Source organism: Cornus florida, unplaced genomic scaffold (assembly GCF_030987335.1).
Source record: "Cornus florida cultivar Cherokee Brave unplaced genomic scaffold, ASM3098733v1 CherokeeBrave_3.0.0_Hap2_Chr06, whole genome shotgun sequence".
NCBI classification, from domain to species: Eukaryota; Viridiplantae; Streptophyta; class Magnoliopsida; order Cornales; family Cornaceae; genus Cornus; species Cornus florida.
This window is the reverse complement of record NW_026775576.1, coordinates 95990138-96099303: the sequence shown is the minus strand read 5'-3', so window position 1 is coordinate 96099303 and position 109166 is coordinate 95990138. Positions and strand designations below refer to the sequence as shown.

At 35.3% G+C, this 109166-nt stretch overlaps 7 protein-coding genes and 1 pseudogene across 12 annotated transcripts; 7 read left to right on the top strand and 1 right to left on the bottom strand.

The window, feature by feature from the left end:
• The first annotated feature begins 3026 nt into the window (after positions 1-3026).
• On the top strand, positions 3027-6038 carry LOC132313103 (glutathione S-transferase L3-like). Its single transcript, XM_059811762.1, has 9 exons — positions 3027-3252; positions 3356-3416; positions 3759-3845; positions 4241-4339; positions 4429-4531; positions 4629-4705; positions 5023-5130; positions 5505-5585; positions 5786-6038. The coding sequence occupies exons 1-9, from the start codon at positions 3179-3181 to the stop codon at positions 5792-5794; spliced, it is 699 nt and encodes a 232-aa protein (XP_059667745.1). The 5' UTR covers positions 3027-3178; the 3' UTR covers positions 5795-6038.
• An 11514-nt stretch (positions 6039-17552) lies between these two features.
• On the top strand, positions 17553-20470 carry LOC132314645 (glutathione S-transferase L3-like; annotated as a pseudogene).
• An 18494-nt stretch (positions 20471-38964) lies between these two features.
• Positions 38965-44535, top strand: LOC132313101 (glutathione S-transferase L3-like). Of its 2 annotated transcripts, XM_059811759.1 has the most exons (9): positions 38965-39243; positions 39342-39402; positions 39741-39827; positions 40529-40627; positions 40739-40841; positions 40938-41014; positions 41318-41425; positions 44048-44125; positions 44309-44535. In XM_059811759.1, the coding sequence occupies exons 1-9, from the start codon at positions 39170-39172 to the stop codon at positions 44312-44314; spliced, it is 693 nt and encodes a 230-aa protein (XP_059667742.1). In that variant the 5' UTR covers positions 38965-39169; the 3' UTR covers positions 44315-44535. The 2 variants fall into 2 exon arrangements, with proteins under 2 accessions (XP_059667742.1, XP_059667743.1); XM_059811760.1 differs by lacking the exon at positions 40529-40627.
• Positions 44536-48391: 3856 nt separating this feature from the next.
• Positions 48392-53653, top strand: LOC132313100 (glutathione S-transferase L3-like). Its single transcript, XM_059811758.1, has 10 exons — positions 48392-48509; positions 48664-48738; positions 48874-48934; positions 49651-49737; positions 50205-50303; positions 50398-50500; positions 50597-50673; positions 51005-51112; positions 52988-53068; positions 53172-53653. The coding sequence occupies exons 1-10, from the start codon at positions 48499-48501 to the stop codon at positions 53181-53183; spliced, it is 714 nt and encodes a 237-aa protein (XP_059667741.1). The 5' UTR covers positions 48392-48498; the 3' UTR covers positions 53184-53653.
• Positions 53654-57233: 3580 nt separating this feature from the next.
• Positions 57234-60213, top strand: LOC132313099 (protein IN2-1 homolog B-like). Its single transcript, XM_059811756.1, has 10 exons — positions 57234-57343; positions 57513-57587; positions 57765-57825; positions 58329-58415; positions 58950-59048; positions 59156-59258; positions 59359-59432; positions 59569-59676; positions 59804-59884; positions 59985-60213. Exons 1-10 carry the CDS (start codon positions 57261-57263, stop codon positions 59991-59993), a joined length of 780 nt encoding a protein of 259 aa, XP_059667739.1. The 5' UTR covers positions 57234-57260; the 3' UTR covers positions 59994-60213.
• Positions 60214-63198: 2985 nt separating this feature from the next.
• On the top strand, positions 63199-66908 carry LOC132313102 (glutathione S-transferase L3-like). Its single transcript, XM_059811761.1, has 10 exons — positions 63199-63347; positions 63501-63575; positions 63763-63823; positions 64261-64347; positions 64887-64985; positions 65083-65185; positions 65285-65358; positions 65641-65748; positions 66478-66558; positions 66655-66908. The coding sequence occupies exons 1-10, from the start codon at positions 63337-63339 to the stop codon at positions 66661-66663; spliced, it is 708 nt and encodes a 235-aa protein (XP_059667744.1). The 5' UTR covers positions 63199-63336; the 3' UTR covers positions 66664-66908.
• A 20779-nt stretch (positions 66909-87687) lies between these two features.
• On the top strand, positions 87688-100719 carry LOC132313096 (uncharacterized). Of its 5 annotated transcripts, XM_059811752.1 has the most exons (20): positions 87690-87964; positions 88759-88828; positions 89040-89624; positions 89710-89895; positions 90016-90129; positions 90809-90867; positions 92897-92963; positions 93145-93196; positions 93290-93382; positions 93535-93618; positions 93737-94161; positions 96092-96153; positions 96635-96704; positions 96844-96881; positions 97339-97378; positions 97457-97537; positions 97681-97782; positions 98378-98499; positions 99847-99934; positions 100258-100719. In XM_059811752.1, the coding sequence occupies exons 1-20, from the start codon at positions 87879-87881 to the stop codon at positions 100333-100335; spliced, it is 2502 nt and encodes an 833-aa protein (XP_059667735.1). In that variant the 5' UTR covers positions 87690-87878; the 3' UTR covers positions 100336-100719. The 5 variants fall into 5 exon arrangements, 4 of the variants coding, with proteins under 4 accessions (XP_059667736.1, XP_059667735.1, XP_059667734.1 ...); XM_059811754.1 differs by lacking the exons at positions 96844-96881; positions 97339-97378 and having other exon boundaries at positions 87692-87964; XM_059811753.1 differs by lacking the exons at positions 96844-96881; positions 97339-97378 and having other exon boundaries at positions 87689-87964; positions 93145-93382; positions 99847-99939.
• A 380-nt stretch (positions 100720-101099) lies between these two features.
• LOC132313098 (probable serine/threonine-protein kinase PBL7) lies at positions 101100-107821 on the bottom strand. Its single transcript, XM_059811755.1, has 5 exons — positions 107576-107821; positions 105761-105951; positions 105305-105494; positions 104824-105215; positions 101100-101986 (listed from the first exon to the last, which is right to left on the bottom strand). The coding sequence occupies exons 1-5, from the start codon at positions 107667-107669 to the stop codon at positions 101669-101671; spliced, it is 1185 nt and encodes a 394-aa protein (XP_059667738.1). The 5' UTR covers positions 107670-107821; the 3' UTR covers positions 101100-101668.
• Between the last annotated feature and the right edge of the window lie 1345 nt (positions 107822-109166).

Below are 109166 nucleotides of genomic sequence, written 5' to 3'. Positions count from 1 at the left end.
AAAATTTAAATATTATATAATTTTTAAACGGGTAATTTATAGTGACACGGTTGAGATTTAAGTTTATTATATATTTTTTGAACAATGACACTTAAATTTAATAAAGTAAATGTGCTTCTCGTGAATCTTGTAATTCTCGCTGCAGTCGTCAAATCTCCGGTGATTCTTAGAGTATCATAATTAGCTAATTTTTTATAACAACATATTCTAAATTAATAAACCATTAATATCACCACCACCACCACTTGAATGGAAATGAACAAAGAAACATCTATTCAATTTTTTCCTTTTAATATTTTCGAGTCAAATTGATATTTATATGAGTTGTAATGAATTATCTAATAGAATATTTTTAATTAATTATTTATACAAAAATACAATCAAGTGGATACAAATTATTTAGTTTTCTACCATCTCATATTTACCCATTTTTTATTTCCCGTGGATTTTAATGCGTCAAAATGCAACAGATTTTATCGCAGAGGAAGCATATGTTGTCATCCAGTCGCTGATCCTACCATTTTTTCAGGGGTGATTTGCAGATGTTATGAACAGTTTAACATTCCTTTTGTAATATTCAGAATCTTTCGTGGGACAAGTACAGAAAATACCTCTAAATTATAATTGGCAAAATATTTTTACTCCCTATTTTAAAAAGTGTGTAAAAAATATATTTTCGCATAAAGAAATCTGACATAAATAGTGTTGTAATACCCGTGTTGCCCTTTTATTTTTTCAAAAATGCCCAAAAAGGTATATATGCTACTAATTTTATAATATATGGGTGTTATGCGCACATTACCTTTTATATACATATATATATATATATATTTTTTTTTTTTTTTCAAACTTTTTTCTTTATATATCTCTAAACTTTTTCCTTTTTTTTTTTTTTTTTTTTTTAAACTTTGAAAGTTTGTAAATTAAGGATTTGAATTTTTTTAGATTTCAGTTTACTATTTTCTATTAAATTTTTCATCCTTTGTTTTTTTCACCAACACTATTAAACAAACAAACAAATAAACAAAAAATTCTCAATACCAGTGTGCATTGGTTTTGGAGTTTGGAGTAGATTTGTTTTCTTTAGTTTGCACTTTATTTTCATTTTCTATTTTTATCTTCACTTTCTTTTATACTTTTATTTTTATTTTTATTTTCTATTTTCTATTTTTATCTTTACTTGTCTATTACCGGCGTCATCCAATAATATCATTTTTGGTCATTTTATAAAATTATTTATTTTTATATATTTTATAAAATTATTTAATAAGGGTAATTTAGTTAAATTAGAGTTTAAATTTGTCAGAGGGATCTACTTGCACCAAATTAAAACTTTAGGGGTTTTTTTTTACACGCGAGGAGTGTCCTCCAATAGTGTTTTTTTTACACGTGAGGAGCATCCTCCAATAGTATTCTTTTCGGTCATTTTACAAAATTTTATATTTTATAAAATAGTTTAATAAGGTAATTTAATCAAATTAAGATTTAAATTTGTCAGAGGGATCTGTTTGCACCAAATTGAAACTTGTCCAAATGGGCCTAAACGAATTCATATTCATGAGTTTATACAAGCCGAACTCAACATTGTTCGAATCCCACCCTTAGTGAGGCGAGCTCGAATTGTTAATGAATATCTCGATTTATCTGTAACTTTAGTCACGCATTCACTTTGTTCCTACGGGGACTTATACCCTCTATTTTTTACTTGAGGGTAATAAAGTCCTACTTGGCTAAGTTCTTGATGGGATGTGATATATATATATATATATATATATATATATTTATAGTACTTGAAGCATTTTGTATAAAGGATAAATTATGATGTGACATTTTTTTTATAGTAGTTGAAGCAAATTATGTAAAGAATAAATTACAATGACTCCAAGTTAGGATAAATTATATACGAGTAGGTATTTATGTCAAAATTAAAGAGTAAAATAGAAAATAAAGCACATAAGTATACACACACAAAGCGTACACACATAAAGCCTGAAGGGTTATATCATTTTCATTATATTCTTTCTTAAAATTATTTATAATGAAATCTCTATTTATAAGTGAAAGAATAAAAAGAAAAATATGAAAAATACATTAATAGATGATTTATAAAATCAATTCTATAAATTACTAAGATTTTAACTTCAGTGTCTAACGTGAAACTAAGTATGAAATTGTTAAAAGTCTGAAACGAATTGCAAAAATCTGAGGTGATTTGATCAGAAAATTTGAGACAAGTGAATTTATAAATGGGAGAATATGATATGATAAATTTATTCTGGTACGATGTTCCAATATATAAACAATCACAAGAGAGAATATAATAACGTAATCTAAGCTTTGAGTTTTGCGTGTACAATTCTGGCCCCAATTGGTCTCGACGCTGGCTTTTCTGTTTATGGATAACCATTAAATTGTTCTTCCCGAGACGTCCCGAGACTCCACGGATAATTCTAGAGATAAGTGGGTTCGTGGGGCTGACTGATAAAGGTGGGGTTTGGTCGGTGGGACATTTATCCCAATTCTGGCGCCAAAATTGCAACACGTGGGAGATGTCTATATTTAAAAATAAATTTTTTTAAGAGAATATGTAATTAATATATTATTATTTTTTTAAATTATTAAATTATTTTTTTTAATTTAAATATATATAATTATAAAGTTTGAAATTTTTTTAAAAAATAAAAAGATAATGATGAAAACATATAGAAAAGATGTTTTGACTTTTTAAAAAGGAGAATTAATTTGGGATATGTAAAAAGATAAAAATAAATAAATATTACAAAATAGAGAGATTTAAAAAAAATAATTAATTTGAGACATGTAAAAAAAAAAAAAAAAAGACAACTACTATGAAATGGAGGGGGCATTGAGTTTGGTCATTTGTGTACCGTGTTTATTGCTTGAAGAACAAAAGAACCAAACAGGCCCAAAGGCACAGGTGTAGCCCAAGCCGTAGGATCGACGTCACCATCGACATCATCACTTGAGTTAAGAATTTGGTAGACAAATAGAGGAATAGGATACCAATGATGAATCTAGACTCTCTTCTAGTTTTGTGCCGTTCATTTCGTCACTGCTCACGAATCCACACAGTCGTCGATTTCACTATAAAAACCTTCGATTCCCCACTTGAAACACACAAGCAACCATCTATTCAAATCTCACAACGACACTAGCAATGGCGGAGGTTCTTCCCACTCCTCTCAATTCCTCTTCTACCCAACCACCTCCCCTCTTTGACGGAACTACTAGGTTTAATTTCTCTCTCTCTGTTTATTTTCTTCATTATTATTAATTTTATTTATTTATTTATTTTTACTCACAAATCAAAAATGGGTTTGATATTCTTTTGAAGGTTGTATACCTCTTACGTATGCCCATTTGCGCACCGCGTGTGGATCACCCGTAACTATAAGGTTTGCTTGTTCCTCTTTTGAATCACTCTTCTCCTGTTTGTTGTTGTTGTGTTAAATTACAGAGTGATAGAATAATATATATATATTTTTGGAGTTTTATGCAGTTAATTATGTGTGTCTGTATGGCTAATACCATTTCCTTACGATTATGATTTGGAGTCTCGAAAGTCGCACAATTCTGATTGATTTATATGAGGGGGGCTGATTTCATCAATGTTTGTGAGATCATCTGCTCCACCCACATATATCAATCGGATCTGTTCTATTAACGGACTTTTTATCATTCGTTTATATTGCCTGATTTGAATTAAATTAAGTTAATTTGCTTTGAATTACTTGCAGGGATTACAAGACAAAATCAAATTGGTTCCACTTGACCTTGCGGATAGACCTGCTTGGTACAAAGAGAAAGTGTACCCTGAAAATAAGGTACTATATACTACATCTCTTAACACAATATGTTTCTCTGTTTCACATTCAATAACGTACAAATTATTTAGTACTTCTCGGTGGTTTATGTTTTCTACCATCTCATATTTGTTGCAAAAGATTGTATCATTTCTATCCTTCCCAACATCAAAGTTTGACAGCATGAAAACTAGCTAGTGAGTAGTGTGCCCCTTTTTTGGGATGATTCAGTCTTTATGAATTAACTCAAATAATATTATGAGAAACTTTCCCATCAAAAAAAATATCTTATTGAAGTTAGTAATCGAGTGTTAGCTGCAATTAAAAAGTTCAATATCATTCTCAAATGCTATCGGCAGTTCACCTAATTGATTATTTTTCAATTCTTGTTCATTATTGAGGTTTTTATTTTTAAGGTGCCAGCGTTAGAACACAATGGCAAAATCATTGGAGAGAGTCTAGATCTGATTAAATACCTTGACAGTAACTTTGAAGGTCCTGCACTTCTACCCGATGTAAGATTCAAATTTTTTGGTACCCCCAACCCAAAAAAAAAGAAAAAAGAAAAATTACTTGACACGGGTAATAATGTAAAATGTTTTAGGATCCTGCTAAACGGAAGTTTGCCGAAGAGTTGTTATCCTACACTGATACATTCAATAAGGTGGTATTTACTTCATTTAAAGGCGACCCAGTGAAAGAAGTTGGTAAGTATTTAGAGTTGCCAAGTTATTGGATCTATCGTGGAATAAATGATAATTCTTCTATATACAAAACTTAAACAGAATCTGTAACCTGTGTCAGGTCCTACTTTTGATTACATTGAAGCTGCTCTTCACAAATACGACGATGGACCTTTCTTCCTTGGCCATTTCAGTTTGGTATGTGACCTGCCCTCTTTATATATTTATTTATTTTCCTTCTTTCAAATAAGTAGGTATGTGACCTTTTTATTCATGTTTTATCACTCTCTTGATAATGCTGTGCTTATGGGTGCTCTTATCAGCCAATTAAAATGTCCTTTATTACATCCAAGGACTGGACAATCCATTTACTTCATAATTTGGAAAAAGATAACGTTGTTATATACATTTATCACTTAATATAGAAATGGATAAAGAGTGCATGTTTGCAGACCAATGTGTACATACATATAACAATACTTCAGTTATTCATGATTATAATTTGTGATCTTCAGGTGGACATAGCATATGTCCCATTTGTTGAAAGGTTTCAAATCTTCTTGCAACATGTCTGGAAATATGACATCACCGCTGGCAGGCCTAAATTGACAACATGGATTGAGGTGTGTTAAATAAAATACGATTCTATTTTGTTTTAAAAAATTTGAAATCTAATTATTGGTAAAGCTTGTTGCATAGCATGTCAAATGCTCCTCCAACCCATCAACTTATAGATTCCTAGATATCTTTTGCTTCAACTACTTTTTCAAATTCTCTCCTGATTTCTTCCAGCTGCTCTCTCATGAAAGCTGTTGGCTGTTTCTTTGTGGTGAAAAAAATATTTTTTAATACATTTTCTTGTGAGCTAGTGTCATTTTTTGCCTGCATTTTGATTGGACAATCTGGTTATATTTTTGGAGAATGTACTTATTCGAGTAGGAATATGAGGGGATGCAGTTCCTAGGCTAACAAAGATTTTGGTACTTAACCTGTGCAGGAGATGAATAAGATTGATGCTTACAACCAAACAAAAACTGACCCCAAGGAGGTTATTGAGGGGTTCAGTAAGAAGTTTCTGGTAAACCCTCATTCCCTTAATAAAGGAACAATTCCTTTGGATTTTCTTTAGTTGTGAGAAAGTTTATATTAAAAAAAATAATTAAAAAAAAATCCCGAAAGTTGAAGCAAACACACTCTGAGACTTGAACGTTCAACCTCCCCATTTGGGGAGGAGAGTTTATACTGAGAACTGATGTATAAAATTTATTTTCCTTGCAGGCCAAGTAGTGAAAATGTTGGTGGTGGTGTTCTAGAAGTAATACGCAGTACTAAATAAGTTGCTTTATGTGCAAGTAGGAAGTGTTTTTGACTAAACACCAGGCCTGTGAGCCAGGGGTACATATCGTAAATTGTGGATGGCATTGTCTGTATTAATAAATTCCCTTAAATTTGTCTTGTTACATTATTTTGTTTTGGTGTTTTGTATTCTTATCTTTCATTTATGAGATTTGATACGTTATGGTTCATTTGATACCTTGTAGTTATGGTTCTTTCGAGAGTAAAGATCAGTTACAGACAAAGACTGTGTAGTTTTGAGTGTGAACTTTGTGATTAATGTGAAACCAAATCTGTGATTTTATCAATGAATCAACAAAGAGACCACCAACCAACATATTCAGTTCTTTAAAATAGTTTTCTGTGTTCATAAGATGAAGCAGTCCATTACTGTCTTTAAATTTCGAAATTTGACCAAATAAACTATTTACATACGAAGATGGCAAGTAGTAATATCACATGAGGGCGTTGTATTGATGGGGTTGAAAGTTAAAGAGAGCAAAGGGAAATGGAGGGCTTAACCTTTGTTATTGGTTTTGCTCTGATTTCACATTTTGTCATCCATTCATTTGATAAAACATAAATAAATTGAAATTTGAAAATGCAGGCTACATAAGCAAGAAGTTTTTAGATGGTCCGAGGCCATATGCTACTTGATGATCCAAATCTAAAATAAATTTTAGTGTTTATTTATTTATTTTTTGTAATAAATATGTCCTTGGACTCGAACTCAAGTGTTGATTAATGTGAACCATCAGTTGTCAATAATTTTTTAAATAATTAAATTAACAGACGGGACATTAAGTGGGTGGTTCATGCAGGGTATAAACAATTGACAAAATTGCGAAAGATGGGCATTCTTTATTTATAATCAACAATTTTGAATACTTGTTTATTTTTTACCAAGTGATTGTTGAGTCTTTGTCATGGATTTATTGACGCCACACTTTGTTTCTTTGTGGGAATGAGCAATAATAGTGTCTCACTTATCACAACAAAACGGTCATGGTAACAAAACGATCATGGTAACAATTTTAATGTCAAAATATTCAGTAACTTTTCAACCACTTCTCTTGTATTATTATTTTCTTTTTGTTTGATTGAAAAAAATAAATAAATAAATAAAGATTTTTTTTTCTTTTTAAAATTGTTCAGATTTTTTTTTTTTTTTTTTTTAAGAAATCAGTCATATTAGCCCACAGATTTAGTAATGGAATTAAAAAGACTTAACTTTCAGTTGAAAAAAGAAAAGAGATTTTTTTATAAAAATAAAAAAACTCAAATACTTGTTTGGGACTAGGTCATTGTCAGCCATTTTTGACATTTATAGAATGTCACTAATAAAGAAAAACCAAAACATACTTAAAATTTGGTAGAATTATTTTTATGTACAGCCATTATTATATTATTTCACCTTTGACCAGGGCAAGGCGGTCGCTTAGGACCTCTACTTTGGAAGGGCCTTTCTATAATTGATCTTAACTAGCTTTTTAATCAATAAAAAAGCATCCATTTGGTAATAATTTCTATAATTAAAATACAATACATAATCATATATCATTTAAATTTATGGTAATGAATAGTTTTCAAAAAAAAAATTATGACAATAAATATTTACTTATAATATCAATTTATATACGTAATAAAATAATTTATATGATAAAAATAATTTGTTTCTATCCCTTTCATTCAAAAAGAAAAAATGATTTTTTTATATTTAAACAAAAAAATTGATTTATTTTATTATTATATTAGTACTGGTGGTTGATGATTTTTGTATGATTCACGAGTAAAATTTGTGATCTTCAGGTGGACATAGCCTATGCCCCGTTTATTGAAAGGTTCCCTGTGTTCTTGCAAGATGTGTGGAACTATGACATAACTGCAGGCAGGCCTAAACTGGCCACATGGATTGAGGTATGTTAAAATTCCTTTTATATTTTTATTCTGAAATTTGAAATCAATTAGGAAGGGAGAGTTCCCCGCCCCTTTTTCTACCCATTATTGGAAAAGCTCATCGCGTAGCATGTCAAATGCCTCTCCATCCCCCATCAACTTACAGAATCCAAAAATTTATCGAATTACCTCTTCATTTCTTCCATCTACGTACCCTCTCATGAAAGCTGAAGGTTGTATCGTTGTGTGCCCGGGAATATCCCTTTTTAATACACTTTTTGTGAGCATATACAGTGTTAGTGAATGCAGTTCCTATGCTAACAAAGATTTTTGGTACTTAATAACAATATTTCTGACCCACGGATCGATCCCTGTGCAGGAGATGAATAAGATTGATGCTTACAGGCAAACAAAAACTGATCCCAAGGAGCTTGTTGAGTCCTCCAATAAGCTGTTGCCGGTAAACCCCGCATTCACTAATAAAATAACAACCCCCTTTGGATTTTCTTTGCATGTGAGAAGTGCTAATCTATCAAATTTATCATATTTGCAGGTCTTGCGGGCCCAGCAGTGAATGTTTTGTTGATTGTCAATACTAGATAATGAGTTGCGGATGCTCGAGTGGGTAAGAACTTGGCTCTGTTTCCTTCTAAAGCACCAGGTCTAATGTTTGAATAAATCTTGGGTGCAAACATTTTCTTGAGAGAGGTGTAAAAGGAATAAAAAAATACTAAATAAGTTGCTTTATGTGTAAGCAGAAGTGTATATATGTCTAAACTGGCAGGGGTACAGATTATACAGGTTTTGGATGGCATGTATGTGTAGCATATACTGGGCTCCACCAGCCACTTTGTGAGTAAATGAAATTACAAGGCCCTTGGTGTTTCCTAATATGTTTAAATTTGTATTAGGGAGGCAATATTGGCACTCTTTTTTTATAAAATTGCACTTTACCTGAGTTTTTCATAAAATGATAAGAATGCCCGTTTCAGAAGAGAGAATGGGGGAACTTTTTTGTGGGTCTGCTAATTCTTTTTTATTATTGCTTTTGTCAAAAAAAAGAATTTTTTTATTATTTTTAAAAAAAATTTCTACTATTCAAATTTTTTTTTTTTTTTTTTGGGATCTTGTCAAAAGAGAATAAAAATATCAAAGATTGATGACAAAAAGCGAGATATTTGAAAAGATAGTTGTGTTGTTTGAAGAAAAAAAAAATATTTACATATGAAGTTAGAAGTGTTATTTTATTTATTTTTAAGATAGGATTGTAAATATTCGAGGCTAAAGATCAATTACAAGACTGTTTATAAGTGGTATTTTTTTTTGTGTGAATTGTGATTAATGTGTGTTTGATCTTAATTTCTTCAAAGGACAGTGCCTCGTCCCAAATTATTAGGAAGTCGTTCAAAATGATTATTGAAAGGAAAGTATGATACTTTTTTTTTTTAAAAGCACTTGTATCAGTTTCAGAATACATGCACTATTTAAATCAAAAGTATAATTTAAAAGTGAAACTTCAAGGACTTTTCGAATTCCTAGGAACCTTCTTTTAGGTTCTTGAACGTCTCAACAACGAGAACAATAATAATTCTAAAATGTTCCGTAACTCGTAAAGTATAACAACGGAGAGAACAATGAAATGTTGTGTCCAAACTTTATTTTATAAGTAATAGAATCCTTACACAAGGACATCAGTAAAAGAATTTGGTTCAAGTAGGTAAAAATTTCATATTTTGTTTGTCGAGGACTTTTTGCTTGTTTCAAATTCAAACTCATTGTTTGAATACCAACTTCACTTCTCTTCTCTGCATGTTGCACCATCTCTAATCCTTATTGACTCGGCACCGTCATTCCTTGCGCCTTTCAACACATGACCAAATTAGAATTTTTTTATTTAATTTTTTACTTTTTGGTGCAAGCTGATGTGCAAATGATATTTTTGAAAGAAGTATTCAATTATCACCATCAAAGTATTCATTTTCCAAGTCAGCTAATGTTGCGTTGCCAAATTAAATTATTTTAAAGGTACAAATTATGTGAAATCAAATTCATAATTTTATATGATCAAAGAAACCATCGACAGTTGGTTACATACAGTTAGAAGCGGACATCGGCAAAAAAAATAAAATAAAAAAATCTCTAAATAATAACAAATTCATATCTCAACTTTTTCTCTATTTCCTCTCTGGGTCTGTACTTTCTTTAAATTGCAATATTTTCCCTTCTACAGACTTCCAATGGGTAATTTTTTTGTGATTTTTTATGAAATAGGTTAGACATCAGGACCGAAATCCTCCCCGGCGCTACAGGACATATGTCCCTGCCAATGAGTAAATTAGAAAAGTAAAAATGTATAAGGTAAAAAATTAAAAAGGAAAACATTGTATGTACATAAACACATACATACAGGACTAAATCAAAACTAGACCAACTTCTTATTCTTTTTTTTCTCTCTCTACAATCTTTCTCTATACAAACATTTTCCTAACCTACAACTTCTTGTATATTCTAACCTACATCCCAACTTTCACCTTACCAACATCCCACTTATTGTACAAATACATAAATAAACTTATCTTGATACAAGTTGTATATCACACCATTTTCCTACCCTAATAAGGAGAAAGTTCGGATGTACGTTAAGAAAATGTTGTGATGCAAAACCAAAATAAACATATCTTGGTACAAATTTTATATCACAATATTTTCCTAATTTACATTCCAACTTTCTCTTTACCAACATCACACTATTCATCTCTTTATCTTGTTTGGGATATACGTTAGAAAAATGTTGGGATGCTTGTAAAGAGAAAGTTAGGATGTACATTAAGAAAATGTTGTGATGCAAGACCAACGTCCCAAAATTTTTCTAACATTTATCCCAAACAAGAGAAAGAAATGGTTGGGATATTGGTACAAACTGATATATATACACATCAATACGTGTTTATGTGTATATATATATTTATACATATGTATAAAATGTCTTGTCATGCTCTGATGAAGTTATCCAATTTCAGAACCGTGGAAATCGTCTTCCCACCAATCAATTGCAAAACCATAGTTATCTAGCTATCCAATTTGAGAACCATGAAGATCTTCTTCCCACCAATCAATAGCAAAACCAGAGATATAACACTAACAACAAATAATTCAAACAGATATACCCCGAATCAATCAATTGACACCAAACCAGAGATTCTGATAAGATAATGCTAAGAATTTAGGGTTTTGAGAGGAAAGAAAGAAAAAGTGTCATCTGCTGAAATTTGATATTTTGTATAAAGTATTATACTTGCATAACAAATTTTAATCTATCCCCATTTATACGACGTGGCGTTATTCCCTGTGACGCTGAAAAGGATTTTTGTCCTAGACATCATTCTCAATGACTATTAGCATTTCACCTAATTGATTATTTTTCAATTCTTGATCATTATTGAGATTTTTATTTTTTAGGTGCCAGCATTAGAACACAATGGCAAAATCATTGGAGAGAGTCTAGATCTGATGAAATAAGCCGACAGTAACTTTGATGGGCCTACACTGAATATTTTAATGGTAGAATAATAGTAAGATGCTACTGTTTAATAATATTTTAATTTTGCATTTCCGAGATTTAGAATTTAAAGAAATTTAATACTTAAATAATTTAAATTAAATATCCTCTAATTTTAAATTCAAATCTAACATAAGGCTACGTTTAGTAACGAGAAACGATTCTTGTTTTTTATTGTCAACCTCTAAAAAAGGCAAAATGAAAACAAAAATCACGTTCAATAAAATGTTTTTATTTTTCTATAAAAGAAAACGTTTTCAATTTTTGTGAAGAAAAAAAAAAATATCAAAATGATGTTTCTTATATTTTCGACACTGTAATAGAGAAACGTTTTCACTAATATTAGTGCACATGCACTATTCATTTCAAATAAAATTCATATTATTTGTGTTATAAACTAAGTTGCATATTAAATGTTAATAAAAATATATATTTTTAATATAGAATAAATTAAATATTGTATATTATTTTTTATTTTATACAAATATATTTTAATATATAATATATTAAATAATAATGTAAATGATTTTTTGTGACAAAATAATTTTTGATATAGAATATAATGTTATTAAATTATTAAGCAGTATATATTTTATATTATTATATATCATATCTATATTTTTTTATATGTAAATATTAAATTATAATTAATTTACAATATTATAGTACAATATATATTTTATTAAATATAAGATATATTTTTTAATATTTTTTATTCATAATAAATTATCATATGCTAAATATATTATATATCACATAATAAATATATACATCATGCATATACATATATTTATATACATAATTGGTGAGAATATTTTTGTCTTCGTATATCTAATTTTGTACTTATGATGTATTGGGTATTTTTAAGATTTATAATTTAAATTAGATTTTGTAGATTTATGATTTTTTGATATTAATGGAAGCAAGTGTTGTGCCTGAGTAGTTGGGTTGCTCCCTATGTTCGAAAGTTCGTGTTCAAGTCATCTACCCTCCCCTCTAATCACTAACTCCTAAAATTCTTTCTATGAAGAAAATAAAATAAAAATGAAAAAAATAAAAATAAAAAATTTAAAAAATATTATGTACATTTTGTAACAAATATGTTGTATTACTAAACACAATTATTATTTTATGTTCTTAAATTTTTGACAACAACAACAAGTGTTAATAAACATTATTTATGTATTCTACTTTTACTCAAGAAAACAAAATCATGTTTTTGCTTTTTTAAGATTACAAAAACAGAAAACGAAAACGTTACTAAACGCACCCTAAGTGTATGTCAATATAAATTAAAATAATATTATTGGGTTAAATATCTCTCAATCTCCCATCACTGCCCAGTGTCCAAATTATTATTTAAGGGTTGAAATCAAATTACTAATTTTATAATTTATATCAACAAAGAAAACATCAACAGATTCAGTTACAATGTTACGTACAGTTAAAAGCGCACATCCGGTGGCGACAAAAAAGAATGTCAAACCCGTTGAACGACTATAAAATTATCAAATATTTTAATTAAGGTACTCGTATTTGTTAATTGTTGAATGTTTATTAGTCCCACACTGTTTTTTTTATTCCTTGAGTTATGCTATAAGAATGCGTCTTCCTCCTCGCATACAAAATGGAGAATTGGAATAACTATTTTAATTTAAAATATATTCAGTAACTTCTCAACTTCTCTTGTATTACCATTTTCTTTTTGTGAGGATAAAAAAATTAAAATAAGTAGAAAGACAACAGATGACGAGAGAAAAATGAAAAATAAACTCGTTATTTTACTTTTAAATTTTATTTATATTTCTTCCATTTTTTTTCTTTTTGGTTCACGAGGTGGAAGATTCAGGAACTAAGCAAGAGCTGCGTTCCCTCTTCCACTGAGCAAATTCTAAATTAACAATACTTTTGCTTTCGGATTAAAAAAAAAAATAGATTTTTTTTTTTTTAAAAAAAAAAACTTCATATGCTCGTGTGGTAATTGCTCATCATCAGCAATTTATAACATTAAAAAAAATAATGTTGTTAAAAAGAAAGAAAGCATAGGTAAAATTCGCTATTATTATATTATTTTTAATCATTAAAAAAATTATTTTGAAATATATACCTATAAAAATTAACCATTGCTCCCACAGAAAATTTTGAAAATTAGCACTATTGCCTCCACAAATCCACATTGGGCTTCTTTAAAGAGAAAGGGCCAATGACCCATACCACTAAAAACATCAATCTAACCATCAAACATGTTACTTATAAGGTTATTATAATTGTTTGAATTTTTTTTTACTTATTATAATGGTTTGATTTTTTATTTTTTATTTTCTTGTTGCTATTAAAGGTCGCCCCCACTCACATAATTTTCTGGATCCGTCTTTGACAACAACCACGAAATTTTTTGTTAGTATCATAATAAAATCACAAATTATAAAAATAATGTTTCATTCAAAAATAAAAAAGTTTTTGAGTAGTTGGAAAAATAGTCGTTAAAGAAAACAAAAATAAACAATTAGACAGATATATTTTTAAAAAGATTATCCAAAATATTAAATATAAAATTATAAATAAAATATTAAAAATTGACGGGCCCAATCAACACCATACTGTAAAATTGAGTTAACCATAACATTGTAACTAGCTACGTCAACCTAATTATTGACGTGACTAGTAATACATTTGTACATAGACATATGATATAGCTATTACTATATTAGTTGCCATAACACTTTCAAGAGTCAAAATTTATAAACAATCAAAATTAATGCATTAAGAGATTTATTTATTTATTATTATTGTTATTATTTAGTGTCATGATAAGAAGCACATTCATAGGCTGCAAATGAACTGAGCCGACTTGAGCTTTAGGTTGCTTGGATTTGACTCATCAAGTTCAGTATGGTGCTCGGGCTCGGCTCGGGCGAATTTGACTTAGGTAACCTCAACCTTGACTCGCAAATATTTGAACGAGTTCAGGTTCGTTTCAGCCCAAGCTCGCATTTCACATCTGTGCAAATTTATTCTTCACCCCCTCATAACCCCCATCAAAAGGAAGAAAATCATTGGCTATGAAGAAAAATAACACGGTTGTTCAGTATAGAAAACATGTCAGAGAGATGGAGTTGTTGTTGGAGCAAGTCTATCGCATCAGTCGGCCGTAGATTAAGTGCTTACATTAGATATGCGATTGAGAGTACCAAATACCAAGCCTTACTATGCTAACAACTTGTCTTGGCTAAAGAGAGGAGAGAGTCTGTCGGTGATCTATGGAAACTTGGTAAAGTGATGAGTTGATAGTCGATGGTTCAATTGGAAAGTTGTTAAAGTGATGCGTTGATAGTCGATGGTTCAATTGCTATATTACTGTGCCAAAAAAAAAAAAAAAAAAAAAAATTGCTATATTACCAAGTAGAAATAGATGTGGCCGGACACTTGACATTATAAGACATTGCACAGAGATGAAAAAGATATAATGTTACCATATGGTAATATGATATGGTGACACATTCTTGGAGATGAGGCTTTCAAATTTGATTGTGACATAAGTATTATTTTTTTATTTTATATAGAGTCATGCGATAGCGGATGCATTCTGGTAATATATATATAACGAGTTTGTATTTCACTATTTATATACATATATAAGAGCTTATAGTTTATATACGAACACAAACAAGCCTAAATGAATTTATGTTTACGAGTTTATATGCGATTGAGAGTACCAAATACCAAGCCTTACTATGCTAACAACTTGTCTTGGCTAAAGAGAGGAGAGAGTCTGTCGGTGATCTATGGAAACTTGGTAAAGTGATGAGTTGATAGTCGATGGTTCAATTGGAAAGTTGTTAAAGTGATGAGTTGATAGTCGATGGTTCAATTGCTATATTACTGTGCCAAAAAAAAAAAATTGCTATATTACCAAGTAGAAATAGATGTGGCCGGACACTTGACATTATAAGACATTGCACAGAGATGAAAAAGATATAATGTTACCATATGGTAATATGATATGGTGACACATTCTTGGAGATGAGGCTTTCAAATTTGATTGTGATATAAGTATTATTTTTTTATTTTATATAGAGTCATGCGATAGCGGATGCATTCTGGTAATATATATATAACGAGTTTGCATTTCACTATTTATATACATATATAAGAGCTTATAGTTTATACACGAACACAAACAAGCCTAAATGAATTTATGTTTACGAGTTTATACAAGTCAAACTCTGCATTATCCAAATTCAATCCTTAGTGAGGTGAGTTCAAATTGTTCATAAATATCACGATTTATCCATACCCTTACTTACATATCCACTTTCTTTCTACGAAAATTTAAACTCTTCAACTTTTACTTGTAAAAGTAATAAAGTACTACTAAACTAAGTCATCGGTGGGATGCGTTATTTATATATATTTTTATAGTAGTTGAAGCAAATTGTATAAAGGATAACCTATAATGGCTTCTTGTGAAATTTGGACAAATTAACCTTTATCCCAATTGTGGCGCCAAGTGGGTTAGAGAGAGAGAGATGAAACGTTCCGAGACTCCCACAGATAATTCTAGAGATAAGTGGGGTTGGTGGGCCTATCTTATAAGGTGGGGTTTGGTCGGTGGGATTGCAACATGTGGAGGTAATAATGACTGAAGTTTGACCTGGTTATTTCGGTGAGCTCATATTTTGAATGAAATGTACTAATATTTTATTGCGGAACAAGCTAAATATTTTAGAGGGATGTTTAGAGGGGTGTTAGGCGGCTGACGCTCTTAGTCGCCTTAGGCAACTGATGCTCAATAGCGTGATATGATTTTTTTTTTTGGTGCTTAATTGTTATTATTTTTCGTGGGGAACAAGTTAAATATTTTAGAGGAATCTTAGTGTCAACCGTCTTAAAACAGCTCCATTAGTGCTCGTTTTTTTACGAAAGTGGCCCAATTTTTAAAGATGCAATGCTCTAATAGAATATAAGAAAAGTGAACCTCAAGTTAAGGCTTTTGATGGAAGTCACAGAAAGCAAGATTGGGTTGGCGATTGTGAGCCCATTTTTGTTTTCTCTTATTTTTTAAATTCAAGCTAGAATACTGTACGAGCCCAGAACACTATTCCTAAGGGTATGTTTGGCTTAAATAAAAGGTAAACTTCATAGTTTTTGCTTACTTTGTTTCTGTTTTTTTTTTTTTCCTCAAAATAATTAAACCAAAGCCGTTAAGGCACTGTTTGGCTGACACAAACAGTGCCTTAAAGACTTTTTTGAACAAAAAAAAGTTTTAAAAATTGGAAAAAAGTGATTTTTTTCATTTTCAAATTTTTCAATGTTCCTATTGACATTATAACCGTTTTAGGTACTGCTTGGTTGACCCAAATAGTGCCTTAACGGCTATATTAAAAAATAAATTTTATTATAAAATTTAAAAATATTAAAAAGAGTGAAAATGCACCTTTGGAGTATATGCGATAGTTAAAATTTGGAAAGTCTAAAATATTGACGTATGCTTATGTGATATTGAAAAGTATTGATATGACAAATTCAAAGAATTTAATTTTAGAGAGTTTATTGGAAATGCTTTTAGGCGACTGACGCTCTCAGTCGTCTTAGACTACTGACGCTCTCAGTAAGGTTACATGACAATTTTTTTTTTATTGATACGTGTCCTAAGGTGATTGAGACTAACATACCTCAATATTTTATATCACTGAAAGATTTTGTGGATCTTATTTTTGACATGGGTGTTGTTCAAAAAGCGATAAATGTAATAAATCTAAATCCAAAGTGTGTCACGGTAAACTACCTTCTTTTACATAATTGCAATGCGTGTACCGTGTTTATTGGTTGAAGAACAAAAGAACCAAACAGGCCCAAAGGCACAGGTGTAGCCCAAGCCCTAGGATCGACGTCACCATCGACGTCATCACTTGAGTTGAGAATTTGGTAGACAAAATGGAGGATCTCCAATTATGAATCTAGACTCCCTTCTAGTCTTCTGCGGTTCATTTCGTCACTGCTCACGAATCCACACTGTCGTCGATTTCACTAAAAAAACTATCTATTTCCCACTTGAAACACACAATCAACCAACCATCTATTCAAATCTCACAACAACACTAACAATGGCAGAGGTTCTTCCCACTCCTCTCAATTCCTCTTCTACCCAACCACATCCCCTCTTTGATGGAACTACTAGGTTTAATTTTTCTCTCTCTGCATTTTCTTCATTATTATTAATTTGGTTTTTTTTTTTTTAACTCACAAATCAAAAATGGGTTTGATATTCTTTTGAAGGTGTATACCTCTTACATATGGCCATTTGCGCACCGCGTGTGGATCACCCGTAACTATAAGGTTTGCTTGTTCCTCTTTTCATCGCTCTTCTCCTATTTGTTGTTGTTGACATGTTGTTGCTCTTGGTGTTATGTGTTAAATTACAGAGTTATAGAATAATATATATTTTTTGGAGTTTTATGTGTTCCTTATGATAATGATTTGGATTCTCGAAAGTTCATTTATTTATATGAGATGCTGATTTCATCAATGTTTGTGAGATCATCTGCTCCACCCATATATATCAATCGGATCTGTTCTACTATCCGACTCTTTATCATTCCTTTATATTGTTTGATTTAAATTAAATGAAGTTAATTTGTTTTGAATTACTTGCAGGGATTACAAGACAACATCAAATTGGTTCCACTTGACCTTGCGGATAGACCTGCTTGGTACAAAGAGAAAGTGTACCCTGAAAATAAGGTAATATATACTACATCTCTAACACAATATGTTTCTCTGTTTGACATTCAATAAAGTAGAAATTATTTAGTACTTCTCGGTGGTTTATGTTTTCTACCATCTCATATTTGTTGCAAAAGATTGTATCATTTCTATCCTTCCCAACATCAAAGTTTGACAGCATGAAAACTAGCTAGTGAGTAGTGTGCCCCTTTTTTTGGATGATTCAGTCTTAATGAATTACTAACTCGAATAATATTATGAGAAACTTGCCCATCAAAAAAGCATAACTTATTGAAGTTAGTTAATTGAGTGTTAGCTGCAATTAAAAAGTTCAATATCATTCTCAATGGCTATCGGCAGTTCACCTAATTGATTATTTTTCAATTCTTGTTCATTATTGAGGTTTTTATTTTTTAGGTGCCATCGTTAGAACACAATGGCAAAATCATTGGAGAGAGTCTAGATCTGATTAAATACCTTGACAGTAACTTTGAAGGTCCTGCACTTCTACCCGATGTAAGATTCAAATTTTTTGGTAGTCGTTTTGATGAATATTCTCCCCCAAAAAAAAATTTACTTGACACGGGTAATAATGTAAAATGTTGTAGGATCCCGCTAAACGGAAGTTTGCTGAAGAGTATCTAGACTTGTCAAGTTATGGGATCTACCGTGGAAAAACTTAAACAGTATCTGTAACCCGTGTCAGGTCCTACTTTTGATTACATTGAAGCTGCTACTCACAAATACGACGATGGACCTTTCTTCCTTGGCCATTTCAGTTTGGTACGTGACCTGCCCTCTTTATTTATTTATTTATTTTCCTTCTTTCAATAAGAAGGTATGTGACCTTTTTATGCATGTTTATCACTCTCTTGACAATGCTGTGCTTATGGGTGCTCTTATCAACCAATTAAGATGTTGAATTTTTATTTTATTTTATTTCATCCAAGGACTGGACAGTACATTTAGTTCATTATTTGGAAAAAGATAACGTTGTTATATACATTTATCACTTAATATATAAATGGATAAAGAGTGCGTGTTTGCAGACCAATGTGTGCATGCATGTGGTTGACAATACTTCAGTTATTCATGATTATAATTTGTGATCTTCAGGTGGACATAGCATATGCCCCATTTGTTGGAAGGTTTCAAATCTTCTTGCAACATGTCTGGAAGTATGACATCACCGCTGGCAGGCCTAAACTGACAACATGGATTGAGGTGTGTTAAAATACGATTCTAATTTTTTTAGAAAATTTGAAATCGAATTATTGGAAAAGCTTGTTGCATAGCATGTCAAATGCTCCTCCAACCCATCAACTTACAGATTCCTAGGCCAAAAATACTTTTGTGGTTCAAAAAATTTATTTTGGAAGTGTCAAAAAGCCTGGGTGAGAGAATTAACACACAGGCGGTGGTTGGAAATAGATACAGTGAATTTCAGCCTTGTGCTTGCATGTTTAATTGATGTTTGCCTTTCAGAAGAGCTTTTATAATTTTTTTATTTTATTTTAGGTTTTGTTAAAAAAATCTGGTCATCAAGTTAGATGTGGGTTGACTTGCCCATTTAATACCCCACCCGTTCATGACCCACTTCAAACGGGTCATTAACGGGTTCATGACCCGCCCGATTGCCATCCTTACTCCAAAGGGATGGTGCCATGCATGTGCATGATTAAATATCTTTTGCTTCAACTACTTTTTCAAATTCTCTCCTGATTTCTTCCAGCTGCTCTCTCATGAAAGCTGTTGGCTGTTTCTTTGTGGTGAAAAAAATATTTTTTAATATATATTTTTTTGAGCATAGTGTCAGTGAAAATTTCTTTGCCTGCATTTTGATTGGACAATCTGGTTAAATTTTTGGAGAATGTACTTATTCGAGTAAGAATATGAGGGGATGCAGTTCCTAGGCTAACAGTGATTTTGGTACTTAACCTGTGCAGGAGATTAATAAGATTGATGCTTACAACCAAACAAAAACTGATCCCAAGGATGTTATTGAAGGGTTCAGTAAGAAGTTTCTGGTAAACCCTCATTCCCTTAATAAAGGAACAATTCCTTTGGATTTTCTTTAGTTGTGAGAAAGTTTTAAAAGTAAAAAATAAAAATTCTGAGAGTTGAAGCAAACACACACCGAGACTCGAACGCCCAACCTCCCCACTTGGGGTGGAGAGCTTATGCTAAGAACTGATCTATAAAATTTATCTTCCTTTGCAGGCCCAGTAGTGAAAATGTTGGTGATGGTGTTGTACAAGTAATATTTAATACGGAGTATTAAATAAGTTGCTTTATGTGTAAGCAGAGCTGCAGAAGTGTCTTTGTCTAAACACCAGGCCTGTGAGCCAGGTGCACGTATGTATTAGTTGTGGATGGCATTGTCTGTATTAATAAGAACGAAGTTATTAAGTTCCCTGTAATGTAGTATAAATTTGTATTGTTGCATTATTTTGTTTTGATGTTTTGTATTCTTATCTTTCATTTATGAGATTTGATACCTTATAGTTATGGTTCTTTGGAGACTAAAGATCAGTTACAGACGGAGACGGTGTAGTTTTGTGTTTGAACTTTGTGATTAATGTGAAGCCAAATCCCTGATTTTATCACTGAATCAACAAAGAGACCACCAACAGATTCAGTTCCTTAAAATAGTTTTCTGTTTTCATAGGATACTGCAGTCAATTACTGTCTTTAAATTTCAAATTTTGACCAAATAAACTATTTACATACGATGATGGCAAGAAGTAATATCACATGTGGGTGTTGTAATGATGGGGTTGAAAGTAAAAGAGAGCAAAGGGAAATAGAGTTCTTAACCTTTGTTATTGGTTTTGCTCTTTTTTAACATTTTGTCATCCATTCATTTGATAAAATCTTAATAAATTGAAATTTGAAAATACAGGCTACGGAAGCAAGAAGTTTTTGGATGGTCCCGAGCCATATGCTACTTGATTATCCAATCTAAAATAAATTTTAGTGTTTATTTATTTATTTTTTGTAATAAATATGTCCTTGCGACTCCAACTCAAGTGTTGATTAACGTGAACGTTCAATTGTCAATGCAGAATTATCTAATAATTTTTTTAAATAATTTACTTAACAGATGGGACATTAAGTGGGTGGTTTATGCAAGGGTATAAATAATTGGGGTAATTTGCACTCACACTCGTCAATATCATTCCGCGTCCCGTCAACACATTAGTTTATATGAACCGCCCCTGAAATTTTAAAAGTGTTCATGCACACCCCCTCTATATGAAAAAATGACTATTTTAACCTTTGTTTAATTTTAATTTTTACCAAAGTGATTCTTGAATTTTTGTCATGGATTTATTAACGCCACACTTTGTTTCTTTGAGGGAATGAGTTATAATAGTGTCTCACTTATCACAACAAAACGGTCATAATAAAATGTCAAAATATTCTGTAACTTTTCAACCACTTCTCTGGTATTATTACTTTCTTTTTGTTTGATTGAATATATAAATAAATAAAAAGGTATAAGACAACAAATAAAGAATTTTTTTTTTATTTTCTTTTAAAAATAGATTTTACAAAAAAACTCAAATACTTGTTTGGGACTAGGTCATCGTCAGCCATTTCTAACATTTATAGAATGTCACTAATAAAGAAAACATACTTAAAATTTGCTAGAATTTTTTTTATGTAAAGCCATTGTTATATTATTTCACCATTGACCAAGGCAAGGCAGTCTCCTAGGACCTCTAATTTGAAAGGGCCGTCGTAACTAGTCTTTTAATTAACTAAAAGACGTCAATTTTAGGTTATAATTTCTATAATTAAAATACAATACATAATCATATATCATGTAAATTAATGGTAATGAATAACTTTCAAAAAAAAATAATTTATGACAATAAATACGTACTTATAAAATCAATTTATATACTTAATACAATAATTTGTATGGTAAAAATGATTTTTTTTATATTTAAACAAAAAAATTGACTTATTTTATTATTATATTAGTTTTGGGCACACGTGCATACATGATAGTTAAGCCGGCGCGTGTTCAAACAACCACTTATTTGACTCATAGAGGCAATTAAATGTCAAATTTTTAACTCAATCAAATTGAAACAACAAAATTATGATAGTAATTGGAGTACTTTGATTTATAATTTTGCATCTCAAAATGTAAGACGGTCATATTTACTTTAATATGAAGTTGAATTTTGATTTTTGTAACTAAGTTGTGTTGAATATTTTAATAAATTTTAATGTAAATTGAATTATGCTCTTTATAAAATACCAAGACTGATTTTTGTCTTATATTTTTTAACCTTAATATAGTTTATGTACTCATCGTCTAATTTTAATATATATTTCACACTCATATATAAATTTTTTTACTAGTATAAAACCTACTGCTGCTAAAAGAGAAGGAAAATTTTTAGTAGGACAATATCAAGATTGATGCCTACTTGATAATATCACAAAATTATACACATCCAATATTCCTTTTGACTTATTTTAAGAAAGAAGATTGCCTTCAAAGTCCAACCCCACTCTCCTTATATCTCTAAAATTTAATAATTAACACACGTAATGATGTAAAATGTTGAAGGATGGATGCTGCTAAACATAAGTTTGCTGAAGAAGGTGGTATATGCTTCATTAATAGAAGGAGACGAGCCAGTGAAAGAAGTTGGTAAGAATTTAGAGTTGCCAAGTTAAGGGATCTACTGTTGAAGAAATGATAATACTTCTGTATACAAACTTAACGTGACGGTTTAACCTGTGTCAGGTCCAAATTTTGATTACATTGAAACTGCTCTTCACAAATTTGATGATGGACCTTCCTTCCTTGGCCAATTCAGTCTGGTGTGTGACCTGCACTCTTTTTTCTTTTGAATAAGAAGTATGTGATGACTGGGTTCGGCGATGGAACCACTGGTTATTCCGGCAGCGCCGATGGCGGATCGGCAAGGGGTAGTTCTCTGTTGATGGTCAATGATGGAAAGGGCAGTTTTGAGATTTTCATAAAAAGTGTTGGTCAAAATGAATTATTAGGAGCCAATTTACACCGAAACAAACAGTAAAAAGTGTTTTTTTCACTTAACCCTTATAATTAATAGAATCCTTGTGTACAAGGGGAATCGGTAAAAGAATTTGATTCAAGTAGGAGTAAAAATTTCATATTTTGATTGTCTGAGAGACTTCTTGTTTCATATTTTGATTGTCTGAGAGACTTCTTGCTTGTTTCAAATTCAAACTCATTGCTTGAATGCAAACTTCTCTTTTGCATCATTTATAAATTATATTCCATCCGTCCCTTATTAGTAATTCATTTCTTTCTTTTTATATGTCCCAAATTAGTTGTTCTTTGAAAAGTCAAAGTATCTTTTTTTTATATTTTCATCATTGCACTTTATCTTTTTAAAAAATTTTAAACTTTGTAATTATATATATTTAAATTAAAAAGAACAATTTGATAATTTTAAAAGAGAATAATGCATTAATTACATGTCCCTTTAAAAAGTTATAAAATCAAAGATGAACAATTAATAAGCGACGGAAGTAGTAATCCTTAATCACGTGGCACCATCTTTCCTCGAGCCTTTTAACACATGATCAAATTAGAAAGTTGATGTGCAAATGATATCCTCGAAAAACAATACTGTATTCAATTATCACCATCAAAGTCGTATCTCATTTTCCAAATCAACTGCGGACATCGGCAAAAAAAAGGAATGTCAAATTATCAAAATTTTAATTAAGGTATTGTTGAATAATAAACTTGCCCATAAAAAAATATCTAGGAAAAATTATATTTTGGTGACCAAAATTAAACATAATTGGTAATCTTAAAGTCAAAAAAATGTGAATAGTAACTAATGTTGAAACTTAATTGATATTAAATGACCATTTCAGAATAATTTGGTCAAAAACACTTAAGGTTTGATAATATTTTAAAAATAAATTTTAGATGACAAAATTGCAACCAACTACAAATAATAAGTCATTGAATTCATCCTCCTACTCTCTTTCTAATCCAACGTTTTCTCTAATCATGATCTAACGTTTTTTTTTTTTCCTTTTTAGTTTATAATTTATCAATTTAAAAATTAAGATTTATTTATCAACATTATCTATTTTCCACCCTTTATCTATTTTTCAAGGCTCTCCACCATGAACGCTCATAACATTTACAATGACAAATCATACTTTTGAAACACCCATTAACAATTGACAAAATTATGAAATTAATCAACAATGGTGATTATTTCTTAAATTATAACTAAGTAGTGTTAAAAAATTCCTAAAAATTACAATCTTATATCTTAAGGAAGATCTCTCAGACAAATCAACTCGTAAAGTATGATAACTATAACTTGAAAATAATGAATAAGAAGAAAATTTACAATTTTTTTGTTTGCCTCTTAAAACCTTGAAGAAAACGATATAGAACATCCGTCTTCAGTTCTCTCCCATCTTGGTCTCTCTTCATAAACTCACCCTAATAATCTAAGTTAATGTAAAGGGTAAATTTGTCCACTTACGTAATAATATATTATAAGAAGGCTATTTAAGTAATAAACCATCAAATGGTCACTTAATATCAATTAAGTTTCAACATTAATCACTATTCATCTTTTCTTGACTTTAAAGTCACTATAAAACAATTATGTTTAATTTTGGTCACCAAAATATTATTTTCCCAAATATCTATTTGCACCAAAATTTTAATTAAGATATTGTTGAATAATAAGGATAATTTAGTCAATTTAGGGTTAAAATTTGTTAAAGGAACTTATTTGTACCAAATTAAAACTTTAAGAGTGTTTTTTGCACGTGAGGGGCGTCCTCCAATAACGTCATTTTCTGTCATTTTACAAAATTATATATTTTATAAAATGGTTGATTAAAAATAATTTTAGTCAACTTAGGGTTTAAATTTGTAAAAGATATATATTTGCACCAAATTGAAACTTGTCAGATTTGGGCCTAAACGAACTCATGTTCATGAGTTTATACAAGCTGAACTCAACATTATTCGAATCCTGCCCTTAAAGAGGCCAGCTTGAATTATTCATGAATATCTCAATTTATCTATAACTCTACTACACATTCACTTTGGCTCCTTCCATTTTCTACTTTGATGATAATAAAGTAAGTCCTTGATGGGATGTGATATATATATATTTTTATAGTAGTTGAAGCAAATAGTAAAAGGATAAATTATAATGACTTCTTATAAAGTTTGGATAAATTACAATAGATATTTATCCCAATTTTGGCGCCAAAATTGCAACATGTAGAGGTAATAATGACTTAAGGGAATTGCAACATTTAGAGGTAATAATGACTGAAGGGTAACTTGGTCATTTAGGTGAGCTGATATTTTGAATATAAATATAATATTTTATTATGGAACAAATTAAATATCTTATATTTTTTTTATTCTAAAAAAGATAACTATTTGAAGAATCGTTTCATAAAAAGATATCCTATTTGAAAAACTTGACTCATAATTTGTCATACTACATTAGGGTTAAGTGCAAAAAACCCCCCTTTACTATTCATATAGTGCATATCAGTCCCTGTGTGATAAAAAACCCCCCTATACTATCAATTTGGTGCGATTGGGTCCCTTGTGGTGTAAAATGACGATAATATACTCACTTCAGTTGAATAAATTAATGATTATAAATACAAGCATGTAAAATGACTCTTTTGTCCAAATTTGTATAAAATGGGATTTGTTTGGAAGAAGGATAATATAAACCTCAAATTGTATAAAATTGGAATAACCTAAACCTGAATATAATTAAATTTAAAACCAAACATGCCCTTTCATATTTTAAAATTTAAATAAATTTGTCATTTATATATATACACACACACACACACACACGTGCACACACCATATATCATTAGGGCAAATCATTTCAGCCTCCGCTTCCATGGCTATTCTCGTTCTCAACTCTGAACTTCTATTCTCGTTCTCAACTCTGAACTCCCCCCCCCCCCCTTTCTCTCTCTCTCTCTCTCTACAGAATCAGAAGTTCAAAACCCATATATTTTAGTTTATCTATCTGCTGCAAGAATCAAAAGTTCAAAACCCATATCGGCATATCATTTCAGATTGTTCAAAAAATCAAAAACCCATCGCCCGCTGTTCCAGTTCGGGTTCGCCGTCGCAAGCTTCAGCCGTTGTTCCAGTTCGGATTCGCCGTTTTTTTTTTTTTTTTTTTTTTTTTTTTGTCTAAATCAATGATTAATGGCCATTGTAAATTGGGGATGGGTTGGAATATTAACATATAATCATCATATATTATATGAGAAAGAGACAGATGGGATTCAACCAAAAAAGAAAAAAAAGGCAATGGGTGGTGTCACGGTTAGGCATAGATGAGTAGGGAGAGAATTGTTTTTGGATCCATAACTGACCTCTTTTTCTCTCTCCCTTTCTCTCTCTAGACGACTGCCCAACAGAGACTCCATAGTGGAGATCCACGGGTGTTGCTATTTGACTTGGATCCTTGCCGCTTATATGCGTGAGGTGAGGCAAAAAAGGCTGAAGGCGACGTGTCAGTTTGGTGCGGCGGAGGCAGTTTGGTGGAGGGCGCTGTTTCTCTCTCTAGTTGTTGGGTGGTTCTTTGGGGTTGTATGTTTATATGCGTGATGTAATGTTTTTAACTTTATATATATATATATATATATATATATATATATGTATGTTAAAGTTAAATAAAATGTTATTCACCTGTGGGGCCCACATGATTAATAAGCCAATATAATGACTTATTGCTTCTTCTCTGCGTATCAGCTTCTCTCTCATTCCAGAAGCTCTCTGGGCTTTTTTTTTTTTTCTTTTTATGGTTTCAAGCTTCAAGGCTTAATTTCTCTCTCAATTCTTGGCGGATTTAGGTGCCGTTTGAGGCAAAACGAAGCCCACGACGAGCTCTACGCATCCATACGAACAATTCCAGATTTGGTGCCCTTCTTGGAGTTTGAAATTCAAGACCTATTTTAAGGGTTTTGTGCAATCTTGAGGTAGGGGCCCTTAACTCATGATGTTCTTGCTCTTTTGTGAATTATACCTCCTAAATTGTTGAAAAGCATGCTTATTTTTGAATTAATTGTATTAAAAATGATGTAAGTGTTATATGTGAGGTTATGATTAAATGTGTTACTTGAGTTGTATGAGAACATGTTTATTTGACTAATTTCCTTGTCTGATAAATTGATCTACCATGCTTATATTGTTGTAAAACTTGCTAGAATGATATGGGATGGCATGTGTAATTTCCCTAGAGTACTTGTAATGTATGCACAATTGTATAATGTGAAAGCCTTCACTTCCATGGCATTAAGAACATGATGTACATGCATACCATGAGACATGATCGGGAAGATTGTTTTTGAAATGAAAATAAGGAGTTTTGGGGAAAAGTATTTTGATGAAAGTGTTTTTGGAAAACCGGTCGCTGCGGGGGTACCAAAGGGCCGGAGTGTTAATATAGCCTAGAGGGGACTAGGGAGTCGCCCTAGCGTGGTTGAGCTAGCTGGGCCCCATAATGACGCCGCGGGGTTACCAAGGGTCAGGGACACTAGTCAATCCTCCTCTCGTATCGCTGCGGGGTCACCAAAGGGCGGGTTATATTGACAGTTTGAAAGTGATGGATTTTAAATGTGAAAACGGGGAGCGACATCGGCATGCATTCGCATTTCATGGCATTGCATTGTTTGTACTTAAGTTTGATTGGAATGTTGTATTATCCCGATATTGTATGATCCCCATTCCCATTGACCTATTCTATGTTTGGATTCACGGGGACACAAGATGCGTATCTTAAGTGTCATCTACTGAGCATATAGCTCACCCTGCATACTTATTATTTTTTTCAGGTCATGGCAAAGAAAAGGCGGATGACAATCCTCCGCAAACTTGAAAGTTGTTAGAAGGTTGTTTGCTATTTTGTATTTTGACCATTCTATGTATATTCATAGTTGTGAAAATGTAGTATTCATGGCCTTGTAACTTAAGAACGAACTTATCTTTTGTTTGATGTAAATGAAACTAGTGGAATTATGGTATATGTTTCCATGCAATTGTATCATGTAACGTTGTAAGACAGGGACTTTAAATATTAATCTTGTATTTTGGGACTGTAATTATGATAATTTAGTTTAATTGGTGTATGGATGTTCCACCATGAAAGGAACTATGTTAAGGTATAATGAACGGATGAATGGGATGCTAGATGATTTTATGTGTTTTGTGTATTGGGACAGGTTGTTGAAGGCCCATTTTTAGGGGAGGTTATGCCGAATTTTTTTTTAATTTTGGCATCAATTAGGGTCGTTACAAAATTTGGTATCAGAGCGATGGTTCGAATACCATTAGGACGACGGGTAAAGGCTTGCCTAGGGTTGTTTGGGAAGTCATTTGCATTGTTATTTTCTTGTTTGGAAAAGTGTTTTGCTATGTGAAAAAGCAATGTTAACTGCTTACTTGCTTACGTGCTTATGTGTTTATATGCTTACATTAATGTGTTCATTGCATAGTATTACATGCTAAATATTTGTACAGTATGTTTTTGCGTTGGGTTGTTCACGGTTGGACCTTAGTATTATCGTTATTGAATTGCTTCCTTTGTTTTATAGAACGATGTCACGGCGTGAGGAAATCAGGGAAGTTGGCCCTAGACCGACTAGGGGTGATGTTGGCAAGAGCTCCAGCTCCAATCCGGAGGAGCTAAATGATGAGGACACACTTCTTAGGGACTTGATTCCCCCGAGAACTGTCCCCACAAGGAGGGATAATGTTGAAGCATCCGTAGAAGTGGGTGAAGGTTCTGTAGCACTGGAGTTTAATCATTTGTTGCAAAATGTCGTGAGGGCAACGATTGCTGCTCAGTCGCAGTCGGCACCACAACCTACAGTTCAAGTTGAGGAAACGCCAGCTCAGAAGCGTCTCAAGATTATTAAGGGGTTTTCTCAGCTGATGCCGGTTATGTTTGAGGGCGGTGCGGATCCAATGATAGCAGATGACTACATGGAGCAAGTTGAAACTCAATTGACTTCTATGGATGTGACAGATGATCATTTGAAGATCATCCTAGCTACTTATAAGTTTGCTAAGGATGCTAAATTATGGTAGAAGTCGGTTACGAGCCGATACAAGGTGGAAGAGATGAGTTGGGACAAGTTCAAGGAATTGTTTTATGAAAAGTACTTTCCGCTTTCCAAAAGATGGGAGTTACAAGACCAGTTTCATAACCTTATCCAAGGGAGCATGTCAGTGGCAGAATATGAAAACAAGTTCACTTCACTTTCTCGCTTTGCTCCAGAAATGGTGAGAGATGAAGTTAACAAGACTCGGAAGTTTGTTTCTGGTCTTAATGATCAGATGAGACCGTTGATCACAGCACAGTTCATTAAGGTTTACTCTGAAGCAGTGGAAAGGGCTTTGATGCTGGAAGCTAACAATAAAGAGAAAGATGCAAGAAGAGAGCAGTTGAAGCAAAAGAGGGGTACAGGGCCATCTTCAGAAGGATCTTCTTGGAAAAGGAACAGGGGCGGTCCATCTCAGTTTCAGGGACAGCAATCTGCACGATCTGCTCCTACCACTCCGTTGCCAACTAGGTCTGATAGAAGTGCAGTTGTTTGCTTTCAATGTCAGCAGCCTGGGCATTACAAGTCCAGTTGTCCCATGAGATTGACTTCAGTTTCTTTAGCTCCGAAGGCTTGTTATGGGTGTGGCCAGCAGGGCCATTTGATTCGGGACTGTCCGAGTCAGGGAGCAGGCACCACTAGTGGCAGAGGGTCATGGCAGAAGCCGTTACAGTCGGCTACGGTTCAATCAGGTTTCAGACCACTGCCGCCACCACCACAGCCTGCCTTGTCTTCTCAGGGTTCACGACCAGCTAGGAGGGATACTCCTACTGTGTCGGCACAACAGTCTGGTGTTCAGATCAGTGGTTCACAGGCACAGGCACCGCAGGGGCGTGTCTTTGCCCTTGCATCATCGACTGATGCATCTCCTAGATCTTTAGTTCTCCGAGGTATATTTCCAATGTTTGGTTCTTGGGCCCGTGTTTTGTTTGATTCTGGTGCATCTCATTCTTTCATTTCATCATCATTTGCACTTGCATCGGGGTTAAAGGTCAGTTTTATGGATCGGGCGTTATGTGTTGATACGCCAGTTGGAGTTTCAGTGTCTTTGAGCCGAGTCGTGAGGGACTGTTCCATTGTGATAGCCGGGCGGACTTTTGTGTTTGACCTTATCCTCCTAGAAAATGACTAGCTTTGATGTCATTCTCGGAATGGATTGGTTAGCTTCTTTTCATGCCACGATCGACTGTTTCAGAGAAAGGGTTACAGTTTGTACTCCCGAGGGAGACTGTTTCTTTTTTGTAGGAGATCGGAGTAATTCCCACATTTCATCGTTTTATGGAATTCGTGGACGGAGTCGTGGTGATTACTTTTTGGCTAGCCTTATAGCCGAAGAGGATGATGTTGTGGAAGAATATTATCCTGCAGTTGTTCGTGATTTTCTGGATGTGTTTCCGTAGGATTTGACAGAGTTGCCTCCATACCGAGAAGTGGAGTTCTCTATTGAGTTAATGCCAGGTACCGCGCCGATTTCTATGGCACCGTATCGTATGGCACCAGTTGAATTGGAGGAATTAAAAAGACAGCTTGATGATTTGAGGATGAAAGGTTTCATCCGACCGAGTGTGTCACCATGGGGCGCACCGGTCTTGTTTGCTAAGAAGAAAGATGGTTCTTTGAGGTTGTGCATCGATTATCGGAAGTTGAATCGCGCCACCATCAAGAACAAGTATCCTTTGCCAAGGATAGATGATTTATTTGATCAGTTGAGGGGAGCCAGTTGTTTCTCCAAGATTGACTTGAGGTCTGGCTATTATCAGTTGCGGGTTAGGGATGAGGATATCCCGAAGACAGCATTCCGTACACGGTATGGACACTATGAGTTCCTTGTTATGCCTTTTGGCTTGACTAATGCTCCAGCGGCATTCATAGACTTAATGAACCGCGTCTTTCACGATTACTTGGACCAGTTTATGGTAGTTTTCGTGGATGACATTCTTGTGTATTCACGATCTCGGGAGGAACACGAGATCCATTTAAGTATTGTTTTACAGATTTTGCGGGAGCACCGGTTGTATGCCAAATATGAGAAATGTGAGTTTTGGCTACAAGAGGTGAAATTTTTGGGACATGTTGTTTCAGAAGGCGGAGTGTCAGGTGATCCATCAAAGATTGAAGCTGTTTTGAATTGGGAGCAACCCAAGAATGTGTTTGAGATCCGTAGTTTTCTTGGTCTAGCGGGTTACTACCGGAGATTTGTGAAAGATTTCTCCCGTTTAGCAGCGTCTATGACCCGTTTAACCCGGAAAGGGATTAAGTTTGCATGGAATGAAGCCTGTGAGTCATCTTTCCAGGAATTGAAGACAAGATTGACTATGGCTCCAATGTTAGTGATACCTGAGCGTGGCTTGTGTTATTGTAATACCCCTAATTTTAAAAAGATAGTCTCGGTATTTATTTATTTATTTTTATTGTATTTTTTTTAATTATTTAATTGATTATTTGACTAATTGTTTATGTGTTTAATTGAATTAAGTGTTACTTTATTAATTGGCTACTTATCTATGTGTTATTTGTATTTTGTCTAGGTGTTATTTGTATTATTTGTTTAATTAGATTGTGTGCTTAAATGATGTATTTGATTAATTATAATTAATTCTAAATTAAATGATTAAATATTTTATTTTATTTTATTTTATGGTTATGGTTAGTGGTAATGGGTTAACTAATTGGGTCCCATGGACTACTTGGATAGGAGGTTGGATGGGTATGAATAATTACCCACGGATAGTTGTATATATATATATATAGATATATATGTATATACATATATATAAAAAGGAAAGTAATTTATTAATATTATAGTAACTTTAGTATTAATAAATAATCTGATGTATATATTTTATATATTTATATAATAAGGATATACATATATTTTATACGTAACATGTTTTAAGTTACCTTTTTAATATTATGGTAACTTTAGTATAAATAAATAATCTGATGTATATATTTTATTTATTTAATGAGAATATAGATAGATTATATACGTAACATGTTTTAAGTTACCTTTTAATATTATGGTAACTTTAGTATTACTAAATAATCTAATGTATATATTTTATTTAATTAATAAGGATATACATAGATTATATACGTAACATATTTTAAGTTACCTTTTTAATATTTTTTTATTTTTCTTTATTAAGTTGACTTGGATTGGGAAAAGGAATATGGTTATTATTTAGCCTATAAATACACAACTATAGGTTGAAAAAGGAGTGAAAATATATCACGTAATATATTCTAGAGAGAGAGAGAAAGAGAAATAGGAATGAAGGAGGAGAAAACCCTTTAGAGAGAAGATCAAGGAAGAATAAGTTTAACTTTCAATCCGAAAGTTTAAGGCAAGTTCTTCTTTTATCTCTTTCCCTTTGATTCGTGTTTCTATACATGCCTAGGAAATTCCAGGATTTATTAAATACATAAAATTAAATAATTATGCATGTTTAATTGGATTAAAACATAAGTTTTTATAAAATTGGTTCATATCTGTTCTTGTGTTATGAATTGATAAAATGCATGATTTTGATTTGATTTCTTATGTGAATTTTTACATGTTTAAATTATGTATTTTTCATATCTGTGGAATGATGGAACGTAGAAACATGCTTAAGATTCCTGAACATTAAATAGGGATTAGGTTTGGATTTTAATAAATTTAAATAGACTCAATCATAATGATGCTTGCTATTTGAATGTTTTAAACAAACGAATGGATTTAATCTTTTAAAATATTTTAGCAATTGAGATTAAATGTGTAGGATGAATTGGATATGGAGAATCCTTATTTAACGGTATAATAAAATATCATCATGTATAAGATTCAGTTTGTGTAGGACATATGATATAGGAAGTTTAAAGAAATAATAAGTCATTCCTATTATGTGATAACTTGATATCATATTTATCATAGTTATTTATGGAATGTTTGATGTATTTCCTTAATTGTTACATCAATTGTTGGATTGTGTGGTTTAATGCACCGGTATGGGACGGTGGCATTCTAGGGATGGATTAACTTATTAGTTAAGTCCTACCTATTTTATATAAGGGAATGGATTAACTAAAATGTTAAGTCCTACTTATATTTAAGTCAGGTCAGCTGAACAAGTTAAATGACTTATGGATGATTAATTTATTATATAAGGGAACGGATTAACTAAAATGTTAAGTCCTACTTATATTCAAGTCAGGTCAGCTGAACAAGTTGAATGACTTATGGAGGATTAATTTATACTGGATAGGATGGTTACTAGATTATATATATATAAGTATGGTGCCATGATATGAGCTTGAGTCTCAGGATCAATGGTTAGGGCGCGTATATCGCAAGGGATGTGTAGCTAGATATAGTGTAGTTGTGTACCCTGATAGGTCTAGGTACTCATGCCCACTATATGTGCGTTTTGCATGTTGCCTACTATTCAGGTTAAGACAACCCTATAGTCTAGTGAGGTTCCTTTAGTGTGTATATATATATATATATACGGACTACTAGTTATTGTTGGATTGACTAGGATGTATACGTGTATCGGATCTCTGCTTGGACTGTAGTAGAGTAGAACTTGTTTGTGGGCCTGACCCACCATTATTTTTCAGGTGTTCGTCACGAGTAGAGGTTGTTCGTGCTGAGCAGGGATCAGTCTACTTCATTCTTCCGATGCTACATAGGAGTTCCTTTATGATTCAGTTTCCTGTTTTAGATTACTGTCATTTGTTTAGTTTAGATTTTCTAGGGGTCTACACAGTATGGATTCCCGAGTTGTATTTTGGAGGATCAGTTGTATCAGAAGAGTTTATTAATTAATGGAAATATATTATGAGGCTTATTATTAGATTATCATTTTAGTTTCTTGTCAGCATTTTATTTATTCTTCTTTATTCTTTTGTACTCTGTGTTCGTTTATTATCAATTTGTTTTGATATCCTCGAGTATTCGGGCGTGGGCCTGGCCAACTCGCATTCGGAAATTCGGGGGTATCACAGTTATGTGATCTATTGTGATGCTTCACGTGATAGTTTAGGGTGTGTGTTGATGCAGGATGGTAGAGTGGTGGCTTATGGGTCTCGACAGTTGAAGACTCACGAGTATAACTACCCTACTCATGATTTAGAGTTGGCGGCAGTTGTGTTTGCTTTGAAGTGTTGGAGACACTACTTGTATGGTGAAAGATTCGAGGTGTACTCGTATCATAAAAGTCTCAAGTACCTTTTCTCCCAAAAGGACTTGAACAATAGACAGGAAGATGGGTTGAATTCTTGGAAGATTATAATTTTGACTTGCAGTATCATCCGGGCAAGGCAAATGTGGTAGCAGATGCCTTAAGCCGAAAATCTCGTGGAACTTTGGCCTGTCTGGTTATTCGGAAGTGGAAGATGCTTAAGGATTTGACAGAGATGGGATTGTATTGTTTTGATGATGATGTTGACAGCGAGCCGGCATTCTTGTTTAGTCTTATGGCTCAGCCTACTCTTGTTGTACGAGTGATTAAGTCACAGAGACAGGACCCAGATTTAGATGCCATTCACGTTTTGATCTCCAGTGGTGAGACAGTGAAAGATTGGGCTTTGTATACAGATGGGGGTCTACGGTTCAGGGGTTTGTTGGTGGTTCCTACTGTTTGTCGTGAAGACGTCTTACAGGAGTTTCACACTTCCCGCTTTGTAGTTCATCCAGGTGGTACCAAGATGTATCAAAATTTGAGACATCAGTATTAGTGGAAAGGGATGAAAAAAGATGTTGTACAGTTTGTGGCTAGATGTCTTACCTGTCAGCAGGTGAAGGCCGAGCATCAGAGACCAGCCGGTTTGTTGCAACCATTACCTGTAGCGCAATGGAAATGGAAGCATATTGCTATGGATTTTGTGACAGGTCTTCCAAGGTGACGAAGGGGCAATGAGTCCGTATGGGTCATCATTGACAGATTGACCAAGACGGCTCACTTTTTGCCTATTAAGGAAACAGATGATGCAGAGAAGCTTGGTGTTCTTTATGTGAAGGAGATTGTAAGGTTGCATGGAGTTCCAGTAACCATTGTTTCAGATAGGGATGCTAAGTTTACTTCGAAGGTTTGGGAAGGACTTCAAGTAGCGTTTGGCTCAGCGTTGCACCTGAGTACGGCATTCCATCCATAGACTGACGGTCAGTCGGAGCGTACTATCCAGATTTTGGAGGATATGCTTCGGGCATGTGTGCTTGACTTGGGTGGTAGTTGGCAGGATCACCTTCCACTTATTGAATTTGCCTACAACAACAGTTATCAGGCGAGCATTCAGATGGCTCCATTTGAGGCGTTGTATGGTAGACCTTGTAGGTCTCCTGTTTGTTGGACTGAGGTAGGCGAGACAGCCGCCTTAGGACCTGACATTGTACTCGAAACTACTGAGAAGATTAAGCTGATAAGACAGAGGTTACTTACAGCTCAGAGCCGACAGAAGAGTTATGCGGATAAGCGGAGACGGTCGTTATCCTTTGAGGTGGGAGACCATGTTTTTCTTCGGGTTTCTCAACGGAAGGGATTGATGAGATTCTGGAAAAGTGGCAAGTTGTCTCCACGATTCATTGGACCATTTGAGATTTTGGACTGTGTAGGAGAGGTTGCCTACAGACTTGCTTTGCCACCACAGTTGGATAGGGTCCACAATGTTTTCCATGTATCGATGTTACGGAAGTACGAGCCAGATCCATCTCACATTTTGAGTTGGGTTGATGTAGACATTGATGAGGATGTTTCCTACGAGGAAGGACCAGTTCAGATTCTTGACACACAACAAAAGGTGTTGAGGAACAAGACGATACCAATGGTGAAAGTCCTTTGGAGATACCACGGAGTCGAGGAGGCTACTTGGGAGCTCGAACAGGAGGTTCGCTCCAAGTATCCAGAATTGTTTTCTTCTCTAGGTATGTCTTAATTTCGGGGACGAAATCTTTTAAAGTTAGGGAGAATGTAATGTTTTTAACTTTATATATATATATATATATATATATATATATATATGTTAAAGTTAAATACAATGTTATTCACCTGTGGGGCCCATATGATTAATAAGCCAATATAATGACTTATTGCTTCTTCTCTGCGTATCAGCTTCTCTCTCATTCCAGAAGCTCTCTGGGTTTTTTTTTTTTCTTTTTATGGTTTCAAGCTTCAAGACTTAATTTCTCTCTCAATTCTTGGCGGATTTAGGTGCCGTTTGAGGCAAAACGAAGCCCACGACGAGCTCTACGCAACCATACGAACAATTCCAGATTTGGTGCCCTTCTTGGAGTTCGAAATTCAAGACCCATTTTAAGGGTTTTGTGCAATCTTGAGGTAGGGGCCTTTAACTCATGATGTTCTTGCTCTTTTGTGAATTATACCTCCTAAATTGTTGAAAAGCATGCTTATTTTTGAATTAATTGTATTAAAGATGATGTAAGTGTTATATGTGAGGTTATGATTAAATGTGTTACTTGAGTTGTATGAGAACATGTTTATTTGACTAATTTCCTTGTCTGATAAATTGATCTACCATGCTTATATTGTTGTAAAACTTGCTAGAATGATATGGGATGGCATGTTTAATTTCCCTAGAGTACTTGTAATGTATGCACAATTGTATAATGTGAAAGCCTTCACTTCCATGGCATTAAGAACATGATGTACATGCATACCATGAGACATGATCGGGAAGATTGTTTTTGAAATGAAAATAGGGAGTTTTGGGGAAAAGTATTTTGATGAAAGTGTTTTTGGAAAACCCGGTCGCCGCGGGGGTACCAAAGGGCCGGAGTGTTAATATAGCCTAGAGGGGACTAGGGAGTCGCCCTAGCGTGGTTGAGCTAGCTGGGCCCCATAATAACGCCGCGGGGTTACCAAGGGTCAGGGACACTAGCCAATCCTCCTCTCGTGTCGCTGCGGAGTCACCAAAGGGTGGGTTATATTAACAGTTTGAAAGTGATGGATTTTAAATGTGAAAACGGGGAGCGACATCGGCATGCATTCGCATTTCATGGCATTGCATTGTTTGTACTTAAGTTTGATTGGAATGTTGTATTATCCCGATATTGTATGATCCCCATTTTCATTGACCTATTCTATGTTTGGATTCACAGGGACACAAGATAAGTGTCTTAAGTGTCACCTACTGAGCATATAGCTCACCTTGCATACTTATTATTTTTTTCAGGTCATGGCAAAAAAACGGCGGATGACAATCCTCCGCAAACTTGAAAGTTGTTAGAAGGTTGTTTGCTATTTTGTATTTTGACCATTCTATGTATATTCATAGTTGTTGAAATGTAACTAAGTTAGTATTCATGGCCTTGTAACTTAAGAACGAACTTATCTTTTGTTTGATGTAAATGAAACTAGTTGAATTATGGTATATGTTTCCATGCAATTGTATCATGTAACGTTGTAAGACAGGGATTTTAAATATTAATCTTGTATTTTGGGACTGTAATTATGATAATTTAATTTAATTGGTGTGTGGATGTTCCACCATGAAAGGAACTATGTTAAGGTATAATGAACGGATGAATGGGATGCTAAATGATTTTTTGTGTTTTGTGTATTGGGACAGGTTGTTGAAGGCCCATTTTTAGGGGAGGTTATGCCGAATTTTTTTTAAATTTTGGCATCAGTTAGGGTCGTTACACGTGACGTTTGCCTTTTTAATCAAAATTGGTGCTAATATTGTTTTGCTTATATAATAATTTAATAAATACATATAAGATAAATATTATATTTCTGTTACAAAATAAATAAATATTACATCTCTCTTTTTCTTGGGTTCTTTGGGTTTGTATCTATATATATATATATATATATATATATTCTATATTTGCATGTTTGCCATTTTTAATCAAAATTGGTGCTAATATTGTTTTGCTATAATATATAATAATTTAATAAGTATAAGATAAATATTATATTTTTGTTAAAAAATAAATAAATATTACTCCATACATCCATACAAATTCTAAAGGTGAATCAAACAGAATTAGAATTCTAATATAATTAAAAAATAATAAATTGAACTAGAATTGTAATTTAATTCCATAACCAAACGTACCCACAGTCTTTTTTCTTTTCTTTTCTTTTCTTTTTTTTTTTTTCCCTTTTTTTCATTAATAGATAAAAGTTGCCTATTGATAAAAAAAACAAGAAAAGGGTATATTTTACTAGTGATGATAACGTGAAATTTAATTTATTTATTTTTGTTAATGTTCTTTTTTTTCTGTTAATATTTTTCTATATCTATATCAAAATTTTGGCTGCTGAACACAGTATGGGGGGGCCTTTTATGCACAACGCTGAGGGACTTTTATGCACAAATGGTGAGGGTCAAAATGGAAAACAAAAGGGTAAAATGGGATTTTAAGTTTTACTTTTTGTAAAAAATTGTCAGAGGGACCAGTTATGTACCTTTTTTGAATTTTGAGGACTTGCATAAACTTTTTCAAAAAATAGAGACTTGTTCGGTACAAAATCTATATATCAAGGAGTTTTTTTTGCACTTAACCCTACTTACATTATGAGTCACGTCGCTTGAGATTTTAAGTATGATATGGTTGACATTGTTAAAAAATAAAAAATAAAAAATAAATAAATAATGTAATAAATCTAAACGTGAAGTGTGTCACTAAACTACCTCACTTTTATACAAATGCAATGCGTGTACCCTGTTTATTGGTTCAAGAACAAAAGAACCAAACAGGGCCGAAGGCACAGGTGTAGCCCAGGCCCTAGGATCGACGTCACCATCGACATCATCAGTTAAGAATTTAGTAGACAAAATGGAGGAATATGATAACCAACAATGTGAATGTTTCAACTAAAAATAAAAAATAAAAAACTAATGTGAATGTATCTAGACTCTCTTCGAGGCTTCTGCCGTTCATTTCTTCACTGCTCACGAATCCACACAGTCGTCGATTTCACTATAAAAACCTTCGATTCCCCACTTGAAACACACAATCAACCATCTATTCAAATCTCACAACTACACTAGCAATGGCAGAGGTTCTTCCCACTCCTCTCAATTCCTCTTCTACCCAACCACCTCCCCTCTTTGATGGAACTACTAGGTTTAATTTCTCTCTCTGTTTATTTTCTTCATTATTATTAATTTTTTTTTTTTTTTTTTTACTCACAAATCAAAAATGGGTTTGATATTCTTTTGAAGGTTGTATACCTCTTACGTATGCCCATTTGCGCACCGCGTGTGGATCACCCGTAACTATAAGGTTTGCTTGTTCCTCTTTTCATCACTCTTCTCCTGTTTGTTGTTGTTGTGTTAAATTACAGAGTGATAGAATAATATATATATTTTTGGAGTTTTATGCGGTTAATTATGTGTGTCTGTATGGCTAATACCATTTCCTTGCGATTATGATTTGGAGTCTCGAAAGTCTCACAATTCTAATTGATTTATATGAGGTGGCTGATTTCATCAATGTTTGTGAGATCATCTGCTCCACCCACATATATCAATCGGATCTGTTCTATTATCGGACTTTTTATCATTCGTTTATATTACCTGATTTAAATTAAATTAAGTTAATTTGTTTTGAGTTACTTGCAGGGATTACAAGACAAAATCAAATTGGTTCCACTTGACCTTGCGGATAGGCCTGCTTGGTACAAAGAGAAAGTGTACCCTGAAAATAAGGTAATATATACTACATCTCTAACACAATATGTTTCTCTGTTTCACATTCATTAAAGTACAAATTATTTAGTACTTCTCGGTGGTTTATGTTTTTCTACCATCTCATATTTGTTGCAAAAGATGGTATTATTTCTATCCTTCCCAACATCAAAGTTTGACAGCATGAAAACTAGCTAGTGAGTAGTGTGCCCCTTTTTTGGATGATTCAGTCTTTATGAATTACCAACTCAAATAATATTATGAGAAACTTACCTATAAAAAAAAATATCTTATTGAAGTTAGTAATTGAGTGTAAGCTGCAAAATATCGGCCGGGTTTTCTAATAATAATTTAGGTGGCAAGTCTAGAGTGGTTTTGAGTACGGCAAAATGCAACAGGTTTTAATCCAGAGGAAGCATATGATGTCATCCAGTTACTCATCCTGCATTTTTTTTTTTTTATTGTAATAATTTAACATTCAGAATAATTCATCACTAATTTTTAGTTAAATAATTGCTTAACTCAGTATGATAATGTCTATTTTGCACTCTCAAAACTCAATAGCTATCAGCATATCATCACTAATTCATCCATTTCTTTTTTTCTTTTTCTTTTTTTGATATTTCATTCAAAAGTTTTATATCATTCTCAATAGCTATCGGCATTTCACCTAATTGATTATTTTTCAATTCTTGTTCAATATTGAGGTTTTTATTTTTTAGGTGCCAGCATTAGAACACAATGGCAAAATCATTGGAGAGAGTCTAGATCTGATTAAATACCTTGACAGTAACTTTGAAGGTCCTGCACTTCTACCCGATGTGAGATTCAAATATTTTGGTAGTTGTTCCCCCTCCTCCCCCCCCCCCCCCCCAACAAAAAAAAAAAAAAAAAAATTTACTTGACACGGGTAATAATGTAAAATGTTGTAGGATCCTGCTAAACGGAAGTTTGCTGAAGAGTTGTTATCCTACACTGACACATTCAATAAGGTGGTATTTACTTCATTTAAAGGCAACCCAGTGAAAGAAGTTGGTAAGTATTTAGACCTGCCAAGTTATGGGATCTATCTTGGGAAAAATGATAATTCTTCTATATACAAACTTAAACAGAATCTGTAACCTGTGTCAGGTCCTACTTTTGATTACATTGAAGCTGCTCTTCACAAATACGACGATGGACCTTTCTTCCTTGGCCAATTCAGTTTGGTATGTGACCTGCCCTCTTTATTATTTTCCTTCTTTCGAATAAGAAGGTATGTGACCTTTTTATTCATGTCTCTTGACAATGCTGTGCTTATTGGTGCTCTTATCAACCAATTAAAATGTCCTTTATTTCATCCAAGGAATGGACAATACGTTTTCTTCATAATTTGGAAAAAGATAACGTTGTTATATACATTTATCACTTAATATAGAAATGGATAAAGAGTGCATGTTTGCAGACTAATGTGTGCATGCATGTGGTTAACAATACTTCAGTTATTCATGATTATAATTTGTGATCTTCAGGTGGACATAGCATATGCCCCATTTGTTGGAAGGTTTCAAATCTTCTTGCAACATATCTGGAAGTATGACATCACTGCTGGCAGGCCTAAACTGACAACATGGATTGAGGTGTGTTAAAATACAATTCTATTTTTTTTAGAAAATTTGAAATCTGATTATTGGAAAAGCTTGTTGCATAGCATGTCAAATGCTCCTCCAACCCATCAGCGCACAGATTCCTAGGCCAAAAATACTTTTGTGGTTCAAAAAATTTATTTTGGAAGTGGCAAAAAGCCTGGGTGAGAGAATTAACACAGAGGTGGTGGTTGGAAATAGATACGGTGAATTTCAGGCTTGTGGTTGCATGTTTAATTGATGTTTGCCTTTCAGAAGAGCTTTTATGAATTTGTTAATATAATTTATAGCCTAATGTCGGGGTCACGAAGTTGATTCTGCCATATGGGCCAGGTTAAGTTTTTTGAACATCTGTTGTGAGTTTATGGTGTTCGGGTTACTTAAGGGTTACTTAAGGAAAAAAGAAGTGTCATTGCAGAAGCTATTTTTATTGCTTCTATCGGCATTTTGGTGTAGCTGATTTGCAGAGTCATTTTCGAAACCTTGGAAGCAACCAAACAATTTTGGAAGTGATGCTTCTGTGCTTAAATATGTTTAGTGATTCTTTTATGCTTAAATATGTTTAGATATGGTTAACATTGTAGCAAGGCATAAGCATTATTGATGTACCTACTTTGGTTTGTAACTCCGGATCCTACTTCCAAATTAGGGGTGGCATTATATGCCCAAACCCGCCAACCCGTCCAAATCCGCCTACTAATTAATGAGTTTTGGGCGAGTGATTTAAGTGGGTGGGTGACAAACGGGTCAATTGGCAATGAATGATATAATTAGCGAGTCATTAGCGGTTGAGAGTAGGGACCCACCGCCTAAACATAGATTAAGTCATACACGTTGCGCTCTGCCCAGAAAGTGATTTTGCGAGAAAGAGAAAGATGTAGTGAGAGAAAGTTGTTGGGTTTTGATATTTCCTCAGTTTCCGCAGCTAGCATATGGATATATATATATATATATATGATACAAATTAATACTAGTAATTGTTTTCAAACTTTGGTAGAACTTGATCCTAAACTTGCTTCAACCTGTATTAATTCATCAAGTCTTTTTTATCAAACTATGAGTAGGATTTTATTTTGTTCACATTTAAGGAGATAAAAATGAAAAGGAAACAAATAATATAAAATTTATTTTCTCATTTATTTTCTGCTTAAAGCATAAATTCGTGTGTTTTGATGTGTTTTGCATAGTATTTCAGAAATCAAAATTATAACTAACTTAGAGCTGAGTATTCTTTCAATTTTATATTATAAAGTTTTCTTTAAATAAAAAGAAGAAACTACAGTGTCATCATGTTTCACTATTTTTTTTCTTTTTTCGTTGCACCATTCTTTGTTAGTTTATGTTTAATCACTGCTATGCAACTTTGATGGGTTAAGATTATAGTATTTATTAAGGTTAGTTAATCTGAAAAAAAGATGCTTTCTGTATATATGTATAAATGTTGTAAAGGAATTCTGCTTTCACAAAAGTATGGGTTAAGCTTTTATTTAAAATGGAATATATATATACATATATTTCCATTATATAGTCAGATAGATATTCCAATGTTTGTAGTTAAAAATGTTGCAACAATGAAAACTGTTGGAAAAAAAAAAGTTTATTTTTATGAATTTTCTTTTATTTAATTTAACTATAAGAGACTAGTTAATCATAGTTGCTTTTATAGTTGGAAATTTTTAGCTTTTAAAACCATATCATAATTTTTTTTTTTTAGGATCCTAGTCAATCCAAATATTGATTATTAGAATTTAGGTTTGATATGAACTAACCCTTTTTTTTACAAACAAGACATTTGTGTATAATTTTTTTATTTATTATTTTAGGTTTTTTTAAAAAATCAGGTCATCAAGTTAGATGTGGGTTGACTTGCCCATTTAATACCCCACCCATTCATGACCCACTTCAAACGGGTCATTAACGGGTTCATGACCCTCCCATTCATGACCCGTCCAATTGCCATCCCTACTCCAAAGAGATGGTGACATGTGCATGATTAGATGCTTGGGTTATTTGGGATTCCTTGGGTTATGCTTAGATCCTCTAGAGGGTTGATTGAGGCATGGAGAGGTTTCAGTGGGGGCTCTCATTCAGGGTGCTTGGAGGGCTACGCCTCTTTGTATTTGGTGGTGCATTTGGCTCAAGAGAAATCGGAGATATTTTGATGGAAAGGAGAAGCCTATTTCTATGTTTAAGTACTCTATTATCTCCACTCTTTTTTGTTGGGTTTCAGGGAAAAATTATAGATTTGTAGAGGAGACTGTTGTTTTTTTTGGCCTCTTTGAAGACTTGAGGCGCTTTTTGGCCTTGTGTGTTTCTTTCTTTGGGATTCACACCCCTTTTGAGCGCATTTTATAAAAAAATTACTTATTAAAAAAAAATGATTAGATATCTTTTGCTTCAACTACTTTTTCAAATTCTCTTATGAAAGCTGTTGGCTGTTTCTTTGTGGTGAAAAAAATATTTTTTAATACATTTTTTGTGAGCGCAGTGTCATTATTTGCCTGCATTTTGATTGGACAATCTGGTTAAATTTTTGGAGAATGTACTTATTTGAGTAAGAATATGAGGGGATGCAGTTCCTAGGCTAACAAAGATTTTGGTACTTAACCTGTGCAGGAGATCAATAAGATTGATGCTTACAACCAAACAAAACTTGATCCCAAGGAGATTATTGAGGTGTTTAAGAGGTTTCTGGTAAACCCTCATTCCCTTAATAAAAGAACAATTCCTTTGGATTTTCTTTAGTTGTGAGAAATTATAAAAAAAAAATTCGAGAGTTGGAAGCAAACACACTCCGAGACTCGAACGTTTGACCTCCCCATTTGGGGAGGAGAGCTTATACTGAGAACTGATGTATAAAATTTATTTTCCTTGCAGGCCTAGTTGTGAAAATGTTGGTGATGGTGTTGTAGAAGTAATACGTTGTACTAAATAAGTTGCTTTATGTGTAAGCACAAGTGTCTTTGTCTCTGTGAGCCTGGGGTACATATCATAAGTTGTGGATGGCATTGTCTCTATTAATGATCAAAGTTATTATGTTCCTTGTTATGTTTAAATTTGTATTCTTATCTTTCATTTATGAGATATGATACCTTATGGTTCTTGGAGACTAAAGATCAGTTACAGACAAATACAGTGTAGTTTTGTGTGTGAACTTTGTGATTAATGTGAAACCAAATCCCTGATTATATCACTGAATCAACAAAGAGACCACCAACAGATTCAGTTCCTTAAAATAGTTCTATGTTTTCATAGGATGCTGCAATTAGTGTCTTTAAATTTCAAATTTTGACCAAATAAACTAAATACATACGAAGATGGCAAGAAGTAATTTCACACGAGGCTGTTATATTTCTGGGGTTGAAAGTAAAAGAGAGCAAAGGGATAAAATTGATGGAAATGGGATGTGAATAATTTTATTGGTTTTGTTCTTATTTCACATTTTGTCATCCATTCATTTAGTAAAACATTAATATATTGAAATCTGAAAATACAGGCTACAGAAACAAGAAGTTTTTAGATAGAATCATATATTACTTGATGATCCAATCTAAAATAAATTTTAGTGTTTATTTATTTCTTGTAATAAATATGTCCTTTGACACGAACTCAAGTGTTGATTAAATTGAACGGCCAATTGTCAATGGTGCAGAATTGTATAATAATTTTTTAAACAATTAAATTAACAAACGGGACATTAAGTGAACAATTATAAAGAATGGAGCGAGAGGCTATTTTAACAAGATGACAGATAGAAGTGGACATCCTGTGAGAAAAGGCAAACATGTTGGAACGATGACAAAATTGTGAAAGATGGGCATTCTTTATTTATAATCAACAATTTTGAATACTTGTTTATTTTTTACCAAGTGATTGTCGAATCTTTGTCATGGATTTATGGATTTAGTTTGAGTATGAACTTTCACCATTGACCAGGGATCAAGGCGGTCGCGCCTTCAATTTGGAAGGATTTGAAATTTAATATCCTAATATTATATAGTTGTATATGTATAAAATATCATCACTTATCATAATTGAATATAATTGGTTTAATCAATTAAAAGATATCCATTTTAGGCTATAATTTTTGTAATTAAAATATAATACATAATCATATATCATGTAAATTTATGATAATGAATAACATTAAAAAAAAATAAAAATTATGATAATAAACACATACTTTTAATATCAATTTATATATATAATACAATAATTTGTATGATAAAAATAATGGATTAAGTGTAAAAAAAACCTAAATTTGTGCAGAACTAATCTTTATTTTTTAAAAATGTGCATGTTTGTTTATAAAATTCAAAAAAGGTATTCTTATAATATCAATTTATATATATAATATAATAATTTGTATGGTAAAAATAATGGGCTAAGTGCAAAAAAATCTGAGTTTGTGCAGGACTAATCCATACATTTTTAAAATGTGCATGTTAGTTCATAAAATTCAAAAAAAAGTTCAAATAAGTTCTCTGACTACTTTTTAACAAAAATTAAATGTGAAAACTCTATTTTATCCTATTAATTCCTATTTTGCCCTCATCCGTATCCCCCGCGCGTGTTAGGTTAGAAACTTACTATTAAACTGCGGAGAGAATTGGAGCTGAGAAGAGCAAATGACCTGGCAGGGTGACGAAGATCTCTTTGCGAAAAGCTTTGATCTGTAAAGCCAATGGTCCTTTCATGCATTTTTTTCATCTTTGTCTTTGAGCAATATGTGTAGTAAAGAAGAGAATAAGCAAACTGGGATGATGAAATTGATGGTTTCAGTTGAGATTCTTATTTTGTGTGGTGGAATTTTTTTTTTTTTTTTTTTACTTTATATGGATTGAGGTTGAATTGATGATGACATTTTTTGTGCTTTAGGGTTTTGTGAAGGGGCAAAGAAAGAGAGACAGAGAGAATGAGAAAGGGTGGTGAGTGGCGGACGGCGGTGGTGGTGAGGAGAGGGTGAGGTTTGTTAGAGAGAGAACTAATTTATTTTTTAACTTTTTCTTTTTAATAAAATAGTATCAAAATGTTGTTGGCCACAAACAATGGTGTTTGTGGAGGAGATTTCAGGGCAATTCCAATGAAATTATTACGGAAAGGAAGGAACACCAAGTCAACAGGCGTGGATCAAAGTCCATGAAGCATTGTTATTATTATTATTTTTCTTTTTTTAATAATAATAATATACACAAATTAGATAAAAGGGTCATTTTACATTACCTTAATTTATAGTTATTAATCTATTCAACTGAAGTGAGGATATTATTATCATTTTATACCACACAGGGACTTATTTGTACCAAATTGATAATGTAGGCATAAGAAATTTTATATCTTATGGGGATCTTTTTGTACTATATCGGTAATAAAATGGATTTTTTTTTTTTTTTACACTTAACCCAAAAATAATTTGTTTGTATCCCTTTCCTTCAAAAGAAACAATGATTTTATATATATATATATATATATATATATATTTAAACAAGAAATTGATTTCTTTTATTATTATATTAGTTTTGAACTCACGTGCATGCATGATATAGTTAAGCCGAGTTCAAACAATCACGTTTTAAACTCATACATGTAATCAAATGTCGAATTTTTAGCTCAGCCAAATTAGAACAATAAAATTATGACAGTGATTAGAGTACTTTAGTTTATAATTTTTCATCTCAAAATATAAGACGGTCACAATATGAACTTGAATTTTAATTTTTGTGACTAAGTTGTGTTGAATATTTTAAATTTTTTTTTAATATAAATTAGATTGTGCTCTTTATAAAGTATCAAGACCAATTTTTGCTTTGTGTTTTTCAACCTTAATATATTTTATGTGTTAATCGTCTAATTTTAATATAAATTTCGCCATAAATTTTTTACTAGCATGAAATCTTATATAAAAAAGGCCTTAGATTTGAAAATTTGCCTAAATCCTTCTTAAAATTTTGAGAAACCCGGGCCGCCCTTTCATTGACCAACTACGGTTGCTAAAAGAAAAGGAAAAGTTTGAGAATCTCATGACGGCCCTTGCATTGACCAACTACTGCTGCTAAGGCAGAAGAAAAATTTTAGTACGACAATATCACGTACAGTATGATGCGTACTTGATAATGTCACAAAATAATACACATCATCGCATGCCATATTCCTTTTAACTTATTTTAAGAAAAAGATTGCCTTCAAAGTCCAACCCTATCTCTATAATTTGAAAGTGACTAGAACATTAATTTAATTTTCTTTTGGTTAAACTAATCATAAATTAATTTATTATTATTATATTTTCATAATTCATCAAATATGCGGTGAGTCACTTATGTAAAAAAAAAAAAGACATATGTCTCCTTCAATATTTGGTTAGAGAGGAGTTTTGTTTTACTTTAATTCAATGAATGTTTGTTTGGACGTAAAATATTATTTTTGAAAAATATTTTTATCTTTTAGGTAAAATAAAGGTCAAGTCCAACGGACGGAACATGTAAAATAACTTGCGAAAATTTAATAAATAAGTTATTTTTGTTAAATTTTAAAATTTTTTTTGTTTATAAATATTTTATGACAACCAAATACAAAAAAATAAAAAAATATTTTTTAAAAAATATTTTACGTCCAAATAAACGGAACCTAGACAAAGAAATATTGTATTACTAGTTTTAAATATCATCATGTGATTTTCTTAGAAAAATTACATTTAAATAAATAAAACCATCAAATCTTACCAATAAATAAATAAAGTCAATAAAATTTTATGAATTCTTAGAACTTGTTGGTCTTATCTTAAGTATGGTTATATATAGTAGTATCTATTTATAGTTTTTACTTTTTTTGGTCCATGTTTTGGACTTTAAACATATATATGCAACGTCAACACCGACATCATCACTAGGACAAAATAGGAATTTCACCACTATTTCTGGACTATTCTATACTACACGTTGTTTACTACTTTCGTCACTGCTCACGATCTCATACTATAGAATTCACTACAAAAACCGTCGAGATTTCGATCCCATTTTATCCAAATTCGAAAAACAATCAGTACTTGAAATCTCACAAGAACGGTAGTAATGGCGACACCGTAGGTTCCATAATTTTTTTATTCTACATATATATAATAATATATATACATATCCGTCTATAATGATCACGTAGATAAATGTATATCTATCCGTCTATAATGATCATATATATATATATGTATTTTAATTGTGTTTGTACTTCTGATTTCACAGATGCGTGCAAGAGGTTCTTCCCACTCCTCTGAATTCCACTTCTGACCAACCTGCCCTCTTTGATGGAACTACAAGGTTTAATTTCTTTCTGCATTTTATTGATTATTTTTAAATTGGGAATTTTCACAATTTTGGTATGTTTCAAGAATTTGGTTTATGGATTTACATAATTTATCTCACAATCAAAATGGGTTTGATTTTCTTTTGAAGGTTGTATACCTGTTACACATGCCCATTTGCGCAACGCGCGTGGATCACTCGTAACTCTAAGGTTTGTTTTTCTTCTTTTCATTAATCTGCTTCGGTTTTTTGTTTTGTTGTTGTTCTGATTCTGAAACTTTCAAAAGCAACTTCTTTTACCATGTGTTACACTACAGAGTGATACAATGATTTTGTATTTGTATTTGTATTTGTATGCCTGTATTTGTATATATATATATATATATATATATATATATATATATATATGAGTGTGTATACGTTTATAGCTTTAGGCAGTTACTTTTGTCTGGATAACTCCATTTTCTTTATGTTGTTTGATTTATTTTTTAAAAAATTAAATTAAAATCAAATTGGTACAAAATAGAGATAAAGTGACAAAATCCGTTAAGATGGTTTGGACATGTGCAAAACAAACCTATAAATGTGTTAGTTATAAAGAGTGACATGGTCCGCATTAAGGGTAATAATTTGGGTAAGATAAAAGAAGGATTCATATCATGTGGTTTGACTGAGATTATGGTATTAGGATGGGAACATAGGATTCATGTAGTCTGAGTAATTGGGAAAAAGGCTTATGTTATGTTTGGGAGCACCGAATCGGTGCCTTGGATTTAGGATTAGAGGAAGTTTAGTTTAAATTTTGCATTAACTTTTCTCCAATCCCAAATCCAAGTCGTGGTGCGGCCAAACATAGCATTATTGTTGTTGTTGTTGGTACAAAATGGAATTGTTTATATAAGTTAATTATCTTCAAATTACTTGCAGGGATTACAAGACAAAATCAAATTGGTTCCACTTGACCTTTCAAACAGACCCGCTTGGTACAAAGAGAAAGTGTACCCTGAAAATAAGGTAATACTACATCTCTTATACAATACGCTTCTGTTGGACTATCATCCGAGTACCAATTATTAAGTACATCATGGTGTTTTTATTTTTTTCACAATCTCATATACTGCAAAACATGTTGATAGCTCAAGGAATTAATTGTGATGGTTAACTATACATAGAATGATTAATAACTAATCGAATTAATTCTAGATGGTTAACTAAATGTGTTATAACACGGATGATGTAAGGAGTGAGAGGAACTTCCTAGACTTTATTATGAAATTTATCCATCAAAAAACAAATAACTTAGTAGTTGACTGTGAAACACAAGATACCAGCCAGATTTTTTTCAAATAACCTACGTTGTAAATCCAGGGTGGATTTAAGTGCGTTGAAATTCAACAGGTTTTAACTCAATGGCTAACCAGCATATCATCTAATTGATCATTTTTCTATTCTTTTTCATTATTTAAGTTTTTATTTTTTAGGTTCCATCATTGGAATACAATGGCAAAATCATTGGAGAGAGTCTAGATTTGATTAAATATATCGACAGTAACTTTGAAGGGCCTGCACTTCTACCCAATGTAAGATTCATATAATACGTAGTTATTTTGATGAATTTTCTATCATTCTCTTTCTCTTTCTCTTTGACACAAGTAATTGTGTAAAATGTTGTAGGATCCTGCTAAACAGAAGTTTGCTGAAGAATTGTTTTCCTACACTGACACATTCATGAGGGTGGTATATACTTCATTTAAAGGAGACCCAGTGAAAGAAGCTGGTAAGAATTTAGATTTGCCAAGTAATGGAATCTACCGAGGAAGAAATGATAATACTTTCATATACAAACTTAACCAGATGCTGTAACCTGTGTCAGGTCCTACTTTTGATTACATCGAAACTGCTCTTCACAAATTCGATGATGGACCTTTCTTCCTTGGCCAATTCAGTCAGGTATGTGACTTGTCCCCTCTCGTTTTTTCCTGTTATTTTCCTTCTTTTGAATAAGAAGGCACCTTTTTATTCATGGTTCATCACTCTCTTGACAATGCTGTGTTTATGGGTGCTCTTATCAACCAATTAAAATATTCAATTTTTATATTTCATGCAAAGACTAAATAAATACATTTATTTCTTAATATGGTAAAAGATAACGTTAGATACATTTATCTCTTGATATACAGATGGATAAAGAGAGCTTGTTTTGACACATGCAGTCCAATGTGTGCGTGCATGTGGTTGACAATTCTTACACTGATTCACGGTTAAAATTTTTGATCTTCAGGTGGACATAGCCTATGCCCCATTTATGGAAAGGTTTCAAGTCTTTTTGCAAGATGTATGGAAGTATGACGTCACCGCTGGCAGGCCTAAACTGGCAACATGGATTGAGGTGTGTTAAAATCCCATTTTATTTTTTCCGAAAATGTGAAATCTAATTATTGGAAAATCTTATTGCATGGCATGTCAAATGCCCCTCCATCCCATTAACTTACAGATTCCTGGGCCAAAAATTCTTATGTTGTTCAAAAAGTTTGTTTTGGAAATGGCAAAAAGCCTGGGTGAGCATTAATTACAGAGGTGGTAGGTAACAGGTACAGTGGATTTCGGCCTTACGGTTACACGTTTAATTGATGTTTACCTTTCAGAAGAGTGCTTTTCTTTTTTTTCCCTAGTTGGTGTAGCTTAGGCCTGATCACGGTTCGGTTTGGGGATAAATCCCAAGCCAAACTGGTCCCCACGGATTGGTTAAAACTGAAACCGAACCGATCCGATCCGTGGATGCATTTAATCCGGTTCGGATCGGTTCCTCGGATTGGGCTGATTGTGGGCTTCAGGCCTTGAAACATTAGTATCTCTTCTCCAGTTGTCATCTGCCAGGAAAAGAAATTGCTACAAAAATTAGTGGAAGATTGCAGTGAGAATTAAACATGTTTGTAAATCAGTGGAGTGGAAAATTCAGCCCTAAAAGAAAAAAATCATGATACGTGGATTTCTAATAATATTAGTTTCCTTTGCATTTCTATTATTATAGCAAAATTCCTAATAATATGATTGTGTGGAACAGTGAGAAGTTGGATTTCAAAAAGTGAAGTTGGACGATTGTGTAGAACCCAACAGGCTCTGACAAGATGAAAATCCTTTGAACCACAAAAAAGTTTAGCTCATGGTTAAAGTAGCAAACCATCTAGATCTACCTCGTGATATGATATTTTTGACAATTCTATTGAAAATATTAACCCTGGTAAGGAGTACAACGGAAAAATCAACAAAATTTGGAGAAAATTAAGTAAAAAATATATATATAAAACTATACAAAAAATTTGGTTCAGAGAAGAGGAGAATAAGAAGATCCATGCAAAAATCTTGTGAACTCACCGGAAAAAAGGTAGATCCAGTCGAAGAGGTCGCCGTTGCTTCGATACGCAAAGGTCGCCGTTGCTTCGAATCTGGTGAACGATGGTTGAGAGGTGTTGGATTGAGAGACGAGAGATTGTGAGGCGAGAGGAAGACAAAGGCGAGACTTACGGAGGCGAGAAGAGGCTGAGTTAGTGAGGGAGGCGCTTGGAGTAAAGTGAGTAATGAAGAATCGAGGCTCAGTTAGGGTTAGGTTAACATTAATAGAAAAATGAATAAAGAAAAAAAAAATACGTTAACCGAACCGCAGATACCGGATTGCAGATTTTTCAAACCATCACCGAACCATTAGATCTGAAAACCAAACCGAACCACACGGATCGGATTGGTTCGGACCGGATTGACGGATTATTTGCTCACCCCTAGTGTAGCTTATTGCAGTCACTTTTAAAACCTTGGAAGCAACCAAACAATTCTGGAAGTGATGCCTTTGTGCTTAAATATGTTTAGATAAGTGGGTACTGTAGTCTGGCATATGCATAATGGATATACCTACTTTGGCTTGAAACTCCAGATCCTGCCTCCAAAGATATGGTGCAACGTGCACGATTTCATTAGTTTGTGCAGATATCTTTTGCTTTAACTGCTTTATCAAATTCTCTCTTGATTTCTTCTGTCTACTCTCTCATGAAAGATTTATGTTGTTTCTTTGTGAATTGTGTGTTGATCGAGGAACATTTTTTTAATACATTTTTGTAAGCATAGTGTTAGTGAAGATTTCTTTTGCCTGCATTTCGATTGGACAATCCAGTTATTTTTTTGTAGAATGCACTTCTTCCAGTAAGTAAGAATATGAGAGGGGATGCAGGAGACTGATAACAATGTTACTGACCCTTGATTCCCTGTGCAGGAGTTGAATAAGATTGATGCTTATAAGCAAACAAAAACTGATCCCAAGGAGCTTGTTGAGTACTACAGGAAGCGGTTTCTGGTAAACCCTCCTCACTCTCTAATAAAATAACAATCCCTTTGCATTTTCTTTGCTTGTGAGAAAGTTAAAAAGTGCTTAGTCATAAAATTTATCTTCCTTACAGGCCCAGCAGTGAGTATTTTGGTGGCGGTCTCGACGTAATACTAAATAAGTTGTTTTATGTGGAAGCAGAAGTGTCCATGTTTAAACACCAGGCCTGTGAGCCAGGAATACAGATTATAGGTTGTGTATGAGTTTGTCTATCCTACATTAATAAGATCGAAGTTATCAAGCTCCTTGTTATGTTTTAATTTGTATTAGTATTACATTATTTTTTGTTTCTTGTGTTTCCTTTATGAGATTTGGCACTGTATTGGAATGGTTACCAGAGGCTAAAGATCAGTTTCAGCAGTCCCAAGTGGTTAATGTGAAACCAAATCGCTGGTTTTATCACTGTATCAACAAGGAAGGAAGAAGTCAAAAGATGATTGTTAAGAAAATGAATTGCTTATCCAATGTTGGTCTATACAGTATCTAGAGGTGACAAATTGATTTGTTTTACATGAAATATGATATCTTGATCCTTTAATTGTTCATTTCTTTGAATCTTTTCTTCAAAAAATTACTAGCACATATGTAACGTTTTTTACCAGTCATGTCTCATTGATTACTTGGAAATGATTCTCATTATTTTCTCTTTTAATTTCAAACTTGGGGAGATGTTATTTCTATAATTTATCAATTCTCATTTACACATGTGATCGTAGTGGACCTTCAAATGCAATAGAGTACTTGTGTTGTATTTGTAGTGGACCTTCAAATGCAGTAGAGCACTTGTGTTGTACTGTAGAGAATCCAAACTCAGCATTTAGGGTGTGTTTGGTAAGGTTGATTTGGAGGGATAAGGAGAGAAAAGAAAATAAAGGATAAGATGAGAGTGTGTTTGAATGGCTTAAGTGGAGAGAAAAGAGAGAATAGGGAGAGAGAGGGAGGGATAGTCTCTCCCTATCCTTCATTTACTTTCTCTCCTAATTTGAGAAAATAAGGAGAGAAAGGATAGTGGAACAAGTGATTAATTCGTAATACCAGAAATACTCTTCATAAAATCATTATACAAAAAATGTGTGAAGTGGTTATGAAAGGGTAAGACAGTAATTTGGTCACTACCTTTTCTTTTCTTTTCTGTCCTCTGTCTTATCCAAACAAGAATAACTATTTTTTCTTTTCTTTTCTTTTCTCCTTTGTCTATCCAAACACAAATAGAAATTATTACTATCATTTTTATTCTTTTCTTTCCTAACTAATACTATCTTTTCTTTTCTCCCCTATCAATCCAAACACACCCTTAGATTTAACAAATTGATTTGCGTGCTTGACATGAATGTATTATATCTTGGTTTAAATTTTTTTTTTTTTTTTTTTTTTGGGGGCACGGGGAGGAAAAAAAAAAAACAGAAAAGGAAAGGGCGTATTCCTACAGTTTAGAGGTTGTGGATGGCATGTCTGTCTAGCATACCTTAAGTAAAACCGTATGTTTTCCGATGTATTAATAAAATTGAAGATATTAAGTCCCTTGTTTTGTTTTAATTTGTATTATTGCATTATTTTCTTTTGATGGTATAAGGGATTGTTATTTGGTGTATAGTTTTTCCATTGTTGTATAACCGGGGAAAAAAAAAAAAGGAAAGAAAACTTGTTTGATTTATGATGATGATCTGAAAACAGTTCTCTAGAAAAAGAGTTAAAATAGATGCTATTCTGAGTTATATTTTTTCTGTTCAACTAAAATATCCGTGTAACTGATATAATCTCCCACAAACATGTATCACTGATGTAGTTTATGTCATAACCACGTCTTAGTGAGATGGTAACCATTAGAATAGAATTTAGCTGCAATTAGAAATCTGGTTAAGAGTTCACTAAACTTGAAGGCTTAAACATGAATATATATATATATATATATTACCCGGCAAACATTGAACATATTATAAAAACATAAAAACAATACACAAGTCATCTTTGCTAAGGCAAGGCGGTGGACCAGGCCACATTTTTTAATCCAAAAATACAAGCACTCTGAGCAAATGCTCTACATTACAAGAAGCGCAAATCGGTTCATCCTAAGGACGAAGATTCTAAACGGATCCACATTAAAATGATGCATAAGACCAGCCATTGGGCTCAGGCAAATAGGAGCCATAACAAAGTGGCCTGATTATAGCCCAAGTGAGGAACATGATCATTGACAGGGCTTTGACCTAAGGCCAAACCAAGCAATCCAGAAACTTCTCCAGGTCCTCTGCACACCCAGCTTGCTCCATACGTCAAAGGACCAACGTCGTCATTACGTCATATGACGCCACCATCACTGGGAAACGCCACAACCAAGGGACACCGTGATGTCTCCGACGACCAAGACGGTAACAGGTAGTATATGTCCAACAAAGGGACTTGACGAGTAAAGTCATGGCTATAAGAAAGCCATTGATGATCATGTGAAACCTTGAAGGAGTGATTCCAATTGCTACCAATAGCAAAAGCGCCATGGTCATAAAAAATATAACAGAGGCCGGTAAACTCCAGCTCTGATGAAGCATAAACATCGCCCTTGCAAGCTTGATGAAATTCGTCGTCCAGATGTGCCCAAAAAGGCTTTGATAATTAGAGGGGAAACGCCAACGATACCAAGACGGAAAAGGCAAAGACAGCCTCTGCCATTCTTCAACCACAGAATCAACGACCTCCCCAGAAAAACGTCGCCGAGTATGGCAACAATCGAAAAGCCCAGTTACCCAAAATAGGCCTTCCCATCCATGGAAGGAGGAAAAAAAAGGCCAACATACTACCCTGAAAACAATAAAAACCAAGAAATAAATTACAGTAGATAGTAAAACAAAAGAAAGAGACGCAATATCAGGATCAAAAGGGAAGAGCAGCAAAGATTTGGTCCCAATCCATCCACTGCGCGGAATCCTTAATTTTAAGCCCCGCAACTCCCTTGAGCCCTTCCGTCTGGACAAACAAGAGGAGCGACGGAGAGGATAATAGACAGAATCCATCCAATAGACAGCATCACAAACTGGGATCAGCACCAAACTCTAATGAACAGAGAGCCCTAACACAGTAGGAAACAGTGACTCTGGAGAATTTCGAATGTGAGGTGTTACTTCCAAGTTCCATGAATATATGAATATGATATACCATCATACCTTGGTTCTTTTTCGGCACCAAGGCAAAGGGTGCATAATGGGGCAGCCGGGCCGGACTGCTGTTTTGGGAACCCAGGCCATCCCAAGACCGAGCCTGATGGGCTCTGGCTGTTCAACGGGCCTGGCCTGGCCTGAAGGCATTTTAAAAAACCCATGGGACCTCCATTTTTGACCAGATGATTTCAAATCAAGCATTCAACCTCTTGGGTTTCTTAAACATTGTAATCAAGTTGACCCAAAGTCAATTCAAGTGACAATTTATCTTCCGGGGGAAAGGAAAAAAAAAAAAAAAAAAAAAAACACATTCTTCTTTCAACGTGGTTTCCAATTACGACTTTATATTATTGGAAATGTAATATTCTACAGTTTTGTTTATTCAAGCATATATTTTAAAAAAAATATATGTTTGTTAATATTTATTTTGTTTATAAAAAAAATCTAAACAGCCATAAACAAACACCGCAGCAGTAGGCTAAATTTCTAAAAGCCAAAATGACGTTTATGTATTTATGTTTAGAGACTCACTGTAATGGGATGCGAGATGTAAAATAATACCACTGTATTGGTCCGAACTTTCAACATTGCATTAAATAATTATCTTTAAATTTTCTCTTCTGAATAAATTAAAAATCTAAGAACTATCCAAATGATTGGTTTTGATTTATTTTAATACTTCTTCTCATATTTTCTTTTGTTTATTTGATGATTGAAAAAAAAAAAAAACCATTTTTGAATTGTATATATTTTTGTGTCACAATTAGAAATCTAAGCAGACGTATTATTTTATTACCAGCATGTCTACAAACTGGTCCAGACCAATCTTCCTTAGATTCTTCCCTCAACGCGTAGAATGAAGCAACTCAGCCCACCTTGGGTCAAAAGACTCAACCTCTTCCATTAAGACTTATTCTATTCTTCAACATTGACAATGAAACATCATAGTCTTTATATCTGGAGTATATATAAAGCTTGTATTGCTTTCTCATTTCTCACACAATACATAAATGCTCACCACCTTCATCTATAGAATCAAACCTACTCATTCCATTCTCAATTCAATTCTCACCAGAACAGTAATGGCCTCCGCGTAAGCTCTCTCATTCTTCATATGTGTATATGTGTGTTTGTGCGCATGCATATATATATATATACTCCCTCTATTCAAAAAAGAAAGTATCTTTGGGAAATGACTCACAAGTATAATCAGTGTATTTTTTATATCAATGTGCTAATAGTGAATTTTTATTTTTTTTCAGGGGCGTGCAAGAGTATCTTCCCCCATCTGTGAATCCTAATTCTGAACCACCTACAGTCTTTGATGGAACTACTAGGTATAACCTCTCTCTCTACACACACCCAAAAACGCATACATAGATAGGATCTACTGATACATCATCATATTGGGTATTTTCCCATTTGGGTGATTCATGAATTTGTTCCCCTGAATTTGAATTTTCTGTATCATCATCTCAGATTCTAATTAAATTGTGTTTTATTAATTCTTGAAGGTTATACATGAGTTACATTTGTCCATATGCACAGCGTGTGTGGGTTACCAGAAACTACAAGGTTTGTTTCGGTCTCTTCATCACTGCGTTGTAATGTTTCTTTTCTTTAATTAAGTATTTTTATCCAGCGTTAATTTTCTATTGACATGGTATAAGAGCGAAATCAATTTTATAGTGTGTGCCATGGTGAAGATGAACTTTTATCCTACACCTGATGTGTTATTACAATTTACAAATTATGATAATTTTTTCTAGGAGTTATATTGTTTCAAACTCATTAAATTAGAATCCTCAGTTCTGCTTTTCACTTATGCATGCTGAATATTGTTGTCTCGACATATATTAGTGTCCAGTCCACAAAATTTATTAAGAAATACATAAAAATAGAACTCTGGTTCAGTGTGTCAAATTCGGTGGGAGTCTCGTTTCAACTTGATTTTTGGTGTATCATGAAGGGCTTAGCCTAAGCGGTATTTCTTAAAAAGTACGAAAGAAAGAAAATATATATATATATTGGCGTTATATGGATATTTTGATTTCATTCCCTTTATTTATTTGATGCAGGGATTACAAGACAAGATCAAATTGGTTCCTATTGACCTTCATAATAAGCCTGCATGGTACAAAGAGAAAGTTTATCCTGAAAATAAGGTGCCATTCTCTCAAAACTATATGCTTCTTTTCATCAATTCTTTTACTTCATAAAGTTCTCATATGTATTATAAAACTAGTGGTTTTTCAGACACATATGTTTCATTGTTAATTAGACATTCTACCAATAAATCATCATCAGTTCATTTTCTTCTTATGAAATATATGATTTCATCACATACTTTTTTCCATTTAATGTTATTTTTAACCCTTTTCTAGGATGTTATATGTTATGTTACGGTCATCTTCTTCATCTACGTGTCACTGGTAGCAGTAAAAAATGTGATAATTAGGAATTCGGTCAAAACATTTTAGAACCTGGTCACTTCTATGACTTTCAGTTTTGCTGGTTCGGCACCTTGAACATGTTTTTCTGTGTTGGAATTAACCAACTTCATTTTGTAAACTCGGTTGTGAATGCCTTATGATCAGTGCTCATGAAAAGTGATCATTCTTGACAGCTATCAACATGTTACCTAATTGAGAAATTATTTCCCTCTTCTTGTTTTATATGAAATTCCATTTTTTATACAGGTGCCAGCACTCGAACACAATAACAAAATCATGTCAGAGAGTCTAGATTTGGTTAAATATCTAGAGAGTCACTTTGAAGGGCCTGCACTGCTACCCGAGGTAAGACATCAAAATTTGTCCGCGCCCTTGATGGAGCATCTCTCTCTCTCGTCTGTGTTTTCAATTTTTTTTAAATTGACACAAGTAATGTTGTTATAATACTATAGGATCCTATCAAACTGGAGTTTGCTAATGAGTTGTTATCCTACACTGACACATGCAACAAAGCCATATTTAGTGCATTTAAAGGAGATGCACCGAACGAAGTTGGTGAGATTTTAAACTTAATTGCTGCATTTTGCCATTGTCATGTTAATACATGACAGCAATTCTTTGTATAAACCTAACCGGAATCTCTAACTTGCATTAGGTGCTACATTTGATCACTTAGAAAGTGCTCTTGATAAATTTGATGGACCTTTCTTCCTCGGCCAATTCAGTATGGTAAGTGACTTTCATCCGTGTTTCCTTTTCGTTTTCTTTTTTCCCGGTAAGTATGTTTCTAGTGTTTCTCAATGCCATAATGTGTGTGTAACTTCACAAAATTCTGTTATTCATGACTCAAATTTGTGATCTCCAGGTGGACATTGCCTATATTCCGTTCATTGAAAGATTCCGACTCTTCTTGCTAGATGTGTGGCAGTATGACCTCACGTTAGGCAGGCCGAATCTAACTTCATGGATTGAGGTACATTCATACTTACAGACACATGTGAATTCTGTTTTGTTGAAAAGGGGTTGCAAGCTACCATTTTGACAAAGTTGTCGGATATTAACGAACAATATTAATTTCTAAATCACGGATTAATGTGCAGGAAATGAACAAGGTTGATGCTTACAAGTATACAAAAGCTGATCCCAAACTCCTTATTGATCATTACAAGCACCGGTTTTTGGTAATGTCTCTAAATAAAAATAAAAGTTTTCGGATTTTCTTTGCTCTAGAGAGTGCAGATTCAAGTGCTAACTCTTGAATTTCTCTTCATTTCCTTGCAGCCCCAGTAGAAAATTTTGCGGCGGGTGATTCGAACCGTGTGCGACATGAGTGGCTTAATGACTTTTCTGAATGTTTCAGTAGTTCAGAAGTGAGGAGACTTTGCTAGGAAAGGATTTGTTAAATGTATTATGTATCAGAATAATTGTGGTCAGCTTGTAAGCTTGTTTACATACATTCATTAATAAGATTAAAGTTGTTATGCAATCTTTTATGTAATGTCATTGTGTGTGCGTGTAATTTCTTGGGCTATACTTTTCATTTGTCTAACCCATTAGAGAAAACATCCAATTTATTACTATTATATTTGGCTGTCTACAAGTTTTACACGTGTGAACGACCTTAGATGTAGTAAAACACTTGTGTTGTACTGTAGAGAATTCAGACTCAAAATTTAAATTTCACAAATTAATTTAGGTATTTTACATAAATGTATTATATCATGGATAGAAAAAGAAAAGAAAACATGAAATATAAACAAATTAATTCCAAATTTCAAGTAAGTTGTGGTAAGACCAGTATTGGTTATTCCTCAAGTTTCTAAGAATAATTGTTGAAGGATGATAAAAATGGAACCCCCATTTATGACCAGGTGAATTCAAATCCACCGTGATTAAAATATTTTATTAAAAAAATTCAAATCAACCATTCAACCCCCTTGGGATTGTACATACAACTATACAAGCTTGTATGATGCTACATTTGTCTTCTTTGCCTTAATTTTCTTCAAAATCTTTTCTTTTCTTTTCTTTTCTTTTCTTCTTTGCCTTATTGTTTGATGTAGCTTTTCTATTTTAGAGGCGATGAATTTGACCCAATGTCAAGTCAAATCAATTGGTCTTCCAAAAGAAAAGATCATGTTCTTTGGACACAAACATTCTTCTTTCGACGTCGTTTGCGATTAAGACTTTATGTACTTGGACATGTCATACCTGCCTTTTTTTTTTTTTTTTTTTTTTTTTTTTTTTAATCTGCATTCTGAAAGCTAATTGAGTTTTCTATCAAATAAAATAAAGTAATTGATATTCTTGTCTGTTAGGGACATAAAGGTGTTGGTAGGGATTTGAAAGGTAAATTTTTAAAATTTCGTTTTTGAACTGCATTTCTGTATGTTATGGAATCGATACACGTACTTTAAAATAATAATAATAATAATAATTAATTTTCTTATATTAATAATTTTGAAATACAAAAATAATTGTACCGGCGACCAGAGCACAACAGAGTGGACAAGGATGGAATGGAAATAATTTATTTTTTATTTTATATTTTAAAAAATGATGGAAGAAGAAAAGTCCTTTCTTAAGCAGGAATGGTGAAAGAAAAGTGACAAAGACAACCTAGCAATAACTTTAATCTTATTACTATTAGAATTTTTGTTTCTTTTTCTTTAAATTTTCTTCTTAAATAATCAAACTTCAAGTCTGATCACATGTGTCTATTTGGTTGCCGAGAAAGAAAGGAAATATTTTGGAATTGAATGATCAAATGGAAAAACAATCCTTCCTTCCTTCCAAAATTTTTAACTAACTGAAACCACGCGGTTTGAATCAAACCATTTTGAAAATTGGATTTTAAAAAACTAAGAAAATGAAAGAATTTGACATGCAATTCCATTTATGCGTTTACAAAAAAACTAGAGTGATTTTTTCAATAGTTTAAGAATTTCAGAATCTTATGAAATTGGTTGATTTTTCTTGCCGTTTTAATATTATATATCTTCTTTAACTTTAATTCCTTTTCCAATTCCATCAATTCTGAATGAAATAAATTTCATTTTAGAATTTATATTTTATTAAATCTCGTAATTTCAAACACAACTTTGAATTACGATATTTTGTTATGCATGCGACCACCATTGATGTGTAATTATGATAAATAAAAGTAAAATAATAATAAATATCTAATTACTTTTTTTAGTCTAATTTCCTATAAACTAAAATAATTTAGTAAATTGGAGGAGAAATTATACAATTATCATAAATTTTTCTTGCAAGTGTGTGTATGCTCGAGCGCATATATATATATATTATTAATCTTGCAAATATTAAAGGCGAATAACATCTGCTGTAAAAGCTGAATAGTAATGGAGACTCGAGAGGCAGGTACTTCTAGAATAAAATAACATCTTTCAATGTTCCAAATGGTAAAAATACATCAATATTCAAACAGTTGACGCATGGCTTTTTTATTTTTTATTTTTGGGGGTAAATAAGTTGACGCATGACTGCTCGACTTTTACAATCGGGTCAATACCGTAACACTTGGTGTTCAACACTTGGTCAATACCGTAACACTCGGCGTTTGAATCTGGAAAAGTTTGTTATATTTATATATTTCACAAGTTCACAGCAACTTAATTTAATATTCCAGTTGACAAGTTTGACATTCATGAATGTGAAACTTTCTGGCCCTATCACACATGTCCATGATATCCATAAATATGAAAAATATCTGAATCTTTTTTAAATATTATTTATTATTTATGATTATTGAATATGTATACTTTGTCAATTTATTAAAAAATTTAAATTATTGAATAATACTATATATTTTTTCATTTATATGTATTTTACTTTTCATTAAGATATGATGTAAAACAACTCTAACAACAAAATTTTGTAAACACAAAACAAATATATTTTTCTAAATTAAAATAGCAAAATAATAAAAATATACATTTTTTAATTTGAGAAACCAATTTGAAGTGATCTTTATTTTGCAGAGGTGATGGATGAAAATGCGTTGAAAAAAGAAAAAAGAAAAAGAAAAAACAGACTTAACTTTTAACATTATTTTCGTTGATATTATATTTAATGGTCCGAATTTTCAACATTGCATTAAATACTAATTTTTGTTAAATTTTCTCTTAAGTAAATTAAAAATCTAAGAACTATCAGAATGTTATGATTTGTTTTATTACTTTTTCTCATATTTTCTTTTGTATTTTGTCATGACAAAATGAACAGAAAAAAAAAAAAAAAAATACCATTTATGATTTGTATATATTTTTGTGTCACAATTAGAAATCTAAGCAGACATGTTATTTTATTACCAGCATGTCTAGTCTAGTCTACCAACGGTCCAGACCAGGCACTAATTTACTGTTTCCTTAGATTCTTATCTCAACGTGTGGAATGGAGCAACTCAGCCCGCCGGGTCAAAACAATTAAACTTTTCCATAGACTTGTTCTATTCCTCTAACATTGACAATGAAACAGGGTCTTTACACCTATATCGACTATATAAAAAGCTTGGGTTGCTTTCTCAGATCTCACACAATACGCATATACTCTCATCTATAGAAACAAAGCTACACATTCGATTCTCAATTCTATTCTCACCAGAGCAGTAATGGCCTCCGCGTAAGCTCTCAACCATCTCTCTCACATTTCTTCATGTTTTTGTGTATGTGTGTGTTTGTGTGTGTACATATGTAAATAATATACTTGTATGTCTTGATCAATATGCAAAACTAATGTTTGTAATGGTTTTTTTTTTTTTTTCCTTCTGATCAGGTGCGTGCAAGAGTATCTTCCCCCATCTGTGGATCCTAATTCTGAACCACCTACGGTCTTTGATGGAACCACTAGGTATAACCTCTCTCTCCCTACACACACACACACCCCCAAAAACACATACATAGATAGGATCTACTGATATATCATTATATTGGGTATTTTCCCATTTGGGTGCTTGATGAATTTGTTACCCTGAATTTGAATTTTCCGTATCATCATTTCCGATTCTAATTAAATTGTGTTTTATTAATTCTTGAAGGTTGTACATGAGTTACATTTGTCCATATGCACAGCGTGTGTGGGTTACCAGAAACTACAAGGTTTGTAGGATTTATATTGTTTCAAAGTCATTGATTTAGAAACCTCTGTTCTGTTTTTCACTTATGTATCTGAATATGAAGCTGATTTGGCATATAAAAGTATCCAATCCACAAAATCACATTTCTTTAAAAATATATAAAAATGAAACCTAATTCAGTGTCACTGTCTTTGGGAGTCTCAATTCAACTTGATTTTTGGTGTACCATGAAGGGCTTAGCCTTCAGTGCTATCTCTTAAATAAAAATAAAATAAAAACTCCATTTTTGGTGTTGTTTACAAGTTTGGGGGAGATATTCAGTCCAAAAATGGACTCGACAAAAGATAAATCCTACAAAAGATCTTAAAGGGGTGTGAGAATACCAGATGTTACTTTGCCTTTATTTGTATATTTTGATTATATTTCCAGTTTATTTATTTATTTATTTTTGAGATGCAGGGATTACAAGACAAGATCAAATTGGTTCCTATTGACCTTCATAATAAGCCTGCATGGTACAAAGAGAAAGTTTATCCTGAAAATAAGGTGCCATTCTCTCAAAACTATATGCTTCTTTTCATCAACTCTTTTACTTGATAAAGTCGTTTGGTCACCATAGCTTATACGTATTATAAAACGTGTGGCTTTTCAGAAAAATATGTTTCATCCTTAATTAATTCTACCAATAAATCATCAGTTCATTTTCTTCTTATGAAATTTATGATTAATTCATCACATACTTTTTCCCCTTCCATTTAGTGTTATTTTTAACACTTTTTTGCAATTTTTTAACACTTTTTTTTTTTTTTTAATTTATTAAAGTGATGATTAGAAATTTTGTCAAAACATTTTAGAACTTGGTCACTAGTACGACTTTCAGTGTTGCTAGTTTGGCACCTTGAACATGTTTTCCTGAGTGTGAAGTGAAACCCCATACCGGGACTCATTAACCCACTTTATTTTGTAAAAGTGCTTGTGAATGCTCATGAAAGTGATCATTCTTGACAGCTATCAACATATTATCTAATGTTTTAAAAAAAATATTTCCGTCTTCCTGTTTTATATGAATTCCATTTTTTATACAGGTACCAGCACTCGAACACAATAACAAAATCATGTCAGAGAGTCTAGATTTGGTTAAATATATTGAAAGTCACTTTGAAGGGCCTGCACTATTGCCCGAGGTAAGACAACAAAATTTGTCTTTGCCCTTGATGGAGCATCTCTCTCTCTCTCTCTTCAATTTTTAAAAATTGACCTAAGTAATGTTGTTATCTATAGGATCCTATCAAACTGGAGTTTGCTAATGAGTTGTTATCCTACACTGACACATGCAACAAAGCCATATTTAGTGCATTTAAAGGAGATGCACCGAAAGAAGTTGGTGAGATTTTAAACTTAATTGCTGCATTTTGCCATTGTCGTGTAATACATGACAGCACTTCTGTGTATAAACCTAACCGGAATCTCTAACTTGCATTAGGTGCTACATTTGATTACTTGGAAAGTGCTCTTGATAAATTTGATGGGCCTTTCTTCCTCGGCCAATTCAGTATGGTAAGTGAACTTTAATCCATGTTTCCATTATTTTTTCCTTCAGTAAGTATGTTTCCAGTGTTTCTCAATGCCATATGAGTACATCTGAAAATCTATCTATATGAAGCATTTAAAATATCCAATTTATTTTCAATAACAGACTAAATAAAACATTGATCTGTCACCATGTGAGCAGATATAACATGTTTAGAGAGCCCGCTTTGACAAACAAGCTAACAAATGGACACTTCTGTGTGTAACTTCAAAATTCTGTTAATCATGACTCAAATTTGTGTTCTCCAGGTGGACATTGCCTATATTCCGTTCATTGAAAGATTCCGACTCTACTTGCTAGATGTGTGGAAGTATGACCTCACTTTAGGCAGACCTAAGCTAACTTCATGGATTGAGGTACGTTCATACTTACTGGCACATTGTGAATTCATTTTGTGTAAAATCTCTGCTGCATGGTGTATCAAGATGCCCCTCTCCATCCAGTAATATGTAGACACCAATGCAACTAGTTCTTTGGTTTAAAAAATTGTTTGTGGGCAGAGGTGGTTTTGGTTGTCTACATATCAGTTGGAGCAGCTTAGTGGATGTCGTCATTTTCTAGTCCCTGAAAGCAATAAAACATTTCTGGAAATGTCACTCCCTCTTTCATGTCTTTGGACACAGTGTGTAGTCATGAAGTAGATATATAGCTAATGCTACCTCCCGTTAGCTCAAAAAGCCCAAAACTGCCTACATAGAGATGGTGCCATGAATGTAGTCCATCAGTTTCCCCAAATTTCTTTTGCTTGTACTGTTTTGTCGAAGAAGTGCTTAACTTTGCCAGTCTGCGTGTGTGTGTTTTTCATCATAAAGATTATTTCCCTTTTTTCGCTACCCTTTTGGTAAAGGCTGTTTTCTGAGTCCAAATTTTTTAGCAAAGCAGCAACATGCCAACAACAACATATCTTTTGCATGCATGTAATTCAACTTCTTTTCTTTTCCTCTCTTTCTTTCCCTTTTATTTAAGGACTAGATGTTAGGTGATTTGTATTGCGGCTAAACTGTTGATTTATGCATAGTTTGACGATAGGGGATGGTTCTTGGATATCAACTGCCAATGTTTCTAATTCACGGATTACTTTGCAGGAAATGAACAATGTTGATGCTTACAAGTATACAAAAGCTGATCCCAAACTGCTTATTGATCATTACAAGCACCGGTTTTTGGTAATGGCTCCAAATAAAACTAAAATCTTCCGATTTTCTTTGCTCTAGACAAAGGAGATTAAAGTGCTAACTCTTGAATTCTTTATTTCCTTGCAGCCCCAGTAGAAAATTTTGTGGCGGGTGGTTAGAACTATGTACTAAATAAGTGGCTTAATGCCTTTTCTGAATGTTTCTTCGGTGCAAAAGTCGGGCGAAATTTCTGGGAATACATGTATGGGTTTGTTAATGTATTACGTATCAGAATAATTGTGGTCAGCATGTATGCTTGCTTTGCATACATTAATAAAATTAAAGTTGTTATACACTCTGTTATGTAATGTTATTGTGCGTATGCATGTGTAATTTGTGAATGTCTTGTCTTTCTCTTCTTTGCGACCCCTTTAGGCAGGACATACACTAGAGCAATTTATTATTTCTCGTCATCTTTATGAGAAATAAAGATCAAAAGGTTCTGGAGCGAAAATTACAGTCCAAATGGTGCAATGGAATCATATTAATGTAAATTGACAATTGATTTAATTCTTTGGTGTAAGCTGGGTTGGTCCTGTGTTATCAGGAACCTGACTGGTCATTTCTGTCCCTTTGAGAGAGATCCATCATAATTCATAAGCCAATATGACAATGTTGTTGTCTGTGTTTCCAATATGTATAATTCATCCCAGTGCACTCCAAGCTTGAGCATATAGTGTCACGCCTCGTCAAAGGAGGTTGTGCCACTAAGGCGACACGCAAGCAATGAGTGGAAATTTTTGGCATGTGTAACAAAGTCTTCTAGAATTGTGAAGTTTTGGAAAATTTAGAAAGTTGTAGTTGTTGGGAATAATTAACTTCCTTCGACACATTCAATGGTATGCTATTGTTAAGAATTAAATTTCTCCTTCATTGCACACAGTGAAAATATTATTGCATCACATCAACACAAGCATATATATTAACAATCTTACACATTCACGCACAACGCAATATTTTACATTGTTCACCTAACTTTAAGGGTACATCTATTGAGAGAGATTTCACTATTATGAATCAAGGAAGAGAATATACAAGCAGATGACAAAACCACACTTACTCACTCATCATCTCTTTGAGGCTACATCTATACACGCAAGAATTAAATATAATCTCCCATCTCCTCACAACACTCACCCTTAAACCCTTACATCTTTTCTCACTTCTCTCTATAAACCTTTCATACCCATCTCTATTTATAGTCTTCAAAACTCGATTCCTTATTGGACAAGTATTCCTCAACTTGCCTACAAGGAGTTACCATATCAGTTTTCAACTCTAAAATAATAAGCACAATTTATTCTGACTTCCAAAACTGATTAGAAAACTATTTCTCAACTTCCCAATAACTCACAGCCCAAGTGGACCCGATTCCACCCCATGGAACTAGTTGCACTTTGGCAAGCCAACAAAAAAAATGCACACCCAAGTGGAACCAATTTTGCCCCATGGAATCGGCTGTACTTTGGCAGTAATTAAAGCCAACAAAAAAACTGCACTTCCAAGTGGAACCGGTTCCGCCCCATGGAACCAGTTGCACTTTGGCAGTAGCCAAACCCAAATCTACAACATCACACGCAGAAACCAATTCCGCAAGTTACAATATTTCAGTATCCAACGTAGACACCAAAATCAGCAAATTTGAGTATCCCAATTCTTCATGCAATCAACACATGATCAGACTATGTCTTCACGTGCTCCACCATAACTCCACCTCGAATAAGGATCTTTTTATAGCTCCACCTCAAACTCTTCATAGCTCTCCTTCAACTGAAGATTTCTTCACCTCAAAGAAAATACTACGATGAAATTGAGAAACACTTCAATAATCTCCACACTTTCTCAAATTCATCATGTTTCTTCTTCTCTATATTATCTATCCACCCCAATAGTGTTCAATTACTCATACATGGCAACCCACCAATTTTCAACTCATCTTCATCAAATTGCTTTTCTCGCTCAGAGCAACAAACATCTCCTCTTCATTCTTCATATTCCCTTTTTCTCTTTATCGGGTTTAGAGCAAACCCCTTTCATTCTTCACACCCTTGCCCCATGGGCTTCACCCCTATCACCTCCCCCCACCTTGAAAACGAGCATCTTCCGGTTTGTCCCAAGACTTGTTCCTTATGGGCTTCACACTATTAACTTCGCCAAATCTTGAAAACAAGTATCCTACTGCTTATCTAAAGACTTGTTCTTCATAGGCCTATGTCTTCACACCAACTATCTTATTCGTGTCATCATCAACTCTAATTAAATCTCCATAGCACCTCACGATCAACATCACGCATAAAACAAGATTTTACATCGTTCGCTTAACTTTAGGGCTACGTTCATTGAGAGAGAGATTTCACTATGATGAATCAAAGAAAAAAAAATATACAATCAGATGTCAAAACCTTACTCATTCACTCATTGTAATACCCTTAATTATAGAATGATAGTCTCAGTATTTATTTAATTGTTTTATTTACATTTTTAAATTATTTAATTGATTATTTGTTTATGTGTTTAATTCAATTAAGTGTTTAAATGTAATTTGTGGGCTTATTTGGTTTATTTGAATTTAAATGATTTAACTGAATTATTTGTTATCTAATGATGTACAATTATGTGTAATTTAATTGTTAGGATTTAAATGTTTTGTTTTAGGTTTTATATATAAAGGAGTTGGGTTATGGATAGTACTAATGGAACAACCATTAAGGTTTCATGGCCTATTTAGATAGGAGTTGAATGGGTACGAATATTTACCGATGAATAGTGCACATACATATATGGGTATATATGTATATATATAGATGGTTATAATCACTATTATTTATTTATTGTTAATAATAATAATAGTTTGTAATACATATATATATATATATATATATATATATATATATATAATGTTTATATTACATATATATAAGTATATATCACGTTCAGAGTATGTATATGTATATTTTTATTTTTATTTTCCTTATTCTTTTGTTTTCCTCTAGACTTAGACTTTGATTACAATTAGGATTAGGGTTTTCCTTTAGCCTATATATATATATAGATAGGTCAGTGAGAAGGGGCTATATGATATATTACGTGATATATAGAGAATGAGAATTAATAGAGAGTTGAGAGAGAGAACTGTGAGGAGAGAAGAGAGAATTCGGCCAAGGCACAAGGCTGAACCAAGGGTGGAAGGAAAGGGATTTGTTTGTGGGTTTAGGACTGAACAGTAGAAGCTTCGAAGGCAGCCAAGGGATCGCCGGAAAAGCTAGGAAGAAGAAGTTAAGGTTTCAATCTGAAACCTTGAGGCAAGTTCTTCTTCTAACTCCTTCCCTTAGATTTGTGTTCTATACATGCCTAGGATAATTCCAGGATTAAATAGTGAATAAATTGATCATATATACATGCTTAAATTAAATTAAAATTGATTTTATGTGTTGTTTTGTGTTCTTGATTAATCTTGAAGTAAATTGCGTAATAGTTTGTTTTAATCTGTGCTTAAGATGCATATCTACTTCATATAATTATCTGGAATAATTCGAGACATAGTTTAGACCCTTAGGACCATTAACAATGGACAACAGAGGGGTTGAATGTCGTTGGAGACGGAGAAGGAAGGTTGCAGCAGGTTGAGAGCCAGCTCCCTCTGCAAATCGGCACGGCTCTCAGGGGAGAGAACTGGCTCCATAGAGAAAGGAGTCGGCTCCCTTAGGCCGAAAGACGACTCCATGATAGTGAAAGTCGGCTCCTTTTTGGAGGGAGCCGACTCCCTTGCTGGGAACTCACCTGTGCGTGGGTTTTTGCTACTTTGGTTGGAATTTGAAGTTCTAGGGTTGTTTTGGAAGGTCATGGCGGTTTTAAATAATTTTAAATGAGTGTATTAAAATCCCAGAATACATAATTTGTGCTCTTATGCTAATAACTTAAACAACATGAAATTTTAATGAAATTGGCATATTGTTAATGGAATTGGTGTAATCCGACTCAAGGCACCTCCAAGGCGTCACGAGAGGAAAGTTGGTTAACTATCCACGACCACAAAGCACCTCCAAAGCGTCGCATCCGGCCTAGTTAACTCAACTACATTTCCTTCTAGACTACACCAACATCATGGACTACTAGGCGTCTTCTAGGCGTCTGATTTTCGCAACACTTTTAGAAAATATTTTCCCCAAAACAATTTCGTTTGTTCTAACAAATATTTTTCCCCTTTCTCTTTCCCAATGGAAGCATGAATGCTTCATAATTCAAATCATCAATTTAACTATATGATTTCACACATTCCATTTACATCATCATCACAATTTAATAAGAATTTCTAAACATTCATTTCTTTTTCTTTTTTTCATAACCATAGCATCAATTTTTCAAAGCAATAAAAAAAATCATAGAACATACAACATATCAACACTAAGCATGCTCATTTACCGTAATGAAAATAGTCATGTATATGAACTCAAATAACACATGAAACACATTTATCATTTTGATTACACATAACTACAACAACAACAAGCTAGGTAATAAAAAATTAGCATGTTTAGGATCAAATTTAAAGGAAAAAATTCGTGAAAGACCCAAGAAGTTGTAGATTAGAACACCCATACCTCAAATGAGAGAAAAAGCCCCAATTTTAAACCCTAATTTCGGAATCCCTATGCTTGTCCAAATGGTGATTGGCTCCCATCAAATTGACGACATCGACGAGTTCTCCAACTTTGTTTCACAAGGTTCTACCAAATTCCAAAGGGATAAAGCTAGATCAAGCCTAAAATGTGGAGGAAAAAAAAAAAAAAAAATGGCCGAGAAAGAGAAAAAATCTTAGAGAGAAGAAACAAACTGCAAAATGGGTCTGCAATGGCTATTAGTCATTGTAATGACTAAAAGTAAGAGTGGGTCCCACAGATTTAAAAAAAAATTTTACCATGTGTATATATATATATATATAAACATTACATTCTCCCAAACTTTAAAAGATTTGGTCCCCGAAATTAAGTCATACCTGAGGGAGAAAATAACTCTGGATACTTGGAGCGAACCTCCTGTTCGAGCTCCCAAGTAGTCTCCTCTACTCCGTGATGTCTCCAAAGAACCTTTACCAAAGGGATCGTCTTGTTCCTTAACTCCTTCTGTCGTGTGTCAAGGATCTGAATTGGTCCCTCCTCGTAAGAAACATCCTCATCAATGTCCACATCAACCCTACTCAAAATGTAAGATGGATTCGGCTCGTACTTCCGTAGCATCGATACATGAAAGACATTGTGGACTTTGTCCATCTGCGGTGGCAAAGCAAGTCTGTAGACAACCTCTCCTATCCGGTCCAAGATCTCAAAAGGTCCAATGAATCGTGGCGACAACTTGCCACTCTTCCCGAACATCATCACCCTTCCGTGGAGAAACTTGTAGGAAGGCGTGGTCCCCACCTCAAAAGATAGCGGCCATCTCCTCTTATCCGCATAACTCTTCAGTCAACTCTAAGCTGTGAGTAGCCTCTGTCTAATCAGCTTAATCTTCTCTGTAGTCTCGAGTACGATGTCAGATCCTAAAGCCGCTGTCTCGCCTACCTTAGTCCAACAAACATGATACTTGTAAGGTCTGTTATATAACGCCTCAAATTGAGCCATCTGAATGCTCGCCTGATAACTGTTGTTGTAGGCAAACTCAATAAGTAGAAGGTGATCTTCCCAATTACTACCCAAGTCAAGTAAACAGGCCCGAAGCATATCCTCCAAGATCTGGATGGTACGCTCCGATTGGCCGTCCGTCTATGGATGGAATGCTGTACTAAGGTGCAACGTTGAGCCAAACGCTGTTTGAAGTCCTTCCCAGAACTTCGAGGTGAACTTGGCATCCCTATCTGAAACAATAGCCACTGGAACTCCATGCAATCTTACAATCTCTTTCATATAAAGTACACTAAGTACCTCTACATCATTTGTTGCCTTAATAGGCAAGAAGTGAACCGTTTTAGTCAATTTATCAATAATGACCCATACGGCTTCATTTCCCATCCATGACTTAGGAAGACCCGTCACAAAATCCATTGCAATCTCCTCTCATTTCCACTGCGCTACTGGCAATGGCTGCAATAAACCAGCTGATCTCTGGTGCTTAGCCTTCACCTGCTGACAGGTAAGGCACCTAGCCACAAACTATGCAACGTCCTTCTTTATTCCATTCCACCAATACTGACGTCTCAGATTGTGATACATTTTGGTACCACCTGGATGAACTGCAAAGCGGGAAATGTGAAACTCCCGTAAGACGTCCTCACGACAAACTGTGGGAACAACCAACAAACCCCTGAACCACAGACCTTCATCTGCATGTAAGGTCCAATCCTTCACGGTCTCGCCACTGGAGATTAAGGTGTAAATGGCATCCAAATCCGAATCTTGTCTATGCGAGTCAATCACCCATCTGACAAGAGTGAGTTGAACTACAAGACTAAACAAGAATGCTGACTCACTACTATCATCATCATCATCAAAGCAATATAATCCCATTTCAGCCAAATCTTCAAGCATCTTCCACTTCCGAATGGCTAACCCGACCAAAGTCCCACGAGATTTCTGGCTTAAAGCATCAGCTACCACATTTGCCTTACCCGGATGATACTGCAAATCAAAATTGTAATCTTCTAAGATACCAAAATAATAACGACCCAAATAATCAAAGTTGTAACGCCCTAAAAAGATACCAAAATAATAATAATAATAATAATAATAATATATAAAATTTCGACATGACCTTCGCAAAAAAAGTCCCTCTACAACCTGTTGAAATATAAAAAAAAAATGCAATAACCTCACTGGGCCTTAAAAATAACATATCATGTCCCAACGCACAATACATTTATTATATCACATTCCCAAAATGATTGCATACGTATAAAAAAATCCCCTTCTACTATTTCATCCAAACAAGAAATACACCTTAGTTACATCAAGTTATAGTACATAAAATATAGCTAGAATTTAAAGGTCCATAACTTACAACATTGTACCAATTAAACTAAAGTTTCTCAAAATAGTTAAGATTACATTTACAAAATATTGGAGTTCTAATACAAAAGATAGCAAAATAAAATGAGTCTCCAAGCTCGTCTAAACCTGTGGTGGATCGTCGTCCACCACCTATTTTTCGTATCCTGAAAAATGTTAAAAATAATGGGGTGAGCATAATGTCACGGGCCTAGAGATTTGGCGCAGCGGCACGGCCCGTGCGGCACCAAGGCGTTGCTTCAGCTCGCGCAAGCGCCCTGGTCAGCCACCACGACCTGCCCTCCCAAGGATACATGCTGACTGGTTTCGGCCTGCCATGGCCTCGTCAGGGGAACGGCTCCAGCTCCCGACCAGTTTGTGCAGGGATGGCCAACTCCCTTCTTCATAGTTAAGTCCAAGACTAGCGACAAGCACCTCGAACTGAACCGAGTCGACCTGCCTGAACTCTGAAGAGGTACCATCCTGTGGTCCTGCACGCCCCTTCCCTGGAACCATTCCCAGTCAATGAATGTTCTTAGCCAACCAGCATGCGTATCTTCTATGCTCATGGCGTCGTTAGGAATCGGATCGTGACAATAAGCTTAGTAGGAAGTGTCTAAGATACATTTCTTATATCCCCGTGAATTTTACACAAAGAATGGGCAAAAAGGAACAGGGTCATACCATGGGGAATACATATTCTCAACCACAGCAACAAGTATCTAGCAAATGTCAACAAATCACAAATTTTCCCACAATGTCATGAAGTGTAATGTTATGCAAATGTCGCTCCCCGTTTCCAAAATAATTCCGTTTCAACAACCAAACCATTAGTGTAATCCGACCCAATGCACCTCCAAGGCGTCACGAAAGGAAGGTTGGTTAACTATCCACGACCACAAGGCACTTCCAAGACGTAACATCTGACCTAGTTAACTCAACTACATTCCCTTCTAGACTTCACCAACATCACGGACCACTAGGCTCCTCCTAGGCGTCCGATTTTCGCAACACTTTTAAAAAATATTTTTCCCAAAACAATTTCGTTTGTTCTAACAAATATTTTTCCCCCTTTCTCTTTCCTAATAAATGCATAAATGCTTCATGCTTCAAATCATCAATTTAACTATATGATTTCACACATTCCATTTACATCATCATCACAATTTAATAGGAATTTTTAAACATTCATTTATTTTTATTTTTGTTTTTATTTTTTCATAACCATAACATCAATTTTTTAAAGCAATAAAAAAAATCATAGAACATAGAACATATCAACACTAAGCATGCTCATTTACCGTAATAAAAATAGTCATGTATATGAACTCAAATAACACATGGAACACATTTATTATTTTGATTACACATAATTACAATAACAAGAAGCTAGGTAATAAAAAATTAGCATGCCTAGGATCAAATTTAAGGGAAAAAATTCACAAAAAGACCCAAGAAGTTGTAGATTAGAACACCCCTATCTCAAATGAGAAAAAAAAAAAGCCTCAATTTCAAACCCTAATTTCGGAATCCCTGTGTTTGTATTGGCTCCTATCAAATTGACGGCCTCGACGAGCTCTCCAACTTTGCTTCACAAGGTTCTACCAAATTCCAAAGGGATAACGCTAGATCAAGCCTAAAATGTGGAGAGAGAGAAGGAAAAAAAAAAAGAAAAAAAAAAAAAAAAGAATGCCGAGAGAGAAAAAAAATCCGTAGAGAGAAAAAACAAAATGCAAAATGGGTCTACAATAGCTATTAGTCATTGTAATGACTAAAAGTAGGAGTGGGTCCCACAACTTTAAAAAATTCTTTTACCATATATATATATATATAATTTATAAACATTACATTAAAAAAATAATAATAAGAATGCCGAGTGAGAAAAAAAATCCGTAGAGAGAAGAAACACTGCAAAATGGGTTTGCAATGGCTATTAATCATTGCAATGACTAAAAAGTAAGAGTGGGTCCCACAGCTTTAAAAATTCTTTTACCATTTATATATAAAATTTATAAACATTACATTAGGACACGAAAAAGAGGTGGCGGATGACGATCCACCGCAGGTTTAGACGAACTTGGAGACTCATTTTATTTTGATATCTTTTGTATTATAACTCTAATATTTTGTAAATGTAATCTTAACTATTTTGAGGAAATTTAGTTTAATTGGTACGATGTCGTAGGTTATGGACTTTTAAATTTTAGTTATAATTTATGGAATGTAACTTGACGTAATTAAGGTGTGTTTCTTGTTTGGATGAAATAGCGGGATGGGATTTTTGATACATATGCAATCATTTTGGGAATGTGATATAATAAATGTATTGTGCGCTGAGACATGATATGTTTTTTTAAGGCCCAGTGAGGTTATTGCATTTTTTTTGTATTTCAACATGTTGTAGATGGACTTTTTCTGTGGAGGTCATGCCGAAATTTTATATATTTTGTTATTATTTTGGTATTTTTTTGGTCGTTAGACTATTATTTTGGGACAAATAAAAAAGAAAAGCAAGATACTTATTTTGAGATAAAGTAAATCCATCAGAGAAGCAGATGGCTAGAGCTAGGCTTGTTCGAGTAGTAAGACAAGTAATCTTCATTCTTGCTATTTAAAGTGTGCAAGTATGCGAACGAGTTATTGCAAATGGTATGGTTGTTGAATTTAGACGTGATCATATGCTAAATATTATTTTTATACGATATTTAATCTTCACTTTTTTTAATTTTGCAAGATATTTAATTTTGATTCTTATCCAATGTATTTCACAACTGAATTGTACACTTTTATCTTCTCTAGAATATACTTACTCATTTTATAATAATAATAATAATAATAATAATAATAATAATAAGAAGAAGAAGAAGAAGAAGAAGAAGAGTGGATACTATATAACCTTAACAAAATTATTATGTTAAAAATGCGGCTATAATCGACTTAATTTTTTATTTTTTTTGAAACATCCCATTAACAAGTACATAAATAGAGAAAAATGAGTTTTAAAAATACCATAACAAAATGTATCTCTAAAACTAAAATGAAGAGAATTGCTGGAGGCAGATACAGGTTATGATAAAAGTAACATTGATTATTGATAAAATCAGTTCCGTCTTTGATAATTATATTATTGCTTTCACAACTAGTTAAATAAACACTCTAAATATATATATATTTATAACTGAAGATGCAAGAAATTCCTTCTCCTCTTTCTCTCTCTAGAATTCTTACACCTCAACCCAAAAAGATCCCCCTCCATTACATTCCATCTCCTATTTATAGATATTTACAAGATATTTACAAGATATTTACTAGATATTTACTGATTGCTGGATCTGGGCCTATTCCTTCGTAAGCCTTGGTCACCTTTGATGGGCTTACTCTCGTTCGGCCCATATGGCAGTGTCCTTCTATGGGCTGGCCCAGCAGTACGGACTGAATGCTATGTTTGCGAGTCGGATCTGGCCCATGTCATCCGGGGCCTCCTCAACTGCCCCCATAATTGCCCCTTATTTAATAAGGGGTAATTATTGATGGCGTCTCATCATGACGTTGACGGCTCGAGATAACCACGTGGGGGAGCGGACGGTCAGATCCAGAATCAATATTCCGGGGCTCGAGGGATTTCTCGCCTTCCCGACGCTTCGGCCCTCGGGCCCCCTCGCCTTTATAATGCTCTAGAATTCCACTTCACTTCCCTTTACCGTTTCCATCATCAGCCAAGTCTCTCTCTTTTCTTAGAACAGTGCTAAGCTTTCTCTGGTGAAATCCTTCAAGAGTCATTCTTCCAGCGATCTTGCAGTCTTCCGAGGTTAGTTTCGTTCTTTTTACTTTCAGCAGGCTTCCATTTACCCTCTTGTAGATTCTTCTAGCACTTCCACCATGGTTGTAGATCTGGATGTTCTTCGTATGAGACTTAGACTTCCTGACAACATCGAAGTTAGGGTTTGCCCCCAAGACGTTAATATTACGACCGGCGCCGGCCTCCTGCCCGGCGAAGTCTTATTCACGAACCTTCAATTGAATGTTGTTAGGTTCCCTCTGCACCCTTTCTTTAGTTATGTCTTCAATAGATTGGGGATATCCCCTCTGCAGGTCAACCCCAACTTCTTTAGAATCATATCTGTTATGCTCTTGTTGATGCGTGACAGAAATCTGGACCTCGACCTCATAGACCTCCTTCTGTGCTATAAGGTGAGTAAGATCCGTACTAACGAGCCCTTCTACCACCTCTACCCGTTCGAGAAGATGTCCATATGTACTGACACAATTAAATCTGAAAAGGGTTGGAGGGACAGCATAGTGGGCATTAGTGGGGCTTGGTCTTCGCCGGCTGCAGAGGGTTACCCAATCCCGAGCGCCTTTGGTGTCTGCTCTGTCTCCTCCTATAAAAAATTCAAATCCCATAAACATGACTGCCCCTGTGAAACATGCGTTCCTCGTTTTTGCACTTTCTTATGCCGCTCCTTGGGAATACCTTGTGATGACTTGAGCTATAGTGTTTGCAGGGATAGGAGTAACTACTTGAAGAGATACGTTCTGAACGATATTCCTTCCTGCTCAGATCTCCTCACTTCAGACAATCTCTTTGCGCTCTCATCACTCGGCTACAGCATGAGCAGACTTCAGATTCCCTCTTTTGGCAGGAGGAAAAATACTCCCCCAGCTACTCCTGCTGCTGGGGCGACCTCCTCTCCAGCATCAGCTTCTTCTTCAGCCACCATATCTGACACTGTCCCGAGCGCAGTGGCTACTAACCCTGTTGCCAGCGCCCCTGCTGCCAACCAGAACGCGCCCTCCCCAGCTACCATAGCTCCTGCTGCTGCGGGGGGCGGTCGGGACAAAGAACGAGGCAAAAGGCCTCATCCTGACAGTGAAATCGATCCTGAGGAGGAGCCTCTCATTAGAAGGACCCGGGTCTCTGGGCCGGGTGCTCTCTTGCACCGAGCGATCAGAGCTCCTTCTCCCTCTGGGCCTCCTGCAGCTGGTGGCTCTGCTTCTGCTTCAGGCCCCCCTTCTATCCCCAGCTTACCGCCATGGGCCCCTCGGTACACCCGAACGGATGGGACGTTCGTGAAACCGAACGAGACCATGCTGAGGGATGGCCAGACCGCTATGGCCTACTACAGGAGCATGTGGACTCCTAAGGACCTTGAGGCGGCAAAGGGCCTTTCCCAGAAGGATGTGTTCAGCCGCTTTCCCCAATCTGCTATGGAGGTGACTTTTATTTTCTAACTCATGAATTCTCTCATATTACTTGGTCTTGCCTTCGCCCGTTCTGACTATTGGTTTAACCGTTTTTAATGTGCACCTATGCAGACATTGTTCTGATGATGGCCATGCAGAAGCAGGTGGAGATGGGGAACGCCAGGGCCCGTAAGTATTCTGACAGCCTGGAGGTGGCTAATAAAGAAAACGACCTCCTTGCCATGAAGAATACCGAGGTGCTGGTTCGGCTTGACAAAACCGAGCAAGAGAGAGATGTCCTGAAGAAGGAGAATGATTCCCTTCAGGATGAGAAGGACGCCCTCCAGCTTGAGAAGAGCGTCTGGCAGACCGAGCGGGAATCAATTAGAGAAGAGAAGGCAGAACTCCAGCGCCTTCTAGCTGATGAACAGTCTGCTCGGATGGCCTTTGAAAAAAGAGCTCTGGAGGAGCGTACCGCTCTGATCGACGCGATCAGCAGAGTGGGTGGTGGGATGCTGGCCCTTCACGCTCGGTTCTCAAGGGTCGGTGCTCTTAGGTATGCTCAAGGATTCCGGGAAGGTTTCGCCTACCGGGTTCCGGATGAGGGACAGACCAGCTCCACTCCGGATGAGGTAGACAAGGATCTGGGGATCGAACCTCTGGGGGTCTATGTCGACCCAGAACCCACCGAAGCGGAGCGTATATTTGATGAGTGCCAGGACATCGCATCCTCAAGGATCATCACAGCTCCTCCTACCGCTCTGCCATTGACCGCTCCTCAATCGTCAACCGTGGTTCCTTCCATAGCCACTGCTGACGCTGAACCCCAGCCGAACGATTCAGTCATTCACCTTGATTCCCCACCTCATGAAGGTGAGGCGGCTGATGGGGCCGAGGAGGCGAGTCGGCACGACCAGGATGCTGTTGGTACTGAGGCGTCTGGCTAGGGCTCCTTCGAATTCTTCCATTTCATATCTTCTTGTAATGATGGACATCTCTCTTTTGTAAACTCAATGTTCAATATTAATGAAACGACAGAACTCTTTTTCCCTATGTGTTGTGCTCTATTCAACTCATCTTCAATACATACATATCTTTTCTATCTTTTTCTTTTATATTAGCTTTGCCGTGTGTTTGTTTACGGCAAGTGCCTGGCGCTCGGCTAGGATGCCACTTGCCACTTGGCTTTAAGTTTTTAGCAAGTGTCTGGCGTTCGGCTTATAGTGCCAGCTGCCACTTATCTTGCTTAAGTGCCTGGCGCTCGGCTAGAATGCCACTTGCCACTTGGCTTTAAGTTTTTAGCAAGTGTCTGGCGTTCGGCTTATAGTGCCAGCTGCCACTTATCTTGCTTAAGTGCCTGGCGCTCGGCTAGAATGCCACTTGCCACTTGGCTTTAAGTTTTTAGCAAGTGTCTGGCGTTCGGCCTATAGTGCCAGCTGCCACTTATCTTGCTTAAGTGCCTGGCGCTCGGCTAGAATGCCACTTGCCACTTGGCTTTAAGTTTTTAGCAAGTGTCTGGCGTTCGGCTTATAGTGCCAGCTGCCACTTATCTTGCTTAAGTGCCTGGCGCTCGGCTAGAATGCCACTTGCCACTTGGCTTTAAGTTTTTAGCAAGTGTCTGGCGTTCGGCTTATAGTGCCAGCTGCCACTTATCTTGCTTAAGTGCCTGGCGCTCGGCTAGAATGCCACTTGCCACTTGGCTTTAAGTTTTTAGCAAGTGTCTGGCGTTCGGCCTATAGTGCCAGCTGCCACTTATCTTGCTTAAGTGCCTGGCGCTCGGCTAGAATGCCACTTGCCACTTGGCTTTAAGTTTTTAGCAAGTGTCTGGCGTTCGGCCTATAGTGCCAGCTGCCACTTATCTTGCTTAAGTGCCTGGCGCTCGGCTAGAATGCCACTTGCCACTTGGCTTTAAGTTTTTAGCAAGTGTCTGGCGTTCGGCCTATAGTGCCAGCTGCCACTTATCTTGCTTAAGTGCCTGGCGCTCGGCTAGAATGCCACTTGCCACTTGGCTTTAAGTTTTTAGCAAGTGTCTGGCGTTCGGCTTATAGTGCCAGCTGCCACTTATCTTGCTTAAGTGCCTGGCGCTCGGCTAGAATGCCACTTGCCACTTGGCTTTAAGTTTCATTAGTAGACCGTTGGAAAAGAAAATTCTTTTTTGTAAATTTCAGTAACTTGCTCATTCATACGTATTTGATTGACAACAAACAACATCCAATTAAAGCCAGAACTTAGCTTTTATTGGTAGTACCTCTTCAGAGACGTGGCGTTCCAGGGCTTGCTGACCAACCTTCCCGCCATGGTTTCCAACATATATGCCCCCTTGCCAATGATTTCTGCAATTCTGTATGGGCCTTCCCAGGGTGGCATCATTTTTTTGACCATCCCCACCTTTCTTTTCAGAACCAGATCGCCAGGGGCAAAATCCCTGTGTTTTACTCTCTTGTTGTGACTATTCGCCAGCACTTGCTGATACGATGCTAGCCTTATAGCCGCTGCGTCCCTCCTTTCGTCTATCATGTCGAGGTTCAATCTTAACATCTTGTCGTTCTGATCTCGACTCCATGCTAAGCTTCTGATAGTGGGGACTAAATGCTCAACCGGTATAACTGCTTCGGTACCATACGCCATTGCGAACGGGCTCTCTCCAGTCGGCCGCCTTGGGGTGGTTCTGTAAGCCCATAGAACGTTCGGGAGTTCATCCAACCACTTCCCCTTATGATCTTCCAGCTTCTTCTTAATGCAGGCGAAAATGGTTCTGTTTGTGATTTCTGCTTGTCCGTTGGCCTGAGGATGACTTACTGCAGCCAACTTCTGGTTGATTCCATACTCCTCCAGCAGCTTTCTTACTTGCCTGCTGTCGAGGTTTGTGCCATTGTCCATGACTATCGATCTGGGAACACCGAAACGGCAGATAATGTTGTTCCAAATAAATCGTCTCACCTGAGTCTGAGTCACGCTAGGATACGGTTCTGCCTCCACCCATTTAGTGAAGTAATCCGTGGCCAGTAACACATACTTGTTCTGAGCTCTTGCAGTTGGCAGAGGACCGACCACATCCATCCCCCATTGCGCGAAAGGCCACGGCGAGGCCATTACGTGCAATTCCTCAGGTGGTTGGTGGATCAATGGTCCATATCGTTGGCATTTATCGCACCTTCGAGAGAACTCCTCCGCATCTCTTGACATGTTTGGCCAGAAATACCCTTGTGTCATTGCTTTATGCGCTAACGATCTTCCCCCAGAATGATTGCCACACACACCCTCATGAATAGCTCGCAATACCTGCTGCGACTCCGCGGGGGTGACACATTTCAAGTACGGGCCAGAATAGGACCTTCTGTACAGCTGGTTCCGCACGATGGCGTACTTGGCAGCATTCTTTTTGAGTTTCCTAGCTTCATCCCTTTGCATAGGCAAAACGCCATCTCGAATATAGGTAATGATTGGGTCAATCCAACTCGGTTCATACGGTATGACGTTGACTTGCCAAGGGTCAGAGTCCATCGGTTCTTCGAAAATGGATGGCTGGGTCACTATTCCTACTGGAATCACCCTCGCCAATGTTTCACCGCAACTCGAAGTACTGCATGCTAAACGGTCTGCATCTGCATTCTGTTCCCTCGGCAACTGTATGAATTCAATCTTTGCAAAGTCCTTGGCTTTACGCAGAACGGCAGAACGATATGCCCCCATCGTGTCATCCTTGGTTGCGTACTCACCATTTACCTGCCGAACAATCAGCTGCGAGTCACTATACACTGTCAAATTTTTGATCTGTAGCTCTCTGGCCAACTTTAATCCATTTAGCAACGCCTCGTATTCCGCTTTATTATTGGTGGCTCGGAACTCAAGTCTGAGTGCTTGGCTCAAGGAAGTACCCTCTGGGGTTTGCAGTTTGATCCCAATCCCAGCCCCCATCTGGTTAGAGGAGCCATCCACAAAAAGTTTCCAAGAGCCGCTTCTAAGGTCCTCTTCCGTATCTTCGGCATCACATTCTAGTAGGAAATCGGCTACCGCTTGCCCTTTAACAGCTGTTCTCGGCTCATACGTTATGTCAAATGAACTCAACTCTATGGCCCACTTTGTCATTCTGCCCGAGAGCTCTGGCTTGTGCATGAGCGTTCTGATTGGGAAAGTTGTTAGAACAGCTATGGGGTGGGATTCGAAATAATGCCTCAACTTTCTTTTTGCATTTACAAGTGCAAGTACCACCCGTTCGGCCTTTGAGTATCTTTTTTCTGCCTCCATCAGTGTTTTGCTTACATAAAATACCGGGTATTGCACCCCTTCCTTGCAACGAATCAGAACGGCACTCGTCGCGACACCAGATACTCCAAGGTATAGAAATAACTTTTCTTCCGGTTCTGGGGCTGATAGGACTGGTGGATTCTGCATATATTGCTTCAAATGAGTCAATGCTTGTCGTTGCTCATCCCCCCAGACCTGCCTTCCATGGCTCCGAATCGTGTCAAAGAATGGTTTGCAGTGATCTGACAATTTTGAAATAAATCGACTTAATGCAGCTATTCGTCCTGTTAGGGCTTGCACCTCTCTGATCGTCTTTGGCTCGGCATTCTTAATCAAAGCCTCTGCTTGAGCGGGGCTAACTTCGATGCCCCTGCGGTTGACCACGTGTCCCAGAAACTGTCCGGAACTCACACCGAACGAGCACTTGGTCGGATTGAGCCTCATCCCATATCGCTTTAGTACATCAAATACCTCTTGCAGATGCTTCAGATGATCATCCTTTTTCCTACTCTTTACCACCATATCATCAATATAGGCTTCGACAATCTTACCCAATTGATTTTTGAAAACTTTGCTAACAAGTCGTTGATAAGTTGCTCCCGCATTCTTTAGCCCGAAAGGCATAACTTTGTAGCAGTATGTTCCTCGCTCGGTGACAAAAGAAGTTTTTTCTTCATCTGCGGGGTCCATAGGAATTTGATTATAACCTGAATATGCGTCCAGAAAGGTTAAACGCTCATACCCAGTGGTGGCATCCACCATTTGATCAATCTTAGGCAATGGGAAGCTGTCCTTTGGACAGGCTTTGTTCAAATTGGTGAAATCAATGCATACTCGCCATTTCCCATTTTTCTTCTGCACCACAACGACGTTGGACAACCACTCAGGGTAGTGCACGTCTCTGATAAATCCCGCGTCAAGCAGTCTATCGACTTCTTCCGCTATGATCTGATTACGCTATGGAGCAAATCTTCGCTGCTTCTGTTTCACTGGTTTGAAATTGGGATTGACATTCAGGGAATGACAGGATACGGAGGGACTAATTCCAGGCATGTCTAGGTGACTCCATGCAAATACGTCGGCATTGTGGGACAAGAAATCCACTAGCTCTTGCTGCTCTTCTCTGGTCAGTCTTATACCTACTCTGGTAGTTCGTTCTGGCCTGGACTGATCGATCTGCACATCCAGAAGGGGCTCCTCGGTCAAGTCAACTGACTCCTCCACCCTATTCTGCTCGAGCGGAGGTTCCTGTAATTGCTATCTGGGGCTTGCCGAACGGATGGGCGCCTTTCCTTTCCCAGCATGCTTTAGTGTGACGGAATAACACTCTTTGGCTGCGACCTGATCCCCCCGAATGTCTATTACTTTATCTCCATCGGGCCCGAGGCACCTCATGACCTGATGCAGAGTTGAGGGTACACCTCGGACTCTGTGAATCCATCCTCTTCCCATCAGGAGATTATACGAGGGGTGAATTTCCACAACCACAAAAGTTTCCATAAGAGCTCGTTCTGCAGCTTGAACCTCCACTTCCACTATCCCGACGGGTTCCACCCTCTTCCCATCGAACCCTAATAAGGGATTTCCGGTGGGCTTGAGCCTCTCTGGTTTAATGTCGAGCCTGTCAAATGTGTCCCTCGGCATGACGTTCGCACTGCTCCCAGGGTCGATCAGAACTCTGCGCACCAGGCAATCTGCCACTGTCAAACTGACTACCAACGGATCGTCATGAGGCAGTTGAACACGCTGCAGGTCTGTCCAGTCGAACTTTATCTGCATTAACGGGCTCTGCTGGTGTAGAGTAGTCACATTGCCGACCCTTTTCTTCATCTGCGCCTGCCGCAGGCGCACCCGGAGCAGCTCATCTGACTCTTCACTAGGCTCGGGTCGACCATGGATAGCATTGATTATACGAACTGGTTGCGAATTGTGGGAGCTTTGTTTATGACTCCTTTTTATTTGTTCCACCGGTCGATTCTGCTCCATCGCTGAGCCTTGAACATAACTCGCGAACTCCCCTCTAGCTATCAACATCTCCACTTGCCTCCTCAGGTTCCTGCATTCGTTAGTCTGATGACCGAAATCAGAATGAAAAGCACAATGTTTAGTTTGATCCCTCTGTTCGAGGGGTTGCCTAATTGGCAGTGGTGGATGAAACTTGTCTTTGTTCTCCTGATACAGCCTCGCCAGAGTGACCTTCAGCGGAGTAATCAACTCTTCCTCCCTGGACCTTTTTTCTGCCTTCCAAGAGGTCTGACGTTGCGGCTGAGCCTACTTCTGCCTGATCTTTGCCTTGGACTTTTCCTCGGTCGACACAAGCGACGTTGTCCGAGCATTAGCTGCCTCCTCTTCTTCTAGGCGCACAAAGCCATCGGCTCTCTCATTGAGTTCATCCATAGTAGTCGGCGTGTTCACTACCAGACTGGTGTGAAACGGAGTTCCGCGTGTCATGGCTAACTTGAAGGCTTGAACTGCCGTTGAAGGGTGGCATTCGATCACCATACTCTTAGTGAGATTAAACCTGGTAAGAAAGGCCTGGAGACGTTCATCCTTGTGCTGCCGCATCGTGAATAGGCTCGAGATGTCCTTCGGCGGGCGTTTGTTCCCATAGTACTGGCTTATGAACCGATCGCACAGGTTTCTGAAACTACCAATGGAGCTCCTAGGCAAGTTTTTGAACCAGCTGAGCGCCGGTCCGGCCAGGCTTGTAGGGAAACATTTGCACATTAAAGAGTCGTTTTCCGTATTCAGGGCCATTTTCAACTGGATATGATACACATGGTCGATCGGATCGGTCGTTCCGTCAAACAGAATAAAGACTGGCATAGCAAACTTCCTTGGATGCGGCGCATTCAAGATCTCGTCGGTGAATGGCGAATCCACCGTCCGAGCTGCGGATCGGAGAGCTTCATTCTCTCTCTGGAGTCCAGCGGTAGCTCTGTGAGTTACGGTTCTGCCCTCCGAACCGTGATGAGTGACAGTAACCATGGAGGGCCGGTAAGACGGATCGAACGACCGTTCCTCTATGAACTCTCTTTGCCAAGGCGACGCTACTCGACGGCGATCAACCTCCATCACTTCCTCTCGGTCAAACCTTTCCCGCTGCGGATCAACGTGAGTCGATCCTTCGTGATCTTCAACTCGACGAACATTTGGCGGCAAATTGTCCATCATCCTTTCATCACGGTGGTGAGCTGACTGATTGTTCTCGTCCTGATCGCCTTGATGCGCCATATTAGATTGAACACCTCCTTCTCCGACCGGAAGTGGATGCGAAACCGCAGGTATTTGCCGATGCTGCAGTCCAGCTTTCAATTCTGCATTTTCTTTTTTGAGAGCTTCAATCAAGTTCATCAATTCTTCAAGCTTTGTTTGCTGGACAGCCTCCATCGGATTGGAGCTTTCACCTATCATTATTCCCGAACGGAGTAAAGGCATTAATCTCAAATTCGCGAGTAGATCTGAGCTTCGCGAGTAGGAATTTTTAGATCTGGCTTCTAATTCTCCGAATTATGCTCACTGTTTACGAGATCTGAATTGTCTGAACTCTAAATCCGTCAGATCCTGCCACAATCGAAGAACTCGTAGATCTGAAGTCACTCCAAAGCTTCAAGAATTGTAATTCCTCCAGAGCAGGTCACAATCGCTCAGCTCTGGATTCAAATCCCAAAGATCGAGTCTCGATCACCCGAATTGGTTTGAATCCATTAGATATTCCTCATTGATCAACCAAACTTCCATGCGCTTCCCACAGACGGCGCCAATTGAAGATGCAAGAAATTCCTTCTCCTCTTTCTCTCTCTAGAATTCTTACACCTCAACCCAAAAAGATCCCCCTCCATTACATTCCATCTCCTATTTATAGATATTTACAAGATATTTATAAGATATTTACTAGATATTTACTGATTGCTGGATCTGGGCCTATTCCTTCGTAAGCCTTGGTCACCTTTGATGGGCTTACTCTCGTTCGGCCCATATGGCAGTGTCCTTCTATGGGCTGGCCCAGCAGTACGGACTGAATGCTATGTTTGCGAGTCGGATCTGGCCCATGTCATCCGGGGCCTCCTCAATAACACACATTATTATTATTATTATTTTTTAACACATACATTATTATTGATATGAATTGTTTCACTGAGCATATAATGAGAAAAATGCCTGAGAAAAAAAGGGAAAAAAAAGGTAATGAATGAATAATCCTCCCAAAATATTTTTAAGAAGTCTTATTAGTATGAGATGAGACGAGCTTCATTTGATATATAGAAAACTGTATGACAAATATAAAATTAAAGTTGAAAATTGAGTTTCAAAAACCATGAATCTGAATTGCATATCGATTAGTACTGTTTAGACTAATCTACCATGTGGTTGATCATATGAAAATTAAGCATGACATAACTTCCAGGAAATGATGCTGCACAATCACGTGGCATGATGGGGTTGATGGTACAAGGTAAACAATAATGTGCTGCAACACATACGAGTGGGCCCAGCGAGTCAAATCCAAACGGTAGAAGACTTAAAATGTAAAAAGAAAAAAAAAAAATGTAACGTCATCTACAGTAAAAGTAACGATCACAATTTTACTGGTTCCAGAAAAAGACACGTTGCATTGACCCCACCTAGACGAAACGTGTGCAATCTTACAATAATAAAATGATTACTTTCATTTAAATCACCGTCTAGATAGGGATCTCCACATGTAAAAAAATAGAGTGAAAGCCATCACACGTGACTATTTCAAGAACAGATCAAGAAATAGAGTAGAGAGAGAGAGCGTTGAGCGAGAAACAGAGCGCGAAGGAGAGGTAAAAACAGTTGCAGAAATGAAGGATTAGTCATTAGATCCTCCGAATCGGTCGAAGCAAAACCCTAATTTCGCAGAACCAATCAAATGAGATGAAATCAAATCAAGTCCGTCAATCGAATCTCTCGCAGATGACCCATAAGACCTCCAATTTTCTCATCAATTTCGAGCCCAAGAGGTAACAAATGGCACACATCTATACATAATTTTTGTTGGTAACTCATATATATACAAAGTTACAACATTTACATACATACATATATATACATACACACTATATTCCTGTGTTTATTTGCCTTAGTTTTCTGATCTTTACACGCGTCCTTTAGACCTATACTCTAGTAACTTTTATTGAGCAAAGGCTTCAGAATTTTAGGGGGTCGTTGCGGCTCTAATTTTTGATTGATTGAGCGAGTTAACTCATTGGTTTCTAACTGGATCTTGTCAATCCATTAATTACAGATCATCATGTTTCACGACTGGTTAACAATTTTGTTGTTTCTTCTGATACATTGCTAATGCAATTTCAAATTTAAGTGTTTAGTTCTTTTTTATATGATTTGCAGTGGAAATGTAAATGATTTAGGACATTAGGATTAGGATGTGTAATGTGCACGGTAGGTGTTAATCTTGCTGTGGATTGAGAAATGTGGTAGGAGGATTAGTTTTTTGAGTTTGATTTGAGGCAAATCAGCGCTATGGGCAGTAGAATTGAAATTCTTTGTGAAGTATGTTGTTATCCTTGTTGAGTAAGCGTTTATTGGACGTTGATTCCAGGTAAAATCGGGGCAACCCTGTAAGTTTTTCATTGCAGTTTACACACACATGTATGTATGTATGAACTTAAGAATTATGATGATTTGTTGTTTCGCCCCTCGTTTATGACATATGATGTTATATCATGTTCGTTCTCTTGGTGGATTTTTTTTATTTTTTATTTTTTGAGGATCACACGGACGTTAATGTTGACAGGGATGCCTATGGATTTACTGTGAGACCTCAGCACCTTCAAAGATTTCGAGAGTACGCCAGTATCTACAAGGTATCAGTCATCTGGTTTTTTTCTTTTTGTTCCTCACAACTCGAGGTACTTAGAATAATAATTATGTCACTACTTCGAAATTTTTTAGAGAGCCGTTAGTTAATATGATCTTGGCTGTAAGGCGATTTTGTGAAGTCATGTGATGATAATTAGCAAGGAAGTAAAGCAATGTGTCCTCTCCCAGCTTAATCTTATGTGTACATGCTTACAGGAAGAGGAAGAAGAAAGATCAGAAAAATGGAAAAGCTTTCTTGAACAGCAACCTGAGTGTGCTCAACTGAGCTCTGAGGAGAAAAATATCCACACATTGCATTCAGAAGTTCCAGAGCGAAAAACAGAGCTTGTTCTGGAGGTGAGTTGGGAAGGGGATGATTCAAGAGGAGGGAAATCTGTTTCTGATGTTCAGACAGAAAGTGATCACGGGAAGGAGGTGTTGGTGGCAATACAAACAAAAAACTGTAAGGTGCAACCGTGGGCTCAGATTAGACCATCTCTTATTGCCATTGAGAATATGATGAGTCCCCGTATCGAGAATAGAAAGAGTATGATAGATGAGCAGATAACTACTACTCGAAATCATCTTCCAGCAGTTGAAGAGGCGAGACCCTCAAGAGGGGAATCTGAAGAGGACTTCGAGGAAGTGTTCTATGATAACGAGATAGTAGATGATAGCGTAAATGCCTCTGGAGAAGAAAGTGCTGCCAGTGGCAGGGTCCCTCCAGAACCATTCTTTTCTGGGAAAGAAGAACTGGAATTCCTTGTTCGCGGGGGAGTGCCAAGGGATCTCAGGGGAGAGGTACAGTTTGAAGTTAATTTATTGATTCTCATGATTCTTATGTTAGCAGAATAGCTTTGCACTTTATACAGCATCGTTGTTACAGGTATGGCAAGCCTTTGTTGGTGTGAGAGTACGTCGTGTGGAGACACATTACCAGAATTTGCTTGCTCCAGAAAGTAATGCTGGTGATGGCCAGGAGAATGATAAATCGTTATCAGTCGATGGTAGTAAGAGGACCAATGGAGACAGAAATGGTGTACCCGAGAAATGGAGAAAGCAGATTGAGAAGGTCATTAGATGCATGGGCCCTGGACTTTATCGTTCTTTTTAATTCGTAGGTGCTACTGCTTTTACTTTGCATTGCAATGCAGGTTTCTCTCTAGACTAACTTCTATTGTTCTCTTTACAGGATTTACCTCGAACATTCCCAGGTCACCCGGCATTGAATGAAGATGGTAGGAACTCCTTGAGGCGTTTACTTCTGGCATATGCTCGTCATAACCCTTCTGTAGGATATTGTCAGGTAAGTGGTGCAGGGAATTTGAATGCTCATTTATTTTTACTTCTTCTGTTAACATGTGACCATTGAGCGATATAGGCAACTTTTTATATTCTAGAGTGAGGACTGCTCTTAAAATCAAGGAGATGTTGACAACTAGGTTTATATTACTTTGCAATCCATTGTCCGTCTTGTTGTCAAACCTTCCCTGGCAAATCTGCTGTTTGGTATGTGGTTAGAACATGATGTTCATATCTCACTGTATCATCCAACTACTAAGTTCAAACATCTTGAGGTAACCCAAGTATATAATTAAGCCAGTTTCTTTCAAAGACATTGACTTCTAGGGAAAAGTATTGGTCATGGATTGTTTTCTCTCTGCACATTTGCAAGAAAACTAAACACGGAAACTCCTTGAGAGTAGTAGGAATTTCTTTAGATGACACTACGTTTAAAAGGTAAACCACTGTTTACAAAGCATACCAGAAAGGATAATGGTAGGATCGACTTTTGTAAACTCCTGTTCTTTTTCTCTTTAGGACACAATATTTGCGGTGATATACTTTAAGTGCATTTATTGTTCCTCTGCTATCTGCAGTGCATTTAATGTTACTCTCTTTGATCTGTTTATTAACATAAATACTTCAATTAGTATAATTAATTCTTGTTCTCATTTTTCTCTTTGGTATGTATACTGATGCAGGCAATGAATTTCTTTGCTGGCATATTACTACTAATGATGCCTGAGGAAAATGCCTTTTGGTAGGTTTCAAAACTAATCTGTCATCCTCTTTTTTCAATGTGGATGTTCTTTGAAATTTTTGAGGAATGGAGCACTTCTTTTCTAAACCTTAACTCAATACTGTCTTTGTAGTTATGGTGAAAATTTCCATCATTTTTGTTTATGTTATGGTTTCACATTTACAATATTTGGAAGCCAGTGAAGTCATCTTTGTGTGGGACGAGGATCACATTGCCATGTTTGGTGCTGATTTAGGTGTGGGACTGAATCTGTTCCTTAATTTTACCTGGGACTTCCTTTGGGCTCTAGCTTTGAGTTTACATCAATGTCACTCTCTATCACTAATAGGTTTGGGAATAGTTTATCAGGACGGAGAGATTTGAATCTATTCAGTGGAGGTAGGACCATCCTTATTTTTATAGCACTTTGATGAGTCCCCTGTCATAGTGCATGTCTATTCACTCATTGCCATCTGAGTGAAATAGAGACCTAATAAGCTTGAGCAAAATTTCTTTTGTAAGGATGCTGGAAGAGTTCAATATTGCCTCCTTGGTATGATGACAGTTTCATCAAGGGGAAGCAAATGGACGTACGAGTTTAGCCCTTTGTGAGCAATAAGTAAACACTAGTTGGTTAAGGTGTTATGATAATTAAGGATAGAAAAGAATATCATTAGGAGGAAACCTAATGTGTGGAAGTGTAAAATCAAGAGATGGAATTGGTTCTAAAACGATCTAGCTTCGGGTGGTCATATGGGAAGATATCATGAAGAGAGTTGGAGGATTTGAGGGAGAGGGTTTCAGTTTAAATTCAACCATATATTTTTTGGCACGACGAATGGTGTAATAATCCTCCTTTGGAATTGGAGTCTTCCAAGTGTTTCAGAATACATAGGGGACGTTGTAATCACCTTGGAAAGATCATTTGCAGCAGGTGGGTAATCCTGTTCATTGGCAACCCCAATTTTGACAATGAGTTAAGTATAGATAGGAGGTGGCACTGCCTTCTTTTTTTCGTTTTTTTTTACAACTTATATTCCTTAACATGCTCAGAGATATATCAAATCTACTCACTAATATGCAATGGGACTAAGGTTTTCTCAGTTAAATTGTACTTGAGTAGATCCCCTTAGAAAGTGATCTCATTTTTCTACTTCTGGGAAGATCACACTATTACTGAAGTTGCCTTCTTTCCTCAGAAGGGCGGAAGATTTGCGAAAAAATCTTGACTATCGATATAATAATTTATAGAATGGACATTTTTCAAACAGGTGCTGCTTGACTGAGAATGGTGTGCAGTTGGATTCTTTTTTCATATATCTTCAGTGTACAAGGTGGCACACAAGCTGCGTCCTGCGTGTGTATATAGATATATATATTGGTGATTTCGAAAGTTACTTAAGGTTTCTTTCCTTTTTTTTATTTTTTTCTTCTTTTTTGGTGTGTGTATGAAGCAGTCATTTAGAGGTTGACGGGTGGTAGGCTGAGGAGATAGTATAGCTTGAGGTTTGAGTGTGGATCTCTCCTTGTATTTGAACCACATGGAGGGAGCAGAAGAGGAGGATGAGGATGAGGAGATAGAGCTTATGATTTCAAATTGAAGCCATTCTTCCAAAATCCTTGACTTATGATCGAAAAAGTTCTCTCACTATAAAAGAGCACATCTTTTAGGTTTTTGGCATTGTTGGTCCTTGGTGATTTTGTTGTCCTTTTGTTTCTCTTTTGGTTTATTTATTATTTGGTATTCTCTTTTGTATAAATTCATACCTTCTGTGTACTCAAGGCCACTCTCTTTCTTCTTCTTCTTTTTTATTTATTTATTTATTTATTTATTTTTTTCCCCTTAATAGTATAACAAAATATTAATCATTGATCAAAGAAACATTTTCTGAACCTAGTTGTGTACATGAATAGATCATGTTTATGATTATACCATATTTTTTTGGGATTAACAAAATTTTGATATTATATATATAAAATATGTATTATTTAAGCCTTTAGAGTAATGAGTAAATTAGCTATACAGACTAGTTTTATTTGAATGTCTCAGGACCTTGGTGGGTATTATTGATGACTACTTTGATGGCTACTTCTCAGAAGAAATGATAGAATCTCAGGTATATGTTTGTGCTGTCTAGAGCTGTTTAGCAAATATCTTTAACTTCATGCTGCTTTTTGTAAATAATTTTCATTGTGTGATGTCACCTTGATGAATGAGCACTGGACGATTAATACACCACAGCTGCTTAGGAAATTTGTTATCGTATTGTTTTTTAATATTTTATTCTGTTTTATCAGGTGGATCAACTTGTTTTTGAGGAGTTGATGCAAGAAAGATTTCCTAAACTGGGTTTGTCTACTGCTTTTTTACAATTACCCTCTTTATCTGTTATTTTCATTACATCAACGCAATTATCTTATTCCATTAATGCTTCTGTTGCAGTCAAACATTTGGAGTACTTGGGAGTGGAGGTCGCTTGGATTTCTGGCCCTTGGTTCCTTTCCATATTTGTGAATATGCTTCCATGGGAAAGTGGTGAGGTTTATGTTGTGTGATATAACAATTTAAGTTCTAAATTATATATATCGATAGTGTGTCTTTAATTTTCACTATCATCATATCTGAGGATTGTGAATTCTCTTAGTTACAAGGCTCAATTACCTTCTAACTACTTGTTTTGACTTCAGTTCTTCGAGTTTGGGATGTGATTCTATTCGAAGGAAATCGTGTTATGCTATTTCGAACTGCACTTGCTTTAATGGAGTTATATGGTACGAAGAAAACTAGTATTACATTTTCAATGAAGTTAATGGATGTTTTAACTGCCATTTATCACTCTTGCTAGGGTACTTTAAGTTATGAATATTGATCGTATTCAACTTGTTGTAGGTCCTGCTTTACTTACAACTAAGGATGCTGGGGATGCTATTATTTTGTTGCAATCCCTTACTGGTTCAACATTTGATAGCAGCCAGCTTGTTTTGACTGCGTGCATGGGTTTCTTAACTGTAACTGAAGATAGATTGCAAGAGTTGAGAGAAAAGCATCGACCAGCTGTACGAGTAGTGGTTGAGGAAAGATCAAAAGGGGGTCGAGTTTCAAAGGATTCCAAAGTTCTTGCATCTAAGTTATATAGTTTCAAGCATGACCGTGGATCATTTAAAAAAGAAAAAAAGACAGAAGAAGAGTCAGGTGATAAGATAACAGATGGGGTTATATCTCATTTGGAGTCTCCTTCCACTGATCTGGACGAGTTTCTTAGTGGCCTAACCATTGATTCAGAAGTGGGTTCTCCTCCAGATCTTCAAGAACAGGTAGCTTACTATTTTGAATTTTATTGCATTAATATGGTATATTTTGAATAGTAAGAAGTCATTTGATTGTCTATCTGATATTTAAGAATATGCATGTAGTAGAATTATCTTTTCTTATTCAGAATTATCTTTTCTTATTCTTGTATGGCCCACATACATGTGATGTTCTCTTTATGTTTCACCTAATCAGTATCAACTTGTAACTTGTTTCATGGTGCTGATAACTGCCTGTGTTGTCTGATGTAGAATCCCACATGGAGTGCTTAATTTGATGACATTAAGAGTAAATATATAACATTGCAAAATAAATAGGTTTTGCATATTCACTGGGATAGTAGTTCTTGGGTTTTATTCCATATAATTCATGTCTTTTATTGCTTTGATGACTTTATATGAGTAAAAACCATCATTTCCTTTCTTCTTTCATTGACTAGGAACAAAATATCAGATTGGGGATGTGCAATGACTATGGCCACCACAAGAGAAACTCGAATCAGGAGTTTGTCCATTTCGAAATTCACCAATGGCCATCTAATTGAAATACATTCCGTCACTTTCGGGGTAAAATGTCTGAAAATACTTAGTAAACCCAGATGGCCCAAATTTGATATCATCCTTAATGTTGTTCTAGGTTATGTGCCAGAGCTGGTGCCGATTCAAAAATGATACTTGATTTAAGATCCCACTGCTGTTCGGGTCTAGCCAGTTTAATTATCAATTCTTACTATTTACTTATCATAATTGTGTTATCTTGATGGTTGTCTTAATAGAAAATTCTATAATTTTTCTTTTGGGTGTGCATGTTTGCATACATGATACATTCAATAAAAATGAATTTAATAATTTTAGATGGCCGTTTAATGAGCTTAATTCCGGAGAAAGTAATACATGTGTGCTTGTTATTTTATGCAATTGCTCTCACGTTGTCCTGAAAAGTCTAATAATTTTTTTTTTTTTTGCTTGCTTTTTATTCACTCTCAAGTGTTTTGTTGTTTAACGTTCTCAGTTTACTTTTCTTATCCAAAGAGAAGAAGAAAAAGAAATCAATTTAGTTTCTATCTTTTATAATCTTTGTCCCACGTTAAATGTCTCTTTTGGGGATTCTAAATTTTCAAACAAACATGCATGTAATATATTGTGCCCCTTGGAAATTTTAACTAACCCTTTAAAATTCAAACATATACATTGTTAATTTGGGAAAAATTTCAAAACTTTAGATAATTTAGGGAAGTTTCAATTTTTTATATTGACCTTTCAAAAGGGACATTTACTTTGGGACATCCCAGAGAGGAAAAAGGGACATTTATTTTGGGACAGGGAGGGATTATTTTTTTTTTGTTTGTTTTCAGGAAGGGTGTTTTTAGTGTGTGTGTATTCTTCCAACGGTAAGAATCAAATTCATCCCTGTTGTCAGTTTTAGTGCTTGCACCATTGTGCTACAACTTCTTTGGTGGTAGGATAAATTGACAATGATGAAAATTTTGACAAGTCGGTGAAGCACACTGCGGCAGTCCAACTTTTCAAGGATAATATATATATATATATATATATATATATTTCAGTAATGAAACCATTTGTAATCTTTTGAAAGCATCATCAGATCCTAGAAGGCAGTTTCCCTAAAAAACTGGGGAATCTTAGCTGTGATTTTGCGGAAAAGTAAATTGTGGCTTGGAGCACCTGATTCATTGCTTCTTGGTGTGTCTTAGTATAGGGGTCTTTATTTTGGTGGCTGCATTTGTTTATTGAATTGACATGACTAAAACTTTTTTTACTGTGACTCATATCATTCTTTGCTAAGTATGACTGTCCAATTTCTATAATTGTAGAACTCTATATGGGTAATTAGTGGTATATTACTTGCAGTTGGTTGTCAAATATAAGCAACTTTCTCTTTTAACTGTTTCAGTCAGTAACAGCTTGTTTGCAGGTGGTTTGGTTGAAGGTCGAGTTGAGCAAGATGCTGGAGGAGAAGAGATCTGCTACACTCAGGTTAGTACTTTCTTTGTGGTGTCCAGATCTTTATCTTGCCAAGGATTAGTGGTACTTGTAGTTGGGTCATTTTGTTGAAGTTGACGACAAGACAAGTAATTATAATAAATTTGATAAGATAAATAAAATCACAAGTAGATTACTCCAGGAACTCATCCAATGCAACTGAAAGCCTGGAATGCATTGTGTAAATAGCTCGTCTGACTGTTGTTTGTGTAGTTTATGCCAGCAGTATTAATTCTGAAGTTCTTCCTTTGTTAGACCTATGGTTGTTTTAGGTTTTCTTTATGCCATCTATTTTATGATTAAACATACACGCATGAACACACACCCACCCACACGTGTGGGCTTGTAAGTTGTAACAGGTTTTGCAATGTGGCGGCTTCCATTTTTTGAAACATGATGTGACTCCTTTAGTGACTTTTTCTTGTTGCTCCTTGGCATATATGATTGATTTTGTTGATGTCTTGTTCTTTTTCAGAGCTGAGGAGTTGGAGACAGCACTGATGGAGATGGTCAAGCAAGATAATCGACGGCAATTGAGTGCAAAGGTATTTCTGAAGCACATATTGACAACTGTTCTTGTTGTGTTCTATCTTCCATTGTATATAAAGGAAATATCTGCAAGTTTGCTTATAATATTTAGTTGAGATGGGATATAACTCTCTCTCTCTCTCTCTCTGTGCGAAGGTGCGTGGGTTGGAAAGTTCTTGTTGTACTTCTAAAATGTATGTCTCCTGTATTCATACAATATGTAGAATACCTGTGATAAATGTTCATAAATAGCTTCAACATAGCAACTCATTGTACTTGGTCGAGCGGCAGGCAGGTCCTTATTCTTGCTTGAGCGAGAATATCGCCACTTGAGCCACGTCCGGAAACTTCTCCTCCCAACTTATTCTTGCTTTTTCTGTACAAATTTATCAATGCTTCATTCAAAGTATAATTTATTGATTTTTAGGAATATTTATGTGCATCATAGATGCTGAAATAATTTTGTACACTATTTGACTCATTTTCTGATTAAATACCAATAACTTATGATTTAACCTTCAACGTAAAGAAAATCGATGTGGCATTAATGTAGATGACCATATGAGAGCTTCTATTATATTTGCAACCACTATGTAATCCAGTTATATTCATTTTTTTTCTTTCCTTTTTTAAAAAAAATCAAAAAGGCAGATGCTTGATTGGTCAGAGTTCAACCAATTCCCGTGTGCGTGTGAGAACTGTGAACACTTGCAAGCTCCAAGTTAGTTTATCTTGCTTCTGTATTATAGGATCTGTTGGTAATCTGTAGGTTGAGCAGTTGGAGCAAGAGGTAGCTGAGCTACGGCAAGCCCTTGCAGATAAGAAAGAACAGGAAAATGCCATGCTTCAGGTTTAAATTTAACAAGTATTTTCTCTAATATCTATTTTGTAAAGGATATTCTGTATGCCCAACCCCACCCCCCTCCCTCCCTCCCTCCTCCCTTCTCTTGTATGACTCGTGGCATAAATATTAATTGCGCGTACCCATTCCAGGTCCTGATGCGGGTTGAGCAGGAACAAAAGGTAACTGAAGATGCTCGCATTTTTGCTGAGCAAGATGCAGCCGCTCAGAAGTATGCGGTGCATGTGCTTCAGGTTCTTTCTCATCTTTTAGTTTCACATCATCCTTGATCCCTGAAAAAAAAAATGTCAAGAACATTTTGTTGCACACGGAAGTTACTTTATTAAGATAACATTTGAGAGACTATTTTTGCGGAGTTTTCTTCAAGGAGACAGCTTCATGGATTGAACACACAAATCTTATTACATTATCCCCATTGTTTGAGGCACCACTGTCCCTTTTTTACCCAAAGGTGGCGGCTCAAGCAATCCCTGTGGCACCCGATGACACAAAACTGTCTTTTTTGCGGTCAGACAGTTATAGATCAGGGACACAAATTTTATTCTAATGACACTGCAAGTCACATTCACCAAGTAAAACATGCACTGTTCCGTCTTCCAGCAAAATTTTAAATTCAGACCCCATCATGGCCAGGGGGAAAAAGAAAAGAAAAATCAATATACTAAGGAATTGGCCTCGGAAAAGAAATTTATCTGAAAATAATAGTAAATGGTAATTTGTCTTACTTGTCTTGTATCCCTACCTTGATATATATTTAGAATAGGATACTAAGTTTCACTTCCCGTTTGCATATATAATTATATCCAACTTAAAACAATACTTATGCAGGAAAAATATGAAAAGGCTATGGCTTCTCTTGCTCAAATGGAGAAGAGGGTGGTTATGGCAGAATCAATGTTAGAGGCTACATTGCAATATGAATCTGGCCAAAAAGGACTATCTTCACCACGGTACACGATCAATCATTCAACTTCAAATGCTTCTTTCTTTACAAGTCTTGTCATTATAGGTGTTGTAGGTCTACATAACATCATGCTCGTCTTCTTTTGCTTAATTATGAACATACTACATAAATTCAGAATGATTCTATATTTTGAATTTATTAATTTAAAGCCAGGAGAGAGAGAAATTGAAGCAGAATTAATTATGAAATAAAATGTTTGGAGAGAAGCTTTAAAATTAAAAATGGTTTAAGAAAAGTAGTACCAAAACTGAACACATGGATGCGATACAAATTTGAATGTAGTGAAGATTTAAGATCATGAGATAGCAAAGCTTGAATAGTTTTGTTACTTGGATCCGATTACCTATTGGGAGGGATAGATTGGAGTATGTTGCTTGTAGAATTAAAGCAAGATGTCTAAGTGGAAGATTGGATTTTGCACATTTGTGATCAATTTGTATCGATAAAGCAAGCGGAACATAAAATTCCACAAAACATTTATTAAACTGGCCATGCTCTATGGAATAGATTGCTAAAACCTCATACAAATGTTCTTTAAGTGAGTTGAGCTGAGATGCAGTTGTTTATATGAAAGTATGATAAGATGTGGATGAAATTAAAATTGAACACATTTCAGAGACAGTTGAAGTAGAAGTAGATGGAGACTAGAGAAGAGAAGATTGACTAATATGGTTTGGTCAAATACAAAGAACAAAAAATGTGGAGGTAATGTTAGCAAAAGGGAGGAGCAAAATTTATATTGGTTGGGATAGTAATAAAAGATACAGACACCTGTGGGTTAACTGGATTTGTGGCCCTAGATAGCAAAGTGGTGAAACATAGTTTATGTAATTATTCTGCAAATAGTTGGGACAAAGTCGTGAAAGACATATTATACGAATGCTCTCAAATAGTTGGGACAAGGCTTTGTCAAGTTGAATTTAATAGTGATGAATTTTTAGTGAAAAGCATGCAGCGAAGAAGTTAATTGGAGTTACTTGCCTTCTATGATTGTTTTTTATAACAGTATATTCCAACCGATTGAAATTGTAGGTGTGAAAGATAGAAATGTCTCAATAGTCCAAGTCGCTGCATTACTCCACAGGCCATGTCATCTTCAAATTAATTCAACCTGTTACATGACTCATCAATAATGATAATGACAACACCACCACCAAAGCTAAGAAATTTTCTATAAAACTTTGAAACACTTTTCTAGCAGCGCCACCCTATTAAAACTCTCTTACATTCCACACATTTACATAGTGTGTTCTTTTGTGTTTCTAAGTATTAATCAATTGATCATGTGCTTCTTGATGAAACTGGTGCATTGTAACCGGAGCATGCTTTGTAGGTCTCTGCATCCCGATTCTGCTCAGGACCAGCCCACAAGAAAGATGGGTCTACTCTCATTTGGACTTGGCTGGCGAGACAAGAACAAGGTAAGGTGATTCAATTGCCAAATCTACCCACATACAGGTAGTGCAATGCTACATGAATGAACATCTAGGTTGACAGGCACTTATTTTCATGAGTCAGTCACATTTCATACGTTAAAATTGGCAAATTTTTTTTTACTTACCAAAAAATTGCCAATGTTTTAGAGAACAAGTCCATCAGCCCTCGTGTGTCCAATAGGTATCCATGCATCCATAGTCAGTCGGGTGATCCTCTCATTGTTTGAATAATTCCTGACATTGCATTGCACTTGGGCTTAGCTTGGTTCTGCATCTTGTGCTTGTATAATATTAGATGGATGTAACAGGGGAAACCAACTAATGCTGAAGAGCCCGGTGTAAGTACCAAGCAGACTGCTAATGGCCATCAGGAACAGGAAAAATAACAGGGAGTAACCAACTATTGTGGATGCCAAGATTTCACCGGGAGAAAGGCCCTGCTGCTTCAAGTACTAGAGCCTTGTCACATCTTGTACATGTTCCAGTAAAATAGATGCCCAGTTTTCTTCTTGTACTTGAACGCTGGGGCTTGGAGTAAGGTAGCCATCAAATCCTACTGATGTCGGCTTGAGGAGCCTCTGCGACTCTTCACCCGGCTACTCCACACCTTCCATTATAACACATGTATCTATTCAATTTTTTTTTATACGATTCTATGCTCTTATAAAATGAATTATTTGTAATCATATTAGGAACATTTTGTTACATGCATAAATTAGATCACTTGTGTATTGTGACAATGAATGGTTGCTCGCTGCAACTTTTAGTTACCTAGTTATGGACTACCCGAACGCATTCCAACAGAAAAACAATGGTATCAATTTAGCCATTTTATGATAAGAAAACCATTGATTACAATTTTACAAATCTATGCATGTAATAAACTACGAGAATCTCATAAATAAATATGGAGTATGTGGGTTGGCGAGGAAAGGAATGAAAACCAACTAATACTACATGATTCGGATTGACGGCACTAGGAGGACGAGACCTGACATTTTGTTTGCTGAAACAAGAAAGTATGCAATTTGCTGTTATTAAACAGAAAACAACACACTCAGATTTAAATTGTCAAAAGCGAAAAGGTAAGGAGACAACTGAAAAGTGCCAATCCATCTTCAATTACAACAGGTTCATACACACCCAGGTAGGCTTCAAAAGCGGATAAGTAAAAGAAGAGTAATGCATATTACCTTCTTCATAACTCTCACTGTGATCTCCATATGCATTTTTCAAACCCATTATGCAATATTGTTAAGGTTTGAACTGTTATTACAGAACTTGCTTAACTGAATACACAATAACTATACAACAAAAACCAGCATAAGAAAGGGCATAGGATTAAAAAATACGAAGCATACCCAAATGCCTAGAGATGAGGCCTATAAATACAACCACCTGGGCCCATGTATGAACCAAAACGAGAAAACACTCTCTCCTCCAACAACAAACACGAAAAGGAAGACCTAAGGTTACCCGCAACAATGAACATTATGCAGTTCAGGGAGGTGCAGCTCTAATATGGGGTGACTAAAATTTGATTGGCGCCAACCATTTGCAAACCGAAATGCCTTTACCATCAAGCCCTGAGCTTTTCAATTACTGACAACAGTTTTATAAGTACTTTAGAAACACAAGCTATGACTGATGAGCTTAAAAGCAGTCTACTCAATATTAGAAGGAATTCGTGTCATCCCTAAGAACAGAGTAAGCACAATTTTATCTTCTGTTTCGACTTTTCTCAGATCCACTACCACCATTGAGTCTTTTATCACTGTCTCTTCTTGTTCTGGGAGGAGTAGAAGGAAGCCAGCGAGAACTCTGGACTGGCTCGGTTTCAGGGTCATACTTTTGTGAAGCAAGGTAACTTAGAGCAGTGACAACATCAGCTATGACTGGGCGCATATTAGGCTGCTCCTGAACACACATTGCAGCAACAGCAAGAGCTTGGTACAAGCCCCTAACAGGATACTGACCTTGGAGCACTGGATCAGCCATCTGTGGGAACTTCCCTCGATCTTTGAACAAAGGTCTTGCCTGCATAGAATCAAAGATACAATCCAAATTTGTGATATCGTTGGGAGATAACAACTTGATGCAAAAAATAGAAGTTCTTCTCATAATTAAAATGACTAAAAAACAGTTGAGTTTTTTAGGGAAAACCAACCAACACAAATCTGAATATTAATTCAAAGTTTCATACTTTTGATCAGAACTTCTAGTGTCTACAAGTTTTTATTGGAATTCACTGGAGACTCACAATTATTCACGAACATTAACTGTATTCATATAATACTTTCAGCAAACAAAAAAATGAAAACTTTAACGTGATTAAGTGAATATCAGACCATATCCATGTAAACTATTAACAGATGGATTACGTGAGATTCATTCATTGACACTATATTTCAGGAATATACAGAATTTATTAAATCTTTTAATTTTTTCCAATAATAATATTTTATGCATGCATAGTAAAGTGCCTTTGGGAAAAAAAGAAAAAAAAAAAAAAAATCTGCCCACCGTGAATTATGTGTCCCTTTTAAGTATTTCAACTCTTTAATGGTGCGTGTGCCCCTTTGAAAATCACAAAGCCTATTTAGGAAAGTTCTCAATTTTTGTATATAGAATTTTAAAAAGGGACACTTATTTTAAAGTATATGGGAAAGGAAAAAGGGAGACTTATTCTGGGAGGAGGTAGCATATAGCATCAAGGGTTAATTGCATATAACCCCCTTGTACTATGTTTTTGGAAGATACCCCCCCGATCTACAAAAAGAATTGCGTATAGCCCCCTTATAGTCACATGACCGTTAATATAATGAAGGAAAGTCATTATTTTGTTTTAAATAACGTTTTTACCCTTTAAGTTGATGAAATAAGTGCCACTGTTTGCAAAAATGAAAGATTATATTGGGCAATTATGTACTTCTCCAGTTCTCAATTAAAATATAATATAAAATAGTTCTCTTACATAAGGGCAATATAGTCACTAGCTAATGAACATGTGTTAGTAAGGGAGACAAGTGCTGCTTTGTATTTTTAAAAATCAAAGGTTATCTGCCAAAAACAGGGTAAAGTGCAACAAATTGATAATAAAGCAAAGCACTCAAACTATAGTCAAACATTAATAACATAATATATTCCTTTTGTAATTAAATCTGATATGAAAATACTGTTTCCGTAATAAAACAAGAAGCTAAAAAGTCATATATGAAAATGCTTAGCACCAAAGTGATAGAGTAGGGAAGGAAGAGAAAGAGAGAGAACTTGCGCTGATTCCACCTAAATTGCATGGACTTATTCAGTTATTCTAAATATTTCATTTCAATTGCAAATTGGTTACTCACCATGTACAAGGAACCCCACTAGAATGAGAACGGAAGAGAGAGAAGCTCTTCAGAGGAAAATTTTGATTCCTTATCCAATACCAAAAATAATAATAATTCCAATCTGTGATGTTGTGGCCCGATTTTGGTGACGAGTTGTGTTGTGACCCGCTTTTGACCTGACAACCCGTTGGATGAGCTTTATGTGGGCCCAAGCCCAACCCGTTTTTTGCTCATGGGTCGTAGACCCTAATTACTCTCTTGTAACCTGATATATAAGGGCACTTAGGGTTTGGAATGGTGTAAGAGAGAGACTCTGAAATTCGAAGCTGTTGCCGAACCACGTATAAATCATTGTGTTCTTTGTGTGGTGTATTTAATTTTCTATCGTGATTCTTGATTTTATCTTGGGTTCGTTATGTTTGTCATAACACAATCCATAAAAGAACTTACATACACATATTCTAGGCAAAACCCTATAAAGACATAATACTTGAATAACCCAAAACTTAAAAGGCAATAAAAAGGTAAATATAAAATAATATAACTCCAATAGGAGCCCATTGCACGTTGCACCGATGATAAAATGTCTAGACTAGTCAAGTGTGAGAATGCGGGTTCTAATCTTAAGAGCAGTCACTTTGTGCAAATAAAGCCAAAAGTTAGGTATGTATCCAGTCCACCCCTCCCAACACCCTCAATTAATGGGACCACCTTGGGTAATGACTTATTTTAATATAATTCCTAATTTCCTATCAAATCCCTAAAATTAAAGGAAACCCTATACATAATGGTAACTTGGTTGTGTATCAAGGATAAGTCTTAACCTTATTAGTATTCCATTTACAATCTAACTTAAATTCTACCACAATAGACCAGGATGGATTGTTATAGGTTAGTTAAGAAATTTTATCCTAATGAAATTGCAATTGAATAATATTAATATTACTCATGAATATCTTTCTACTTTTGGCATGACATTCAAGCAATAAGGTTCGCTATTAAGATACTTTGGGGACTGACCAATTTCTTTTGCCAAATTAAATATATTTAAAATAATAAAATCCAAGTAGCATAGGAAATTCCATGTAGCATAGGAAAAGACATTGCATTTTTACTTTTAAAATCTAAATGCCTCCATTAAGTGGCATTTGATGAAATCACAAACTAAGACAGACTGAATATAAAAAACATAAAATCTTTATCAAAAACAAAATCAAAAAAAAGGAAGAAGATAAAATACATAAAATTATTATAAGCATTTAAGTTGAATAAGATTCATATCGTAACCAGATATTATTATGTGCATTTAAGTCGAATAAGATTCATATCGTAACCAGATCAAATCTACTATTATCTACCACTCGAGTTTGGTTTGATTACAATCAGAAGTCAAATTTGAAACCAAATTGACCAATTTTGGTTCAGTTTTATGATCGGTTCTTAACAGGTTGAAACCAAATTGACCAATTATAAGTCACTGCATTATAATTGTTCACCAAACAATAAGGTTTAAAATGTAACCAGATTGTGGAGATCTCTTACCCATGCAACCAGATTGTGCTCTCCTGCAGTTTTTGAATTTTCAACGGCTCTCCTGCCAGTAATTATCTCCAAAAGAACAACCCCAAAGCTATAAACATCTGATTTTAGAGTCAGCTGGCCAGTCATTGCATACTCTGGGGCACAATACCCATAGGTACCCATAACCCTTGTAGATACATGGGTATTATCCCCAACTGGCCCAAGTTTGGCCAAGCCAAAATCTGATAGCTTGGGATGATACCCATCACCGAGCAAAATGTTGGAGCACTTTAAATCACGGTATATTACGGGGGGGCTAGCTTTGTCATGTAAATGCTCCAATCCTTTGGCTGCCCCAGCAGCTATTTTCATTCTTGTATTCCAGTCAAGTCGCTTTTTACCAGGTGGAAGGTCTGCAAGATAGAATATAATTACTGCACACAATTACAAGAAATATAAAAATGACGAAAGAAAGGATCAGAGCTTTACACATTGTACATACCATGAAGATGGTCCTCCAAAGATCCAAGTGGCATATACTCATAAACCAGAAGTCTCTGATCTCCATCAGCACAATATCCAATTAAATTAACAAGGTTGGGGTGGTGAAGTAAACTTAGCATCAACACCTCAACAAGAAATTCCCGATTCCCCTGTAATCCATTACGATCCAGTTGCTTGATGGCTACAATCTACACAAGGACAACAAGATATGAATTTCACGACCAAGTACTACATGCGTTAAAAGCTCACTAATTACAGAAGAAAAATCCACAGAATTTCCAAATCTAGTCAGCTTGTCAAAGAGATTCTGCTAAGAATTATATTCAGAAAATAGCCAATTAGACATAAGGTTCAAAATGTGGAATTATGCAGAAACAGTTGAAAATCTTCCAACTGCTCTCCATCTTCCCCTCAGTCTTTTACATATTATTAAAATACAATAAATTTGACCAACCTGATTAGAACTTTCCAGTTTCCCTTTATACACTCTACCAAAACCTCCCTCTCCAAGAAGACAATCACCCCTGAAATTTTTCGTTGCAGCTGCCAGTTCACGAAATGTAAAAGTCTGGGCAGCAATACTGTTGGAACCTCCATCTTTTGAGGCATCCTTTATCTTCAATGGAGGGTTTGTCTTCAATTTCTCTGGAAACACAAGCACACAATAAAAATTGTGGAAAAGGCAAGGCCTAGACTAAAACCATACAAGAAGGATTCAGGCAGAGCAAACACATAGCTTAGGTAAAGTAGAGTTAATATACTGGAGGTTTATCGGAAGTCGGAAAGGTGATCAAGCTTCAATCTAGAAGATTGTTCTTCGGTTCTTCCTACAATGATTACTCTAAATTATATACAAACTTAGAGAGAAAGCATCAAATCCAAGAAGAATATTGCACAGGATAAACAACTTGTACTGAAAATGTATACTCATTAATGTTGCCATCGCTACTTCCTTTCACTTGAAAGCATAATGGTTCATCCTATTGAAATCACAAGTTCTCTAGTCACATAGGTAATTACACGGTCTTTTAGTACAAATCTTCCATAGATATAATCAATTTCCAAGTGCAACTTTCAGCAAGCACCAAAATGATGGTTCAGCATTAAAATTTCACAACTACAGGAAAAAAATAATAAAAGACCAACACCGTGAACAGCTCACCGAGCAAACAAGGGGCCCAAAGGACTGAACACTAATAGTGGTTGTCTTTGGGCTCTTGTGATGATGTGAAACAAACAAGAATTAATATACTTTAATACGCTGTTCCTTTCTAACAATGCAAGAACTATATAGAACCAAGTAGCACACTGAAATCCTTATTCATTCTTATGTTTTACTTGGCATCAACTGTATGATGTGCTTCAAGAAATAAGTCCAAATCTAGTACGGAAAAAAAAAAAAAAGTACCAAGAACCATTGAACCAGTTACCAGCATGACCCACTACTTGAAGTTCACATCAGAAGAGTTAACAAATGAGGCTTCAATTAAAGTCATTGTTAGAAGCTCGGTGAAAATTTCAAGTTACATTAAGGTTGGAGCAGAACCATACACATGGTAGCCCACCACTTCAGAACCCTCCTGTGAATCCAATTGAAAACAGATGCAGGCGAAAACCTAAAGTTAAGGGATGAAAATTTTAACAATGTATTAGCTTGAGTAGCATCTCTTGCCATCCCCAGAGTGAGAGATCCAGGGTTTGAGTGCTCTATATGTATGTATGACAGATGGATAATTCGAGTCGAAAACTAAAATCAGCTATCTGAAGACACTAGAAAACATCTCTATAGAGTAAAATAATTCCAAATTCAAGTAAAAAGATAGACATAACTTTTCATAAATAAAAATAAAAAAACCTAACAATGACTGAAGAAATAATTTTTATGAGCTAATTTTCCTGCTTAATAGCTTGAAAATGAATTCCTCAACTTGACTAAGCCAAATAATGATTGTACAAGACTGAAGTAAGAATTTTGTCATTATCTTGGACCCAGAATAACAGGAAATATAAGACTTTTTTACTTCTCTTTGCTATATGGGTATATGCATATCTGTATATATATGTATTTTACTCAAAGAACCCCAAATCCTTTCTTTACCCAGAAATGAAAAATCCCAGAATCGCCTCACACCCAAATAACAATATGAACAAAGCCAACTAAAAATACCCAATTTTGATTGATTTACAACAAACCCAAACAGCAAGATTAAATAACAATCGACTGACAAAATGGGTAAAAACTTTATAGATACATATATAACACAAATACCTGAAGTGGGTTCGATCGGATCGAGTGATTGTTTCTTCTTCCTCTTCTTCTTTGATGACTGGTTTAATTGTCCGGAGCAGGGAAACCAACCCATATGTATCTCTTGCCTCAGAGCAGTTGTTGAGAGTAGCAACTAGAGAGAGAGAGAGAGAGAGGGGTATCAAGTTATCAACCGGCAACAGGAAAAAGGCATACCCCAACACGAGAGAGAGAGAGAGAGAGAGAGATTATTGGTTGATATGTTGAAAATTGAAACAAAAGGAGGCCTCTCTTTAATTAAAATAGTGTTGTTAATTTCCGAAAAAAAATACTATTGTTGTTTCTTTGCCTTTATATTGTTGACCTAGTCAATTCTTAAACAAATCTTTTTCTTTGACCCTCCACATTTTACTATTTTCGCATAACCAGCATTCAAAATTTTAAAAAGCCTTTACAAAATAATAAATAAAAAGTAAAAATTAAGGAAAATTTCAAACTTACCCACACCTGTCAGATGTCTCACAGAGTTATAGGCGCCAACACAGGCGGTGACATGGAAGGAGTTCACGACTTCACGAGACACCCTACTAACTAATGAGGTGCCGATATTTAGTATTCAAAAATTAAATAAAATTATTAGTTGCTACTCTAATATATCTAGTAAATATAGAATTATGTAGCCTACGAATTGATAAATTTCATTTCATTTATAATTATAAAAACTTGTCTGGTTTGACAAGTCTGGTATAATTTGTTTATAAAGTTGCATTTCATTTTGTTTATGAAGTTTTATAATGGGTAGTTTATGCATAATTTGTATTTAGCACAATTTGTTAAACCTCTCGCCGATGAAGTCGGTTATTGAAATTGAGCCATAGACAAGACTATAATGATTAATGGTGAGATTGGTTCTTAATGCAAGTAATATTATATGTTATGTTTTTATTTTGTTTTTACTCAGTTGCGAGTTGCGATCAAGGCGGTTTTTTAAGGTTTCAAATTTAGGATCATAGTATAAATATGGTAATAAATGTCTGACATTTAGGCCATAATTTCTGTAATTAAAAAACAATACACATTATATATCATGTAAATCTATGACAATAAATAACTTTAAAATATATATATATATATGTAACAATAAACACATGTGCATATAATATCATTTTTATTATACTTATAATTGATATGGTAACAATAATTTGTTTCTATCCTTTCCCTCAAAAAGAAAAAAAGATTTTTTATATTTAAACTTAAAAACTAATTTATTTTATTATATATTATTTTTGGGCTTATGTGCATGCATGGCACGCTCCGTTAAACCCTATCCAAACAATCAAAATTTTAACTCATGTGTGCAATCAATTGTCGCATTTTTCAAAATAACCTTATAAAATCTCCTAAATATATGACATGGTTTCTGATATTGATTGGACATAATTATTTTTAGAGTTACAAGTCTTAAGAGAAACTTTACCAATAGTAACAAAAAAAGCAATTGAAGTATTTGATTTTATAATTATGTTAAGTTATTATTTTTCAAATGCTTCAATTGCATATAAAGTATTATTGACTATTCCAATTACATTTTTGAAAGTTGAAGTTGATCAAA

What these genes read in the sequence shown, in the direction of transcription:
- LOC132313103 (XM_059811762.1), top strand. Translation starts at nt 3,179, where the DNA reads ATGGCGGAGGTTCTTCCCACTCCTCTCAATTCCTCTTCTACCCAACCA. An exon ending in CTCTTTGACGGAACTACTAG is followed by an intron (nt 3,253 to 3,355) that starts GTTTAATTTCTC and finishes ATTCTTTTGAAG; the next exon opens with GTTGTATACCTCTTACGTAT. An exon ending in TCCTTGGCCATTTCAGTTTG is followed by an intron (nt 4,706 to 5,022) that starts GTATGTGACCTG and finishes TGTGATCTTCAG; the next exon opens with GTGGACATAGCATATGTCCC.
- LOC132313098 (XM_059811755.1), bottom strand. Translation starts at nt 107,669, where the DNA reads ATGGGTTGGTTTCCCTGCTCCGGACAATTAAACCAGTCATCAAAGAAG. An exon ending in TCCGATCGAACCCACTTCAG is followed by an intron (nt 105,952 to 107,575) that starts GTATTTGTGTTA and finishes TTGTGTTTCCAG; the next exon opens with AGAAATTGAAGACAAACCCT. An exon ending in AACTGGAAAGTTCTAATCAG is followed by an intron (nt 105,495 to 105,760) that starts GTTGGTCAAATT and finishes GTCCTTGTGTAG; the next exon opens with ATTGTAGCCATCAAGCAACT.
- LOC132313099 (XM_059811756.1), top strand. Translation starts at nt 57,261, where the DNA reads ATGCTCACCACCTTCATCTATAGAATCAAACCTACTCATTCCATTCTC. An exon ending in AGAACAGTAATGGCCTCCGC is followed by an intron (nt 57,344 to 57,512) that starts GTAAGCTCTCTC and finishes ATTTTTTTTCAG; the next exon opens with GGGCGTGCAAGAGTATCTTC. An exon ending in ATCTAACTTCATGGATTGAG is followed by an intron (nt 59,677 to 59,803) that starts GTACATTCATAC and finishes ATTAATGTGCAG; the next exon opens with GAAATGAACAAGGTTGATGC.
- LOC132313100 (XM_059811758.1), top strand. An exon ending in AAGTGTACCCTGAAAATAAG is followed by an intron (nt 49,738 to 50,204) that starts GTAATACTACAT and finishes TTTATTTTTTAG; the next exon opens with GTTCCATCATTGGAATACAA. An exon ending in TCCTTGGCCAATTCAGTCAG is followed by an intron (nt 50,674 to 51,004) that starts GTATGTGACTTG and finishes TTTGATCTTCAG; the next exon opens with GTGGACATAGCCTATGCCCC.
- LOC132313101 (XM_059811759.1), top strand. Translation starts at nt 39,170, where the DNA reads ATGGCAGAGGTTCTTCCCACTCCTCTCAATTCCTCTTCTACCCAACCA. An exon ending in AAGTGTACCCTGAAAATAAG is followed by an intron (nt 39,828 to 40,528) that starts GTAATATATACT and finishes TTTATTTTTTAG; the next exon opens with GTGCCAGCATTAGAACACAA. An exon ending in TCCTTGGCCAATTCAGTTTG is followed by an intron (nt 41,015 to 41,317) that starts GTATGTGACCTG and finishes TGTGATCTTCAG; the next exon opens with GTGGACATAGCATATGCCCC.
- LOC132313096 (XM_059811751.1), top strand. Translation starts at nt 87,879, where the DNA reads ATGAAATCAAATCAAGTCCGTCAATCGAATCTCTCGCAGATGACCCAT. An exon ending in AGGAAAATGCCATGCTTCAG is followed by an intron (nt 97,538 to 97,680) that starts GTTTAAATTTAA and finishes TACCCATTCCAG; the next exon opens with GTCCTGATGCGGGTTGAGCA. An exon ending in ATGCGGTGCATGTGCTTCAG is followed by an intron (nt 97,783 to 98,377) that starts GTTCTTTCTCAT and finishes ATACTTATGCAG; the next exon opens with GAAAAATATGAAAAGGCTAT.
- LOC132313102 (XM_059811761.1), top strand. An exon ending in GGCCTGCACTATTGCCCGAG is followed by an intron (nt 64,986 to 65,082) that starts GTAAGACAACAA and finishes TGTTATCTATAG; the next exon opens with GATCCTATCAAACTGGAGTT. An exon ending in AGCTAACTTCATGGATTGAG is followed by an intron (nt 65,749 to 66,477) that starts GTACGTTCATAC and finishes ATTACTTTGCAG; the next exon opens with GAAATGAACAATGTTGATGC.